The following is a 144,179-nucleotide window of genomic DNA, read 5'->3' on the forward strand; positions in this document are numbered from 1 at the left end:
ATAGCCTTCCAAGAAACCCTCTTCTAGCCTTTGTCCATGTCTATTTAGACCTTAAACCTATAATTTTAATCTCTCTGAATAGAATGTATGATTATGGTAATGAAATATGTACTTAAACGAAAATACTACTCTGAAAGTGATATTTACTAATATATACGTTTTTCTTAGTGAGTTTCACTGTATGCATAATCAGTAGAATGTTGCTAACGCTTTTGTTTTGCCAAACCTTTGTATTGGTTAAAAATAATATTTATAAAAAAGGTTTGTCATCTCGCCATTGGCTTGATTAATTTGTGTTAGAGTCCTATGTAAGGAAAAGAGAAAGCCCCCTCCCTTTTTTTCATTAGCAAACGCAAGTTCTTTGTGCAGTCCCTACCCCAAAAGGAAGGTCAGTTCTCACTCCAACACAACAGAACTGAACACAACACAGCAGCAGAACCCACCTGGCAAACACAACTCACACACACACACACACTCTCAGCGCAGGTTTTCATTTCCATTACATCTCATTAACATTCTTACTGTACCATTCATTGGATCTGACTCAAACCGAATACGTTCCCCGGCATTGGATCCGTTCCACGATCCGACCCATTTGCCCTTCGGGTTGGTTGATCCAAATGGGAATGCCCCACAAGCCATGACCCCAGCCGTGGAGGAGGACCACCACGACCCTTCCCTTTTCCACGACTCCAACGACCGTTTGCTCTCTTCATGCTCCTGCTCCACGTCCGCCTCCGACGACGACGCTCCCACTCCCCAAAACGACACCAAACCTATTAAAAACGACACTCATGCCCTCCCCCAATTCCCCTTCCCCACCATGTGCAAGTACGATGCCTGGATCTCCGAACCCTCCTCCCTCTCCGAGCGCCGCTCCCGCCTCCTCCGACAGTTCGGTCTCCCCACCCCGCCTTCCCCCGCCGCTACCATCCCCCGATCATCCTCCTCTCACCAATGCACCGACACTTCCACCGCCGCCGCCACTATTCCCCGATCGAAATCCGACAACACCGCGGATCGCGGCACCAAGCATTGCAAGTCATCCGTTGTTCCCATTCGCGACAATGACAACGGTTTTCTCGTGAATAATAATATTAATATTAATATTAATAGTAGTATTAGTGGTAGTCATTCTGTGAATAATAGGATTTGTGTGAGTGTATCTGAGGAGGGTGGAAATGGGGAGGGGAATGTGGTCGATGAAGTGGAGCAAGCTTGTACAATTAGGGATTTGGACAATGGGAAAGAGTTTGTGGTGAAGCGGGATGGGGTGTGGAATGAGGTTAAGGAGGTGGGGACTGGAAGGCGTTTGACTGTGGAGGAGTTTGAGATGACGGTGGGGCATTCTCCGATTGTTCAGGAGCTAATGAGGAGGCAGAGTGCGGAGGAAGGTCGCGATGGGGACGGCGTGGATGGAGAAGGTGATTGTGGGAATGCTGGTGGTGTTGATGATGAAGGGGATGGTGGCAAAGTGAGGAGAAAAGGTGGGTGGTTTAAGTTCATGAGTTTGAAGAGTGTTGTGGTGGGTCAGAAGGAGAGGAGAAGTGGTGATGAGAGGGATACGTCTTCCTCAGAGAAGGCGGGTGGCCGGAGGTCAAGCTCTGCCACCGACGATAGCCAGGATGGTGGTAGTGGTTTGGTTCAGGGGGGTGAGAGAGTGAGGGTTAGACAGTATGGGAAGTCTTGTAAGGAGGTTACGGGGCTTTATAAGAGCCAGAAGATTCAGGCTCATGTTGGATCCATTTGGAGCATTAAGTTTAGTTTGGATGGGAAGTACCTTGCTAGTGCCGGTGAAGATTGTGTGATTCATGTTTGGCGGGTTCTGGAGTCTGAGAGGAAGGGCGAGTTACTCGTGGAGAAACCGGACGATGGGAATTTGAACATGTTGTTTGTTGTTAATGGGTCGCCGGAGCCTTCTTCTCCTGGCATGGAGAATAATTTGGAAAAGAAGAGAAGGGGGAGGTTGTCTGTCAGCAGAAAATCGTTGAGCGTGGACCAGTTAGTAGTGCCGGAAACTGTGTTTGCTCTCACTGATAAACCGGTTTGCACCTTTAAGGGTCATCTCCATGACGTGCTTGACCTTTCTTGGTCCAAGTCTCAGGTTAGCTTCTGTAAGAGGATGATGTTGTTGTTTAATTCTACTTTTGTCTTGTATAACTGAATATACGTGTAAAGTTCATTTTATTTACATTCATTCGTACACCCATAAACATTAAAATTGTTATTAGTTTTTCTGCTTTGTCCTGTTAACAGATAAAATCATTTAAGAGGAACAGCTAGGCTTTTCTACCGCCACGTAAAGTTATTGAGCTTGGATTGAGAAATTGATTGAGTGCTTACCAAACAAGCACCGAGTGAGGCTCTTGGGAGAGAAAGTGGATATAATGAAACTGTTTGATTAAATGGGTAGAAAACCAAAACATCAGAAAGCATTAAGAAGATACTCTAAACAGTTATACTGAAAATTTGATTATTATGGAGCCCATTAGCGTCTATTGATTTATTTTAGCTGGCGTTGCCTAGTGGGACTTGGTTCATATTTTATTGTCCATTTTTTATTAGCAGAATAGGCATCAAATGTGAATTCTGAATTGTATCAGAGTATAATATTTATTAGTTTATGTATTGAAATGTTTCTTTTTTGTGGAATATGCTGTTAAGGGAACATAAATTGTTGCTATAAGTTTGAAGACTATTTTCGTTTATTTATTTTTCTGGTTAGAACATTATGGAATTGTTTGTGCACTACAACAACTTTTGTTTTAAAAGTTCGTTGTTGTTATGAGGTTACTTACTGTAGTTTTAAACATAAACTCAATATTGAAATATGAAATCTAGGAACAAGTAGATAAAGTTATGTTTCTGAGAGTAGATTTGTGGAGCTATTTCCTTACTTCCTGGTAAATTGATTACAATTTATTTGAATTTAAGGTAGTAGATCAACCATTATTTATTTTCTGAAGTTGCATTTTCATTCTAGGCCATCCTTGGAAATGCATTTTCTAATTAATAGTTTAAAGTGTGGTGACTTGTAATGGTGTCAGAATATTTATCCTATTTATCAATTAGAATATTTACCCTATTTATCATTATTAGTATTTATCCTATTTATCATTATTGCATCAGAACTGCCCTATTTTGTATTTGAACTTTCTTATATATAGAATGAGAGTGAGAGGGATCTTTCAAACCCTCTAGAATTATTTTACAGTTTCTATCTCTTAGCATCTGTAGGGTGTCGTTTGCCCCTGTCCGTGGTTGTCCTCTTCAACGCTATCAGCCACTGTTCTTCATTGTTTCGCTGTTGTCCGCCACTGTCTGCTGCCTGTCGCCGTCACAGTTACGTCAGGCAACCACCGGATCTGGTTCGTCTCTTCGAGCGATGACCACCCCAACCAGTGCTGGGTCTCATTCTCCTTCACACGCCGCCATGCACTCCATCTTTGTGCATCGCGAACAGGCGCGCACTGTTCACACGCTGTCCTCTGCTCCTTGGATTGCCATCGCGACACCTCCACAGCGGTCGCCGGTCTTTCGTCTCCCTGTTCTGACCCTCAAAACTCTTCTTTGAAAGGGTCCCAAAGCCTTCCTTGAAGAAAGTTGGTCAAAACCTTTAGGGTTTTCTAGTTCCTTGCTGTTGCGATTCTTCTTCTTCAGAGATGGCGTTTGGCAGTGCTCTTTCACTCTCCGAAAGTCCATCAATTACTTTCAAGAAGCTAAATGGAGAAAATTATCTATCGTGGTCTGCTGCTGTTGAAATGTAGTTCCTTGGCCAACGACATTATGACCACCTTGAGCGAGATGGAAGCCATGTGCCTAATGAAAAAGCTGATAAGTGGAAACAAGCAGATTTCCAGTAGTGTGCTCTATTATGGCAATCAGTGGAACCCAAACTTCTTATATCTCTGAGAGTTTTCAAAACTTGTCACTCATTTTGGATGAAAGCTCAAAGCATCCATGCCAATGATATTCAACGTCTCTATGACACGGCAAACAAGCTTGCATCTCTTAAAATGACAGACCATGATATGGTGTCCTTCATGGCTGAAGCCATATCTGTTGTCAAAGAACTAAGGATGTTTTTGGAAACTCATTAAAGGATATCAAGAAGAAACTAGACAAATATTACATGATGTTGATCCTTCGTGCCTTACATCCAGATTTTGATCATATCAGAGATCAACTTTTGACCAGTCATGAGGTCCCCTCACTGGAAACATTGACCACTCACCTTCTACGTGTCCCGGTATGTTAGGTTACTTTGTGCGAGTAACCCAATCTATACTCTCTTCTCACTTCAACACTCGAATAACAGAAGAGAAAGTATGTATGTATGTATTCTTGATTCTGTAAAGTATCGAAAATACAAGTATGCACTCCCCAAGGAAGCCTACCTTCCTCCACTGGAAAATATGTCCAATCTATACTCACTAGAAATATCCTATCGAACAAAATTACAGGAAAACTATTTATAGTATCACATTCTCACGCCCCTTCCTAACTGGTAAAACAGTCTACTTCTAACTCGCTACCATTCGGTATTAATTTATTGGTTTAATAGCCAATTTAGTCACCAGTTTCGTTGACAAATCTCAATTTAGTCTCTCGTTATAAAAGTGTTTGAAATGGATCCTCAGTTTTAAAATTTTGAGTCAAATTAGTCCCTTCCGTTAAATATAACCAAATGCAGTTAATGAGGTGATGATCTGGCATCAGTTAGTGATTACGTGTCAAAATATACTTTTGTGCTTGCTTGACGTGTTCGTTAATTAGATAAGATAGGATTTTATTAAGAAATTGAGTTTTTTTAATTGGGGAAAAATTGATTTAGGACTGATTTATGCGAGATTAGGGCTGAGATCCCTCGAGAAGCGACCCTTCAAGATCTTCCAGAAGAGCTCTCCGCCGCGGGCGAAGTCCAGGATGAAGAAAATTTTGTTTTTGGTAACGAGAACCTCATGGGGACGCACGATGTTGGGGTGGTGGAGACTGCTTATGATAGTGATTCCATGCTTCACGTTACTAGTGAGACCCGTTCCGTTTATCTTCTTCTTCTTGATGATTTTCACGGCCACGCTCTGTCCCGTCTGCACGTTGCGCGCATAGTGCACCTTCGCGAAGGCGCCGCAGCTGATAATGCACCCAAGCTCAAGGGTTAAGGAGTAGGAGTGTTCACTTTTCAACTTTTTTGTTCCCATAGATGATGCCAATGTGCTGAACTCAGAAGTAATCCTTTCTAAAAGATTTCAAATTATTGATTAATAAACAGTTCTAAATATATTATTAGGCAAATTAAAGAGGTTAAGCATTTTCTAATTTTATGTAAATATTTAAACTATTTTTATTATGAAGATTTTTTTTAATCAGTTTCTTATTTGCTAAATTTCACCCATGTTGTAGTGGTGGTATTTTGGTTTGAGAGCACCATACAAGGTGAAAATGTGAAAAATGACTTTTAGTCAGATATTATTATAAGCTAGGAAGATGTCAATGAAGAACTTGAATTGGGCGAGGGGGATATGTTTACTTCGTAAGAGAGTTTCTTGATTATCATCTTATATTTGATCCTTACAATTCAATATTCGTCATGACAATGTGCAGTTTATACCTTTCCTTATGTTTTTTCTGTTTCATCAGCACTTGCTCTCATCTTCAATGGACAAAACTGTGCGCCTGTGGCATTTGTCTAGCAAGTCTTGTCTGAAAGTTTTTGCACACAGTGACTATGGTGAGCACACATATCTATTATATCGGCTCTGGTTACTTTTTTGTATTCTGAATAGATTTTATGGATTGCAATGCTTCGGAATATGCATTTGTGATATAAGCTTCTATTTCTTTTCCTACTAAAAATTGAAGAGAAGTTCGGGCAATACACTGACACATGCATTTTTCAACAGGTGGATTATTGGTTGAAATTTATCGTGACTTGTGAAATAATAGTGAAAGTCATCAAATAAGAGATGAGACCCTTCATTGTATGATTTTTAATAAATGCCAGCTATTACTGAAAAATGAGACCAGTCAATTTGTGAATTTTAATAACAGTATAAAGTGTGATGGAAATAATGTATTTCAGAGTGTGCTGTTAGTGTTTCTCTAAATTTTAATTGGATTCACTGTATAATCCAATTGTACACTTAGTCATCCGTTGGTCATGGATTTAGTAACCACTTTAATGGACAATAGCATGATTTTATCAAATTTTACTGTTTCTGCATACAGAACTGATTGTACAAAATTTTATTCATTTCACATATCAGTTGCCACTTAAATGTAGCAATGATAAAACATTCTTGTACTCCTCCCACCCTTCCTAAACCGTTTCTCCTCCTTGCTAATTATTCCTTTACTTCAATTTGTTATCTGTCTGGCACAGTAACTTGCATCCAGTTTAATCCTGCGGATGATAGATACTTCATTAGTGGATCTTTGGATGCCAAGGTTCGTATTTGGAGCATACCTGATAGACAAGTTGTTGATTGGACTGATCTACATGAGATGGTCACTGCTGCTTGCTATACGCCAGATGGTCAGGTTAGTTCTACATTTATATGCATTATTTTATCTACATGAAAAAATTTGATATTTTAGTCGGAATTCAATAATATTTTCTGCTGCTCAAAGCAGGGTGCACTAGTGGGTACTTACAAGGGTAGCTGTCATTCATATAATACATCTGGTATCATCAGTGTTCTCTTTAACTACATATAAATTTATAATCTATTTCGATTATTGCAGGCCACTGATTATTGCTATCATTGTCATTTTTTTCTATTTTATTCAGAAAATAAGTTGCAACAGAAAAGTCAGATAAATTTGCAGAACAGGAGAAAGAGATCAAACCACAAGAAAATTACTGGCTTCCAGGTATAATGGCTACTGGTCTGTATTAATTTTTCCCAAAACTGAAGGGTTAAAATGGAAAAAAAAAATAAAGGCAAATAATTGAGGCTTAACAACAATTATAAATTTTCTTTGGTTGGTAATAATACTCGCTATTGTTTTCGTACTGATTTTTATGAACAGTTTCTGCCAGGAAGTTCATCAGAAGTCCTCATCACTTCTTCTGATTCCCGGATTCGACTTGTTGATGGCATTGATCTAGTTCACAAGTTTAAAGGTAGGTGAAATGAGTTCAATACCAAGTGACTTTTATTGAAGCTCCTCGGTAATTATATTTTAGCTTCATGCTGTACTTAAAGAGTTGAGAGAAACTAAAAATTTGATTACTTCTCTAAACCCTAATACACCATACTACCCTATTTATAAGGGATAGTAGTTCAGCATACAAGGAATATAAGGAAACTCCTAAAAACCTACTAGAAATACATTATATTTCAACACTCCCCCTCAAATTGGAGCATATAAATCATATGCACCAAACTTGAAACATATAAATTGAATTCAAAACCCCCTTAGAGATTTGGTCAAAATGTCTCCAAGGTGTTCATTAGAGTTGACAAACTTAGTAACAACGAGCCTTCTATATCTCTCGGGATCTGAGAAAATTCACCTTGATCTTTCATTAACTTTTGATTTGAATCCATAGGACTATTGTTTCCTCCAAAATATCAAAAGCATATTTTCTTTTTGAAATGATGACACCTTTTGAGTGTGCCACTTCAATACCAAGAAAATATTTTAGACGACCTAGATCTTTAGTTTGAAAGTGGTTGAACAAATTATTCTTTAATTGAGTAATTATAGTGACGTCATTTCCTATAATAACAATATCATCAACATACACCATAAGATAAACACATTTGTCAAGAGAAGGGTGACCGTAAAATGATCCGCCTCATATCATTTCAATCCAAAATTTTGCACAACTCGACTAAATTTACCAAACCAATACTCCTAATTAGTCTATATAAATATCTTCATGACAAAAAAGAAGAAATTGAGAAATTGGTGCGTTAGGTTCTTGAAGGTGCGACAAGTGTTAGTCCTTACTGAAGTAGGATGGGAATTTTGCATGGATTATAGGGCTTTGAATAAAATAGTTGTACAAGATGATTTTTCAAATGACATTATAGAATAGGTTTCGGAAGAAATAGGCAAATTGGTTATATCTTTTAAACATGATTTCAAGGAGACTTACCATCAAATTTGTATGAGATATGAGGATAATTAGAAGATAAATTTCATGACACACGAGGGCCACTATGAATTCATTGTTATGCATTCAGATTGATTGATGTTGCATCTACATTTTAGTCCATTATGAACAATGTTTAAAGACCGTACTCGGGAAATTTTGCTCATCTCTTTCTATGACATTTATAGTGAGAATTTGGAAGATCTTATTCAACATCTGAAATTTGATTAAGATTTGTATTAACATGATATGAAGGTCAATTAGAAAAAGTGTAGCTTTTGCTAGTCCCAAACGTTGTACTTAGGGCATATTACTTAAACAAAAGTGGTGGTAGTTGACCCATGAAAATTAGAGGTCATGACATTATGGCTTACACCACAAGATGTGAAGAGTTTGCAAGGATTGGGAATTAATGAGTTACATACAAATTGTTAACAACTACGGCAAAGTAGCTCAATTATTGATTGCCTTACTAAAGAAAGATGCTTTTGAAGGCAAGATAGTAGTTTAAGTCACATTTGACGAGTGAAAATCTGCCATGGTCTCATTACATATATTGGTTATTCCAAAACTTTCTTAGCAATTTCTTGTTGAAACCAATGTTCTCAAACTTGAGGATGGGTAAATTATTTGAAGGGTTGAAAGAGATCATAACTCTACTAGTAAGAATTGTGAGTATACATAAAACTATTTATAATCTTGAGCATGCATTAAAAGTAATATGGACAATGATGAAGTCAATGATCAACGACAATGAAGGTATAGTGTCGAAGATGTTGATGTAGTGTTGGAGATGGTGATGTGATGGTCTTGATTGATGTGATGGTTGGCAACAATGAAGAAAGCATTGGGGACTATAATGTCAATACTGCGGTGGCCAACCACATCGATGGTGATGTCTGTTGTTGATGGTGAGAGCATCACCTAGAGTTGTTTGGTTGTGTCCTCAAGAGGTGATGGCTAATAACCGAGAATTTTTATTTTATTTTCAAACATCCACTCTGGCTAAGATGGAGTAGTTGGTATGATTGGTGACCACAGATCACAAGGTTGCTTACTAGGGAGGTTTATTGTTAGTTGATCTATGTAGGATTTGGTACTCTCCTCCAGCTTACTGATTATTCATGAACAATGTTCTTTGAAGCTTTAGTTGATTCAGAAATCTTAGTAGCGTTTTAGCACTATATGACATGGTCTCTCTCTCTATATTCTTCTTGAGATTATTATATAGGCTTTGAAGAAAGTAGTGAATGTAAAAACTGTTGTTGGCCATTGAGTAGCTTCAACACTTTTGATGGCTTTCCTTTTGCATAAAGAGGTTGATATTGCTGAATGCATTGAATGCACTCCGAACAATAGTAAATGTTCTTGGGAACTGTGCATTTCCTTGATTTGTCTAATTTGTAGTGTCAGACGAAGTAGACTGTTCTTCCAGTGTTGACAATGTTTAGTTCAATGAATTGTTGAAGAAAAGCAACTTAAGCTCTTTGTTCAAGAGATCCTCTTATGTGACTTATCCTTTTCCTAACCTCTTAACAACATAGAATAAACATTTATACATTTTTCTTTTGTACGAGGTTGGCTCACTTCTATTTGCTTATCATTTGAATACGTATGTGGCACGTTAGATATAAAAAAAAGATTGCACAGTATTGTATTGTCTGTTAGACAAAACAATTACTTCTTACATGATTTCTTGTTGGGATTAATCATCGTCTTTTGGATGAAGTATGATCGTGTTTCTATACTTAGTTGTTGCTTAGCTCTTCATCAAAATCTCAACGTGTTGGACTTTTTCTCCAACACCCTCCCTCACTATTAAAGGGGTCCATGATTCATTGAAGCTAGAGAACGTTAACAAGATGACCGAGAAGAGGGATGAACTTTCATTAGAATTTTCTGAAATCTTAAGATCAAATACGTTGTGATGTTGATGTGTATATGTTAGGAATCTAGGTAAGAATCCCAACTTTCTAACTCACTCACACACCCCAGTAAAACTCACAACAAGAAATGGTAATGAATTGAACTGTATTCACATCAAAGAATCAAGAATACAACTAGGAAAATCTAGGAGCTTAACCTCCTCCACCAGGTCTGAACCGGTCTACAAACTCAAAGGTAAAATATGTACCCTTTTTTAACTACAAAAGAGGTCCTTTTTATAGACCTTTTCCCGCCCCCTTAACTGCTCAACAGTTAAGTACTCATCTTTATTTCTCTACTATCTTTCTCCTTTCCTAAACCCTCCAGGTCCTAACATTACTCCCCCCTGAAGATCAACCTTGTCCCCAAGGTTGAACTCTGGAAAATGCTTTGGCATTGTTATCTAGTCTTCCCAAGTTGCACTATCCTCCCCTCCTGCTTGCCATTCAACTAGAACCTGCTCCCGCTTGTCCTTCCCTTGCTGTTGGATCCTTCTATCCAATACCTTGGTTGGCCAGCAAGATGGCCCCTCCATCTGCAAATCCGCTGGCCGAAAAAGCCGATAGCTCCCTTCGTTGTGGCTCCGCTTCGACCTCCTCCTTTTCATCTTCCGCTAATAACACTACCCGTAAACTCTTCTCAGGGCATTAGTGCCCAGGGCTGAAGGCCTCCCCACATCTAAAACACCTCCCTTCTTCCCTTCGTTTAAGAAATTCTGGGTAGGGAAGGTTTCACGAGTTCCTTCCTCTACTATCACTTCCCACTGGGCTTCCTCCTCTCGCCGAACTACTCCCTGCCGCGCTGTCTCGTCTCACTGATCCGACGCTCTCGGTTGCGGCATTTCTCCCTGGGTTACTCCTCGCCGGTTCGGTTCTCACTAGCCCCGCTCCTCCCGTCATTCGACCCCATGATTGGAAATTCTTGGGCGTTGTGCACCCACTCAGACCTAACCCACGTAAAGCCTCCTCGATATCCCGTGCATTCCTCATTGCCACCATTAGATTTCGCGGATCGTGTGGCCGAATTTGACACCGCAGTTCCTCTCTTAGGCCTGCTAGAAAATATCCCAATAGCTGGTCATCCGAAAACGCCTTCGTCTGTCCGACCAGCGCTTCGAAATCCCGCACATACTCCTCCACGGTGCCCGCTTGTCGTATCGGCACCATCCTCTCAAAAATCCCCCCTCGATTACGACTCTCAAACCTGATCAACAAAGCCTCCTTGAGCCCCTCCCACGAGCGGTCGCTCGCATTCTCTTTCCAGAACTTAAACCAGTAGCCGGCGCTCCCTTCCATGCTAAGATACGCCAGTTCGACCTTCTCTGCCTCTGCTACTTTCTGAATTTCAAAGAACTTTTCTGCCCGATTAATCCAATTCAGAGGGTCCGGTCCTTCAAAGGTGGGTAACTCCACCTTTCGCCGCCAATTGAGTTGCCCCTCCGCTCGTTCCCCATCTCTCTCTCCACCTCGTCCCTCCATTGGCCATTGACTGACCCCTGGCTCCCGTTAGAGTTATCTTCTGTCTGTTTGGTTCGCGCACCCATGATCCTCATCAGTTCTTGGATGTCTTTGCGCATCGCAATAGAATCTTGACGATTCGCTGCTGATTCCGCCTTCAAACCATCCACGGTCATTTCAATATGCTCCAATCGTCCTTCCACCTCGTTCATTCTTCCTTCAATTCGGTTCTCCAGAGCATGTAACTTCCCGTCCATCTTGTTCTCCCCCGATTTGAATCCGGCAGGTCGGACCACTTTGTTAGGAATCTAGGTAAGAATCCCAACTTTCTAACTCACTCACACACCCCAGTAAAACTCACAACAAGAAATGGTAATGAATTGAACTGTATTCACATCAAAGAATCAAGAATACAACTAGGAAAATCTAGGAGCTTAACCTCCTCCACCAGGTCTGAACCGGTCTGCAAACTCAAAGGTAAAATCTGTACCCTTTTTTAACTACAAAAGAGGTCCTTTTTACAGACCTTTTCCCGCCCCCTTAACTGCTCAACAGTTAAGTACTCATCTTTATTTCTCTACTATCTTTCTCCTTTCCTAAACCCTCCAGGTCCTAACAGTATAGGAGAGAGGTCAGTTTCAAAGATTATTGGGTATTGCTAAAGCTTCCTACATACAAAATGAGGTCATTAGCTAAGCATCCTAATGAAAAGCGGTTACCTAGATTTTGTGTCCCTTGAGCTGATAGGAAAGTGCATCTTGTCTGTCATGTCTCATTAAAAAGAGCTGTAAACCCAGAACCTCCCCACAACCTCTGCCTGCTGCTTTGACTGAAGTAAAGAAGGTTTAAGTATTTCTGGAAGGTGTCCTAACTAAAGAGACTGAATGCTCGTGGTGATGTGCAGGTGTTTCTCAAGTAGCCGCAGCTCCTAACTTTTGAGAGTAGTTGGGAGTTAGCATCTGAGATTCAGTAAGCATTCTCTTGATTCCACCTTGAGGACAAGTCTCAGTTGAAGGGTGGGGTTTTTAATTGAAGAATACGATGACCTCCTATTATACATGTATCAGAGAAAGAATAAGAAAAATAAAATTGTGTAATTGATTGTTTTCATTAGTTGGTTAGAGCTGAGACTATTTATAGGAGAAATTTGTTAGTAGAGAGGAAGAAAAGGAAATTAGTTTTAAATTTGGGAGGGTCCAGGTTCCTTGACATGCCTGGAGTGATTCGGTTGAGAACTATTTTTGAATATGGGGTGTACTTTTTAATATCAATAAAGGAGTTCTGGGTTTTTATTCTTTTTTTATTCGATCCCGGTTTTATCAGTACATGTGTAGGCCTGCAATAAGTGAGTTCAATGTCAGGCAAACTCATAAAATAATACACAAATAAACACTCTTGTTTTGGAGTGAAATCTTTTTTCTTAGTTAAGTAGGATTCTTATTTGAATAATGAAAAATAATTGTTAGTTTTAATTCTTTGATAGAATGTAAGATCTTCCAAATATTTCTTCCATCTCACAGGAAAATGATACGTCTTTTTTTTCCAGGATTTCGCAATGCAAATAGCCAAATTTCTGCCTTCCTCACAGCAAATGGTAAATATGTTGTCTCAGCAAGTGAGGATTCTCATGTATACATATGGAGAAACGAAGCTGATTGTAGACCTAGCAGGGGTAAATGTGTTACCATGACAAGCACATATGAACATTTTCACTGTAAAGATGTGTCAGTGGCCATTCCTTGGCCAGGTATGGATGATTCATGGGAGATGCATGATCCGTACTTTGGAGAAGAACCTGAGCTTGATGATAATAGGGATGAGGAGGTCTCATCAACCAATCATCCTCCTACCCCTGTAGAGGAAACTTTTGGTTCTGAGGGTTCACAATTTGCTTCGGGTTGCAATAACAGTCCACTTCATGGAACCATTGCAAGTGCAACAGATAGTTATTTTATTGATAGAATTTCTGCAACGTTGCCTGAGGAAAAACTTTTGACTACAAGGGATCCAAGCGCTCAGGCAAGTGCGGATTTATCTTATGGAGTAAATCATAATATGTCAGCATGGGGTATGGTGATTGTAACTGCTGGCCTTCAGGGGGAAATTAAAATTTTCCAAAATTTTGGATTGCCTCTTGGTATATAAGAGATTATCCAAAATTCATGCCTATGAGCATGGGAGAGTTGACGTGTTCAACTCAAGAAAGAGAGAAGGGGTGGGGTTGTTGTAGTGTTGTGATGTCGAATTTCACATTCTCCTTTAGTTAGAACTGTACAGAAGAGGTGTTGGGTGAGATAGCATAAGATAAGTTCCATTTGTTTCTTGTTCTATTGAATATTGGATGAGATATGTTGCCGTTTCAATCAAGCATTTGGGGGGACAGAAAAGAGCAAAAAATGGGGTAAAAGTCATTGAACAAAAGAGAAAAGAAAAAGAAGGTTCACCTGGAATTTGGAAACCGGTGGATTTATTGTAATGGGAAAATGTAGAGATTAACGACCTTGGGAAAAGCTTGTTGAATTACATATGATGATTCTTTTACATTTGTTAATATTAATCTTGTTATGTAATTTTTGTTCAGTGGAATCAATTTCAATAAAATAACATAGCTCCAACTGCTAGGGCGACTAATGTTTGGAAAACTTGTGGCTTTTTATTTCTAATAGATGCAAACTCGAAACTCGTCTAAATTCTAACAAATAAACCTTTAATTCCATCTCGAATGGTCTTTAAAGTAAAATATTCATATATAATTGTTATATTTAAAAAAAATATCAAGCAGTCTTTTAAATGTTGAAGAACACTTAAAATTGCTCCTTCAATACTAGTAAAATTTGACTGAGATTAACCACTATATACTTGCAAACTCCCACTCATGCTTGTGATCATTTAAGGATTATATAGAACAGGACAATATTTTAAGGATCACTTTCGCATTTTATTCTTGTAATATATATATATTGGAGACTAGTCTAGGGTTTCTTGACCTATACATAAAGGTCTGCGATGTATTTTTAGCATGTATTTTAGTATTGATATATTGCCAAACAACTTATTTGAGCTAACTTTAGAGTAGTCTTCTCTTTAGTCCACTTTTTTGTCAAGACAAGATCATCTATAAGATTGAATGATCTAAAAGGTCTTATGTGGTTTGAAGTTTAACATATAAAAGGTTTGTGAAAATGCTTTGAAAAATCTAATCATCTTAAAGGAAAGACTTAGTAAAAACACTAACATATTGAACATACACACCACTAAATGATTTTTCTAAATGATTTTCCTATTTGGTGTGTTAACGAGTCTTGCTAAATGTAATTATTGTTATTTATCGCTAAGCAATGATCAAACGAACACTCGACATATCTTGATAAATGAAAGTGTTAAATATGTTTTTGGAAAGTACGCCAAAGGACTTAAACAATATTCCAAAAACTTGTGTTGAAAGATACCTTGTTAAACATATCTTTGAATAAAAGACAAAAAAACTTAAAAAAGCGTTTACATAGGCTACACAATACCATGTGCTGCATTAAACGCTCTATGTTTAAAAACAACAAAAATGATAAAACAAATGACATATTTGCTGCATGCATATCTTCTTTACTTTCTGAAGATTGTCTATTGCACGCATCCACATACTTCATCCTATACAAATTAGAAGTGGACGTTAGAAACAAAAAAGACATTCACATAATGTTCTCTTCATAAAAAAGCAAGCTTGCACTGACAAGTTGACTTTAATTAATAACTGCTACATATGACAAGACTAAGAAGACTCAAAGATCAAAGCAAAGCTTTATCTGACGGATATCTTTTTTAGAAGCCTTTAAATAGAAGATCATTCAAAAAGATAATAAAGAGAATATAATAGAGAAAAGGCTCAAGTGAACAATGTAGAGGAAAAACTCAAGCACACAAACTCAAAAGAGAATATATGAGAAAGAGAAGTAAAGCTCAAGCAAGAAAAATACTTTCAAGCTTCGTTAATATATAAGTTTGCTATTGTACGAAGAGAGAAGAGAGAAAGTTCATGTGAGTCTGTTAGATTGAACTGTATTGAATAGATTTCCTCTCTACAAGAGTTATCGTCTAAAGACTTGTAATCAATCTTCTGATTGTAAATTCTGAAAAGAATTCAAATACTTTACGTTTAACTTGGTGAAGTTAAACGGTAGGTAGACGGGTTTGTCTAGAGGAAATAAGGAGTGATTGAAACTCAATGATGTTTAACTTGGTAAAGTTAAACGATAGCTCGACGAAACCAAGAGTAGGTTATGTCAAGACAAAATCGTCTATGCGCCTAAATGCTCTCATGTTTTGAAATTTAATCAAATAACATTAAAATAGATAATAATCTGAAAATAATTTAGGGTGAAAATACAAAACCTAGAACCTGAATCCCCAAACATAGAAAACCTACACAAAAACTTAGAACTATAATCCACAACACAAAAACTTAGGAAAGCACTTAGGATCTTAGATAATAGAAAAACATCTAGGTTAAAACACCATGTGCATGACTAAACGCTATTGTGCTTAAAGCATCTAAGAGAGTTGATATTAAACGCTTGATGCTTATCATCTGTATTGAAGAAGTCTACTCAAGTCCCAAGAGAGCATCACCCATACCTCTCCAATGGAAAAGGGAATAAGAATTTATGTTGAACACCACTGGATTGATCTTAAGGAACTGAGGATGTATGGCTACAACGTACTACAAGGTGCACACAAATGTGGTATTCATCGATTCTTTGAATGGGACACTTCCATTTTGCTTGAATAATCTATTAGTTTTGGATGAATATGGAATTCCAAGGGAAAGAAAAGATTGTCTCAAAGGTACTAGGAAAGGAGGTAATGATCAACATCCAAACTATAGCAAAAGCCACCGGATGTCCTAGAGTGGACAATTGTTTCTACAACAACTGGGATGAGATGTACATAGAGGAGAACAAAATAGAGAAGCTTCTCTTTGGAGAAAACTTCAAACCCGAGTATGGCAGGATAGAACTGAACTACAATAGTATAACTCCACATGCGAAGGTGTTGCAACATGTGTGTCCTATGACCTTCCTTCACAAGAACATCTCGCGTGATCACATCACTGAACTGGGAAGGTTTGCTATCTATCGCATGTTGACCGGTACCCCCTTCAATTTACCACATTTGATTTATGTCAACATAATGAGATGCATCAGAGGAATTCATACTCAACGCTTCTGGACACATTATCCTTGTTTAATATCAAGAATAATGCAACATCAAGGAATTATATCTCATCTATTGTCACAAGCCACCTCAACTCAAATAAGGAATGCCATCTTAGTAAATGGTGCAGTAAGAAGTCATAAGTTCAACGTGGGTAAGCTCAAGCAAATGCAACTGGAGGTGAGAAAGCTTACAAAAGTTCCTCCTTTGGGATCAAAGCGACTGGCTAAAGAAAGGGACAACAAAGCTGCACCTCCTCACCAAGACATCAAATAAAAAGGACTTTCCACTAGTGCAGAAACGGGCATAGACGTCCGTTCTTTACGCCTTTTAACGTTCGACCTCCAACGGACGTCTATTCGGGTGACGTCTATGTAGACGTCCGTTGTGTCAGGTCGGACGTCTATATGGACGTCCGTTGTGTCGGCCGGACGTCTATATGGAACGTCCGCTGTGTCAGCCCGGATGTCTATATAGGACGTCCGCTGTGAACCTCTCGGACGTCTATATTACTGCAGAAAGGGCTTTATTAGACGGCTTATTTAGGGTTATTTAGGATTACGGGTTAGGATATTTAGGATTACGGGTTTGAACGTTGTTTGTGCACTGCAACACGTCTGAAGAACAGATTCAAAATGAAATGGAGGAAGATGGAGGAGTAAACGACCTAAAAATGTAGGCCAAAAAACGCCGCCCACGAACACGCAACAAACTGCACCAAAATGCACCGAAAACGATTTTAATCGGTCCAAATGAAAGATATGTCATCACTGAACAATTTAATCGGAACAAAAGTAAGATTAAATGGACCAAAACGCATAAAAACCAACCTGGAAATGCAAGGCGCAGAGGGAAAGGTTCGCATAACTCCTCGCGGGTTCGCGTTTTGAAGTGTGTATCTTTATTTTAAACGTTTTGAACGTCCGTCCTGGAGGGGGACGGACGTCCATATATAATAGACGTCCGTCCCCCTCCAGGACGGACGTTCAAGAGACTGACAGGGTAGTACAACCCGCAGTCTCTTGAACGTCCGTCCTGGAGGGGGACGGTCGTCTATTATATATGGACGTCCGTCCCCCTCCAGGACGGACGTTCAAGAGGAACTGAGGGGTTTGTACTACCCTGTCAGTCTCTTGAACGTCCGTCCTGGAGGGGGACGGACGTCCATATATAATAGACGTCCGTCCCCCTCCAGGACGGACGTTCAAGAGACTGACAGGGTAGTACAACCCCTCAGTCTCTTGAACGTCCGTCCTGGAGGGGGACGGTCGTCTATTATATATGGACGTCCGTCCCCCTCCAGGACGGACGTTCAAGAGACTGAGGGGTTGTACTACCCTGTCAGTCTCTTGAACGTCCGTCCTGGAGGGGGACGGACGTCCATATATAATAGACCCGTCCCCCTCCAGGACGGACGTTCAAGAGACTGAGGGTTGTACTACCCTGTCAGTCTCTTGAACGTCCGTCCTGGAAGGGGACGAACGTCTATTATATATGGACGTCCGTCCCCCTCCAGGACGGACGTTCAAGAGACTGACCAGGTAGTACAACCCCTCAGTCTCTTGAACGTCCGTCCTGGAGGGGGACGGACGTCCATATATAATAGACTTCCGTCCCCCTCCAGGACGGACGTTCAAGAGACTGAGGGGTTGTACTACCCTGTCAGTCTCTTGAACGTCCGTCCTGGAGGGGGACGGACGTCCATATATAATAGACGACCGTCCCCCTCCAGGACGGACGTTCAAGAGACTGAGGGTTGTACTACCCTGTCAGTCTCTTGAACGTCCGTCCTGGAGGGGGACGAACGTCTATTATATATGGACGTCCGTCCCCCTCCAGGACGGACGTTCAAGAGACTGACCAGGTAGTACAACCCCTCAGTCTCTTGAACGTCCGTCCTGGAGGGGGACGGACGTCCATATATAATAGACGTCCGTCCCCCTCCAGGACGGACGTTCAAGAGACTGAGGGTTGTACTACCCTGTCAGTCTCTTGAACGTCCGTCCTGGAGGGGGACGAACGTCTATTATATATGGACGGACGTCTATTATATATGGACGGACGTCTATTATATATGGACGAACGTCTATTATATATGGACGTTCGTCCCCCTCCAGGACGGACGTTCAAGAGACTGACCAGGTAGTACAACCCCTCAGTCTCTTGAACGTCCGTCCTGGAGGGGGACGGACGTCCATATATAATAGACGTCCGTCCCCCTCCAGGACGGACGTTCAATAGGCTGAGGGGTTGTACTACCCTGTCAGTCTCTTGAACGTCCGTCCTGGAGGGGGACGAACGTCTATTATATATGGACGTCCGTCCCCCTCCAGGACGGACGTTCAAGAGACTGACAGGGTAGTACAACCCCTCAGCCTCTTGAACGTCCGTCCTGGAGGGGGACGGACGTCCATATATAGTAGACGTCCGTCCCCCTCCAGGACGGACGTTCAAGAGGCTGATTGGTTTACTACCCTGTCAGCCTCTTGAACGTCCGTCCTGGAGGGGGACGGACGTCTACTACATATAGACGTCCGTCCCCCTCCAGGACGGACGTTCAAGAGGCTGACCGGGTAGTTCAACCAGTCAGTCTTTTGAACGTCCGTTAGAGGGGTCTGTCGTCTACTATATTATAGACGTCCGTCCCCCTCCAGGACGGACGTCTCCACACTCAATTATTTACATTTATGCCACCGGTCAATTATTTACGTTGGAGTTTTCGTGGACGGACGTCTATGGGGTGACGTTAAAGATCAATTCTGCACTAGTGTTCAGTGAGATGCTTCAAGAGAAGTCTGAGTGAAGTTGAAAGAACTCTCATAAATCGCGAGGCCATAAGAGATTATCAAGGAAAAAGTCTGACCATAGAGCTTGAAGCAAAAGTAGTAGTTGCTCAGCGCTCTCCGAGTCCCTCTATGGAAATTATCTCCAATTCTCCTTCACATCTCCTCATAGAACAAGTACGAAAACTAAAGGGTGGAAAAAACTATTAAGACTCCTCAACCAGAAACTCTAGTGGGGAACAAGAAAGGAGGGCAACGCTGGCAACGACGGAAAGACAAAATCCATAGGAACAATCAAACTCCAATGACAGACTCGTCACAAAACAGCTAAGGAAATGTGCAAGTCTGTCATAGAAAAGGAAAGAAGTGCAAAGTCAGCTTGCAATGACACAACCACCAACAAAAAGGCAAAATCTGGTGATTAAACGTCCTACAAAAACGATGACGAGTGCACCTGAATATAGTTAGGTTAGAGCTGAACTACAAATAATTCCATTTGAAAGTTTCACTCAACCCTCCCATGGATTGATACCTGAAGAGTCAATCATGCGAGAAATTAAAACTACTGAAGAAACAAATGTAGTGGTCGAAGAGCAGTCTACAGATAAAGGTAACCCTGAACCATCCTTCTCTCAAACACCTCAATCACAATCTAATGCAGACAAGTTTGTGTCGATTCAAGCTTCTGACGAGAAAACCATACCTGAATCTCCCTTACTACCCGACTCAACCCCAAAACTAACCCTGAACATATCATCTTTTTATCCCCAAACTTTCAACCTACACCATATCAACCCTTCAACTATCCACTCTTAAGCGTCCCACATAATAAAGACTATGAGTTTCAACCCTCGCCTGATAGCCACAAAATCTACCTACCTTCCAACCAGTCGTCAGACCTACCATTGAAATACCCTATGACACAAACCATTTTCAATCAGCATACCAGCAGATACCCTCACCTGAATATTTGAACCTTTCGTCGGATTCCATAGTCGCTCTTCCTACACCTCCCATAGTGAGAGAAATATATCCAAACCTCAAGCGATCACCCCCTTATACCCAAGAGAGCTATGGCATTCATTTGGTATGACCCACAACCTGCTCATCGATGAATGATCTCTAAGGATGAAGAAATAAGGACGACAATAGAGCAATCCTTGGCTGAACATCATGACTCAAGCTTTGTAAGGACCTATACAAATGACATCAAGTTCTTCTCACATCTATCCCAATTGATTGTTGTTCACCCATTGGACGTGAAAGATGATTTTCGGGAAGAATTTTATGGCAACATGGCTCTAACTCTGTTATAGGAAAATAAATATGGAAACAAACATCTGAGGAAAGCACTCGTTATGTCAGATGCTATTGCACCCATATTACCTCCAGTAGACAAGAGACCTTTGAAAACGAAAAAGATCATATCACTCAAGGAAACCAGGCCAGTCCCCACCAAACCATCGATGACGAATCCTGAACGGATTTGAAACAAGAACATTCACATTCACAATAATGAGTCAAAATCTTATCTCTACTGGAAGCAAAGTATATTCAATTCAACTGACGAGTTCCAAATTAATCATGCCTCATTAAGCCCATTCTCATTCAAGCATGAAAGTGATTAAATACAGCCAAAGGAAGCGTGTCTTCTACAACCCGACCATATTTATCACTTTGACGACACCAATGTTGCCTTCTTAAAGGATCAGTATGACATCAAATACTGGCTCCTAAAAAGTATACCTCGTACACCGCCTTTTGACAAACTACTGGTCAGATTGAAGAATGCTAAACCAGATGTCATATGCAGAAAAATTGTCAAACTGATGAAAAGGCAAAAAGAAAAGAATAATTACTTAAATCAATTGTCCACAGAACATCACCTGAAGAACAAGTAACCAACAGGGATGAGGAAGAAGCCTAAGAAGAAAATCAATCTGAAAAAGCTTTTATGACTGATCAACTAGAATTAGGAGTCTCCAAATCATCCGCATCGCAACCAATCATTGAAGAAGTATTCATCGTGGTTAACACTTTATCATCTATAATTCAACTTCTTCTCCAACATATCACAACCCATCCTACTCCAACTGATCCCAATACCCAAAACCATGAGTCATGACTATTGTGTCCTCTATCCAAAACTTTTGCACAAAACACTATTGACTGCGTGATTTATTACATCTGTCAATACGTATGTTTGCCACTACCTATGTTAATTTGTTGATTGTATGATTGCATGATACATGTTGATTGTTTAACCCATATCCTCTACATGCCTTACATAATTATACTTGTGTATATTACAATTATTGGTTTGATTAATGATTCATTGTGTGAACCAACATCTTCATCAAAACTTGATGTTGAGAATTTATTAATATATTCTCTAACTAATAAGTTAACCCTTTTTTCTTTTCTCTGAAAAACCATTGTTTCGTTTATCAAATAAGGGGGACATACGGTTAGAAAGTATGATAACCTCAAAGTATGATAATCTTAGGTTAGTGTGTTAACTTTAGGAATTATTCCATGTTTGTATGATAAAGTTAGAATAGCACAGAATCATGGAGAATTTATCCAGATTCTTAGAGTTCATCTTAGGAGTCCATGCTTACATTCACGTAATTTAAAAAGTTTAAAAAATTTTGTTGGTTGTTGTTTATTTGTTTTCATGTTTACCTATTCATTTTATCTATTGTTTAATTTATATCTTCTATTATCATATTTATCTTTATACGCAATATTATTTCTATGACTGTGTCCACTAATCATATGCAAAAGATAAAAATAATAAAAGATGTAAAACACTCAAGGAAAAAAAAACAAAACCTAAAACTAAATGATGAACTAAGAAAGATTATATCGTTTAAACGTGTATTTGTTAAACATTGAAAAAAAAAATATTGTTAAGACAAAATAGTCTATGCACCTAAGTGCTCTCATTTTTAAACTTTAATCAAATATAAAAAAAAAATAATCTGAAAGTACCTCTTTATTACAATCAACAAATGAATTACAAAAGGGTACTAGAAATCCTCTAAATAAAAAGCTCATAGCCTCTATGTGCTCATGAGAATCCTTTAGCAATCTCCAGTGAAGAAACCGAAAATACTTTCTCTACTCTCTCTACTCTGATTCTAATGAAGAAAGAAGCACCAAGTTGCAAAAATGAGAACAAACAAGTCTACACATTACCCAAGTACCTCTAATTAGACTCCCTAATCTCTAATAGAATATAAAATAGAGAACCCCCTAAAAGAACTAAGCAGAAACTAACCAAAACAGAGACTAACCCCTCTAGACAACTCACATTTTATACTAAACTAGAAAGGGAAAAGAGGAAAGAAAAATGAACCCACTTTGTGAACCCAATCTTATTTCTTCGAGCATTCCAACTCTTATTGCGTGCTCTTGGCCTCTTTCCTTTGCAAGCTCTTGATTTTCGCATCACTTGGGTAGCACCAGATGTTGTAAGCAAACCCCAACCATTGGCTTCGAACCTCTCAGTGCAACTCACCAAGGATCCTCTTCATGTCTTTCTTGAGGGTTTTCAAACCCTTGCTCGAGCCATTTCTCCCATGCCTTCATTCAGCATACTCCAAAAGGTGCTTTTCAAATACCTGGAGGGCAAAAATGGTGTGTTTTGCTAACTAGGGAACCTGAACTTTGACCAAATAGCCCCTTTGACAGGGGGTTGATGTCAAAAAAAAAGATAAAATAAGAGGGTTCAAACAACAATAAAGGAAAGAAAAACCTATTTACGCAAAAAGAAATTTTAAATTCTGATTTTCTTCTTTCTAAAGGAGAGACAATTTATTATTGAGAGAAACTACTACTAAAAAGATCAGTAACTTTTCAGAAAATATTATATTTTAAACAAAAACTAAAATCTAACCTAATTCTAAAAAATAAAAAGTTAAACGAAACTAAAAAGATATTTTAACAAAGAAAAAACAAGGAAAAATGGGGAGTTATCAGAAGTCTTCATGTCTATTAGAAAAGAAATCAATTAAGTGATGACAAAAGAGATGAGCGAGATGAAAAAGGACTACTTGATAACTGCTTGATATTAATAATTTTCAATATTAAATTGTCATTTATCTTGCTTTGATGTGTATAAAATCTATGATAATTATTCCAATTTTACTTTTTTTAGGGTCATATGAATTTAAGGAGTTAAATTTGTAATTTAAAGAAAAAAAAGAAGGTCAACACTTTTGAAAGAATTTGTCTCACCAAGGCTGTAGCGCTACTCGAGGTCTTGGGCCATGAAGAAAACCTAGTCAAGAAGGTTTTCTCATTGACATGAATCTCAAGCCATGAAAGAGTCCTTCATAGTTAACTAACTTCAGGCAACTCCAACCTAGAACTTCATTACTTAAGCCATAGAGAAAACCCACTAGGGGAGGAAACCTCAGTTTTGGAACCGTGGATCATCGCTTCAGCCGTGGTGCAAAAGTCTACAAATACAAGAATCTTGGACAAATTATATGTGTGGAAAAATATAGAGAGAAAGACTTTGGTCTAGTCTTGTGAGAGTGATTTTTGAGATAGACTCTAGTGAGTCTTCTCACTTACATCCTCTATAATTTTAAAACACATCTTTAGAGGATTAGGAGATGTTTTCTTCCTCTTTGATTGTACTTCTTTCATCATCCATGAGGAGCTAAATCTCCCATATGTTGGAGCATGAAGAGACAAATTTAAAATCTCTTGTATTCAGTAAAACTTTCCATTTATGAATTCTTTCGTTTGATTTAAAGTGGTTAATTGATTTATGCTTGTTGTTAGATGACTAGATCAATCATCTTATCTTACTGGCCTAATATTAAGTGGAAGCTAATATTAAGTTATGGTCCAATCAGTTTTTCTTTGGGCTTCTAGATGCTAGGAATAGATCTAGGGTGTGTAGCTAGAATAAATTCTTAATCAAAATGCATGTGAGTTGAACGCAATCACTAACATGTTTCACACTAGACAATAGGCAACATACTAGGCTCTAGGTGCTAGGAATCGACTTAGAATTACCAAAAAGAGTACTCCCAAAACTTGATCATCTAAGGATTTGTACCTGGAGGTGGATTTGATACAATAGAGGAGAAATTTGTAAAGTAAAGCTTCAACATGGTTTAATCATAAAAATTACTTATTTTATAGCTTAAATCGAATTCTAAAGTTGATCTTATAAAACTCTCAACTTCCACACTCACATTTCTTACCAAAAAAGGGTTTATACATATCAAACTAGTTGAAACATTACTACTTCCACCAAATTCCCGTGCATACGACACTTGTTTACTACAACAACCTAATATACTTGCTGATATAATTTGGGTTGTAACACCATCGCAATCAAGTCTTTAGTGCTATTGCCGGGGATTTGAGTCAAGAAACTTTTGTTTAAACCAGATTGATAATTGTAAAAATCTGCAATTAGTTTTAAAATGAGCTAACTCATTTTTTTCTATTTTTGTTTTACTCTTTTATTGGGTATTGTTACATTGAATCTCACCACTCTTTTTGCATAAATATTGTATTGTAATATTGATCACTACTATTTTAGTTATTATTTATGCAAAGAAGAAGAGAAAAACATGTTTTGTTGTATGATCCAGAGGTAGAACAAACACTTAAAAGGAGCAACAATAAGAACAAAAAATAGAGAAATATTTTGAAGTCACCGCTACAGTCCATTAGTGCATAAAGGGCTTTAGACGTCTGTTATTTTGGGCTTTTAACGTCTGATCTATGTCTGACGTCTCTATGTGTGACGTTAATGAGACGTCGGGCCCAATAGGTCAGACATCTATATAGACGTCCGATCCATACAGATCAGACGTCTATATAGATGTCTGACACTATAGATTAGATGTCTAAAACGTTGTCGTATTTTATTGGATCTTTTTCCGCTTGAGGCCTCTCGGGTTGCTCTTAGCTCATGGTGATTTGAGTTTACAACTTTATATTCTAGTTGAAAAGAATGTATTGTACGGTTTTTTTTTGTATTGGATGGTTTTAAAAACGTAGAGGAGAGAATTGGAGGAGTGCAAAACGCAAGAAATCGCCGCCCAAGAACGCCGCCCAAGGACATGAGCAAAACTGCACCAAAACCCAACAACAACACATTTTAATTGATTCAAATAAAAGATATATAATGCATCAAAGAGTGATATAATTGGAGTAAAATTAATTTAAAACCGTGCAAAAGTGAGAAAACGAACTTGAAAAGCGTAACCCGTAGAGAGCAAACGTGAGGAAGATGATGAACGTTAAGTGCGCATAACTGCTGCCTCGTGTTCGCGTTGTTTTAATGTAGCCATTTAGAAGTCGGTTCTCCCCACATCAAACGTATATGTGGCTGCAGAAGTCGAATTGGCGGGATCGGACATCTAAATGGAGTTAAAAAGTAACTTTTTAGATTTCAAAAATAAATGTATAAAAGTCTGTTCCCCCCACATCAGACGTCTATATGGCTGTAGAAGTCGGATTGGCGGGATCGGACGTCTAAATGGAATTAAAAAGTAACTTTTTAGATTTCAAAAATGTCTATATAGAAGTCGGTTCCCCCCACATCGGACGTCTATATGACTGTAGAAGTCGAATTGACGGGATCGGACGTCTAAATGGAGTTAAAAAGTGACTTTTTAGATTTCAAAAATGAGTATATAGAAGTTGGTTCCCTTCACATCAGACGTCTATATGGCTGTAGAAGTCGGATTGGCGGGATTGGACTTCTAAATGGAGTTAAAAAGTAACATTTTAGATTTCAAAAATAAGTATATAGAAGTTGATTCCCCCCACATCGGACGTCTATATGGTTGTAGAAGTCGAATTGGCGGGATCGGACGTCTAAACGGAGCTAAAAAGTGACTTTTTAGATTTCAAAAATGAGTATATAGAAGTCTGTTCCCCCACATCAGACGTCTATATGGCTTTAGACGTCTGTTCCCTCCAGAACAAACTTTTATATGGTTGTTTTATTTACGGAAAATGCCACCGGTCGTTTTTTAGGTTGGATATTTGAGGGTCGGATGTCTAAAGGGTGATGTTAAAGGCCTTTTCTGCACTAGTGGTCGCAGACTAAAGTTGCGAAGTTAGATTTTGATTTTGAGGTAAATTTTTCTAATTAAATGGCTAAGGGTAAAATCAAATAATATTACTAGGAGATTACACTCAACAAAAGGGACTACATCACTTTTCAAGCGTAGTAAGACCAACAAAAGTGGATATGAGGCCTTCCTTACTTTCTGTTTTCACAGTTTGTTGGATTAGACCAAAATGTAGCTGGCAATGTTAATTGTTTCTGTCCAGATTTATTTAGGAGTATTAAAAGCATTTAACATAGTTTTGGCCAATTCTTGCACAGATATTTTTTTCCTCTCAACAACTCCATTTTGTTGTGGGACTCTTGGTATTGAGAAAATATGTTTGATGCCAGAGTTTTCGCAAAAGTTTTCGAAAACATCATTTTCATATTCTCTTCCATGATCACTTTGGATAGACATAATTAACAAATCTTTTTCAATTTCTATCCTTTTATAGAGTTTTCAAAAAAATGTTAAAAGCCTCATCCTTGTGAGTTATAAATAGAACCCAAGTTCAACAAGAAAAATCATCTACAACCACTAATCAATAGCGTTTACCACTAGATTTAGTTCTTGTTGGTCCAAACAAATCTATATGAAGCAGCTCAAGAGGTCGTTTGGTCGAAACCATGTTTTTACTTTTGAAAGATTCTTTGATATGTTTTCCCTTCACGCAAGCACTTCAAAAGACTGTATCATTGAATGATACATCTGAAAGTTCTCTTACGAGTTCATGGTGTTGCAACTTAGAGATTAATCTCATACTTGCGTGTCCACAGTTATTATGCCACGTCACTACCTCGCCTTTCATAGAAACTAAACATGAGACACTTTAAGACTTCAATTATTTGATTCTTTTCGATCATTAAACATATCTGCAAGAGGAATTATTTGACTCTTAAGTACCCATAACCAGTTGGGTCCTGACTTGTTAGACATATGCCTTTTCTTCTTTTTAGAAGTTAATGCATCATTACTTGACCTAGTAAAACAATTATGGTTAGTTTATTTACATGTTTTGTGTTGGGTTTCCTATAACCTATACCTCTTTTGTTATATGGATGTTTACTTTCTCTCAACCGACGATCTAACCTATCATTTTCCATAAGTGTTCTACTTAAAATTTTTGTAAGGGTATCGTTTTCATGCCTAAGGCTTTCTATGGCTTCAACATCTTTGTCTACTATAGTATTATCTACACGTTTCTTATGTTGTGTCCTTGTTTATTCCTTTTCTTGTTCTGTGACACTCAACTCTAACCTAAGACTACTAACGTTTTGCTGATTACATAAGTCTTTATCTACTTTATCTATTAGGTTATTTCTATATATGTGTAAGAAGTTATGTTTGTTGATTACATAAGTCTTTATATGTACAGGAAAGCTTAGACGAATACGATAGCAGTTCATAATATGCATTTCTTACCGAGTGTAGATCATAAAGGTTTACCTCGTCATCAAAGTCATCTGATGTACTCTAAGCATTTCCTGCGACCAAGCATACTTTGGCATCTTCGTCTTCATCAAATATGTCCAGGTCTTCCCAAGTTCTCATCAACATCTTTTTCTTTTCGTATATGGGTCTGATTGACTTTTCCTTTATCTTTTCAAGTTCGAGACATTCTGATATGAAATGTCTAGGTTTGTTGCACTAGTAACAGACAGTTGTGTCTTCTGGTCGTCTATCTTTTGTATTGTCCTTGGAGCCAGATCCAAAGCATCTGAACTTGAACATTGTGTCTTTTCTTCTCCTCCATAGTGTTTGGAGCTTTCTCGTAATGAATGAAAGCTCATCTTCATTGTTCTTGTCCATGGAGTAATGTTCATCTCCTGACTCCTCAGAGGAACATCTTGAAGAAGTTCAAGGTCATGGACCTTTAGTATCCTTATCACCTCCTCTAGACTCATTCCGTCTAGATTCTTTGACGTACGCAGAGTTGTGACTTGAGGTCTCCATTGCTTGGGAAGACTTCGTAAGATTTTGTCAATGTGATCGAAGGTGTCATTTGACTTTCCCAAGAATTTTAGCTCGTTGAGGAGCGTTTGGAATCTACTAAACATGCTCTGAATGTTTTCATTTTCAAGCATAGAAAACTGTCTTGTTAGCAAGCTCAACTTATTCCTTTTTATTTCATTTAATTGATCATTCGTACATAATGACCAAGGTGTCCCACATTTCTTTTGCTCCTTGGTAAGCATGAACCTTCCTGTATTCTTCTTCTAAGAGAGCACACATCACAGAGTTGCAAACTTTAGAATTTAACAAGTAGTGCTACTCTTGCTCGTCCGTCCATTTGCTTTTCAAGAATGGTTCTTCATCTTCATCTACAGGAACATAATTGTCGTTCTCCACAACGTCCCAAATGTCGATATGACATGATTCAAAGAATGTGATCATTATTTGTTTCCTGTAGTTGAACTTCTCGCCTTTGAAGAGGGAAGGATGGTTGACGGTGTATCCTTCGTTTTCCATTCCTTAGGATCATTTCCTTGGAACTGCTAAGAACTAACCCCACAAGGTTAACTCTGATACAAACTGAAGTACTTGAAAAACACTAGAAGGGGGGCTTGAATAGTGTTAATGGAAAATATTTTTGCAACCCTTCTAATATAGTTCGCTATCGAGTTCTTGAAATATTCTTTTGAAAGCTTAGACGCTCGACTTGAGATATATGTTTAAGCATTAATCAGTTTGGCATACTAGTTAGAATATATCTACTTAGTGTTTTGTAAGAACTTCCTTAAAGAAAATAATTGTTTAGCTAGGAAGTTCCTGTATTTAAAACATAAAGCTCAACTGCAGGTTTTTCAAGAGGATCGTTTAGTTAAGAGAAGAGAAAGTAACATAAGAGATTTTATACCGGTTCACTCTAATTGAGCTACGTCCAGTCTTTTCCGCAAAGGATTTGATAACGGTTGAATTTACAGTTATTTGATACTTAATTTTGATAATAAAAACACCCTTTTTGACTTAAAAACTAGTTTGGAATCATAGTTTTGATGAATAAAGAGAGTTGAAGGTGAATTTAATGGTTTTGTGCTAGATTTCATTGTTTTCAATAGGAATTGAGATTATTTGGATGAAGAGTTGAAGTAGTAAGGAGTTGGAAGTCAGAAAGAACTGGAAAAGCATCAAGAAAGGGGGATCGCAGTAGCATTGAGCGCCACTTTAGGGGCCCTCAGCGCAAGAGTACATTGTTTCACGCTTGACTGCCCTTTTTTGGAGCCCTTAGGTCAGGATGCTCCTGGCTTGCGCCTGGGCTCCCTTTTCAAGGGCGTTGAGCGCAATTTCCTCGAGATGCACCATGCCTTCTTGGCCTCTAAGCTGACCCTGAGCGCCAGTTTTTACCCGCACACCGTTGGGCGCCCTAAGTGGAGCGTTGAGTGTCAGTCTAATAGGCTTGGACCCGTTTCCTGTTATTTTTATGTTCTATTTAAGGACTTTGACGTCCTAGGGTTCACATCTTTGGACGGAATAGGCATAGAGACGCACTCCTTGATCCCTCGGAAGCGGATTGGGATGCAGAACCTCTTATCTTCAATTTCTAGGGTTTTAACCTTCATTCTTTTTCCATTGTTCATCAAGTTTCACTTTGTCAATGGTGAACTAAACTCTATTTGTTGTTGGGGATGATGTAACCTTTGTAAACTCTCATGTATTGAATTGATTCTTAATTATATATGCTTCTTTCATTAATTGTTAAGGTTATTCTTCTTTGCGTAATGCTTGCTTCGTTTAACTCATTCTTTAGCATGATGTATGATTTGCATGAGTACCGGAAGTTATCTTACAATTCATGATCCATAGAATTATTACCAGAAGCGGTATTGCTCAGGAATGGGGTATGAGTTCTGGTTGTCTTAAGCTTCTGTTCTTCAGAATTAATTATTAGGAATGCTAGGAATCGTATGAACTAATAGTTAAGGATAGGCTTTCTTCCCCGAGGAATCGGGTTTTAAGTATTTTAGATAGTGACATTAACATTAATGAATAAGTTGAATTCATATATACATGAGAGTAAACTAGGTGAAATTTAACCCCGACAACATATTCATACCATAATATCAAACTCGTTCATCTTTGCACTTTTGTCCAATTGATCAAATTGCATGCATATTTAGTATTCAATATGTGCATTCTAAACCTAAAAGAGTTTGTTTTCAAGTCTTATTTAATCAAGAAATCACATAATTGTTTAGGCCGTGAGTCTCTACGGAAACAATACTTGGTCTTACAATGTTTATTACATGATACGATTCGGTACACTTGTCGGAGTCTTAACAAGTTTTTGGCGCCGTTGCCAGGGACTCGTGGTTTAACTATTCTATTTGTGTGATTATTGATTAGCTTTGACTTGATTTTTTTATTTTAATTTTGTTTTTGTTTTGTGCTAACAGTGTTTTCTAGGGTTTTGTGTTCAGTGCATGCAAGATGTACTTCAGACAAGAAGTTAACTATATGGGCACTCAATTCCACCATGGTAATTTCAACCATGGGTGGTTACCTCATCTAAGCATGGGACAAAGTCAATTTGGGCAACTTGCCGAATAATCCAATAGACCACCACAACATTAACAATGGCAACAACAATCTTCTCTTTCAAGAAGAATTACAAAGCTAGATTACACACTTCAACAGTTGATGTAGATGTTTGTATCTCATCACAAAAACATTGAAGTGGCACTCAGAAGGATGGGATGCATATTGGTTATCTAGTTCAGAAGGTGGAAGATTTTGGGGGAAATATGAAAATTCACCTTAGAGAGGAATGCAAAGTCGTTGTTACTAGAAGTGGCGGAATTTTAGATGAGAGAAAAATAGAGAGAAAAGAAAAAGAAAGGTTGAGTAAAAAAGAGAAAGATGTAGAGGAAGAGAAAGAAAAAGAAGAGAGTGAGAGAGAAGAAAAGAAAAAAAAGAGAGGAAGAGAATGAGAGAAAAAAGAAAGAATTGTATGAGAAACCTCTTCCTTACCCGAAGAATTATTCTAGGAAGGAGAAGGAAAAACAGTTTGAGCGTTTCATGGAGATTTTCAAGAAATTGAAGATTAACATACCCTTCTCTGAAGCTTTCCAACAAATGCCTTCATATGCTAAATTTTTTAAGGAACTCCTCACTAAGAAAAGGAAATACATTGAAGAGGAAACCATTGAAGTACAAGGAAAATATAGTGCTATCATATGAAAGCTTTTACCTCCCAGTTAAAAGATCCAGGAAGTTTCACCATTCCTTGCACTATAGGAAATATCTCTGTTGGAAGGGCATTAATTAATTTGGGAGCCATTATCAATCTGATGTCGCTCTCTATGTTTAAGAAGATTGAAGGTTTGGAACTCAAGCCTACTCGGATGACTCTTCAACTAGCAGATAGATCTCTAAAATATCCTTATGGGGTAGCTGAAGACGTGCTTGTGAAGGTAGACAAGTTTCTATTTCCTGTGGACTTTGTTATCATGGAGATGGAAGAGGATGTCAATGTGCCTCTCATTCTTGGGAGACGATTTATGAAGACTGCAAGAGTCTTAATTGATGTGCAGAATGACAAGCTTAAAGTAAGAGTTCAAGATGAAGAAGTGAATTTTGACGTGTTTGAAGCCATGTCACATCCCAAGGATGATAAAGCATGTTTCCAGTTTGACACACTTGATGAAGTTTGTATGGTGCAAGAGAATATGGTAAGTTGTTCTTCTCCTTTAGAGAAGACACTCATTGATGCATGTGAAGATTTGAATAAAAAGGAAGAAGAATTAATTGATGAGTGTTTGAATGACCTAGAGGTGTTAAAAGAACTTCCATTGCATGAGGCAAATTTTGAGAAGATTGATACTAAGGAAGAGGTCAAGGAAAAGAAATTGGAGTTGAAAGTATTCCCACCACATTTATATTATGTTTTCTAAGAAGAAGGTGGGAAGAAACCGATCATCACTAGTAATTCTCTATCTCTCATAGAAGAAGAAAAGTTGGTAGACGTGTTGAAAGCCAACAAAGGAGCTATATGATGCTCAATTACAGATCTCAAAGGTATAAACTCAACTTATTGCATGAACAAAATATTTATGGAAGATGACTATAGACCAGTTGCTCAACCACAGAGAAGACTAAATCCTGTGATGAAGGAGGAGGTGAGAAAAGAAGTTTTGAAGCTTCTGGAGGCTGGCATTATTTATCCTATCTCTGTAGTGCGTGGGTAAGTCTTGTACAGGTAGTGCCAAAGAAAGATGGAATGACAATAATTTATAATGAGAAAAATGAGATCATTCCTACTAGGACAGTTACTGGGTGGAGGATGTGCATTTATTATAGAAAGCTGAATAAGGCCACAAGGAAGGATCATTTTCCTCTTCCTTTTATGGATCAGATGTTGGAAAGATTGGCAGGTCGGACTTTTTATTGTTTTTTGGATGGATATTCTGGGTACAATCAGATTGTGGTAGATCCAAAGGACCAGGAAAAGACGGCTTTTACATGTCCATTTGGTGTATTTGCTTACAGAAAAAAGCCATTTAGATTATGTAATGCTCCGGCTACGTTTTAGAGATGTATGCAAGCTATCTTTGCAGATCTCATAGAAAAATGCATTGAAGTCTTTATGGATGATTTTTCAGTGTTTGGTGATTCTTTTCATGTGTGCTTGGCTAAGCTGGATATTGTGCTTAAGAGATGCGTCCAAACAAACCTGGTGCTTAATTGGGAAACATGTCATTTTATGGTGACTGAAGGAATTGTTTTGGGTCATAAGATCTCTTCCAAGGGAATTGAAGTTGATAAAGCCAAAGTGGAGGTCATTGTGAAACTTCCACCACCAACGAATGTGAAAGGAATTAGAAGCTTTTTGGGCCATGCTGGGTTTTATCGAAGATTCATTAAAGATTTTTCAAAGATTGCAAAACCCTTAAGCAATCTCCTTGTCAAAGATGTGCCTTTTGTAATGGATAATTAGTGCATGAAAGCTTTTGAGATTCTGAAGAAGAAGCTTGTCTCTATGCTAGTTATTGTAGCTCCAGATTGGAATCAAGACTTTGAGTTAATGTGTGATGCCAGTGATTATGCTATAGGTGTTGTACTTGGTTAGCGAAGGGAGAAGGTTTTTCGCACCATCCATTATGCCAGCAAAGTCTTGAATGAAGCTCAGTTGAATTATGCCACTACAAAAATGAATTCCCTGTTATAGTATATGCCTTGGAAAAATTTCGACCTTATCTCATTGGGTCTAAGGTGATCATCTACACGGATCATGTAGTTATAAATTATTTACTAACTAAACTTGACCCTAAACCACGTTTGATTAGATGGGTATTTTTACTGCACGAGTTTGATGTTGAAATCCGTGACAAGAAAGGGAGTGAGAATGTGATTGCTGATCATATATCTGGGTTAGTGAATGGTGACGTCACAAGCAAAGAAAAAGAGATTTGGGAGTCTTTTTCAGATGAAACATTGTTGTATATTCAACAAAGGCCATGGTTTGCTGATATGGCTAATTTTAAAGTTATAGGAGTAATCCCAAAAGATTTTAATTGGCAACAGAAGAAAAAGTTTTTGTATGATGCAAAGCAATTTATTTGGGATGATCCGTTCAAGATTGGAGCAGATAATCTGTTGAGATGTTGTGTTACTCATGAAGAAGCAGAAGGAATTCTTTGGCATTGTCTGCAAAGATTCTCCATTCAGGATTCTATTGGCCCACGTTGTTTAAAGATGCTCATAGTCATGCTAGAAATTGTGATAAATGTTAGAGAACTGGAAGCATTTGAAAATATTTGTGTGGTATTGATAAAGGTTCAAGTTTGGGGTTGTTGAGAAATCTGAAAAGGGAAAATAAAAATAAGCATTGAGCTAAGTGTTGAGCAAATGAAAAAGCAAAAGAAAAAGAAAAGAAAAGAAAGAAAAAAAAAAGCTCAATGCAAGGGAAAGTTGGGTTGAAAAAGAGAGATTGTGTTTAAATGATGAAATTATGAATGACTCTCTTAACTCAAGGATTTTGTGATCCGGAAAAACCAAGTTTCTTCTTAGCCCAGCCACATTACAAGCCCTAGAAAATCCCTTGTGATGATATGTGCTTGTGAGTTTGATTGATTATGGTTAAATGAAAGGAAAAGTTGATTTATGTTACATTGTGATAGTAGAGTGAAGGAGTCACCTCTATATACACCTGTGTGTTTGAGAGAAACACTTTGTCTTAGTGAGGAGTAGTTCCATGTATGCATGATTACATCTTTGCTTGGTTGATCATTCATGAGTTTAGCATCTGTTGAATATTTTGTGAGTATGTGAGCACTGTTGATGAATCGGCAAGTGTATCGAATCGCGCAAGTAAAATAAAATGGTAAAACTAAGCATTCCTAGTAGTTAAATGTGAAGATTAAGAGCTTTAAGACGACCAAGACTCATACCCTCATCCCTGAGAAATATTACTCTTGGGAGTAATTCAACAAGAACCTGAATTGTAAGGAACCTCCTAGCACTCATGCAATTCATAAATCATGCTATTGAATGAATTAAACAAAACAAGCGTTGTAACAGATGAATTGCTCAAACAATTAATGAAAAAGCATATATGGTTAAGAATCAATTCAAATACATGAGAGTTCACAAGGTTACATCATCCCCCAACAACAAATAGAGTTTAGTTAACCATAGACATGGTGAACCTAGAAGAACAATGGAGAAGAATGAGATATAAAAACCCTAAATGTAGAAGATGGAAGCTCCTGCATCGAAATCCGCCTCTAGAGGGTGAAAGAGTGTGCTGCTGTGCTCCTATTGTATTGATTGTTTGAAAGCCAAGTTACATTTTGTTTGCTTGAGGACAAGCAAAGTTCTAAGTTTGGGGTTGTGATAACGGTTGAATTTAGCGTTATTTAATACTTAATTTTGATAATAAAAACACCCATTTTGATTTAGAAACTAGCTTGGAATCATAGTTTCGATGAATAAAGAGAGCTGAAGGTGAATTTAATGGTTTTGTGCTAGATTTCATTATTTTCAACAGGAATTGAGATTATTTGGAAGAAGAATTGAAGTAGTAAGCAGTTGGAACTCAGGAAGAACTGGAAAAGCATCAAGAAAGGAGGATTGCAGCAGCGCTCAGTGCCATTTTAGGGGCCCTCAGTGTAAAAGTACATTGTCTCACGCTTGGCTGCCCTTTTTTGGAGCCCTCAGCGCAGGATGCTCCATGCTTGCGCCTGGGCGCCCTTTTCAGGGGCGCTGAGCGCAACTTCCTCGAGCGCACCATGCCTGCTTGCCCTCTAAGCTGACCCTGAGCGCCAGTTTTGACCCACACACCGCTGGGCGCCCTAAGTGGAGAGTTGAGCGCTAGTCTCATGGGCTTGGACCCGTTTTCTGTTATTTTTATGTTCTATTTAAGGACTTGGACGTCCTAGGGTTCACATCTTTGTACGGAATAGGCATAGAAACACACTCTTTGATCCCTCGGAGGCGGATTCAGATGCGGAAGCTCCTATCCTCAGTTTCTAGGGTTTTATCTTTCATTCTTTTTCCATTGTTCATCAGTTTCACCATGTCAATGGGGAACTAAACTCTATGTGTTTTTGGGGATGATGTAACCTTTGTAAACTCTCATGTATTGAATTGATTCTTGATTATATATGCTTCTTTCATTAATTGTTAGGGTAATTCTTCTTTACGTAATGCTTGCTTCGTTTAACTCATTCTTTAGCATGATGTATGATTTGCATGAGTACTGGAAGGTATCTTACAATTCATGATCCGGAGAATTATTCCCAAAAGCAGTATTGCTCAGGAATGGGGGTATGAGTTCTGGTTGTCTTAAGCTTCTGTTCTTCAAAATTAATTATTAGGAATGCTAGGAATCGTATGAACTAATAGTTAAGGATAGGCTTTCTTCGCCGAGGAATCGAGTTTTAAGTATTTTAGATAGTGACATTAACATTAATGAAGAAGTAGAATTCATATATACATGAGAGTAAACTAGGTGAAATCTAACCCCAATAACATATTCATTCCATAATATCAAACCCGTTTATCTTTGCCCTTTAGTCCAATTGATCAAATTGCATGCATATTTACTTTTCAGTATTTGCATTCTAAACCTAAAAGAGTTTATTTTCAAGTCTTATTTAATCAAGAAATCACATAATTTTTTAGGCCGTGAGTCTCTAGGGAAACGATACTTGGTCTTACCATGTTTATTAGTTGATATGATTTGGTACACTTGTCGGAGTCTTAACAAGGTTCCACTATAATCTTTACACGATTACAAATGAGTATTAGCATCACTCCTGGTACTTAGCTACCTCGCCGAGATTTCCTCTAAGTATTAGCACCACTCTTGGTACTCAGTACCCTACCGTGATTTCCTTTGAGTATTCGCACCGCTCCTGGTACTCAACAACTTGCCAAGATTTCCTTCAGTATTCGAACCACTCCTAGTATTCAGCAACCTGTCAAGATTTCCTTGAGTATTCAAACCACTGCTGATACTAGACTATCGCGCCAAGATTCCTCAACTCAAACAGAGTTCAATTGTGAGTGTTTTAATTCTCTTTAGAATTGCAATCAATGTTTTCTTACAAGTAGTTCAGGCTATATCTCTTAACAAGAGGATTTGAATACAATACAATGCAATCTAAGCACTCGCAAGTGTTTTTCTCTTCTCTCTTAAAGTAGTAAGCAATTTGACAATGAACCTCGAGAACATCTCTTTCTCTTTTTCTCTTCTCTTCTCTTTTCTTTAGCTCAGATGCATTCTTTTTCTTGAGCTCTTTCTCTTTTTCTCTTCAGGATGATTATGTTGTTGTAAGTTCTTCTTTCTTAAGATTTTCTCTTAAGCTATCCTCTTGATTTTCTTCTTGAGAGATCTTCTATTTATAGGCTTCATGAATATTTGTTCGTTAGAAAGATTTTGTAGTTTATAGCCTTGACACTTATGTTTTCTCTTTCTTATTTTCATAGCAGTGGTTGTGTAAGTCAATTTTGTCAAAGCATGCATGCTTTTCCATTCCATGAATATCTTTTTTGTCTCTAACGTCCAAATTTTGATATTTGAACTATAGCACTATGGATGCGTGTAGAATAACTTATCTGCAAAATTAGAGTAAATTGTGTATGCAACATATATGACTTTTCTTATCACTTTTGTTGTTTTTGAACGTTGAGTATTTAATTTCATTTAAAGCTTGCACAGAACAACAAAGTGCTTTTGATTTCCTACCGTTAGCTAGCATTTTACAATTAAGTTCTTTTCCTTAAAGATACCAAGTGTAGATATATTTCATCAAAAAATGAGGTACTTGTAGATCTTATGGTATCATTTAGTCAAGTAAACGTTTATTTAGCTTTTGTCTCTTTTTAAATAGATGACATTTAGCTTATTTAAGCTTTCTTACATATTTTTAAGTCTTTTAATGTATTTTTTAGAGACATTATTTCAATCTATTTTGTTTTCGAGAAAAGTCATATACATATTCCAGATATTATTATAAGCATTAAGTTTTTATCTCAATCTCTCTTTTAACATTTTAGACAGAACATCGTTTAACTATGTTTTTGGATGTTTTAGCCTAAATATTTCTGTCATAGATCCTCTTATAAATCCTTCAACCACCTTTCCTTTGCTTATCCAACCTTCTTTTGAGTTCAATTGGGATGACTTTGTCGAGAGCCTTTGTTTGGTCATTTATTTGTGAATGCTCCATTAAGCTTTATGATACGTGTGATGCCAAAGTTAGTGTATAACTCGACCAAACTTCGGTAAACTGTCTTATGATGGTGTCTATAAACTTTTGTGAACTTTTACTATGTTCGTGGTATTTCAATTAATTGATGAATTATTACTCAATTAACTTTCCAAAGTACTTTTTTATTTCTAAACTATATCTTTTTGACATTTTTCTTACTAGAATGAAAGAAAAACTAAATTTATATATTTTAAAAGTGTAATTCAAGGAATCGTACCAAAATTAGTTTATTTAAAATTTCAGAAACAGAAAAAAAAATTATTCATTTTTTACAGTAATTGTTGATTAAATTTAGGCTTAATACCTGTTTTTGTCCCTCTTTTTAAGGGAAATGTTCACTTTCGTCCTACCTTTTTCAAAAAGTTCAATTTGGTCCCACGTTGTGAAAAAAGTGTCCAAGTTAATCCTTTTTGGTCACGGCGTTAAATATTTAACGATTCTGCTGCCAGCTAGGAGTGTGGTGTGCAACGTGGCTTTTTACTTGCGTAACGTGGCAGTGACAGTTTAGGGTTTAACTGAGAACGTGGCAGTAAGATTAAAATTGTGATTGTTAGGGTTTGATTTGGGTATTTCGAAATTGGTCTTTGAGGATAAGCATTTTGGAAAACCTGCAAATCAAATTTGGGTGATCTTGAAGGTGAAATCTGCAGAGGATATCGAATTCCGCAAATCAAAATCAGGTTAGAGGTTTTTCGAAAATGTTTTCATTGTTGTCGCGTTTGAGGGGGTTTAACTATGGGTGAAAGGTGAAATTGTTTTAGGTGCTATTGGTCCTGGCTGCATCATTGAACAAGGTGTTAGACTCAAAAGCTGCACAGTAATGCGAGGAGTGAGGGTTAAGAAGCATGCCTGTATATCCAGCAGTATTATTGGGTGGCATTCCACTGTTGGTCAATGGGCTCGAGTGGATAACATGACCATCCTCGGAGAAGATGTCCATGTATGCGATGAAATTTACAGCAATGGTGGTGTTGTTTTGCCCCACAAGGAGATCAAGTCAAATATTCTGAAGCCAGAAATTGTCATGTGAGTAAGGCCAATGATGTTCAAATTGGTAGTATGTTGTGAGATGAGGTAGCAAATTAATCAGTCTGAAATATGTTTGTTCGTTTAATTTGTTTTCCTTTGTACTTCATCCCATTTCTCTCTTTTTTTTCTCTACGAATCAGTTTTTGGATTAGAGCGAGTGACGCCATTGCATTGATTAAGAAGGTCAGAATCTTTGTAAAGGGCGTATGTTTGGACTGTGCAAAAGTTGTGTATTTTCAGTGTGTATAGAAATAAATTATTGGTTAGTTGTTTCTCCAGTCATTGCAATTCTCACTAACACCAAAACCAAGGACGTATTTTGATCAACAACGTATTGGGGCATCTTATACTGCTACAAAATTGAACATTTATATATTATGGGGTCGAACGAGTGAGTGAGGCCTATATCTACTGGCAAAACCATGTGATGGAGGGACCATAATGAACCAAAATCACTGCCAAAATATCTTTGGAAATAATTGTGAGCATAATTTATTAATGAATTCTTACTCATCTTATCCATTGAAATAAAAATTACTGGGAAGTTTCGATTTTTATCCTTTAGGTTGATTGATGTGCAAGAGGGTTTTATCATTGGATAAAGTTATACTACTATTTTAATTTAAAATTTATCTCTTAAATATATATTTCCATATACAAATGTATATGGCGCTTTGGATGGTAGTGAATTTATTTTCTACTCAACTAAAAAAATGATAATTTGTTTTTCTAGTCAATAATGTTTTTTAATTAATGGGTAGCTTAAAGACATTAACAAATCCAGATCCGCAATTACATGATTAATCAGGACAAACCAAACAATTTTCTTGACTCAGCCCTTAATCATATATCATTAGATTACTTTTGGACTCAATACGTCTATTTAAACTTGCTTACGGTTAAGCCTAGCTTTTAAATTCTTTTTAAATGGAAAATTTAGGACATTAAAATAACTCTTAATAGAATAAGTAACTTAAAGAAAGTAATTATGTCAGACCCCTGACATTAAACTTGCTCTTCTTGATTAGCCAGATTGTCATCCATTTGCACAGTATTACTAGCTTCGTTGGCCTCTGACCTGAACATGACAAATGATATCTCCTGATCATCACTTGGTACATCAAAAAGTTGCTTCCCAGATGTCCCATAATCTTTCCCTAAGATATCATACTTAACATGGTTGGAAATAATACTAACAAAGTTCTCCGTGTACTTGTCAACAGGATTAAGGCCAATGTAGATCAAAACCTCCCAACACTGGAGAAACTGCACTAGAAATTTGGAAAACATTTGTTTAAGATAATCATACGTCCTAACTCTTGACCAAAAAGCAATACATTGAGCCTAAATGTAAATACAACCTCAACATTTGAAGCAGATGAATCTGTATGCTGATTAGAATCACAAATCTTCTCCTTGAAAGCTTTGTGCTTCAAAACTTCTCCCTCTGAGATGTTTGTTCTGCAAATCAATTAAAAAATCATCCACAACCCTCCAATTTTATAAATCAGTTTCCAAACATTACTAAGGAAAGAAAACTTGCATGGCAAGTGTGTTGCTTTTGTGTTGAATGTACAGCATAATAAAGACAAAATACCTAACAAAATCGTTATCCACCATAACAAAATCGTTATCCACAATAAACAAGTGGCAATGTCATGACAGAGCACAAGGTGTTAGTGGTCACCCCAGGTGATATTGATGCGTACCTGAAGAGCAGATTTTAGATCAGTGATACCTTTGCCTCGCTTAAAAAATTGAGCAAATTAAAAAAAAAAGTCAGTCATAATGCTTGATGCATAACAAATTAAAATTTTGAACATACATATGCTTTTTCCCATTAGTCAAAATTTCAGAACTTACATCAGATGAACTTAGAAATGCAATATCAGCATATGAGTAAAAAGATATGCTGCTAACCCAGATGGTAATCTGTAAAACAAATTCAAAACAGCTGAAAAAAATAAGACACCGTATCATATAAAACATTCAATGATGCAGCCAGGACCAATAGCACCTAAGACAACTTTCCACATAAAACAATTTCACCTTTCACCCATAGTTAAACCCCCTCAAACGCGACAACAATGAAAACATTTTCGAAAAACCTCTAACCTGATTTGATTTGCGGAATTCGATATCCTCTGCAGATTTCACCTTCAAGATCACCCAAATTTGATTTGCAGGTTCTCCAAAATGCTTATCCTTAAAGACCAATTTCGAAATACCCAAATCAAACCCTAACAATCACAATTTTAATCTCACTGCCACGTTCTCAGTTAAACCCTAAACTGTCAATGCCACGTTACGCAAGTAAAAAGCCACGTTGCACACCACACTCCTAGCTGGCAGCAGAATCGTTAAATATTTAACGCCGTGACCAAAAAGGATTAACTTGGACACTTTTTTCACAACGTGGGACCAAATTGAACTTTTTGAAAAAGGTAGGACGAAAGTGAACATTTCCCTTAAAAAGAGGGACAAAAAGAGGTATTAAGCCTTAAATTTATGCCGTGGTGTCCACAAGGATTCAACTTTTAGCATTCTGAAGATAACAGAGGCAGACGGCAAGAACTAAAACTTTAAAAATTAAAACCTATAAATTATAAAAAGGCTAATTTACAAACCAAAACCCAATTTAGTCAGAAAAGTATATCTAATTGTTGTACTTCTCAAAGTTTCTAGGACCTTCGTTGCGAACATGTGAACATATCCTTTCTAACCACATAGGTGACAAAGTAAGGTTTGTTTTCTTGCCTTCTACTCTAGATGTGCTTCCATTTACAATCCCTTTCATCATCGATGTTCACTGTTGATACCTGCAACGAATCAAAATATCTCTTATTAAGAAAAATATCACCAGAAATCTAAAACTGACAACCTCATTGGCCCGTTTGAAGTGACCTGGCATGTGCACATGCTGCAAACTATCTTATCCTCTCATATCCAAAATAACACTTCACTGTATAAATTCATCACAATCACATTCCCGCTTCATTCAATTGAGTGGATTATTCCAAAACAACAGACCCAATTTATAATTTTCTCTCTCTCAAGTTCCAATGGCTGTCCAGGCTGCTTCCTTGGTTTCTGCTTACTTGTCTTTTGCCAAAGAGGTTTGCTTCATTCTGTCACATTAGCATATCTTTTCTCTTTTAGTGTTCTATTTGAAGAGATAACATATAACTAAAGCTTTGGGAAATGTGGTTTTTTCTTCATTCAGGGGAAGCCTGGCATGTCTCTTAGGAACACCACAATGTTTGGTCTTTCATTGGAAGACGCTCTCAAAGCGGACTTCAGCTCTCTCTCATTTTCATGCAAAGTAACTATATCGTAACATAATATTACTTCATTTCTACTTTGTTATTACATTCAATTCAGTGTATAACTTCAGTAGAAATGTTACTAACCTTTTAACGTAGTAATATGCTGAACATATCCTTTATTACCTTGTGAATGTAAAATAGAAACACCCTAGGATATAGCTTTCATGGACTTTGCATGATGTGTTGGTTTCTTGTGCATAATGTTGTACTTCGTCAAAACACAAACAAACTTATTTCAATTTACACTTAATCAGAGGGAATTCCAGCAAAAAGTTTGCCCTTTAAGGGTCCAATCAGTGGCAACAACTCCAGGAGTCACAAAGGCTTCACCAGAAGGCAAGAAAACTTTGAGGAAAGGCAGTGTTATTATCACTGGGGCTTCCTCTGGATTGGGCTTGGCCACTGCTAAGGCATTGGCTGAGACAGGAAAGTGGCATGTGATAATGGCTTGCAGGGATTTCCTCAAAGCTGAAAGGGCTGCAAAAGCTGTTGGCATTCCTAAGGAAAACTACACTGTTATGCATTTGGACCTTGCCTCCCTTGATAGTGTTAGGCAATTTGTGGACAACTTCAGGCAATCAGGCAGGCCACTGGATGTGCTTGTTTGCAATGCTGCAGTTTACTTCCCAACTGCAAGTGAACCTACATACACTGCTGATGGCTTTGAACTAAGTGTTGGAACTAACCATTTGGGGCATTTCCTGCTTTCACGCCTGTTGCTTGAGGACTTGAACAAATCTGATTACCCTTCTAGGAGGTTGATCATTGTTGGCTCAATCACAGGTATAATTAACTAAGATGTTCATCAAGAGAAATGCTTTCAACTTGCTATCTGATGCATTCGTTTATAATGCACTATTATGAGATGAAACTAATGAGTTCTAGTAAATAGGGAATGGGAATGATATTCATGGGAATTTCACTGAATATTGAAGACTTAAAAGAGAGTGTCCGTCGTATACTGTTGACATGCCTCTTAGTAGAGAAAAATATTAGCTAGTATCATACTTTTTGACACATTTCTATGAGTAGTATCCACATGATCATCACAAATGATAGACAATGTTTTGTGGATATTCTCTTGTTAGCCATTATTGGTGCTGACGATTTTGTTAACCAAATAGGAAACACCAACACCTTGGCTGGAAATGTGCCACCCAAGGCAAATCTTGGTGACTTGAGGGGACTAGCTGGAGGCTTGAATGGACTAAACACTTCATCCATGATAGATGGAGGATCCTTTGATGGAGCCAAGGCGTACAAGGACAGCAAAGTCTGCAATATGCTTACCATGCAAGAATTTCACAGAAGATACCATGAAGAAACTGGAATCACATTTGCTTCCCTCTACCCGGGTTGCATTGCCACAACAGGCTTGTTCAGAGAACACATTCCCTTATTCAGACTTCTCTTCCCTCCATTCCAAAAGTTCATAACCAAGGGCTTTGTCTCCGAAGATGAATCGGGAAAGCGGCTTGCACAGGTAGTACAAATGACCAATAAGAGACTATGGAGATGGTTATATACTTTTTTGTTGGAATGAGCGTTTGAAGAGTCTTTGTGTCTCATATTTGAACTGTTTTAACCTTGTACAGGTTGTGAGTGATCCAAGCCTAACAAAATCAGGTGTCTACTGGAGCTGGAACAAGGCCTCTGCTTCATTTGAAAATCAATTGTCACAAGAAGCCAGTGATGCAGATAAGGCTCGCAAGGTTTGGGAGATAAGTGAGAAGCTTGTTGGTTTGGCTTAAATGGCATCTTGGCAGCTTCCAATATCCTCTTGATTGAGGGGAATTTGTCATGGGGTTCAATAACATCTCACAATAGTTTAGACCCTTTTCTGATGTGTTTCTCTGATGCATTTTTTAGCAGCTAACTCCTCCTGTCTTGTCTTGATGACTACTCTCGATGAATCCTTCAAATGTTTCAAAGTGCTCATGAAGTTAGGAAATTTGATTACACATCTATCTCAGAATTGGATTCTTCATTGTTTTCCAAATGATTGTTATTGAAATAATTAAAATAAGAGAGTTCAAATTAACCAAATAAGCTTCAATTAATATGCTAAAAGCATTATTCATTCCAAGCATATATGATTCAGTCTCAAGTTAAACTCTATTCATTCCAAAAGTATATGTTGTTAAGTGGATGATGTTAATATTGTCTTACTCGTTTTTTTAGTTATAATCATAGGTAATTTTATAGTTAATTTTATAATTTTATGATGAAATCATGATTTTATAATTTTCTAATTGTATAATTTATAATTTTATAATGTTATAATTTTATATAAAAATCAGAACTTTACTCTACACTTTATATTACATTATACAATTAACTAAAAAGTTAAACACCAAGAATTCAATTGAAAACTACAAATATGGTAAATATGTAATAGATCATAAACATTTATTACTGACTCAATTGAAAGTTTCTGAGTTTAAAGGGACTCAAAACTTAATTAAATTAAGAAAAAATTATAATTTTTAAATAAATTTTACTTTTATCTTGTTTACATAATATTTGAAATTAAAATCTAGTATAAATGTTTCAACCCAAATTTAAATTCGCCCTAAAATCTAGTGTGAAAATGAAAAGTATAAAAATGTTCTTTTAAAATTCTTATACTTTTCTTAAAGATATTATTTAAAATTTATAAAAGTAAAGGAGAGAAAATTGAATTTTGTATTTATTTCGGTAACAAGGTTGAGATTATTTGTTTCTTAAGTTTTGTAAATGAATCGCGGAAGCAAAATCGTAAACATATCATATGTATGTATATCACAACAAAACAAATCTTAAAAAGAATATAAAAACCCCGACAATTATTATTTTTTGTTTTTTTTTGTTGGGTCTATCGAGGAGAAGGTTCATCTGGGAGACACAATACCAAATGAGATGAGTCTAACCATGTAAAGGATTGCCACCACTCTTCATCCAAAGTCAATGGGTTAATGGGTCTTCACCTTTATATAGTGTTCTACTTTCTCATTTCTATCCAATGTGGGACTTAGACTCACTTGGATTCCTAACAATCTCCCCCTCAAGGGTGAGTCCCTTCCACATAGGTACACTCCCCCTCCAGCATAAGCATTTCCAACTAAGAGCAAATTTGTGAAGGCTTGACCCAAAGCGGACAATATCTTACCAATGTGGAGATCTATGTGTGTGTTGAACCTCCCTACACTCTTGAAGCTTACGAACAAATATTGAAAAGGCATGAAGAAGACTCGGTCGAAAATGCCTTTCAATCAAATATGAAATTATAGTCTTAGAATAAAGAATATCTATGTTTTTTATAATGAACAAAAGAATGATTTTATAGTTTCTTGCACAACAAATGGCATAACAATTGCTTTATCTTTATTGTGTTTGTGCTTGATATATGAATTCATTGTTTGTAAATGAATCATGTTTTAAACATATTGAACATATCATTTATGGTAGAAATAATCGGTTAAGCAATATATATATATATATATATATATATATATATAATCTTTTAGATTTCTCGAGATCACTTGTATGCTTAACAAGGGCAAATAGTTGTGTAGTAATCGATTACATAAGTTGTATAATCGATTAAAACACGAAGTTATGCCAATATGTTTCATTAGTGTATTGATTTGTTCAAGAATGAAAATTGATTTGAAAATTTGCTTAAGTGTTGACATAATCGATTAAATAAGTTTCATAATCGGTTAAGTATGTTTCATATGTCAAAATCAATTTCATTTAATAATTTGAATTGTTTTAACGATCAAATAAATTTATTGTTGGCTAATGATAATTATATAATTGATTGTATGCGCTGTATAATCTGTTCAATCAAAACAGAAACAAACCTGAGAGAATATGTTAAAGCAGAAGGAAAAACTTAACAGATTACATAAGTTTTGTAGTCTATTATATTGTGTCAGGATTATGAAAATTCTATAAATAATTATCTTGTGGGTTGTTTCAAAACAATTCAATTGCAATCAATTTCATAACTAAATTGTATTCATTGAGTTTTGATTGCAAGAGCGTCCAAGAAGTGTCTTGAAGAATCAAGGATCAAATTTGGGTTTACACATTAAGATTCTATCAAGAAACTGAGCTGAATTATTTTGATTGAATCTGCACTACTGGAGTGTACTTAGAAGATCAGTTTCATCATTTACAATCTATGGATTATGTTCTTATGCAAGTGTGTTAGGGTAGAGAGTCGATAATGTTCTCATTGAGAGTTGGGATTGTTCTCAAGGTGTTAAGAGAGCTATGTTTGTTCTCTGTGTGGTAAGAGTGTAAGGGTGGTACCCTGACTTGGTGAAGGTTTTCTATGCGAACCTTAAAGTTGAAAATGATCTCATTTGTTCAAGAGTTAAGAGGGTTGACATCAAGCTGGATGAAGCAATTTAGTTAACTATTGCTAACTTCAGGCCAAATGGTCACAAGTCTCACTTAAGCGTACCTAGAATCAACAAAATGACAATATATAAAGCTTTCCTGAGAAACCCTACTAAACCCAAGGACTTCACCTTGTTTAAAGCAGGTGGATTAAGAAGGGATGATCGGCTGTGCACATTTATGATCGTTTAGCTTTTATTACCCAGAGAAGGTATACGTGCACAATTCACCATAGAAGATGTATACCTTATTTATGCTTTAAAAGAGAGATTACATATTGACTAGACTGTTGTTGTTTGTGACCCTATGGTGAAAATATCCAAACAAAACATTGCTAGCCTTTCATATGTTGTGTTCTTGAGCAAAGTCATGCGTCATTACTTTGTTGATCTTACTGATGAAGTGACATTGAGCCATACTAAGAAAAAGCTGATCGAAAAACTTGCCTTCCATCATATGGGTCTAAGGAAGAGTAAGGTTGGATGGACGTTTAAGGATGAACATGTACTTGTGGTTGAAGAAGATGATGTGCCTTTAAAGGTTGACAAGTCATAATCTAAATATACCTTTCAACCAAAGACAGACTTGAAATATTCATGGTCAATCAAATGAAGAATCATTTGGCCAGACTCAACAAGATTGAGAAATCTCTAGTCAAAATCCACAAAAAGTTGGATGATGGATTTGAGAATGCAGAGATTTTTAAGAGTACCTCTAAAGATGAAGATATCGATGAGGATGACCAGGCGAATGAAGAATTCATTGATATCTCTAATTAGAATAGGAATTTGTTTTAGTTTAAATATTTTGTAACTAAGCCATAAGGTTTTACTTTTGAACAATTTGTCTCTATTTTCATGAATATCTAGTTTAATATATTTTGTTGTATGAACAATATCCCGTGTTTATCATTTTAAATACAATTTGGATGGTTGCATTGAGTTCTATACTTGCAATGTCTGAATGGAATGATTGAACTGTATTTGTGATTGATTGAATCTGTTATGAATGTTATAATTTGGAATATCACTTGATAATGTGCTTAAATGTTCATTTTTCATTCATTGATCATACATTGTTACACGATTGCTGCTTATATCATGTTTATTATGATACTAACATTATACACTATTGAGAAAGTTGTGTTTGTAGGTTACAAAGTGATCAAAACAGGATAAATAATCAAACAATATGATTATGATCATATCTACGAAATTTAAGAAATTAAATAGTTTCATAATCTGTTAAAGAATCTAGACTGCGACTTCTTAATCTGTTACATTAGGAATGTAATCGATTATGTTATAAAATTTGGTTCTATATTTTTATAACTGATTTTTGAGTTGTTGGACAAGTTTCAAATGTTCTTATATACATGTTTGGTATAAAACACATATCATATGTTGCATATTGCTCAAATTCGTTTTGAAATCCATCATATATGCACCACTATGAGCTGATAACTCTATTGCAGATGAGTTAACATATATCATATATTATCCTGCATCATAAGCTGATATCTTAATTACATTTCTACAATTATACTTTATGTTTTATCTCCATTGCACACATTATCTTGAGTATTAGAAAATGCACATGTATATTCATTTGAATTCAGTATAAACACTCTAATATGTATTTGTCATATACATATGATATATTGTTTCAAACTACTAAATTAAGCAACATCAATCATATATTGCTCAAACAATGTTATAGTGCTACATCTCTTTATGATAAGGGGAGCATCATATTCTTAATGGTTTGTAAGTATTTTTTATGTTCTTCAGCACATGCTTTATTCTATGTTACTTGTTCTGCCATATTTTGTTAATGCCTAAAGGGAGAGAGTAACTAAAAAACATGTTTCTTGTTGGTCATCATAAAAAAAAAGGAGATTGTTGATAGGGAGAGCTATCCAACCCTTTCTATGTTTTTTATGATGAACAGAAAAATGACTTTATAGTTTCTTGCACAACAAATGACATAACAATTGCTTTATCTTTATTGTGTTTGTGCTTGATATATGAATTCATCGTTTGTAATTGAATCATGTTTTAAACAAATTGAATATATCATTTCTGGTATAAATAATTGGTTAAGAAATGTATATAATCTATTAGATTTCTCCATGTCACTTGTATGCTTAACATGGGCAAAAGTTGTGTAATAATCGATTACATAAGTTGTATAATCGATTAAAACATGAAGCTATGTCAATATATGTTTCATTAGTGTGTAGATCTGTCCAAGAATAAAAGTTGATTTGAAAATTTGCTTTTAAGTGTTGACATAATTGATTACATAAGTTTCATAATTAATTAAGTATGTTTCATATGTCAAAATCAATTTCATTTAATAGCCGGAATTGTTTTAAGGGTCAAATAAATTTATTGTTGGCTAATGAGAACTATATAATCGATTGTATGCCCTGTATAATCTGTTAAATCAAAATAGAAAAAAACCTGAGAGAATATTTTAAAATAGAAGGAAAAAACTTAACATATTACATAAGTTTTTTAATCGATTATATTGCGTCAAGATTCTAAAAATTCTAGAAATAACTGTCATGCACGTTGTTTTAAAACAATTCAATTGCAATCAATTTCACAACTAATTGTATTCATTGAGTTTTCATTACAGGAGTTGAGCTGAATTGGCTTTACACATCAAGATTCTATTAAGAATCTAAGTTAAATTGTTCTGATTGAATCCTCACTACTAGAGTGTACCTAGAAGATCAGTTTCATCATTTACATTATGTGGATTGCATTCCTGTGCAGGTGTGTCAGAGGAGAGAGCCGAGAGTGTTCTCATTGAGAGCTAAGATTGTTCTCAAGGTGTTAAGAGAGTTGTGTTTGTTCTTTGTGTGGTAAAAGTGTGAAGGTGTTCACGTCTTGTTTACTATAGTGATTTTGAGTGGGGTGAGAAGTACATTGAGAGAGAATATCTTTGTATTCTTGTCATTATAATGGAATCCCTTCAACTCAGGTTATTGAAGGAAGACTGGATGTAGGCTTGGTCAAACCAGTATAAATTGCTTCTGTGAATCTTTCTCTATCCTTTCTCTTTTATTGTTGATTCATCACTAGTTGTTTTATTGATTTCAAGAAAACCAAAGATTTTGCAAAAAGCTTTTGAAAAGATCATTTTTTAAAGCAAAATCCAATATACCTCCTCTTGGTTTGAGATATAAGGCATCTCCATAAGAGTTGATGAAACATATTTTAGAAGCTTGGTTGGAAGTCTAATTTGTCTTACATTTATAAGGTTTGACATTTTATTTCCAGTTAGCATGTTGTCGCGGTTCATGCACTATGCCAGTGTGGTTCACTTGAAGTCAACAAAAAGAGTGGTGAGATACATCAAGGGGACTATCAATTATGGAGTTAAATAGTACAAGTGGTGTTATTATTCGCCTTGTTAGAATTATTCGCCTTGTTCATACTTGGTGTTCATTTCCTTGACCAAAGTATGTGGTTTGATGTCCGATTAGAACATGAATTCGCAACTAGAGTATCAATTGTCTTTTGGGGGTCTCTGGTATACTCTATGGTTTTAATAGCCTATCAGTCAGAGGCCTCTAAAGAGTTTATATATGACTAAATAATTCACGATGATACTGTACAGGAGCAAAGATTAAGTGATGCACCTGCAGCATCATGTGCAGGATTATAACAACAATCAATTTTCACCTGAGGGGAAATACAATTAAGTTTATGGAGGCATTGCATTATAAAACATGGAAAAAAGTACAACAAAGGCAAATTACGAGGATGTTGTTCAAATCAATGGCTCTATATAATGATGGTACACATGAAGTATGGAATTGTAAACCAATTTGAACAACACCAAGGAAGACTAAATACAATGTTTTAACAGAGATGAAAAAATCTGCAGAAAGTCTTCACTGGCACCTCATTTTACCCGAAGTAAACAAGCAATAGGATTGGTTCATGCAGTGGCTTCGGGAACTGGGATATACCAGCCATGGTGGATCTCCACCGCCTTCTTCCTTCGCGCAAGTCGAGCCTTTCGATTTGCTCCAGTGTTTCTGTGCAGTGTTCCTGCTCTCACAGCTTTATCAATTGTTGAGTATGCTTCTCCAATCAACTTCTCAATAGGGAGGATTTCTCCGGATACTGCATCTTGTTTCTTCTTCAGAACTTCCAGAGCTTCCAAAACCTGATCAAATATTATTATATCAAAGCTAGAAGTTAAGATGGTAGCACAGAAGACAAGAGTTATTAACACCAGTTCTTCTCACAAGAATTAGGAGTGGTATTGTCAGAGTATTTTATGTTTTAAGCAAGATCAGAAGCGTTTACTGCAGTTTAATGTACCCTTAACTACAAGACACAATGTTAAATAAGACAAATCTTATTTTGCAAGAGCTCAACATAAGTACTGCAGTTATTACATTGGTTATCACATAAAGATTCACAATTGTTTTTGGAGTCTAATATTGGGTTAGAGTAGACTGAGCTTGCACAAGTAATTGTACAAGAATACTCAATACTGTTATACTAACAGAAACTAGGAAAACTAGTAAAGTGTTTTATATCATGCATGTCATACTAACATGAGTCCTATTTTTCTCACCCTTTCATCTTTTGCTGACAAGCCCAACTTCTTTAATTAGAAGTTTCCTGAGAAACTAGAAGAATGCTGCAAGAGGTGGAATCACCTATGGGTTGTAGGAAGACATGCCATACTTGGTATAAACAAATTGCTCTAAATAAGAACAATCATGTCATACACCCTAGAGTGTGATGCCAACAGAAAACCAAAGTGTTTTTCTCAAGCATAGCTTGGTACAATTAAAAGTAGGGATGAAAAGGATATTAAGCACTATCTGTTGCAATAATTTATAAGGATGTAACCACTTAATTTTAGACACTAGTAGAAGTAAAGATTTATCACAATCTTTTCCCATGAAAGAAAAACATTAAATTAGTGTGAACATAAAAAAAAATTAATTAAAAAAAATGAATGACATTCTTATTCTTTTTCAGTTTATACTAGCAACCTACCACAGTCAGTGTAAGTCCAAAGTCTACCGTATCATCTTCTCCTTCATTGCTCTCATACTCCATATCATTAACATGTATTTTTCTTCTTTCTCTCTATCTCTCCTATTTCTAACATATTGTAAGCCCATATTTCCCAGTGGGAGTCAAGACAGTTTCACATTAAAGACAACTGACATTACTTCATAGCAAAAGTACAAATACAATACAACTAATTAATCAAATTAACAATTGAGTGAAACTTGATAAGATTTAATTAAAAAAGAGTGACTACAAACTACAGGGTTCGGAGCCTAAAACATTGAATTTTTGACTCATCTTCAGGTGAAACAACATATATAATTGGTCATCCACAACACATAATAATGAAAAAACTAGGTTCCATTCTATATAGAATTAACTTATACATAGGCTAATTTAAAAAATTTATCTCATTCAACTTTTCCAAAAACCAATTTTAACTTGTGTATAAGTGAATTTTAACTCATGAAAAAAACTTAATTCATTTTACCTTTATTATTAGTGAGAATTTATCTAAACAAGACCTAAAACTGTCTTCTGAATGTCTGAGGATGAGTTTATGTGAAATTGAAAGTAGTGAAATGTAAAATAGAAACAACATAATATAATGCAGAAGGGAGCATAGTTGGAATTTAATTAGATGCACTACCAGTGTAAAGATCTTTTATACTATTTATAATGTTGGTGAGATTGATGACTTTTCTTATAACTACTTCAAAAGACATACCTGGACCGTTTCTAAAAAATTGACTGTACACATAATGTTTGAAAATTAAACACATAATTAAAATTCTATAGTTTAGACATTTTTAAACAAACAAAAATGAAATTAACTTCACCATTCTTAGTTAAGATCAACTCCATGCCAAACAAAAAAAAAATGCAAGTTCTTCAGTGTAATCTAACAAATTCAAACCATTCAATTGAAGCATAAACCAAACCAAAACAACTCCTTTTACATTACAGAGAGCTTTCACCTTCTTGGTACGGGTTTTTATCTCAGATTTACGAGCTTTGTTGTAAATGCGTCGGTTCTCGGCTTGGCGAGCTCTCTTCACAGCGGAGTCCACCTTTTTCTTCGGGGCAGCCTCGCAAACCACAGACGCGCGTCTTTGCACTGTGCTCAGCGGCAAGCAGTTACCTGAAAACAAACCAAACCCGACACAGACCCACAATTGAAAACTCCACAAAAACCGAATCTTTCGCGTCTTCTGATGGAAATAAGGGAAAAAAGAGAAGCCCCGTCAAATGGGGTGGTTGGTGGAAGGTACCTTGTGAGAAGAGAGGGAGAGAGAGGCTTTTGGAGAAACTGAGAGAACTGGAATTGGAAATGGGATGGGAAGAGGAAGTGAGAGAAATGTTCTTCATTTGGGAGGAAAGGGTAACCCATGAGCACGAAACAGCGGTTGCCATATCTCTCTGTGTGAGTAAAGAGGCGATTCTCTCTCTTATCCGATGAGAAAAGATGACGATGATTGGTGTTTGTTGAACGTTCTATGCGATATTTACATACTACCCTTACTGTTTTCTTTATTACAAATTTTTGTAAATATTTTTAGAAACCAAATTGCTTAGCTACGAGGTTGTATTCCAAACTATACACATTCCTAGCCAGAAATAGTTTCTTTCCAAGTAATTCTGAGATTCTGAGCATGGGTCAATATTTAGTCTTAATCAGATATTAATATTAATATTATGCAGCTGCAAAAAATTTCAAATACACAAATTAACTCTCTGTTTTATTGTATATTCTACTTAATTTTCACAAAGTTTAAAAACACAACGTCCACTACTCATTTCTATGATATGTTTTTTCACAATCACCATTAAAAGTTTTAAAATATGTTCGAGAACCTATTTATAAAATTATTAGATGACGTCGTGAAAATATTTTAAACAAGTTTTAATGGTAAAATTAAATTCAACCGTATTTTAAAGATAATATTCTTTTAACTTTTTTTTCCTCTTTCAAATCAAACACTATTTATTTATCTTTTCTTTAGATTCTCTTTCACCCAATTTAAAGGACATAATTTTATATTTTAAGTCTTTCTCATTCTTTTATTTTCTACCGTGTCAATTTTCACAGTTCCATTCAAACAAAATAATTAATTCATATTATAATTTTACACATACTATACTAGGATACTTTTTTACTATTAATTTGACTATTATGAACTGATAATATTATTATAGAATATTTGTATTTTAACATTTGAACGCTTTATTATATATATTATTAATATTTTTCTTTATATTATAATAAGTGGACCTTTTTTTAAAATAAACATTTAATACCTTCTTACAAAAATATCCAAGAAATATTATTTTGACTATTATGATAAGATAGGATCATTCTTCAAGTACCTTTTAACATTTTAAATTTTATTTATATATAATTACCTTTTAACATTTTAAATTTTATTTATGTATAATTAGTATCTTTATTCATACTATTATAATAATATTTCTACTCCTTTTTATTACAGTAAACAATTGTTTATGAAAAAGTAACTTAAACATTTAATTTGATTTCAAATTAAATTTAGACCATAGCATTTAACCTGTATTTGTTTTAAGGTGTGTAAGATCTAGGAAATCAGCAATGCAAATCTCTGTCACATCACCATTAATACACAAGCTACGTCACTATTCCGGGTAATTAAAACCCACTTTGCACTGCATGCACGAGCGTCACGTGTCGAGTTGGAAACTTCTGAAATCAGAAGTGGGGGTGCAGGTGTCAGCAGAGGAGACGCTCGTTCGTCTGGGATTTGAATGATCAAAAATGATTTTCGAAAAACCCTCCCACTCACCTGCATCACTCATCTTCTTCCTCAGAACCTAACCTTTCATTTTCTTCCGCTTCTCTCTAAAAACCTCCAACTTCTCTCTACTGTTACTCATCCATTTCTTCTCCGTTCAACATTCAGAACCGTAGGAACGTTCCCTACGCCGTGAACTTCATTTTGGTCCGAACAACTCCGGATTCTGTAAACGGTAAGTTTTCCAACCCATACGCTCGTTTCTGGAATTCCTGCGAACCCAGATTCAGTTGCATGCAAGGGTATAAGTTGATATCTTCTACGATTCTTTGGTTAGATTTAGTTGAAGAAACTTAAGTGACCGTTGAGTATAGAAGAGCCATAGTTGAACGAGTTAAAGTCATACTCTTAGGACGTACACTGCTATCCAGGTAAGGGAAGCTTATATATTTAATTTATACTTGTATGATTGCATGAAGGCATGATATGGGTTGTTTGTATGAAATATATGTATATGTGCTGTTCTGGATCTGCATGAACGAATCCTGTTGTGCTGTATGAATATATTTTCTGTTGGTTGAAATGCATGTTGAATCGGATTCGTATGAAAGATGTATGACTATAGTATTGTTGAATTTATTAATTTGATGAAATCTGTATAGTATGAGAATTAATCCTGGATATGAAAATTACGAAGTAAGAATCACATGAGAAATAGTGAGTTAACTTAGTTGAAAATCTGGATCTGATAAATTCCCTATGATAAATTACGATCGTCATCGAATGGTCTTACACCGTTCGGTTTCCCTGAAAAAAAAACTTAGAGTTGAATTCTTTCATTTGGGAAGGGTTCGGTTTGAGAACGAGCGTCTTTATTTGAATTACTATGTTTGAGCGTTCGGCTCCACATAGAGTTGTCGTACGCCTTAAATTTAATAATATTGCATTAAGTAGCGTTCGGTCTTATACTGAACGTTCGTCCTAAATATCGTTCGGTCTTATACTGAACGTTCGTCCTAAATATCGTTCGGTCTTATACCGAAGCGTTCGTCCTAAATAGCGCTCGGTCTTATACCAAGCGTTCGTCATGATTGGGGCTCGGTCATCTACCTAGCGTTCGCATTAATGAAGCGTTCGGTCTTAGATTGAACGCTCGTCCTTATAATTGATTTCTTAACGAACGTAAAAAGCGTTCGTCCTAAATGGCTAGTAATTGTATATTGGCGCGTTCGGTCATTGACTGGCAGTCGTCCCATTTTAAACAAAAAGTTCCCAATGTAGTTAAGTATTCTTCTTGATGTATCTTCGTCCAGTAGAGTCAACCTGACCTCTCGGTACTTAAAATATTCTGAAAATGGTCTTATTATTCTGGAGTCGTTCTGATTGTTAATGGGTTCTTCTAAATCTGGTTTTGAACGTTCGTCCTCTTCCTTCAGAAAGTTGAACGTTCGTCTTTTTAAGAGAGTGGAACATAGAATGAAAATGTGGTAAATATGAAAGGTTAAGGTGTTTGAACACTATATTAAATGATTGTACGATATTGGATCTGAACGAGCGTTCCAGGGAGGAACGTACTCATATATGTTAATTATTGGAATTGGTAAAGTATGACTGTGGGCATTGCTAATGCTGGCTTGGTCCATCCTGATATTCCGTGATACTCATCTTCAAGTAGAGGAGAGTAGTTCATGTGTGGGAATGGCAGGAGGTCCTTAGTCCATAAGTTAACATGGGCGACGTAAGAACGGACTAACCTCGAGTGGCAGCTGTTGAGTGTATCCCAGTTACTACACCACTCGGGTGCAAGGACGCCTGTAGCTACACAGATCATACAGTCCGGACGGTCGTCTTATATATATAGATATATTTATAGATGTTACATGATGTTATATGTTAAACTATGTGCTTGAGTGGAATGATATGTTCATTGTATGTGTTGAATTATAAATTAAATTATATAAGCTTACCCTTTCGTTTTCCTTGTGTTGTCCATGGTATGTGTACGTTCGTCTTGTCTTGCAATGATCATCCGTTGTGGATGTGAGCAGAAGGCGAGGCTACTCTGGAGGACGTTATTGAAGAAGAAAACTTAGTTGAAGTGGAAGTGAAAGCGGAGCAGTAGGACGTCCGTATTTTCTTTCTAGTTTAGGACGTCCGTTTTTGGTTTATACGTTCGGTTATTTTATTTTGTAAAACTGTTCGTTATTAGTTTTCACTGATTCAGTTTTGTCTATTGTAATTCTGCACCTTAAGCCATTCGGCTTTTGAACTCTGATTATATAAAAATTGAATTGATTTACTGTTAATTGTAATTAATTCTGATTTATGATAATTACTATATTTTGGAATGTTACAAAGTGCCACACTGTACACGCTAATATAAGGATGGATTTGCGATTGTGTGAGCTCACTGTTTCGGTGGTTGGGAAATGATTTGATTTGTGAGCTATGATTTAAGTGAGAAACATTCACTTATATATGAGATTTGTGAGGAAATACTATTCAGATTATGCACAAAGTCAAAAATAACCTTATTCGGATGCATTTATTTGGCATAAAAAATGAGGGACTAGATTCTGGGTGTAGTGGAAGGCGATGAATGCATTCTGGGTGTAAAGAAAATAATACTTGCACAGCCTTACAAAACTTACAGCCATTTTACTATCTATTTTAAAATAAAATACAATAAAACAAATCTAATCAAAATATTATTATTTAAATGACTAAATGAATTTTAAGTTGGTAAATAATTTAAGTTGTCAATTATAAGTTGTTAAATGGCTATATTTTGTTTGGGGATGTGAAACATAACATCACCATAGTATTTTAAAAAAATGTAATTAATTTTTTTTCCTTAAATTCCCTTTTAATTTTATTTTTATCTTCCCAATTTTAACTTTTTTTTAATTATAAATACAAATTTTAGTTTAGTTTTAATATCATTTCCATTATTTTACATTTTAAATTTAAAATTATATAATTTGTTTTCCAGGAAAATAGGCACATAAATACCAATTTGAAATAAAAGTAAAATGAATTACTCCAAGCAATAGGCGCGTATATTTAGTGCTACTGTTATCAGCAATTTGATGCACTCTTTTAATAGGCGTGAAAGGTTTCCTTTGGGACAAGGAAATGGCAGCATGGCATTTCCTCAAACAGTTAACATGCATAGTCGGTGCTCATTCTCCCACCCTTTCCCGCCGCCTCATACACTACTCATCCGTCGTTCCCTTTCTCTCCATCCATCACAAAAATGTTAGGTACCAATGGCTTCCCCATTTCCGTGTCAATTTTCGTTCCGCAGTTACGAATGCGAAGTTTTCCGCAGCTTCTTCTTCCCCAACTATATGGGACACGTCGTTGACTCCACCGGCTCCTTATACTTCCGTTCTGATTCACTGCCCCAAAGACAGTGCAGTAAGCTTCTTTTTCAGTTTAGTTTGTTCCTTTTCTCTTTCAACACTGTAAGTCATTGTTTGTATAACATCATTGGAATAATAAAATATTTTTTTGAGTTAAAAGTAATTTTAGAAACTCTGCTGTATTGGTTTCTTTAAAAGTTAAATTTTAATTTATGTCTAAGCTAATTTTAGTTTAGATTTAAAGGATCAATTTAGTCCTTAAACATGTAAACCTGTAACTATTTAGTCATTGAGAACCACAAATCTGAGTATTAATCTTTTAACGTGTACAAAGTATGAATTGATTCGTAACCTTTAAAACTTAGGCAAATTGATCCTTAAAATATATGATGTGCCGAAGTGGTTCTTGAACATTGCAATTTAATGACCAATGATCCCACTATTTACGCATGTTAGAATATTAGTTTTATTAAGATTAAATTGTCACTGATTTACACATCACGGACCTAATGACCATTTACTAACTTATGATTGTAATTTGTTTTAATTATCCTTTTTATTTTCTCTATGCTAGAGTCTTTACGAAAATTTTTATTAAATCAGACTTAATCAAGTATTGTTAAACTACATGTCCACTTTATTTATATTTAGAAAATAGATTCAATATATTAAATAGAGAAAATTTGGAATCTTTAGACAATAAAGATATAATATAAGATTAAATAAAAAGGTATGATATAGATATTCCTGATTATAAAGGATTTGCGTTTTATTTCTATAATTATAACTCTCCCTTTCGAGATGGATAGTATAAAAGTTGTATGTGCTCAAGAATTGAGGCAAACGGTATAGGATTTCCCAACAATTCTGGACGTTGATAAGCTGATAAGCTGATAAGATTTATTTATTTTTACTGAATCCCACTAAATTGATATATGAATGACTAATTTGGATTGGACTGGGAAGCTACAATGTATTTGTGGTCTATCAGGAAGGAAGTGTCCACTAGACTTCAATAACATATGTAGGTTAATTTTGAACATAATTTTTCATAAATTTTCTCTTGTCTTGCCAATATGGTTGACCGCCCTTACACTTTGTGCTATCAAGGATATGCTTTCTGAAGCCCTCTTAAGCTTTGGTGCAAGTTCGGTTAGCATGGATCAAGATGATGTATCTCAAAGTACGGATGAGGTAAACTTGCTGATTTTTGTTATAGTGAATTTCTTATTTTAATTTTCTTTCCTTTTAATTTTTGTTGCGTGCTTTAGAGGTATTAAATTTGTTTGTTTTATTTGTTTCATTTCCAACTTAATTGTAATTATGTTTATGATTGTGTTAGGAATCTCACATTATGTATAAAAAAGCTACTTATGTTAGAATAATTGCACCTATGTATCATCATTAAGCCTACCTAAGGGTACTAGTCTTTTTGTGTAGTATCTATAGTAGTACCTAGGTCTACACCTAAGTGTCTAGGGCAGACCCTTAATCTTCCATGTATTTTTGTATCAGAACTTTATTATAAATAGATGAAAGTGAGAGGGAAGCCCTCAAGAAATATATTTTACAGTTTCAATCTCAAGTTGGTTTCAAAGCGGGATCCCACTCTGGTTTCTATCTAGTCTCCTCTGTTGACACTTATAGTTGTTGTTTGCAATTGTTTGACGCCACTTGTCGTTGTCCACCATTGTCCGACACTATTTTACCATTATCTGCAGTTGTCCACTACAGTTTGCCACCATCCAACATCATCAACCTCTGTCCTCTATCGTTTCGACGCCATCTGCCACTGTCCGCCATTGTCTGCCACCGTCCGTTGTCGGCCACCGTCACAGTTTCGTCCGTGACCACCGGATCTGGTTTGTCTCTCTCCGCGATGACCAACCCCGTAAGTGTCGGAGTCCAGTTCTCCTCCACAAGCTGCCACACACATCATCTTTGTGCACCACACACAGGTGTGTGTTGCTCACGCGCGACCTTCTACTTGCAGGACCACCACTGCACCACCTCCATAGCTGTCGTCAGACTCTCCTCTCTCTGTTCTGCCTCGCAGAACTTTGTTTTGATAACGTCCAGAAGCAACCCTTTCGAAAGTCACCTAGAGATTTTCGGTTTTTCTTGGCTGGTTCTTTAACCCTTAATTAGAAATGGCATCTAGAAGTGCCATTTCATTTTTTTGAAGTCCCTCAATCACTTCTGAGAAGTTAAATGATAAAAAATACCTATCTTGGTCTGCTACCATTGAAATGTGGTTTCTTGGCCAAGGTCATTATGATCACCTTGAGCAAGAAGGAAGCCATGTAAGTTGATCAGTGGAAACAAGCAGATTTCCAGTTGTGTGCCCTGTTATGGCAATTAGTGGAACCCATACTTCTTATGTCTCTTAGAGCTTTCAAAACTTGTCACTCCTTTTGGAAGAAATGATAACAATCTCCTTGAGCTAGGTTGGGCCAAAACTTAGAAGATGGTTGCGGAAATGAGTTGGGGGAGGTGGTTTGGTTACACAAATGGTGGTGGTGAGATGGTAACCTCACATCTTTGAGTGATATGGTGAAGATGGTGTGTAGTTTGATGGTTCAAGGAGAGGTTATGTCAGCTCCATGAGGTAGGTGACTAGAAGGGCCTCTAGGATTGTTCTAGTCTTAATCAAGGAAGTGTATGGCTACAATTTGGCAACATAACATTACTTAAATCCAAGATGAAATACAAGGGTGGAGACACCTCAATTTATAGGCCAAGGGTGTCTCCTTCTAACCCTAAAAGCATCTTTGAAAAACTAAAAGCAAAACCTAGCCACCATGCATGCTAATGGCCAAATATTGTCCACCATTAGGAGGGAGACATGTGTCACAAATCCTCTCCAATGCTTGAGGGACATGTGGTTACTACCAAAAAGAAATCCTCTCCACTCCTAAGGTGTCATGTGGCCACTTCTAAAATGCAAATCCTCTCTGATGGAAGCATGACACATGACAAACACTTTCCACTTGGTTTGGATATCTAATTTAAGGAAAATCTTATGCTACTTAGGCCTTAATACAAGCCTTAATCAAACCTACACTACATGGCCGAATATAATTCCTAAATCCTACACTACTTCTTCCATGATGGCCCAAGTGAAGCAAACCTTTATTTCTCCCTCAGATGGTTCTTCTTGGAGGAGCTCTGCCATACTTCTAGTGGTTGAACTCTTAGCTATGAATTTTCCATCATCCCCTCCCTCTTGAAAAGGATTTGACCTCAAATCAAGACGTTATTCTTCCAAATCAACTACAAAAGGGGTTAGATCACAAATATTTAAAGTAGCACTCACATCATACTCATTTGGCAACTTTAACCTATAAGCATTGTTATTAATCCTTTGGAGCACTCTAAAGGGTCCATCACCACAAGAATTGAGTTTGGATCTCCTTTGTTTTGGAAATCATATTTGCTCAAGTGGAGCCAAACCCAATCCCTTTCCTCTTAAACCAACTTTCTCTTCCTTTTTTTGTTGTATTTGGTATACCTCTCGGTTTGTTGTTGAATTTGTGATTTAACTTTTCGTGAATCTTTTTAACAAATTCAGACCTAGATACCCCTTCCTTATGAATGAAATCACTAGAGTAAGGAGAGGTATAAGGTGGGGGTGAGAGGGTTGAAACCATGGTTATTGAACTCGCGAGTTAACTCGTTAACTCGGTCGAGTTTACGAGTTCACACAGTGCTTTCGAGTTAACTCGTAAGCAAACTTGTTTTCAGAGTAGGATCGGTGGAATCGGTGGTAGACTCGCTAAACTCGCTTAAAATCGCGAGTTTGGTTCCGATTTTGCGAGTTTGGGAAGAAATTTTGAAAACACAAAATGACTACGTTTTTAGGACTCACCAGATTAGGTTTTCTAAAAGATTCACTCACTGTTCATCTTCGTTTTCACTGTTCATCTTCGTTCTCGCACTCTCTCCTTTTATCTCGTTGTTCAATCTCGCCCTCCGTCGCGCCGTCCATCTCGACGTTCGAACTCGGCCTCCGTCTCGCCATCGATCTCCTCCTTCGATCTCGGTTTCGTTCCTGCCATTTGCGTCGTCTGTAAGTGCAAACTCTCGGTTGGGTTCATTAAGTTTTAGTGGTTTATAGCACTGACACTGCAACAGATATTTTAAACATTTTATGTTGGGTTTATGGCCTTGACGCTCTGCAACATATATTTTTTTAATAATTTTATGTTAAGTTTATGGCACGGAACTGCAACATATCTATTTTTTAATGATTTTATGTTGGGTTCATTCATAGCACTGCAACATATATTTTAATGATATTTTATTCTACACTACTACAACACATATTTTAAAAATATTTTGTTTTACAAGCAGTGCACCATTTTACAAGCACTATTCCTTTTATTTTTTTCAAAAATAAACACTGTTAATTTTTTTTTCTAATTTATGTTTTACAATATTTCTAGGAGTAATATTTCTATAAAACTATGTATTTAAATTTATATAATTTTGTTATTTCATTTGAATTAGATGTTATTTATATTTTTTTTCAAAAAAGTAAACTCTTACGAGTTTACGATTCGAGTTTACGAGTCGAGTTTACTGGACTCTTATGAGTTTATGTAAACTCTCGAGTTTGACAACCTTGGTTGAAACCATATACAACCTCATCTTGGTGGTCTTGTGCACCACCCTATTGTATGCGAACTCAATGTGTGGGAAATATTCATCCTAAGACTTGTGGTTGCCCTTTTAAAAAGCCCTCAACATGGTTCCTAAAGTCCTATTAACAACTTCGGTTTGACCATCCGTTTGAGGGTGGTTAGAGGTGGAGAAAAGGAGCTTATTTCCAAACCTAGACCAAAGGGTTTTCCAAAAGTGGCTAAGAAATTTGGTGTCTCTATCGGACACGATGGTCTTAGGCAAGCCGTGGAGTTTCACCACATCTCTAAAGAAGAGCTTGGCTATATAACTCGCGTCATCTACGTTGTGGCATGGAATGAAATATGCCATTTTGCTAAACCTATCCACAACCACAAAAATAGAGTCAAATCCCCTTTGAGTTCTTGGAAGACCAAGGATGAAATCCATACTAATGTCTTCCCATGGAGAGGAGGCAATGGGGAGATGAGTGTACAAGCCATGAGGCATAGATTTAGCCTTGGCTTGCAAGCATGTGATGCATTGATGACAAAACCTTTGAACCTCTTTTCTTAGATGGGGCCAATAGAATCTTTCTTGAAGAATATTTAGAGTTTTATCAACTTCAAAGTGATCCATGAGACCTCCCTCATGTGACTCCTTCATGAGGAGTTTTCCATGTGATCCTTGGGGCACACACAATTTCCCTTCTTTAAACAATACTTCGTCCAATGATGAAGTTTCTATACAACACTTGGTCTCTATACAAAGCACTTTGTTGTACTGAGCAAACATTAAATGACATTAAATGCTCAACGTTCAAAAACAACAAAAGTGATAAGAAAAAACATATATGTTGCATGCACAATTGTACTACTCTTTGTAGATAAGTTATTCTACACGAATCCACAAAGCTACAGATCAAATATAAAAAGTGGACGTTAGAGACAAAGGAGATATTCACAGAATGTTCTTCACTTGAAGCCATATCTAAAAAAATGTACAACCTACTTAAAGCAAAGTACTGAAAAAGCATGCATACTCTAACAAGTTGATTTACCCAATGGTTGTTGTACAACGAAGAAAGAGAAAGCACGAATATCAAGGCTAAAAGCTCAGTCTAACGGACAAATATTCATGAAGCCTTTAAATAGAAGAACTTTCGAAAGGAAAATTAAGAGGATAGCTTAAGAGGATAGTCAAGTGAGAAGCTTACAACGAAACATCCATCCTACAAGTACTCAAGAGAGAAGAAAAGAAAGAGCTCAAGAAAAATAATACATCGAGCTGAAGAAAAGAAAAAAGAGAAGAGAAGAGAAGAGCAAAAGAGAAAAGAAATACTCTTAAGCTTCATTGTTGTATTACTTACTGTTATAAGAGAAAAGAGCGAAACACCTGTGAGTGCTTAGGGTGCTTTGTATTTTAATCACATCCTTTCTACAAGAGATATAGTCTGAACAATTTGTAAGCAATCGTTGATTGCAATTCTAAAGAGAATTAAAAACTTACAACTAAACTCAATTTGAGTTAAGGAATTTTAGCAAGGTTGCTAAGTACCAAGAGTGGTTCAAATACTCAAAAGAAATCTCGGCTAGGGTTGCTGAGTACAAGGAGTAGTGCGAATACTAAAAGGAAATCTCGGATAGGCTTGTCGAGTACTAAAACCTTCAGTTCTGCTTTACTTCTAAACACAAGAATCTTCTAAGCTAAACAATCATTTTCATAAAGGAAGTTCTTACAAAACACTGCATGATATGTTCTGAATAGCACGACAAAAACTACTATCGTTTATTCATATTTGTCAAGTCGAGCGTCTAAGCTTTTAAAAGAAAATTTCAGAGCTCGATAATGTGTATCGGAAGGGTTGCGAAAAGTTTTCCATTAACACTATTCAACCTTCCTTCTAGTGTTTTTCAGGTACTTCAAACAACACAAGTATTTGGCTTCCTCAGTTTGCTAACACCATTGCATATTCTGCAAACTATATAGGAAGACATAATGTTGTAATTTGAGATAATATCTTTAGAATCTTCCTAATTAGAGGAAATAGATATATAATCTTTATTTTATTTTACTTTCCTAGTTTCTCTATTTTCCTTTATTTTACTTTTCTAGTTTCCCTATTTCCCTTTTTAGGAGAATTAGATTAGGTTTAATAGCCTATTTTGTCCCCAGTTTTGCTGAATAATGTCAATTCAGTCCATCGTTTTAAAAGTGTGTGAAATTGGTCCTCATTTAGTAAATTTTGCGTCAATATTGTGTCTTCCATTAAATACACACAAACGGTGTTAGCTTTTTTCTCTCTCTTCTGCTCCTCTGAATTGCTCTAAACACAACAGTTTTTTCTATTTGTTAAACACATTTTAAATTTAAAAATCAAATTATTCTCTGATCAATAGGAGTTATTGAATCGTATAGAGTTTTTGTTAGAAAAATATTGTATCTTTCTTAATTTTATATTAAACTTAATTTGACTTTTTAAAAATATTTAATTAAGTTTTAAGTATCACAAATTTAAAATATTTTTAATTTAGTTTTTAATTTTATTAAATGTTTAAAGATTTCTTTGTCTAAAATATTCTGTTATTCAATAACAACTCAATTAAAATGATCAAATTTATAATTTACTTAAAACTTAATTTTAGTCTTTTCAAAATCATAATCATATTTGTTTTTTCTTATAGAGCATAAATATTATTTACTATGAGTAACATTAGATTTGAATATTTAATACTTAACACTATTGTCAACAATAACTTTTTCTTTTCAATATGTAACACAATTCTATAACTCAGTTTTAAAATTAAATGATATGGTTAAGTTAAAACAACCTTAAGTAATTTATTGAAGTATTTAATGGTATATTATTCTAACAAAAATTATTTATATGTGTTTAATGATTTAAGTATAGTTTGCATTTCATATATGAAAAATATAAATAATTTAAATTGATTTTAACATCATGAAATTGTGTTTGACTTAATTTTAAGTCAAATTAATGACCTACCTTAGAGTTATACTGTTTTTAGAGTAAAACTTATATTTAAGCTAGTTCTTACAAATGAGAGCTTAGTATCGTATGAAATATGTTTGGATAAGCATTTTCATTAAATAATACTTCTAAAGGAGAAAATAAAAATAGCTTTTATTAAATAAACCTAGTTTATACATAACCTAAAAGAATTTAAAATAATAAAATCGTTTTGTAAAATATTTTATATAAAAGATAATATTACTCTTTTATCCTACAAGTATTTATAGAAAAGCTTGTTCAAACATATTTATAGTATAATTTTTGTATTTGTTAGTTTAATCAACCTTTATATTTACATAAATAAGTATTTGAATATTTATGGCTACTGTATATATATATTTTTTAATTTTATTCCATGTTAGACAACTGAAAAAGTTTAAGATTTTTACCGTTAATGATTTAATAGTTGAAAAAAATAATATATTTTTCTTATATTTTAGTTTTTAACTTTTTTCATATTTAAAAAAGAAAAATATTTTTTTTTACACCACCAACGGGTTGTCAAAACAACAATACTTATAAAAAGTAGTTTTTCATATTAAACTGATAACAGTATGATGACCAATACAATTTGATTTTTAAATTTAAAATGTATTTAATAAATAGAAAAAGTTGTTGTGTTCAGAGGAATTCAGAGGAGAGAAAGAAAAAGCTAACGCCGTTTGTGCGTATTTAACGGAAGGGATGACGTTGACGCAAAATTTATTAAGTGAGAACCAATTTCAGAAACTTTTAAAATGAGAGACTGAATTGACATTATTCAGAAAAACTGGAGACAAAATAGGCTATTAAACCATTAGATTATTACAAATAGAAAGTATCAGAATGTATTTTTTATGATTGAGAATAATAAATCAATCTTATTTTCCACTTGGTATCAGAGCTTGTCTGATCCGCTTCCGCTGTCTTTACTGTCTGCCGGCGGTCGGTCGCCATGGCCGCTAGCGCCCCCCTAAACTATTACCAAATACAGAGTTTGTTTGAGTATGATCAGAGTGGGATTCGAAAGCATTCCCTTTTGGACCAGTAACTGAAACTAGTGCTTTAGATCTGTTGATGCCCAATCAATTTTGGCACTTTTTGACATTCTTATTGGCTTCCAGTTGAATCAAAGAGACCGAAAGTCTCTTCTTCGAAGAATCCAAGAAAGGCCACTGCCTTCGCTGCTTACTCCGCTGTGCACCGCCGCTATCCGTTGGTGATCATCGTCCGTCGCCGGCCACCGTCGTAGTTTCGACCGGTGACCAGCGAATCTGGATCGTCTCTTCGAGCGCGACCTAACCCTGGTGGTCGCCGTCTCATAATCCTCTGCACGCACCATCACGGGCCTCCTCTCTCCATCAAATCTTGTGTGTGTTTGTCACGTGCCGCTGTCCCGGTGTCGGAATCACACCGCGCTGCTTCCGGTCGACTCGTTGGACCTCCTCCTTTCTGTTCTGACCCTCCATAGCAGCCATTGCTATCATCTTCGTTGTCTCCACAACTACCTCCTTCAAAAACCCAAACCTCGAACCTTAAGCTTTCTCTCGGGTTCGGTTTTTATTTCCCTTTGTTCCGCAAAACCCTAGGTCGTATTTTAGATCTATTTTCGACTCTCCTTTCCGATATTCTTAATTCGTCTTCGATTAGCGATTAAGGATGGTGTTGGACGCTAGCAAGAAGAAGGCTCCTCAGAAGAAGGCCGCTGCCTCTGCCTCTGCCGTCACCGTCACTCTTGTTGCTCACTGCACGCTTCTGCATCGCCGGACCTCCCTCTTGTTTCTTTGTTCTGGTTTGGTGTGTGCGTTCTGGTTTATGCCTCCACCAAATGAACATGACCTTTCCTCCCCCGATCACCAATGGGTTCTCACTTTGTTTCTGTTTCTCAAGCAACAGTGCTTCGTTCCGCTGCTACCACAGTCGACGTAGGGCAGTCAGCTGTTGGCGCAGTCAGTCGCCGTCACCGTAGTCAGTTGTTGCAACCTCTGTAGTTTGTCGCTGTTGCCGCATTTTCTTTTATCAAGAGTTTCCCCTGTTTGTCGTGAGGGAAAATATTTTTCAGCCCCTACGATAATTTTCTTCTTGGGCTAGAGTTTAGCCCCTACTTTTGTGATATAGTGTAAGTATCACCATTTGGGAGTAGTCCAGTAGAGAACTTAGGACCTCCAAAGTGTCTTCGATATTTGGTGTTTTTTTGGTTTCTACCATCACTAATGTGAAAGGCTCTTTTCACCGTCAATGCTTTGTTATAACAGCTCACTGAGAGTTGTTCTTTGAGACTGCCTGCTGAATTGACTCTTTCGAAGTTATGGGATTCAGATTTGTCCCTGTACGGATTGGTTCTCACCAATTCTTCCACCTTCACGTTCTGTCATTGACATGCATATGTCGTTCAGTCGTGAAAGGAAGAAAAGTTTCAGCCGCCGCAGGGTCTCTAGATATTCCCTCAAAATCCCCCAAAATTTGCTTCAATCCTATCTCTTCATTGGGAGTTAAGCCACTCTCTTCTGTCTCCCCCTCCATCACTTCAACTTGGCTCAAGCTCCAAACCAGAGTCATGGTTTCAATCTCTCTGTCCTTTAGGAGTGCCTTTGGAGTAACAACCCTTCTTGTCAAAGTGGGATCCCACTTGATCTCCACCTCTTTCCCTTCCTACTCAATCTTCATGCTAAGTTGCCTCCAATCTACTTTAATTTCTCCTAGGGATGCCAACTAGGTAACTCCTAATATCACATCCGCACCTCCCAACTCAAAGAGATAAAGTTTATCTTTGACTTTTAATCCCTCCAACTCCATCGGAACTCCTATACAGCACCCCCTAGTCATTTTTTTTCTACTCATCACCTAAACATACATTATAAGGGGGTGTATCCGCACTTTTCAGCCCCAACTCCTCTACCAATCTGGTGGAAATAAAGTTGACTCACCCCATTGTTAATCAACACCAATACCTTTCTTCCTTGCAGCCAACCTTGCAGTTTCATTGTTTTAGACTGTCTTAAACCACCTGCAGAGAATATAGATAACTCCATGGTCTTTTGTTCAATTTCGGGACCCTGTTCTACCTCCTCTTCTTTGTCTTCCGCAGCCAAAATCATCACACCTCGCGTCATAATCCTAGCTTGTTCCGCATCTCGGGCTCGTTCCATCGCCATCAACAGATCACGTGGTTCGTGCGGCCTTACCAAGTTTCGCAATCCCTCGTGCAACCCAGCAAAAAAATATCCCAGTAGTTTCTCTTCAGTTACTCCGGTTGCTTGTGCCACGAGTATTTCAAATTCCTGATATACTCGTCGACGCTCCCTCTCTGTCGCACGACCGCCAGCTTCTAAAAAACGGTGCTCCGGTTCAGTCAGCCGAACCTCCTCGTCAGTGCCTCTATAAACAACTTCCAAGTTGGGTGTCTGGTTTTCTTCCGCCAGAAGCGGAACCAGTAGTTAGCGCCTCCCTCCATACATATAAAACCAGCTTCATCTTCTCCTTCTCCGTCACTTCCTGAATGTCGAAGAACTTCTCAGCCTTTGTGATCCAACCTGTGGGGTCAGTACCTTCAAAAGTTGGTAGCTCAACGCGCTTCATCAAACTACATTGTACTTCGCCTCAATCGTTTTCCGATTCATCCTTCGAGCTCTCCGCTGGTTATCGCTCGCGCTCGGCATTGACGGAATCACGACTTCCTTCGGAGCTTCGATCATGGTTCTTGGAGCGTCGTCTTGAGGCTCGTTGGAACGCGAGAGTCATCGCTCGCACCTCCGCCTTTAATTCCTCCATTGTCGACTCCATCGTCACCATTCGTCCTTCCATTCTTCTTCGCTACCGCTCCTCCTCGCTATTCTTCCCTCCAAAACAGATCCGGCAGGTCGGACCAAAGTTGTTAGGTTCCTTTACTCAGGGAACCAAAACAAATCACTTTATTCTCACACAACTCTCAAACAGCAGAATATGATAGTATATGTATGTATTTTATTAACACTGTAATGTATCGAAAGAAGAAAATACATGTAAGTATCCCCCAACGAAGCCTCCCTTCCTCCACTGGAAAATAGGTCCAGTCTCTACCCAAAAGGCAAAAAATATCTGATATCCCCTCTCTCCCCCATTCTGTTTATTATTTATACTCTCTCTCTCTTCTAACAAACTAACCTCCTTTCCCGCCTCTAGTTTTCTCCCCTCTTATTCCTCCTTACATAAACCTTTAATTGTCTAACATAATCTGATATAGAATTTAGGTTCCTTGGATATTCTCTATTATTAGTCATTATTAGGTTTCTCTAAATTATACTTTGGATGTACTTGTGTCATTAAACACACAATTCACAACAATAGAAAAACTCTTTAATCATTATTTCAATGACAATGTCATCAATAATATCCATTGAATAAATGCATCTTGCAGCCAATCGGTGATATAAGACCAACAGCCAATTGGTAATATAAGACCAAGGCGTCAATCTCACTCTTAATTGTGCCAAATTTCTAAACTGCAGTGCTAAATTTGAAAAGTCAGGCTTTGGAGATTGTTTGAGACCATGTATAGATTTGCAAAGATGACGTACATGTCTTGGGAAACTTCCCTTGAGCTACAAACCTATGAGATTGTTCCATGTAGATCTTTTCCTAAAGATTGCCATACCCCAAAAAATATCTTGGTTATACACTAGGTTGTTTATCACATGCTAAGAAATTAAATCTCCAACCGTAATCTTTCTAAAAATTATAAATTCCATTTTGACACTAAGCTGTTGCTCACTCGTATTGATGAAATATTTCCTGCAGATTTGCATTAGTTCAATATTTCCTGAAGTTGAGGATATAAATATCAGCATTTTACATGCAGCTGATTCTATTGGCTTGAAGGAGATACCTAGATATGAAGTTAAAATTTATGAGGAGGATGACTGGATGAAGAGATCTCAGGTCAATCTTTTCTTCTTTTACTTTTTTGTTTTATATAGTCATTTGTTTTTCTTGTCGTGCTACCGAAGAGATCAAATCTAATGCATGTGCAAATTCCATTAAAGATGAAATATATATTTATTGCGTTAATTCCACATCTCTGTTGTCTCCTTAGTAATTCTTCTCCTATAGGTTGAGGTAAGATGCCTTCTTCATAAAAGGATGTCTTTCTTTGTTTCTCACTCTGAAAAGAGTTGAAATTTGTCTTCATATTTTGGTGTTTTCTCAAACAATTATTTGTAGCCATGGCTTACTAAGGGAAAAATCATATAAGTATCCTGTGTAAACGAAACTGGCTTTCCTTGAAAAGTTTTAATCTGTGAGAAGGAAAGGAACTATTGATATAAAGACCTTTTGCTAATTGCTGAATACTAATTATTTGTTTTTTCTCACACCAGCACTGTACTGTTTTCTATCCTTAACATTCTAGTTGAAAATAAGACTTATTTTATTATTCTCAAATCATAAAAATACATTCTCATACCCTCTATTTGTAATAATCTAGTTCTCCTAAAAAGGGAAATAGGTAAACTAGGAAAAATAAAATAAAATAAAAGATTATGTATCTATTTTCTCTAATTAGGAAGATTCTAAAAATATTATCTCAAATTACAACACTCCCCCTCAAGTTGGTAAATGAATATCAATCATTCCCAATTTGCCTACAAGATCTTGAAATCTACCCGGAGGAAGCCCTTTTTTTATAAATATCTGCTATTTGAAGTTCTGTAGAACATGAGTTGTAATCACAAAGCCTCTGTCAAGATTATCTTTGATGAAATGTATGTCAATTTCAATGTGTTTGGTTCTGTTATGCTGTACTGGATTATGGGCTATGCTCATACCAGACTTATTGTCACAGTGTAGTTGCACCGGGTTCTCCACTTTGACTTTAAGATCATCCAAAATGATTTTCATCCAGAGTCCTTCACACATTCTTTGAGGAAGGGCTCGAAATTCAGCTTCTGCACTAGAACGGGATACTCTATCTTGCTTTTTGCTTCTCCATGTTACCAGACTATCTCCAAGAAATACACAATACCCAGAAGTAGATTTTCTGTCAGTAATAGAACATGCATAGTCAGCATCAGTATATATCTTCATAGTCAATGTGTCTTCTCTTTTGAATAATAGCCCCTTTCCTGGACTTGACTTCAAGTATTGGAGAATTTTGTCAACTGCTTGCATGTGTCTCTCTCTTGGATCATGCATAAATTGACTCACTACACTAACTGCATAAGCAATATCTGGTCTTGTGTGTGACAGATAAATCAATTTTCCCACCAATCTCTGATACTGGGCCTTCTCTACAGGAGCACTTTCTTCACTTCCCTACAGTTTTATAGCAGTCAGCCGCCGCTGCAGTCGCTACCGCCTCAGACAGACGCAACTGCGTCAGTTCTTCTTGGGCTAGAGTTTAGCCCGATCTTCTTGTGATACACGGCTAAGTATCACCACTTGGGAGTTGTCCAGCAAAGAATTTTGGACCTCCAACGTATCTTTGCATCTTTGATGTCTTTGTTTCAGCATTGTAGCTTAATATTTTGTTTTGTTTTAGTAGTCCAGCAACTGTGATATTCCACATTTCCGCCGTTCACACTGAGGGGGAGTACGTTTCCAAGACACTGCAAATATATATGGGTGTAGTCCCTGCAGTTTTCTACATTTCAGCTACTACTGTTGATCCCGTCACCCATCCATCATTGATGAGGATTTAGTGTAGTCCCTGCAGTTTTGTAGCTCTTAGCTTTCAGCTACCACTGTTGATCCCGTCACTCATCCATCATTGATTGGGAATCAGTCCTTGCAGTTTGTCATTGTCCACCACTGCTCTCCTTCATCCACTTTTGAAGTTGAAGTTTCACAAGCTGAGAAATAGGATATTTAGCGCATGATCTTCTTTCCTTTCTCAATCCAATGGGTAAATCCTCAGTAATACTTACCACCTCCTCATTGATATCTTCAGGGATCCTCACCTCCGGAGTAGACATTTTGATCCCGTCACTCATCCATCATTGATTGGGAATCAGTCCTTGCAGTTTGTTATTGTCCACCACTGCTCTCCTTCATCCACTTTTGAAGTTGAAGTTTCACAAGCTGCTGTTAGTCCATCTATGTTTGCCTTACACTCTTGAAGACAAATCATCTAGTTCAACCCTGAGTTCATCTATTCCAAGCTTAGTTCATACAATTTGTATGCTCCAGCTTGAGGGGGAGTGTTAGATATATTATATCTTTTATCCTTTAGCTGGTCTGTTATTATTTCTCATTTGTATTTTGGGCTTAGCCCATATTTCTTCTATTATAAATAGAGAACCCTATGTGTGTATTTAACACAAGGGAGATTAATCCAAATATAGTTTTTCACTATATTCAACAAGTCCACTTCAAAATGGGCAGCCCAAGCGAGAATAACTCGAACTGTATTCATCTTTGCCACTGGGGCAAATGTCTCCTCATAACCAATCCCTTATGTTTGGGTATATCCTTTTGCCACCAATCTAGCTTTATATCTTTCTATTGTACCACCTGCCTTATGTTTCACTGTGATTATCCATCTACACCCTACTGCCTTCTTGTCTCTCGGCTTATCAACAATCTCTCAAGTTGAATTTCTTTCTAATGCATTCATCTCTTCTTTCATGGCTTGATTCCAATGTTCAAGTTTCATGGCCTCCTGGATTGAGGTAGGAATTTTTGTGGCATCAATGGCAGCAATAAAACTTCTGTGCTTATCAGAGAGATTGTTAGTGCAAACATACTGAGAAATAGGATATTTAGCACATGATCTTCTTTCCTTTCTCAATCCAATGGGTAAATCCTCAGTAATACTTACGGGTAAATCCTTAGTAATACTTACCACCTCCTCATTGATATCTTCAGGGATCCTCACCTCCGGAGTAGACATTTTGATCCCGTCACTCATCCATCATTGATTGGGAATCAGTCCTTGCAGTTTGTTATTGTCCACCACTACTCTCCTTCATCCACTTTTGAAGTTGAAGTTTCACAAGCTGCTGTTAGTCCATCTATGTTTGCCTTACACTCTTGAAGACAAATCATCTAGTTCAACCCTGAGTTCATCTATTCCAAGCTTAGTTCATACAATTTCTATGCTCCAGCTTGAGGGGGAGTGTTAGATATATTATATCTTTTATCTTTTAGTTGGTTTGTTATTATTTCTCATTTGTATTTTGGGCTTAGCCCATATTTCTTCTATTATAAATACAGAACCCTGTGTGTATTTAACACAAGGGAGATTAATCCAAATATAGTTTTTCACTATATTCAACAAGTCCCATTCAAAATGGGCAGCCCAAGTGAGAATAACTCGAACTGTATTCATCTTTGCCACTGGGGCAAATGTCTCTTCAATCAATCCCATATGTTTGGGTATATCCTTTTGCCACCAATCTAGCTTTATATCTTTCTATTGTACCATCTGCCTTATGTTTCACTGTGAATATCCATCTACACCCTACTGCCTTCTTGTCTCTCGGCTTATCAACAATCTCTCAAGTTGAATTTCTTTCTAATGCATTCATCTCTTCTTTCATGGCTTGATTCCAATGTTCAAGTTTCATGGCCTCCTGGATTGAGGTAGGAATTTTTGTGGCATCAATGGCAGCAATAAACCTTCTGTGCTTATCAGAGAGATTGTTAGTGCAAACATACTGAGAAATAGGATATTTAGCACATGATCTTCTTTCCTTTCTCAATGCAATGGGTAAATCCTCAGTAATACTTACCACCTCCTCATTGATATCTTCAGGGATCCTCACCTCCGGAGTAGACAATTTTTCTTGCTCGAGAGTTGGAGTGGGTTGTTCTCTTCTTTCATATTTTTTGTCAAAAAATTTGTCTTCTTCCTCACTGTGGACTATGGTAGCTTCATTGCTCAAGTCTTGGGCATCCTGCAAAGACAAACATGGTAATGACAAGAAGGAGAGTTCATTCACTTCAAGTGCTTTCTCCCCCTGAAGTGGTGGACTGACATAAAAGGATTGTATTTCATGAAAGGTGACATCCATGGTGATAAAGACGTGACGACTCTGAGGATGATAAGATTTGTACCCTTTTTTATTAGAAGGATACCCAATAAAGACACATTTAAGAGCTCTGGGATCTAATTTACCACGGTTAGGATGATGAGAGTGAACATAAACAACACATCCAAAGACTCGACTAGGTAGACTCGTTAGTAGGGAACAAGAAGGAAGAAAAGACAATAGAGACTCTATAGGACTAATGCCATTTAAGATAGGAGTGGTTAACCTGTTGATGAGATATGTGGCAGTTAACACAGCTTCTCCCCAGTAATTTTTTGGAACAGACATTTGAAAAACAAGAACTCTAGTTATTTCAAGAAGATGACGATTTTTTCTTTCTGCAACCCCATTTTGTTGAGGGGTGTTAACACAAGTTAGTTCCTGAAGAATACCATTATGAGACAAAAAATTGAGAAATTCATGATTCACATATTCAGTACCATTATCAGACCTGATTCTTTTGATATTTTTTCCAAATTGATTTTGCACAAGATGGAAAAAATTAACAAAAATTTGAAAAACTTCGGATTTATTTTTCATAAGGTATGTCCACGTGACACGGGTACAATCGTCAATAAAGGTAACGAACCATTTGGCTCCGAAAATAGAATCTATGACAGGACCCCAAACATCAAAGTGAATTAAATCAAATGGAGAAATACTCTTTTTGTGACTAATAGGATAAGATGCACGATGATGTTTTGACAATTGACAAATATCACATTTAAAAGACTCAACAGACTCTTTGGTAAACAAGTGTGGAAACAAGGACTTGATAAGACTAAATGAAGGATGCCCAAGCCTTTGATGATGTAACCATATTTGAGATTTTGCCCACGTCTCGGATGTAGCTTGTTGACTCGTGATTTTTGTGTTGCTTTGGTCATTAAACACTAAAAAATACAACCCACTCTGCTCCTTAGCAGTTAAAATTGTCTTTCCCGTGACAAGTTCCTGAAAAACACAATAAGTTGGAAAAAATGTTACTGAACAATTTAAATCCTTTGAGTTTTTGCACAGAGATAAGACTATTAGCTAATTGAGGAACATGTAAAACATCCTTTAATACAATAGATGAGTCCATAATTATATTCCCAGAGCCGCATATAGGTATACCCTGACCATTCACAACTGTAATAAGTTGTTCTTTATTTCTTTTACCATATGAGTCAAAGGACACACTGAAAGGTGTCATATGATCAGCTGCACCCGAATCAAGGATCCAAATACCTTGAGACACATGATCAACAGTATTGAGGCAAATCTTACCTTTTATGGACAGAGTACATGATCAAAAGGGCTTACTCATTGATTCATCCATTGCTTTCAAAGGAATAATTTTTACTTCAGACATCCCGTAAAACGCAACCAGGAGTCTCCAAGACGATGACGACGTATGAGTCACACCGAGAAAAAAAGGAGCAGAACTTAAAACTCAGATCTACTCAAATTTAGGCCAAACAGGTCGTCACCAACCCTAAAAACAGACTCAGGAGGCTCTGGCGACTCTTTTGTGGCGGCGACAGTGAGCGGCTCACACCAAGGAAAAAAGAGAAAAACTTAAAACTCAGATCTACTCAAATACAGCCAAAATGAGTCGTCACCTACCCTAGGAATAGACTCAGGGGGCTTCGGCGACCCTGTCTGTGGCGGCAGCGGCGAGTGGGTCTCGCTGGAGGTGGGCGCGTGAGCTACACGCGCTAGCGACGGTGGCGGCGCGTGGCGGCTCCTCTCAAGGAGCGAGTTCCGGCGTTGTGATCACCGGTGTTGGGCACACCTTTCTGCCCTATCAACGACCCCAACCGGCAATGGCGGCAACGGCGGCAGCGGCGGTGCGACTTGTTGCAGCGGAATCGAGTCCCAAGATCAGGAGCTCTGACACCAAATTGAAAATAAGACTTATTTTATTATTCTCAAATCATAAAAAATACATTCTCATATCCTCTATTTGTAATAATCTAGTTCTCTTAAAAAGGGAAATAGGAAAACTAGGAAAAATAAAATAAAATAAAAGATTATGTATCTATTTCCTCTAATTAGGAAGATTCTAAATATATTATCTCAAATTACAACAATTCTTACGTACGGCATGGTGTAAAATGGGAAATGATATTGCTGAAAATTGTCAAATCTATATTTATTATTGAAAATGACTTGGCAAATTCACTTATCTATGGTTATATACAGGAATCACTTCATCCAGTTCAAATTACTGAATGGCTATGGGTGGTGCCTCAGTGGTGTACTCCACCAGTATGACTATCTTAACCTTTCTCTATCCAGGACTCATTATAAACTTAGTATGATTGCTGATTTGCGTTTGGTCTCTCTTGATTTGTTTGTTTTGGTAACTTCTGTCAATATCCTTGTTATATTTTTTGCCTCTTCAAGTTAAATGTTATGAGAGATAGTGAAGCTGAAAATTGAAAAGAAAATTTCTGATAATGAATCCTGGATTTTGCACAGGATATTCAAGCAACAAATATAATTGTCAACCCTGGACTAGCCTTTGGAACAGGGGAACACGCCACTACCAAACTCTGTCTATTACTCTTACACGGTTGTATTAAAGGAGGGGAGCACATTCTGGACTATGGTACGGGAACTGGAATTCTTGCTATTGCAGCTCTTAAGGTAGTCAATTGTTAAACTATACGTAAGAATCAAACTAAAATGAAAAGAACTATTATGGAAAACATGCTGAGGGTCACACCATAATCATTTGTCCATTGCAACTGTGGTTTTCTTCGTTTTGTTTTTTCTTTTCCTTTCACTTGGGCTGTAGTTGTTGACTGCTGCTTCTGTGCGAAACCTTAAACTACACAGGACCAGTCTTAACAAATTGCGAGTTTTCAGCACTATTGGTTGTTTTCTCGTATTTTCATCATAATAAAATGTTTATGCTGTAAATTTTTAGAAACTGCTATATGGCAAATGGAAGGAAGTTACTTAACTTTAAACCCATATAGCATATATGTTCAGATCAGATGTGAATACAGGGACACTATGAGCCTAAATATATGAATTGATTTGGCTTGTGAATGATCTTCCATATTCTCAGCCAATAATATCGTTTTATACTGTGGAAACTTCTTGACGTACAAATTGGGTATCGTTAACTGGAAGTAATATTTGTTTCATAAAATGAGAAATAAAAATGCAATTCTGTATTGCTAAAAGTTATGTGCATCCAGTTATCCACGTATTTTGAATAAGAAAATATGCTTTGATATTTTTCCCATTCTTCCTTTTTAATAACAATACCACCACATCTTTTTCTAGAACTTGTTTGACATATTGTGCATCGATTATCCAACATCTTCATGTAGTATTTTCTTTTTCAGATTTAGAAAATACTGCCAAAATCTGTGTAGCAGCTTTTTGATATTGTTTACGTTTTATATATTATAGTTGACTCTTCAATTCCAACTTTGACATCCTATGGTTTACCAGTTTGGAGCTGCCTTCGCTGTTGGAGTTGATGTAGATTCAGAAGCAATTGCATCAGCGTCTCAAAACGCTTCTCTGAACAACATCAGACCAGACAAAATGCAACTGCACCTGATTACTAACAAAACCTCTTCATCTTGCAAAGATGACTCGACATTTGGAGTTATGGAGAGGGAAAATACTTACGAGATACAAACTTACTGTGCTAAGTTTGATGTGGTTATTGCAAATATACTCTTAAATCCTTTAATGGATCTTGCCGATCAAATTACCTCTTATGCGAAGCCTGGAGCCGTTGTTGGTCTCTCGGGTGTCTTATCTGAGCAGGTAATTTAATTAAAGCATATCTAATTTTTTATTCAAAATGCTTCATTGTGTTTTTTGTTACTTGGGGTTACTATTTGGGGATATTCCTTCTTAATTCCGTTATGCGCCTGAGGTCCTTGCCCTTGTGTTTTATACAGGTTCAGTACATCATAGAAAGATATTCGCCATTCTTAGAAGACATAAAAGTGTCCAAAATGGATGACTGGGCCTGCGTAAGTGGTAGGAAAAGAATATATATGAATGTGAGATGACTCATTAAGTGAACAATTAGGAGGTTTAGTAGTTCCCAGGCAATCCCTTGTGCAGCTTAATGTCACTGTGTAAAAGTTATCATTGTCATATTTGGTTGTTGTAATTCACTTGCCAAGCAGAAAATTATAGTGAAGAGGCACTCCAAAGCATTATTCCCTGCCCTAATTCATGATACCCTTCCTTAGCTTATAAATTTATGATTTTCTTGAGCTTATATTTTTTATATTTTTTGAGATTGTACGTAATAGCCTTCTTCTTTTCTCTTCCTACACTAATTTCTTGTACGTAATACACTACGTAATAGCATTATACTGACACTTATTCATTGCTCCTTAATTGTTTGAAAATAATGTATCGTTTATTGAGGTTGTTGTAAAAGTTAAAAAAGGAGGTATCACATCCACTATGAGGTCATGCATAGGGGATTCCTTCTCATGTGTCATGTGACTTTTTTTTCTGGTTCCTTATTGATCAGAAAACAACAAAGTGATAAGAAAAAACATATTTGTAGATGAGTTATTCTACACGCATTCACAATGTTACAGATCAAATATTAAAAAATAGACGTTAAAGACAAAAAGATATTCACATAATGTTCTTTATTTAAAGAAAAGTTTAAAAAGATCGTACAACCTACTTCAAGCAAAGGACTAAAAAAGCATGTCTACTTTTACAAAGTTGACTTACCCAACGACGATTGTGAAAAGAAGAAAGAGAAAACACAAGTATCAAGGCTGTAAACTATAAGCTTAGTCTAACAAACAAATATTCATGAAGCCTATAAATAGAAGATCTCTCAAGAAAAAAATCACGAGATAGCTTAAGAAAATATCTTAAGAAAGAAGAACTTACAATGATATATTCATCCTGAAAAGAAGAAGAGAAAGAGTTCGAGAAAAAGAATACATCTAAGCTAAAGAAAATATAAGAGAAGAGAAAAAGAGAAAAAGATACTCTCAAACTTCATTTTCATATTGCTTATTATTGTAAGAGATTAAGAGAGAAACACATGCGAGTGTTTAGACTGCTTTTGTTGATAGGAGAGCTATGTAGACTGCTTTTGTTGATAGGGGGAGCTATGTGAAAGCTAAACCCAAACTCTTGTGTGTTTTTGATGATGACAACAATAGAAATGTTTCAATAAGTTACTTCCACAACAACAAAAACGTTTTAATATGCAAAGCTGCTTTTACATTTTTGTGTGTGCTTGAACTGTTTGGTTTGCATACTTATTGTGGTTATACATGAGTTGTGATATGCACATTCATGTTTGCACAAAGCATATCTGAATGAAGTAATCGATTACAGTGTTTATGTAATCAGTTAGATTCATCAAATACCAGTGCATGCTTAATTGTGGCAAACTGCAAGTTTTAACCGATTACACACTAGTGCAGAAATGACATTTAATGTCACCCCTTAGACGCCGGATCACACAATATCCAACGTAAAAAATTCACCGGTGGAATTTTGTAAATAAGTTGGTCTCGGCGATGTCGGTTCATGGGGGGTCCGACGTCTAGACGTCGGTTACAGGTGCATAACTGACGTCTATACTTTAAACCACGTCAGTTCGTACATTAGACGCCGAAGGAGCGCCAGAATGTGAAAACTCATTTTTTTTTCGCCATTTAGACGCGGATCCCGCCACACTGACGTCTAGATAGTCATTGAGACGTCGGTCCCCCTTACATCCGACGCCTAAATGGCCTGGCAGGGTAGGTGAAAAGTTGCTTTGGATGTCGACTTCCCTTACATTCGACGTCTATACACACCGCGAATATTAATTTTTAAATCGAATGGACGTTATATTATTGAGGTCCCCAATGTCTAGTCGAGAATAAATGTCGAGCACTTGGGACACCGACGTCTTGATTCCTGTTAAATCAGAAATCGCGAACCTGCGGTTACGCGCACTTCATCGTCTTCCTCCTCGCCTTTTCTCTTCGTGGCATTGCATTTTCAGGTGCGTTTTATCTCTTTTGAACCGTTTAAACTTACTTTTACTCCGATTAAATTAGTCTTTGATGGATTATCTTTCATTTGAACCTATTAAAATGAGTTTTCGTTGTGTTTTGGTGTAGTTTTTCTCGTGTCTTTGGGTAGCGTAGTAGCGCCTTCTGCCTTTGCTAGTTTTCTCGTAAGAAAAGCTTGCGTCTTTTGGATCTCTTATAGCATTTCAACCCAAAACCGAACCTGGGTCCTTGTCTAGTTCTCATGTCACCGTATTCTTTTTCATTGGCGATTGGAATGGAACTAGGCAAGGACCCAGATTCAATTTTCGGTTGAAATGCCATAAGAGATCCAAAAGAAGCAAATTTTTCTTATGAGGAAACAAGGAATAAGGTGCTACTACGCTATACCCAAAGACATGAGCTGCAGTAGACGTCGTTTAGTGCCATGTTTGACGTCTATAGTGCCCTTACACGTCGGTTTTGGTGTAATCCAACGTCTTTATAGACGTCGGACTCTATACGTCCGACGTACCATTAACCTCACCCATAAAGACGTCGGATCGGGATCTGACGTTAAAAGCCCAAAATAACAGACGTCTAAAGTTTTTTCCGCACTAGTGACATTATATGTTTAATCGATTAAAACTCATGCCTTTACTTACAGTTGTTTGATGAGTGCAGTGATGTGTTTTCAAATGAAAATGTTTTCAAAATCTCTTAAGTGTTATACTTAACCCGATTACACAATTTTCTTAATCGGTTAAATCTTGTGCATACTGAAAATTGTTTTCATGTTAAGTCTTAATTGCCATAACGGTCATATTTTGAATTGTTTTGACTTACCATAATTGTGCAATCGATTACATTAAATACGTAATCTGTTAAATTTGTTTTAGTGTAATTCTGGTATAGTAGTGTTAATTGCTTAACTGATTACATTAATATTGTAATCGATTAATATGCGTCAGACTTGAGAAAACTATATATTGACGCATAACACTCTACATTGATAACTTTTGAACATTTGATCTTTAATATCTGACAAAGTGAGTTGAGATAAGATTTTGTAGGTGTGCTCATTCTCCACGAATCAAGAGACATTAGTTTGGTAGATTTAAAGGATTCTTGAAGGAATTGTTGTGTGCTTTCTTTGGCTGATCATCATCCACACTCTTAGGTGTTCTAAAGCATATCAGTATTGTTTTTGCAATTTATGGATTGTGGTTTCCCTGTTGTCGATGGCCAGGCAACGAACATGAGGTTCTAGTTTCTTTGAGAGGTGTCTCAAAGGGTCTCTACAAAAAGAGAATTGTTCTTTCTATGTTGTATTCCTCTATATTAGATTTAGAGTTGGAGAGGAGATTACATTGAGAGAGGGTCTCTGTAATTCTTAATGTATAACTCAATCTTTATAGTGAAGTGACTTTCAATCTCAGGTTGATTGAAAGGGAATGGATGTAAGCATTGAGGTCGAACCACTATAAAAATATTGGTGTTTGTCTTTCTATCCCTTATCTCTTTTATTGCATTACAATATTTATTTTATTGTGTTTCAAGAAAGTGAAAAAGATTTTCAAAGATTTTAAAAAGAACATATTTTTTAATACAAACCAATTCACCTTCCTCCCCCTCTTGGTTAAGAAATAAGGCCTATCCATTTTTGCAATTGGCATCAGAGTTGGTTTCTCGAAAATTACTCAAAAACTAATCAATTAGATATTCTGTGTAATCAATTATTTTTAAGACAGGAACATCTCGAAAATCTATTCAAGAAGGAGAAAGAAGCACCAACGCTCTGAAATCAGAAGAAAAAGACCTAAGCATGATGGTCAAATCGAATACTGCTGAAACGTGTGTAGAACAAGGAGAAAAGCAATCAATGTGGTAAATAGACAATGGGTGCTCCAGACACATGACAGGTGATCCAACCACATGCATTAGCCTATCTCACAAGCCAAGCGGCCACGTCACATATGGAGACAACAATAAAGGTAAAATTGTTGGAACTGGTAAAATTCAAACACCATCCTCATATGTGATTGAAAATGTTTCGCTTGTTGAAGGCCTAAAACATAATCTTCTTAGTATAAGTCAACTCTGTGATAAAGGGTTAAAAGTTACTTTTGAGCCTAACCATTGTTTTATTTGTAATGATTCAACAAATGAACTCCTGCTAATTGAATAAAGGTGTAACAATATCTATATGATTAATTTTAGGAAAACATCCTTTAAATTTGTTATCTGCTTGTTGTCTAAAGATCATGATGCTTGGTTGTGGCATAAGAGGTTGGCTCATATTCATATGGCACAATTAAATAAACTTGTCTCTAGGAATCTTGTAATTGGTCTACCAAATATAAAATATGTTTCTGACAGGCTTTGTGATGTTTGTCAAAAGGGAAAGCAAACAAAAACATCCTTTAAACCCAAGAGAGAAATGTCTACCACTAGACCTCTTGAGTTGCTTCATATAGATTTTTTTGGTCCCTCTTGGTGGAAAACTTTATGGTTTGGTAACTGTAGATGACTTTTCTAGATATACTTGGACTTTTTTTCTTGCTATCAAAAGTGATACTTTCAGGTTATTCAAGAATTTTGCATCTATGATACAAAATGAAAAAGACCTCAAGATCAAATCAGTCAAGAGTAATCATGGCAGGGAATTCCAAAATGAAAATTTTGACAACTACTGTGCTGAAATGGGGATATCTCACAACTACTCTGCTCCTAGAACTCCCCAGTAAAATAGCGTAGTAGACAGAAAGAATAGAGCCTTGGAGGAGCTTGCATAGACCATGCTAAATGAGAGAGATATGCGTAAATACTTCTAAGTAGATGCAGTCAGTATATCTTGCTACGTGCTCAACTAAACAATCATTAGACCAATGTTGAATCTTACACCTTATGAGTTGTTTAAAGGAAGAAAACCCAACATTACACATTTGAGAATCTTTGGTAGCAAGTGGTTTATGCTCAATAACGGTAAAGATAGTCTTGGTAAATTTGATTCAAAAGTCGACGAGGCTATTTTCATTGGTTATTCACTTTCTAGCAAAGCCTATAGAGTATATAATAAAATAACCTTATGTGTTGAAGAATCTACACATGTTGCATTTGATGAATACATTGACAATGCTACTAGTAAAATGCATTCTAGAAAGTGTATAAATGCAAGTGACTCTGCAGGGGAAGAACAAGAAAGTGAAGAGATTCAAGAGAAACAAAGTGTAGAGGTCATTGAGAATTCTCCCAGAACTAAGCCAGTGAAGGAATGGAAAACTCCCAAAAACATGTCCACTAGCAATATCATTGGTGACATATCTAGGGGTGTGTCTACAAGAACACAGTAGATTTTGTGTCACAGGTTGAGCCCAAGAACATAGATGATGCACTGACAGACGAGAATTGGTTCATGGCAATGCAAGATGAGTTGAATCAATTCAAGAGAAATAATGTTTGGGAACTTGTTCCAAGGGAAAAGACTCAACAAGTCATTGGAACTAAATGAGTTTTTCACAACAAGATGGATGATTCTGGAGAAATTATTAAGAACAAAGCTAGATTGGTTGCTAAAGGCTACTACTGGGAGGAAGGAAACGATTATGATGAGACACACGCTCTTGTGGCTAGATTGGAAGCAATCAGAATTCTCCTAGCTATTGCATCAATGATGAAGTTTAAGTTATACCAGATGGATGTGAAGATTCCTGAATGGTTATATCAAGAAAGAAGTGTTTGTTGAACAGCCCCCTGGCTTCCAGGACTTTGAGTTTCCTGATCATGCGTTCAAGTTGTGAAAAGCATTGTATGGACTGAAGCACACACTAAGATCCTGGTATGAGAGGTTGAGTTAATTCCTAATCATGAAAGGTTTCCTAAGAGGTAAAGTTGACTCAACTTTTTTCATTAAAAAGTCTGGAAAAGATCAATTATATGTACATATATATGTTGATGACATTATATTTGGTTCTACTAATCCACTTCTATGCAAGGACTTTTCAAAAACTATGCAGGAGGAATTCGAAATGTCTATGATGGGAGAACTGAACTACTTCCTTGGAATACAAGTCAAACAAGATGAAAATGGTATCTTTATATATCAGTCAAAATATTGCATTGATTTACTAAAGAAGTTTAAGATGCGTGAGTGCAAAGAAGCAATCACACTTATGGCAACTAACTGTTATATTGAACAGGATAAGAAAGGTAAAGTTGTCGATCAAAAAATGTACAGAGGTATGATTGGTTCCTTACTATAACTTACTGTTAGTCGTCCTGACATCATGAATAGTGTTTGCCTATGTGCTAGGTTTCAATCTAATCCAAAAGAATCACACCTTATTACTATAAAAAAAATTAAAATACCTAAAAGGAACTAGAAATCTTGGATTATGATACCCTAGTCATGTGAATTTGTTCTTAGAAGATGCAGTGATTCAGATTTTGGTGGTTGCAAACTAGATTAGAAAAGGACTAGTGCATATGTCATCTTCTAGGTTGTTCACTAATTTCTTAGTATTCAAAAAAAAACAAAAAACTTATGAAATTAAAGACACACCACTTGAAAGGATCCAAGCTAAATGTAAAGAAGATCGCTACTTGCTCTTTACAAGACCCAAAAATCAAACTAAGAGATAGGTTCTATCTTAAAAATCAAACTAAGAAATACAATTTAATGCTCTTGTTTCATTAATAAAAAGTGTATGTTACAAAAAAGGTCTTAGGTTGCTTACATAGATATAAAGAGGAAGTAATTTGAATAAACTAAAAGATATAGAACTTAAAAACCTTAAATCTGAAATATAACTTCAGATATATAAGCTACATCATCTTATATATATATATATATATATATATATATATATATATATATATATAAGCGCTACCTAACTAATAGAGCTGTCAAAACGGGTAATCCGGTCCGACCCGATCCGACCCACTACAGGTTGATCACTTAGTGAGCTAACCCATACCGGCTCATTTATTAGCGAGTCAAAAAAATTCGAACTCGACCCGACCTACCACAGGTTGGTGGGTAAACGGGTTGGCTCATTGGCTCACTTAATTAACTTTTTTTCACTTTCTTCTTCTCAGATTCTTATAACATATTACTTTGATCGATCAAATTGAAACAATAATAATTGGACCAATTGATATAAAAGAAAATGAAACAAGAAATATATTGTTATATATATTCTAAGCTACAAGCATAAAATTTTGCCAACTTAGTTTAATGAGACATACACAACCGTTTGACCAAGAAACGACATATATAGCCGTTAACAAAAATATATAACACAAGATAAAATTGTCATGCTTGTAGATAGGTCTAAAAACAAGATAAAACAAATGATATATTCTTGAATTATCCAATTTATAATATTATCCATCTATTAAATTGGAGTCTTGAATGGATAAATCCACAGTATTATGCTCTCTTAAAACATCTTCTTTATCTCCATCTATAATATTATCCAATCTATAATCTTGGGTTTTATTTGTACAGAGGAACTTTTGCAAAAACAACAGCGCGAAAGGCTCTATTGCTAAGTAAAAGTTGTGCATTTTGAATAATTAATTTAATTAATTCGATTTCAATAAAAAAAATAAGATTTAAATAATTAATTTAATTTAATTAAAAAAAATAAATGGGTTGGTTGACAACCCGACCCACTACGAGTTCAAGCTGTATGAGTCGGATTCTTAGTGAGCCGGATCAAAATTGGCTCGCATCAAAATTTTTGCATTTTTCTCCAACCCAATCCGACACAAACCCGTTGTGAGCCGAGTTGACTCACAAATTTCAACCCATTTTGACGACACTACTAACTAACTTAAAGATTAAAATTAAAATTATTATTAACTCTTAATCAACTTTTAAATACTTTTGATTTCAATTAATCCTTATTCATGCAATAATAACCCTAACTATATTTATTCTAGAGGATTCTCATAACTTTGGAGACAAATTGATCACTTTAGGACACTTTATATTAAGAAAAAAAGTACATAAAAATATGAAAATATCACAAATTTTGATAAAAATTAAAAACACCTTATAATTGAAAGGAAAACTAAGGAGAGAAAGAATAAAATTAACTACCAAGTGAAAAACTTTAATTTTATACAACTATAAATTAAGTAAATTTGAAATTCAAAATTTATTAAAAAATATTAAAATATTTAGTTGATAATATTTCAAAAGAAAATAAGTCAATATTATTTATATATTATTACTTATTACATATTATCTATTATGACTAAAAAGAATTGTTTTTAATAACGGTTACAGAACCATTTTTGCTATAAAAATTCTACAATTATAATTAAGAAAATTTATACTCACTTTACTCCTTAGATTATATAATTATAATTACTTTTTATAAATACAATTTTTCTAAATTTAATAACATTTTTTATTTTAATAATAGTTAAAAATATTAACTTTTATTTATTACCATAAATAAAAATTAACATGTAATTTTACTAATCATAATATAAATTGAATAAAATAACGATAGGTTAATTGAAAAAAAAATTAACATACAAATACATTTAAGCCAAACCTATATAAAAGAATTAAGGATAAATCTCTTTCATATTGATACATATTTTCCCACCTATATAAAAGAATTAAGTGTAAATCTCTTTCCAAGCGCTACATGCCTTTCAAGATAAATCCCTTCAGGATACACATCTCTATTTCAAATGGGAGAAATCATTTCAAATAACGTCAATAGTCAAGTTCTCCATTACTTTTATCACAAATTCCCCATCACAACCGCCTGAATGAAGTTCTTATTCTTCTATTTCCATCTCGATAACAGAACAGACTACACAAACCCACATACATCACTATCATTTTCTCTAATTCAAACTCTCAAAGCAATAAATTTATCATTATTTTTTATTCTATTTAACTTCTTCAAATTTTACCAGATATAAAATTTAGTAAAAATAGAAATACAAAAAGCATTAATAAGAAATGATCTAAACAAAATTGCTACTACATTCAATTAGTATTCTTCAGTTTTTTCTCTTTAATCATTTACGAGACACTCAATTGATGTTCTTAAAACATTTTCATTTCAAAGAGAACCCAATATGCGAACATACAAAGGCTGAGTGATTCTCATACATTTCACAGAAAAGGAAATCACGAAAGCATTTGATCAGCCGCCAAAACCATAAAGGGTCCTTCCCTGTCTCTTCAGGGCATACACCACGTCCATGGCCGTAACAGTCTTCCTCCTAGCATGCTCGGTGTAGGTCACAGCATCGCGAATTACGTTCTCCAAGAAAATCTTCAGCACTCCCCTCGTCTCCTCATAAATCAATCCACTGATTCTCTTCACACCACCTCTTCTCGCCAATCGCCGAATTGCCGGTTTCGTTATGCCCTGAATGTTATCGCGAAGCACTTTCCTGTGCCTCTTCGCACCTCCCTTGCCCAATCCCTTTCCTCCCTTGCCACGACCAGACATTTTCGCTTAGAATCAGACTACAGAGAACAAATGCAAAAGGATTTGAAAATTTAGGGTTTTGTTTTGCTTTTAGACTTCGAATGGTTTTTTGAAAGGAGATATAGGTATTTATTGAAGGTGCTTCCAAGGTTTGCGTTTTGATCTCCGTCGTTGGCTGGAGAATTGATCGACGGTTCATCTATGCGATCCGTGTACTACAAATTGGACAATTGTGACACGTTGATGGAAAGGTTTCAACGGCCAGATCTTTAGTTTTAGCGTATGTGCAGATTGGGAATCATAAAAGCAGATGTCAGTATAAATTATTTGTTATTTTAATAAACTCGTAAAATTAATAGGCAATCTTTATAAAAAGATACAAAACCATTGAAAATTTACTTGTTATTCCTCAATTGACAAATAAAAATTCCATGAATACTTTATCAAATAAAATTTATTATGATATTTTTAATAGATATTGTGAACAATATAAAAATATCAATATTTAATTATTTATTTGTTGATGATCAGGTACAGAAATATTGGTAATATTCATTACATGCTAATATGTAATTACGTAAGCGTATATAAATGTTTTTTGCGTTTACATTTTCATTACTAATTTTTCCTTTAGAGTTTATAATTATTTTAATCTAATTAATATATTTTTCATAAAAAATACTATTTTCTATTTTTATCTTTTTAATTTTGAATTCAAATAATTATTCATAATAAAAAATTATTTACCCAATAAAATAATATAAATATTATTTATTTTTATAATCATTTTTACAAAAATTATTTTGTAATTTATTAATATTTTTATTTAAATAATTAAAAATTATTTTATCTATACTATAGAGAGGATACACATTTGGTGTACACTTTTACTTTTCCTATATTTATCCTTAATAATATAATTTTTAACTTACTACGTATTTGTTCTTTTTCAAGTTATCTTTCCTTTCTTCTTTCTCTTTTAAATTCCATTCTTCATTATTATTCACGTAAGTAAAAAATATGGAAAAACATTCATAAATAAAGAATGACATAAATTCAAAACTTAAATTGAAAATAAAATTGAACTTTAATGTAATTTAGGGAAAAATTTAAAACTATATGAGAAAAATCGTCTCACAATCCTTATTTTGAAGTTTAACAATAATATCTAATGAAATAATGTTTACTAAAAAGGAATAGTCTAGGATAACACTAAATGTCATAAATGTGTTATCAAATCCTAAACTCATATGTTATTACAAACAGACTTCGCATAAACGCTATATAGTACATGTATTAAGCTAAACGGTAATGAATATCTAATGTTTAAATGCATGTACGAATATTACTTTCTTGTCTATTGCGTTGTTTTCTCTCTATTTGTACAAATCATAAAAGACAACTTTGAGGAGCTAGTAGGACTCTAAAGGTTCATGAATTAAAGCTACAACAAGACGATATGCTGAGAAAAAAATGCCCTTAAAGCTCAAAGACCGTCGAGAAGAACTCCCACAAAAGCCTTCAAGGGAGAAGAACCATTAGAGGAATCCAATGATGGAGATGATTCCAATGAAGAAGAAGAGGAACAACTTGAAATCACAGGGAAATACTAGAAAGGGAGGGTAGGGGATTTGAATAGTGTTTCTAAACTCTTTTCGCAAAACAACGCTTAATAACTATTGCAGGGGTTAAACGGTCTGTAATAGCCATTAGATGTTTATATTTTTTAAGTAAGCATTTCAAAAAACATTTTAAGCAGCTAAAGAAATAACACATGTATTTTATACTGGTTTATTCAATCCTAAGCTACGTTCAGTCTTCCTCAAGAACTATTTAGAGGTTTCACTAATTTTATCCAAGATTATAACCGAGTACAAACTATTTTTGGTATACACCGAGTATTCTAACCATGTCTAATCCCCTTAGTCTGTAACATCCCAATTTTTTTCTACACTTAGAGTAACAAATGCTAAAGCATTTTGCTAAAACCATAACATAATTAAAATTTCCTTTCAATATAGCCATTACAACTTTAAATATTAATAATTCAAATCCAACACGAAAATAAATATTTCAATACAAATCTTTAATCCCTTTCACAAAGTAAATAAAACTTTAAATAAACTCCAATTGCAACTCCTTTCTCGACAATCACGTTGCTTCAGCAGCATCTGCATACCTATCTAAGCTCTCATAACACATATTATACAATCATCGCTACATACACAAACAAAACAAACAAATGTATGGGTGAGCTAACAAAATCAACCTTACAACACCTATATATCAGATACTAAGTCTTTATCACAATCTTATCACATCAAATAGTATCGTCGCGCCTTCCTTTCGCCGGCCAAGAGTGTTGCCGACGATGCCACTCATGTCGGACGGAGTAGCCCAAACTTCGTCCTCCTTTTCGTGCGTGAGAGAGAAATCTCATCTCTCCCTGCGACGTTGCTGACACAAACCAAGATCACCACCGCCGACGCCGTCCTCAATAACCGGTCGGAGTCATGAGGACTGGTCTCCTCTTCCACCGTTAAGACTATGCCTCTTTGCTAAATGGATGTGCGCTTGAAAGATCTCACTTTCACCCTCAAAAAGCTGAACCCTTTTGTCCCCTTACTTTAGTTTGTGAGACGACTTCTGCAGACATTGGGTAATTGATGGTTGATATGTACTGTGATAGAGTGCTGGTTTTAAAGTTTTCATTTATTTGAGATTTGGTGCTGACATGTGTGGCTAGAATCCTTGGATGTTAAGTAGTTGAATTTGGAGTGCTTGAGCTTTGTGGAAATTGGAGGTAGCAATTAGTTGAATGATTCATCTTTCTATTCTTTCTCTGCTTGTCTTTTCCTATTTCATGATTCATTAGTTGAATGATTCCAAGAGCTAATTTTTTTTCTGCAGAGGCAATACCTAAAACGATAATGAAACTCATGGGGATTTTAGGGCTTACTTTGTATCATCTGAAGAGTCATCTTCAGGTAAAAATCATTAGTTTTCTGATTAGGGTTTCCCTGGTTTTTGATTTGGGAATTTTTGCAATGGTGAAAATATTGGGCAAACTTGTGATTGTGTTCCTGCAATTTGCAGTTCCTTTTACGGTGGCTGCCATGGAAGTGTGATTTGATTATTGGAGAAGATGAAAGATGGCATTCCAGGAACAAAAAAGCGTGATTTAATTATTTCCACTTTGCCCTTCAAAAAAGCTGATTACACCTCTCCGCATTCAAATTTTTTAATACAAAATTCGTTTGTAATGCCACGTTGGATTAATGTATACTCTGACTATACCACGTAATCAACACTTAAACGATCGTTCGTTGAATTTGATGACAGACCTCTAATTGAATCAATTTTACAAGAGAAAAGACCTATTTAAGATTTCGGACCAAAATAGGGACTTCTGGTGAGATTAAACCTAGATTTAGCCACAAACACTCGAATTAAGTTGAATAAAAAAATCATTAAATATGTTATAAGCTTGATGAATGGTAATATAACTTTAAACAACAACTTCAAGTACAATGTTTATAAAATTTTCAATTGTGTTGTTTGAATGGTTTTCAATGATGGAAAGTTTCAAGAACAAGACTACTAATCAATAGATAAATTTAGCAAGAAACTACTTAATTAAATTAGTTAAAGAAATGGTTAAATATATTTCAAACTTGATTAAATAATCATATAATATTGGACAACCACTTAAACTTTGATAACAATGTTTATAAAGTTTTCAATTCTCTCAAATTTTATGTCATTGTTTTTAGTCTTCCCATCAACTATTATCCTCAATCTCTCAAAACCATAAACCACAACTTTAGCCTATGTACACATTATCAGTCGACTAAGTCTCATTTTACTACCTATTGCCAAAAAAATCAGGTTAAAAATGATAAACGAAGAACAGGTTAAAAATAAACACCAAATATAAATTCAGAAGTAGATGGTCATATGTTGGATCAGCCTCTCAAAATGCAAGGATACAACAGTTAGTAAATCGAAACATTGTATGATGGTACAATTTTGTCGTAAGTAGGAACACACCCTTAGTTATACAACGTGTCACTATTACTATGAGAAAAACTATGAAGTAAACAAGAAAAAAAATATATGTACATTTAATTAGAATAACGTAGAAAGAAAAGCTTCACACAAAAATTAACTTATAACTCCGTTCAAGATGCATTTAGATCCCGTGAGGCTTGGCCTTGCCATCTGTAAAACAAAAACCATATTATTCACAAGCACATTTCATGTCATAGAAGATGTCCAAGTCTTTAATTTGCATGACAAAAATATTCATATCCACATATATTTTGATGATAAAAGTTGCAGTAAATATTTAACAAATTTCCTAAACAGACATCCATTACCCACATACATAGATGTATCTTTACCATGGTATCCACACCCAGAAGTATTTAGTACCCATAAAATTAGATAAACGTTAGTATATTCAAATAATTAAATTAATATTTTAATTAAAAGTTTATATTAGGTGGTCAATGTGAAATTGTAAAAGAGAAAAATATAAACTAAAATTTGGAAATTTGTTTTACTTCTTGTACTTGTTTTCTTGTGTTTTAACAAATTTTATTTAAATTTGTTATTGAAATCAAATAAACTAATTTGTATTTAAATATATGTTTTGAACTTTTATTTTGATGATTAAAATGTTCAACAAATGCCTTTGGATATTTGTGGATATCTATGGTTTTGTGTAACACCATCGATAGTTGTCATAGCAGAAACATGATGGTTCTTAACATACAAGACAGGTAGCTAATACCCACTTCCAACAACACTCATTCATTGCCATCCTTAGTCCTAGTGAGGAGGTCTAGTGTGATTGGTTTAACATGATTCATTAGTTATCATAAACTCCTTAAGCTAGATAAAAGCAAAAACTATAAGGGCTTTTTTCTCCAGGACCCTTGCACCAATACTAACATCAAAAAGATTAAAAAATCGTATTTGCTGCACCACTGATAGGATATAAGGTGTATAATAGGATGAAACAAATTAAAAAATTAGTTGTTAGTTGGGTTGTTAGGTTGAATGAGACTTTCTTTATATAGTGGGGGGTCTTTGTAGGCAGGGGGAGGTTTTTTGGTTGTTTAGAGAATTGTTGACAGGATCATTACCATCCTGTGTGAAGGGAACTTTGTGCCCTTGGAGGCATTCTGGCTATTCTAGGTGCCTAGAATCAATAACATCAGATCTTCTCAGTGAGCTTTAGTGTTTTACAGTAGTTTTCTTGGGTTCCTCTACCTAGGAACCTAACAACCACACTGCCTTTTTCACCACTGCGACCAATTACACCTTCCTTCTGCATCGCCATTCAACTTTTTAGAGTAGGAAGAAGAGAAATTTGGTCTAGAGAGCTCATTTGGTAATGCATTTTATACATTTTGAAAAGCTTGTTTTGAAAATCTTGTACAGATCTAATGTTCTAGAAAGTTTATCCCAAAAACTTGTTCTAGAAAACTTGTTGCAGAAGGAAGGTATCATAAACATTCTGAAAAGCCTTTTCCAAAAATTTGGATTAGATATGTTTTTAGTTCCCAAACCTAGACACGAAATTGGAATTTGTTCGTTCTCATCCCAAACTTTAATACATTTTGGTCTCCAAACTTTAAAAATTAAAGGATATAGACTTTTTAACCTAACTATATTTTTTTGGGCTTGTTAAATAGTGTTTTAAGCTGAAAAACATGTCAAAACAGTGTAAACAACTTAAACACTATACTAAAATGTGTTTGGCATGTCAAAAAATTTAATGCAATTGATTGGTAGGACTATATTTATTCATTTTTAAAGTTTAGAGACCAAACCGTATCAAAGTTTGAGACATGGACAAATTCCAATTTTACTTAATGTTTAAAGACTACAAACATATTTAATCCAAAAAGTTTTGTTCTAGAAAGCTCCTTCTAGAATGTATTTCATGTGTTCCAAAGAGCATGTTCCAAAGGATTTTGAAAGTTCTGAAAGATTTCATAAATAGATAATTCGAAAGTGACCTTTAAGAAGGGTAAAATGGTCATTTTAAAAATTATGAGGGTGTATGAAGAATGCCAACTACTAGTCCCAAATGCAAGTAAAAGGGGTCCAACAAAAGAAATATGCCTTAAATACATTTAATCCCTAAAATATACATGCTGTTATAATAATATTTAATATTGAATTAGTCTCTTCGAAAATATTTGACACTAAAAGCAAATAATTTATATATTATAAGGATAACAAAATGAATACTTTAGAGGAGTCAAAATAAAATAACAAGGACCAAAACCAAATATGACCATATATCAAGAACTACAAACATATTTAGGCCAATAAATATTAATTAAACTGAGAGGAGTCTATTGTCACTCTCATGTATATCTATTGTTTCTTCTAATAAATAACTATTATATAAAATATCCTTTTTATTAATCAAGAATATAGATTCAAGAAAATATAGAGAAATTATGTAAATGGAGGTGACAATAGACACATGAAAGTTTCAACTCGAGAACTCCTTTCAAATATAAAATAAATCACTGTAAATGATAGCTTCCACAAACCTTGAGAGAAGAAATCTTGCGAGGGGACTTAAATTGCTATTTGAATGAATTTCCCTGTTTTGTTTCTTCTTGAGATCCGTCTCTGCATTTCGGGCTTCTTCAGCTGAGTTAGTCTTACTAAGTAATCGGCCAGCCAGTTCTTGCAGGTCCTTCAATGATAATTCCTTTGAACTGCACAAATTGTTTTCTAGAGGTTATGAATTATGATTGATAAGAAAGAGACATTTAATTTTCCTTTAGCATGCTGCAATGATGATGTAGTAGAATGCAAACCTTGCCAACCGCTGAAGCAAGTTTTTGACAAGAGCATCACAGGATTGGGGCTTTGTCCTCTCCATGTTTAAAAGAGCATTGATAACAATTTGTGCAATTGGCCCTTCTGGATCCTCAGCAATGGCCTACATGGAAACAAAAATGCTATAACAAAATTCATAATAACCAATCAAATCTATTCTAAGTATAATTAAGTTGTAAAGATAATTCATTATGGCCAAACCCAGAGATGTTGCTGGCTATTTCATTGCTTTTTCATTTTAATTTTCCTTCTCTTTTCAGAATGCACTACTGTCTATAAGAGTACAAAACTGTTAGTATAGTAATCATTACCATCTTTTTTCACAAAAAGTCAATGGCACATTATAAAATCTTGCTTCATTTCCATAGAAATTAGTGACTCAGTATTTCCAAGGTTTGCAACTAAAAATAAGAATATCAAATACAATTCTAATTGAGAAACCTTGTATCTTTTCCAATTTCAATCAGCATAGTGCAAGCAGGTTCATGTGGCATAAACTAAATTCAAACCGGAGAAAGTCATAATTCTGTTAGAATAAAATCCTTGCGTGCATTCACCTCTTTCAATGAAGGAATAAGCAAAACAGATAACGGCGTAGAGGATGAGATTATTTTCGCACTTTCTTCATCATCAATATCATACTGTGATCTTGAAATCCCCTTTTGTGCATCAATGTATTCACGAGATGGTCTGAAAAATTACTGATTTTATATAAGCAATGTTTACAAAACACCAGCAATATGGCAATGGAAGTACCTGGAAGAATCAGAGCTGGTTGACATTTGATCTCTCCTGCTTTCTTGTACATCATTGTTGAGTTTCCCCAGCGCAAATCTATCTCGGACATTCATTTTCTTCAATCCACCTTGGATAGCAGCCTTTGCCTAGAAAGAAAAATAGGCAAGAAAAACAACAAATAATTAAACAAAATTACTTTAAATGGGGTTTAAGAAACCAATAGACCGTAAATGTAAATGGGTAACGTATAAAATATGTAAACTAGTACTAAATATAATACAGTTTCCAGAAAGATACACTACATACAAAGGAAAAAAACAGATTATCTTGCCACAATTATCATTGAAGTGAAATTCAGAGCTTAGATAAAAAAATAGAACCTCAGCCAGATTTGTAGCACTATCTTCAAATGAGGCATTAGAATTTCTGTTATTAAGTCCCAATCGGGACCTTGGTGTCTGTGGAGAATCAGAATCATCGTGCTGATTACGCAAAACCACAGTTCCGCTAGTAGAAACGTCTTCAAAAGAAGCATAGCTGCTGCTAGACTGTGACAATAAAATTTTCAACAAGATTAAAGAGGAATAATAACTAGCCATTTGAAAAATAAAAAATATCAGTGAGAAACATACACGGGAATTTTGGTCACGAAACAGTGATGACTGTGGTGCTTTTGGAGACCGAACAACAACAGTTCCCAATCCATTCCCGAACAACTCATCCTGCTAAACGGCAAGTTCAATATATCAAAATATGTCCAGGTATAAAAGGAAGTTCAGTCAAGTTCATGGGATTTTGGCATACTTGATGATTGTTAACACTCTTTAAATCGTTACACTGCTCTAAACACTTTAATTTCTGTTTATATGTCTACTATAAGTGAAGGGAAATGGAGAAAGAATTTTTTATCAGCTTCAGCTCAAGATATCTAAAACTGCAGTGGTTACAACTCACAGCTAAGCATTTTTCATATTTTTAAAAGTTTTTGAAACAAATCAAACGATGCTCACATTCCGTGTGTGTAGATATATCATTTTATTTGAAAAGGGAAGACCAACATAGTGAGAGTCAATTACATCTTCAAGATGATTATCCAGATGTTCATCATGGTAGGGAATTCCTGAATCTTTTCCAAAAGAAGCCTCTAGCAACTCATTTTTATTGCCAGATCCCACCTGATTGCCACTCTCTGGACTTTTGTTTTGGGTAAGCTGATGATTTGAAACTTCAGTTTTCTTATCTCTAAATTGAGGTGGTCGGGACACACTACGAAAGGTTCCAGTACCCTGAGATCCACTAATGCTGAAGTCCCACCCAGAACTTTTCAGGGTTTTACCTTGGCCACTGCATAGTAGTCAAAGTTAGGAATCAAAAATTGAAAAGAGAAAAAGAAATATATTAAATAGTATGAAAGAACAGGAAATAGGAAAGAAATTTCTCCTCCAAGGGTTTCCCTTCATAAAGGATTTGTCCTTTCTGAAAGAGCCAATTCTCAATTTACAATAATACAAATCTGCATCTCTCCTATCACTCTCCCCCCATTTATATCTAACTAACCCCTTGAACCAACTAACTAATACAATGTCCATTAGAGAATTCACCGTGCAAAACAAAAAGCAGTAACTAAACAATTCTAACCTACCTAGGCTGATTAGTCTCATCACCCGTTAAATCTTTTGCAGCCTTAACAGTATCATATGCCTCCCCCATCCCCCTTGGGACATTTCTAGGTGGTGCCTCATCTTCCTTTATTTGGAACTTTGGACGCTCCCTGTCATGAAAACACAAAGTATCGTGACAATCATCAGCTGGGAAATAATTGGATTTTGCTTATTTTCTGGTCATGCAAAGTGTTCAAAGAGCATCAGAAAAAAGGGTTTCAATAGCCAGTTCAAACAGTTCATATTGTGAATTCAAATAAAACTTACTAATAATGACCAAATTAAAAGGAAAAAGAAGAGGAGAAAAACTACATAGACAAAAGGGAAAAACAGTAGAACAAAGAACACAAAATATACCAAGGTTGCAAGTAATAATTCATACCTTATTCTCTCCAATAGCTTAGGACTCTTCCTGGCATTCCGAATGAAACGATGTCTGAGAAGCTCTTTAGCACTAGGTCTCTGGAATTAAAGTCATTAAATGGGAGAAAAGTTAGGGAAGATACGGATAAATAGAACCAGAATTATCTATTCTGATATAGGTTCAGAGTACAAAGTGACCAACTATGGAAAAGTCCTATATATATTGAACCACGTTGAAGGAAATAACTTTGAATAGGACAAATCCAGACAAATAAATACAATTTCCAACCTGTTGTAAATAACATACTATCAAGATAAAAATATTCTCAAAACCACTATAGTAATTAGAAAAAAATATCTTCAAAATCTTCCTATTCATTTTAGCATAATTTATTTCTTTATTTTAAAAGATTTGATTATTATTACAAATAGAAATGAAGAGAGTTTAACTGGTGTGAATGTTATCATTAAAATAAATATTTATTTTCTAGCATAGTTCAAGTTTGGATCAGTGTTCTTGATCTTAGGAGCATAGTTTCCAATGCTTTGCTAATAGTTGTTGATGTCATTGTTAGCCATCATTGTTGAAGTTATAATGGCATACCCCCTAACCATGGCTAAACACATTCAAGAAGAGTTGAAGCCATATGTGGAATATGGGCCTAGGCTCTCTTTTGGGCCATCTCAAGCCATCACGAAGATTCTAGTAGAGTAAGAATAATTTTGGGCTTTGTATTGTGGGCCAAGTAGTCTAAGATTTATTTGAACTTTGTGTTACGGGCCTAGTAGTATAGGATTTTAATTTAGGCCTTGTATTTTGGGCCATGTAGAGTAGGGTTTTGACCAACTAAGTCAACAAAGGGCCAAAAGCCCAATATTGACCAAGGTGGGTGTCCAAAGCTAGAGTTGACCAAGGGGTCAACATTTTTGGCCAAGCTTGGAGTACAAGGAGCTTATTTTCGTCCTAGACATGTGTCTTCATCCTATTGGAGAGTTTTTCCACCTAGTTAGTGACCACATGTCATTCTAGGAATGGAGAGTTTCTCCATAGGTAGTGGCCACATGTCACCCTCTCATTTGAGAGGATTTTTGCCATTTGTCTCCACCCTTTTGGAGAGGATTTCTCCTTGCTCTCCAAGCCAACCAAGGTGACTCTTTTAAGTTAAAAGATTCTAGTAGAGTAAGAATAATTTTGGGCCTTGTATTGTGGGCCAAGTAGTCTAAGGTTTATTTGAACTTTGTGTTACGGGCCTAGTAGTGTAGGATTTTAATTTAGGCCTTGTATTTTGGGCCATGTAGAGTAGGGTTTTGACCAACTAAGTCAACAAAGGGCCAAAAGCCCAATATTGACCAAGGTGGGCGTCCAAAGCTAGAGTTGACCAAGGGGTCAACATTTTTGGCCAAGCTTGGAGTACACCGTCGCAGTGTGATTCCGACACTAGGACGACGACGCATGACAAACACGCACCCGAGACCAGCTGAAGAAAGGCGGTGCGTGGAGGCATGTTGAGAGGAGTCTGGTTCTGACTCCGGCGGGGTTGACTGTCGCTTGAGGAGACGATCCAGATCCGCTGGTCACCGATTGCAACTGTGACGGTGGCCAGCGGTAGACAGTAGCCGGCGGTGGACGGTGGCCGGAGACGGATGGAGGACGACAGTGGTGCACATCGTAATTATAAGTGAAGGCAATGGACTTCCATGTTCCCAGAAGAAGAGACTTTCGGTCTTTGATTGACAGCCAATGAGAATGCCAAAAAAGGATTGGGCATCACTTAAAATACCCATTCTGAGATAAATTCTGGAAGTATAGCATATGGCTAGGTCAGATTAAAATCTGGAAGTATAGCTTATAGCTAGGTCAGATTTTAACTGAAAGTATAGCTTATAGCTAGGCCAGATTATGGAAGCACATCACAACTTTGTGTAGCTGTTATCAGAAAAACAAATGTATTTGGTAATATTGGAGAAAGGCCAGAATTCTAAGGCAGAACTTGACTAGGGCAATTGAAGCCCATTAAAAACACATGTTAAAGAAGAGACTTTTAGGGGGCTGCCGGCGATAATGGCGGCCGGCCGTCGGCAGACAACAAAGACATCGGAAGCGGATCAGACAAGCTCTGATACCAAGTGGAAAATAAGACTGATTTATTATTCTCAATTATGAAAAATACATTCTGATACTCTTTATTTGTAATAATCTAATTCTTCTAAAAAGGGAAATAGGAAAACTAGGAAAGTAAAATAAAGGAAAATAGGGAAACTAGGAAAGTAAAATAAAATAAAATTATGTCTATTTCCTCTAATTAGGAAGATTCTAAAGATATTATCTCAAATTACAACAAAAACTAATATGAAGAGCATCCAGATTGTCACATATTAGTGTCTTTTTAGTGAGATCTCCAAATTATAACTCTCTAAGCAATTTCTTAAGCCAAACAAGTTCATAAGTGGCCGAGGCCATGGTTCTATATTTTGTTTCTACACTAGATCTTGTCACAACATTTTGGTTTTTGCTCTTCCAAGAAATCAAGTTACCATCAATGGAGACAAAATATTTGAAAGTAGATATTCTATCAGAAGGAGATCCTATCCAATCAACATTTGATTAACAAGGATCTCTTATATGGGTATTGGAACCATATAACAAACCTTTTTCAGTAGATCCTTTAATGTACTTTAATATACAAATGATTACATTCCAATGATCTTCACATGGGGAATTAAGAAATTAGCTCACCACATTGACTACAAATAAATGTCAACATGAGTAATTGTAAGATAATTCAATTTCCCAAATAATCTTCTGTACTACTCAGGATCTAAAATAGGCTTCCCCTGATTTGGCAGGAATTTGGTATTACGATCCATGGCTGGGCTTACCACAAAGAAATCTTGGAAACTTTGGGGAAAGATTGGCAAAGAGCGTGGTGGTCTAGTTAGATTGTGGAGCATCACACAATTTTATTTCCTAAGAGTTAATAATAAGATGTGGGTTTGGAATGGCTAGCCTTCCTTGGGGAAGTCAGGGCTAACTTTGAAAATCTAAGATTGGCTAAAGGGAAAGGGCAGGAGGAGCACGTATTAATGGGAGATCCTATATTATTCAAATTCGAATCCTCTTTGAAAACCTTGTGGCATGATTTCAAACAGGAACGATCGTGTTTCATTATTAAATGGGAGCAAATTGAGGAACCAGGGGATAGTCCTGTGCCAGGAGAAATTCTAGTAACCTTAAAAGAGAATGATGAGGTCTTTCATGATCCAGAGGGATTATCCCATAGTCGACACTATGATCACTCTATACACCTGCAAGAATGAGCTGCTATTCCTAATTTGAGGCCGTACAAGTACTCCCATAAAAAAAATGAGATTGAAAGGTTAATCCACGAGATGTTCCAAGCGAGAACTATTACGCCTAGCATCAGTCCCTATTCTAGCTCAATCATTTTAGGCAAGAAAGATGTTGGATAAAGGTTTTGTGTTGACTATATTGCTCTAAACAAGGTAACCATCCCAATAAATTCCTTATTCTGGTAATAGAGGAATTACTAGATGAGTTGGCTAGACTATCCATGTTTTCAAAATTGGATTTGAAATCTGGTTACCACCAAATTTTGATTCGGAAAGAAGACATTGAGAAGACTTCCTTCCGCACCATTTTGAGTTTTTAGTCATGCCCTTTGGGTTGACCAATGCTCCAACTACCTTTCAGGCTTTAATGAACCACATACTTCAGCCATTTCTAAGGAAGTTTGTCCTAGTTTTCTTTGATGATATATTGATCTACAGTCCCACCTTAGAAACTCATGTCACATACCTAACACAAGTTTCCAAGGTGATGCACCAACACCAATTAAAACTCAACAAGAAGTGTGATTTTGGGCAATTAAAGCTGGAATATCTTGGTCATATCATTTCCCAAGAAGGGGTGGCAGCAGACCCAAAGAAGGTAGAGGCAATGGAGAAGTGGCCAATTTCGAAAAATGTTAAGGCTTTGAGAGGATTTCTGGGCCTCATTAGCTATTACAGACGTTTTATGCAGGGGTATGCAGATACACAACATGCTTTTGAGACACAACATGCTTTTGAGACCTTGAAGAATGTTGTTTCTCAACTACTAGTATTGGCAGTCCCATACTTCTCTAAATCTTTCACCCTAGAAACGGATGCTTCTAGCAAAGGTTTGGGGGCTATTTTATTACAGGAGGGCACACCTCTAGCCTTTCGGAGTCAAGCTCTATTAGAGAGAGTACAACCAAAGTTTGTCTATGAGCAGGAGCTCATGGCCATAGTCCAGGTAGTTCGGAAATGGAAACACTACCTAATGGACAGCCATTTCACTATACTGACAGACCAAAAAAGTCTGAGGTTTGTCACGGACCAGCGATTGCTGACAGAGGAACAATTCAAATGGGCCTGCAAGCTCATTGGTTTTGACTTTGATATTCAGTTCAGGGTTGGCAAGGAAAACCAGGTGGGTGATGCTTTATCCTGCAGATACTGTTTTATGCTGTCTCAAGGTTTCAGCCAGAGGAATGGGGATCTTGGGAGGAAGAAAGACAGCAGGATGCAAAACTAGTTTCCCTAATACAAGAGTTACTGCTGAACCTAAAGCTCATGAGGGTTATGAACTAAGGAAAGGCAGATTGTTCTACCAGGGCAAATTAGTGCTACCCAAAGCTTCTTGCAGCATTCCTGGCATAATTAAGGAGATGCATGAGTCTCCTTCAGGAGGACATAGTGGATATTTTCAAACTTATAAGAGGATAGTCGGGGTCCTCTAATCGGAAGGCATGAAAAGGGATATTAAAGAGGTGGTCCTACAATGTGAGGTACATCAAAGGAATAAGGCTGAAACTCTAGCTCCTGCAGGCCTATTACAGCCATTGCCTATTCCTAGTCAAGTCTGGTCCAACATTTCTATGGATTTTAGTGGTGGACTGTCTAAGGTACAAGGCAAAAACACAATCCTTGTGATGGTGGATAGGCTCACTAAATATGTCCATTTCTTGGCCCTGACTTACCCTTTCACAACAACGAAAGTAGCTCACTTATTCATTAAAGAAATAGTGAAACTCCATGGATTTCCCTATAGTCTCCCTGTTACGATCTAAGGTAGGGGTAATAATAAGGTTTGGAAAGTATATGAGCAGAGAGAATATTTAGTATAAGTTAATTAGAGTAAATAAATATAGTATAAGTTAATTAGAGTAAATAAATATATATTTAGGAAAATATTCAATATAAGATATTTATAATTAAGGATATATACTAGGATAATATACGAAGAGATATTTATATTAAATATAGGGATATTTATATTAAATATTAAATATAGGGATATTTATATTAAATATTAAATATAGGAATATTTATATTAAATATTAAATATAGGGATATTTATATTAAATATATTCTAGAGAAATATTTAATAAGAGATGGGCGGGAAATAATTAGTATAAATAAAGTTAGAGTCTAGGGTTAAAGACAGGCTTTTGATTATTGAGTTTTGTGACAGACATTATTGTCTTGTGAGGGAGGTTATGCTCTCAAAGTAATTGAAGGAGGTTATACTCCCAATTATTGTTTATCCTTGTTTATTCAGATATTACCATCAATAAAAGAGATTCATTCATCCAATATCATTCGTTTATTGTTCTGTTACGTGTGAGAGAGTGTGAAAGGTTGTATTTGGCTAGTTTACGTACTCAGGTACGTAACACTCCCATAGAGACCATATCTTCTTAAGTAATTTCTGGCGGGAGTTGTTTAAATAGGCTAGAACAAAGCTTAAGTTTAGCACAGCCTACCACTTCCAATTGGATGGCCAAACAAAGGTGGTAAATCGGTGTTTAGAGACCTATCCACGCTGCATGGTAGGAATGCAATCCAGGAAATGGCTGCAGTTGTTACCCTGGGCTGAATTTTGGTTTAATACCAACTATAGGGCCTCTGCATAGATGTCCCCTTTCAAGGCCTTCTATGGCCGTGACCCTCCTTTGCTATTAAAGGGCACAACTATTCCATCTAAGGTGCAAAGTGTGAATCAGCTACAATAAAAACAGGATGACTTGTTGAGGGAATTAAAAGGAAACATATGCAAAGCCCAAGAACAAAATCGGGTACAGACAAATAAGCATAGTAGAGAGTGGAGTTTCAAATAGGTGACTTGGTATATCTTAAATTGCAACCTTATCACTTGACGGCGACTGTTGTAGTGGCAGGGGTGACAAAAAAATTTGCCAAAAGAACCTTAGACTTTAGATACCATATTGAATTTAGTGAAAAACTAGGTATAAGATTAATTTTCTTATGTAGAAAATACACATATTGTATTGTGTTTATAAAAAAGAAAATATGTACTATGCTCAAAATACAAATAATGATAGGTAAGAAATAATAACAGAAAAGATAAAAGATAAGATATCTAACACAAACTAAAGCCTATAACAAAACCAAATCATTAACAATATAAAAAAAATGAAACATGTTGAATATAGTAAAACTAGGTATAAAATTAATCTTCCTCATGTAGAAAATGTACATAGGGTAATATAATTATAATAATGAGAATGTGGGCTAAGCCCAAACACAAATGAATATATAAAAATAACATAATTAACATAGGAACTACGTTTCCCTAATTAACAATATATCTAACAAAACAATGTGGTTAAGCATATTGTTCTAATTAGAAGAAATATCTATAAAATCATCTTAATTAGAAAAAATATCTCCAGAATCTTCCTAATTAGAGAACATATTTGTAGGATTTTCTAGATTATTTTTCAGTATATTGTTTCCTTATTTCCCTTTTTCTTAGAAGATTAGATTGCCACAAATAGAGGCAAGGAGAATGTAATTGATATGAATGAAAATAATAAAGTCATTCTCTTTTTTAAGTCATACGTATATACTAGTCTAGCGTACAAGCAAAACAGGGAAAGATTGAAAATGAGAGCAAGTAAAACATAGACACTTGCCTCAGCAGGAACCTTTTTCAAGCACAATGACACAAATTCTTTCATATAGCGAGAAAAGTGTTCATCTAGCTGCACAAAAATATCATTAAATGTTAACTCTAAATCGGAGAAAATCATCTCCATTAGGAAAACATTGTGAACTAAAAATACTTAGCAACTTGAAAGACCAATTAATTTGATATAACAAAGCACAGAACTTGTGGTGGATTCTCTCGCGGTATGATGAAAAGCACTCTCATTGGATGAAGATCTGCAAGTGGAGGCTCCCCTTTTGCCATCTCTATTGCAGTAATCCCCAAAGACCAGATATCTGCCTGTATAAACAAGATACAGAGTGATGTTTCTTCTGGGATAAAGACAAAAACGGAACAGAAAAGAGAATAAAAAGAACTATGATAGGATGGACTCCAAAAATACATTAAATTATTTTTGTAGTAACTGAGGTAACCTTTTCATTATATCCTTCTGAATTTTGAATAACCTCGGGTGCCATCCAAAATGGTGTTCCTACAAAAGTCTGCAGTTATCAAACAATTAGCATATCCAATCAAAAAAATTTCACTGAACAACATTAACATTAATTAAATGTTTACCTTTCTCCTTGATATGGTTCTTGTTAACTGTGCAGAAACACCAAAATCGGCAACCTGTAACAAAGCCACAAAAGCACATAGAAATTCATATTCAAATGCATGTTAGTCCACACCTCTAATTATTTTATCTTTCATTCATTAAGTAAGTCTGTCTTAAAAGAACTTGTAAATTATAGCCTCCAGAATAAGACATACCTTTACATCACCATTCTCAGTTAATAAAATGTTTGCAGCTGCAAAATTGACATCAAATTCTTCGAATTATAGGGCTAATAAAAAAAAGTGAAGTTCAAAACTATAAAATTTTCAAATATGGAAGAGGGAAAGTAGCTTCAAAGTACAGCATAAACAAGGGAAAGATTCACTCTTGATATTGACATCAAATTCTTTGAATTATAGGGCTAATAAAACACAGTGAAGTCCAAGATTATAAAATTTTCAAATATGGAAGAGGGAAAGTAGCTTCAAAGTACAGTATAAACAAGGGAAAGAGTCAGTGTTGATACCTTTAATGTCTCTATGAATTTTTCCTTCAGTATGTAGGTAATCAATTGCATGAAGTAAATCACGTAGAATGCAAGCAATTGACATTTCATCAAGTGGGGGACCTGATTGCAGCTGCAAAAGAACCATATAGCAGTTTGGCAATTAGCATGAAAAATATACAAAGAATAAAATGAAAAAAACGTTGGGAGTAGAGAGTTTAAGAGAGGGAAAATCAAATAAATAAAAACTTTGAATAATATTCTGAGATTGATGTGGAATGTATCAATGCAATCCCAAATACCTAACGGTCCTCTTATAGTAATGATTAAATCCAGTACTATTAGAGATATACAGGATGGTAATGATCCTGTTAACAATTCTCTAAACATCCAAAAACATCCCTCTGCCTACAAAACCCCCCCACTATATAAAGATAGTCTCACTCAACCTAACAACCCAACTAACAACTAAATTTTTAATATGTTTCCTTCTATCATACACATTATATCCTATCAGTATTTAATTGTAATGGTTATTAAGATAATAAATTAGACGCTTAGTCATTTTTATTATGCTTTTGTGCATTCTTTGTTCTAGATCTCAAGTTGGCATGATTAGCAATCAATAAAACATTATTTCTTTGGCTATTCTTTGAGCTCCTTTCATCTCTAGGCACACAACAAAGTAGTATTAGAGCAAGTTTTCAGTCAGTCATTCCACATTAGTGATAAGGTCTTGCAAGAAGATGTATGACATCCAAGATCAAGAAGTTCAATGGGAAGAACAGTTTCAACCTTTGGAGAATTAAGATAAGAGCCTTGTTCAAGGAGCAAGCCGTGTGGGCATTGCTTTCTAGAAGCATATCACAGATGAATATATAGGTTCCAGAGCGGATGGAGGAAAAGGCTTATTCAATGATGTTTATCGGAGGATACTTATGAGGTTGCAAAGGAGAAGATCTCATAATCATTGTGACTACGTTAGAAAAGGTCTTCATGCTAAAGTCCATTTGCAAAAGGCTTCAGTCAAAAGACTTGAAAGTTGATCCAAAAGATGTATGTGGACATTGCAAGTAGCCAAGGCATTACAGGGATTGTTCAACATTGGAGAATAGGATCAGGTGACAACTATGGTACAGGAGGTGGAGTCACGTAAAGTTGAAAATAGGATTGATTTTATTATTCAATCATAAAACATACATTCTCATATACTCTATTTGTAATAATCTAATTCTCCTAAAAAGGGAAATAGGGAACCTAGGAAAACAAAATAAAATAGAAAATTATATATCTATTTTCTCTAATTAGGAAGATTCTAAAGATATCTTCTCTAATTACAACACTCCCCCTGAAGTTGGTAAATGAATATCAATCATTCCCAACTTGCCTACAAGATCTTGAAATCTACCCGGAGGAAGACCTTTTGTAAAAATATTTGGAATTTCAAGTTTTGTAGGAACAAGAGTTGTAATCACAAAGCCTCTGTCAAGATTATCTTTGATGAAATGTCTATCAATCTCAATGTGTTTGGTTTTGTCATGTTGTACTGGATTATGGGCTATGCTCATGGAAGACTTATTGTCACAGTGTAGTTGCACCGAGTTCTCCACTTTGACTTTAAGATCATCCAAAATGATTTTCATCCACAATCCTTCGTACATTCCTTGAGCAAGAGCTCGAAATTCAGCTTCTGCACTAGAACAGGATACTCTATCTTGCCTTTTGCTTCTCCATGTTACCAGACTATCTCCAACAAATACACAATACCCAAAAGTAGATTTTCTGTCAGTAATAGAACATGCATAGTCAGCATTAGTATATATCTTCATAGTCAATGTGTCTTCCTTTTTGAATAATAGCCCCTTTCTTGGACTTGACTTCAAGTATTGGAGAATTTTGTCAACTGCTTGCATGTGTCTTTCTCTTGGATCATGCATAAATTGGCTCACTATACTAACTGCATAAGCAATGTATGCTCTTGTGTGGGATAGATAAATCAATTTTCCTACCAATCTCTGATATTTGGCTTTCTCTAAAGGAGCACTTTCTTCACTTCCAATTCTGTGATTCTGTTCTATAGTAACTGTTGAGGTTCTACATCCCAACTTTCCTGTTTCTTTGAGGAGATCAAGTACATATTTCCTTTGGGAGATGAAAATTTTGTTCTTAGAGTAGGCAACCTCTATTCCAAGAAAATATTTGAGTTTTCCTAGGTCTTTCATTTCAAATTGAGCTGCCAATTTATCTTTTAATGCCAACTTTTTTGTTTCATCATCTCCTGCAATAATCATATCATCCACATAGACAAGCAATAGAGTGAGTTTACCTATAGAAGAGTGTTTTATGAATAGAGTATAATCTCCTTGGCTTTGTCTATATCCCAAGGAAACCATTGCTTTTGTAAATCTTCCAAACCATGCTCTAGGGGATTGCTTAAGACCATACAATGCTTTCTTCACGAGGCATACCTTGTTTCTTTCATTTTTCACTTCAAAACCTGGGAGAATCTCCATGTACACTTCCTCATCTAGATTTCCATGAAGAAAGGCATTTTTCACATCCAGCTGGTGTAAGTGTCATCCAAAATGGGCAGCCAAAGCGAGAATAACTCGAACTGTATTCATCTTTGCCACTGGGGCCAATGTCTCCTCATAGTCAATCCCATATGTTTGGGTATATCCTTTTGTCACCAATCTAGCTTTATATCTTTCTATTGTCCCATCTGCCTTATGTTTCACTGTGAATATCCATCTACACCCTACTGCCTTCTTGTCTCTTGGTTTATCAACAATCTCCCAAGTTGAATTTCTTTCTAATGCATTCATCTTTTCTTTCATGGCTTGATTCCAATTTCAAGTTTCATGACCTCCTGGATTGAAGTAGGAATTTTTGTGGCATCAATGGCAGCAATAAAACTTTTGTGCTTATCAGAGAGATTGTTAGTGCAAACATACTGAGAAATAGGATATTTAGCACATGATTTTCTTTCCTTTCTCAATGCAATGGGTAAATCCTCAGTAATACTTACCTCCTCCTCATTGATATCTTCAGGGATCCTCACCTCCGGATTAGACAATTTTTCTTGCTTGAGAGTTGAATTGGGTTGTTCTCTTCTTTCATATTTTTTGCCAAAAAATTTGTCTTCTTCCTCATTGCGGACTATGGTAGCTTCATTGCTCAAGTCTTGGCATCCGGCAAAGACAAACATGGTAATGACAAGAAGGAGAGTTCATCCACTTCAAGTGCTTTCTCCCCTAAAGTGGTAGACTGACATAAAAGGATTGTGTTTCATGAAAGGTGACATCCATGGTGATAAATACGCGACGACTCTGAGGATGATAACATTTGTACCCTTTTTTATTAGAAGGATACCCAATAAAGACACATTTAAGAGCTCTGGAATCTAATTTACCGCAGTTAGGATGATGAGAGTGAACAAAAACAACACATCCAAAGACTCGACGAGGTAGACTCGTTATTAGGGAAGAAGAAACAAAAGACAATAGAGACTCTATAGGACTAATGCCATTTAAGATACGAGTGGGTAACCTGTTGACGAGATATGTCAGGACTCCAAACATCAGAGTGAACTAAATCAAATGGAGAAATACTATTTTTATTACTAATAGGATAAGATGCAAGATGGTGTTTTGACAATTGACAAATATCACAATTAAAAGACTCAACAGACTCCTTGGTACACAAATGGGGAAACAAGGACTTGATAAGACTAAATGAAGGATGCCCAATCCTTTGATGATGTAGCCATATTTGGAAATTTACCCACGTCTCAGATGTAGCTTGTTAACTCATGATTTTTGTGTCGCTTTGGTCATCAAACTCTAAAAAATACAACCCACTCTGCTCCTTAGCAGTTAAAATCATCTTCCCCGTGGCAAGGTCCTCAAAAACACAATAAGTTGGAAAAAATGTTACAGAACAATTTAAATCCTTTGTGAGTTTTTGCACAGAGATAAGACTATTAGCTAATTGAGGGACACGTAAAACATCCTTCAACACAATAGAGGAGTCCAAAATTATATTCCCAGAGCCACATATAGGTATACTGATAGGAAGTTGAGAGTGTATGTAAGGAGGAAGAGAGGTTAGTCAACTGTTAGTTAACAGTTAGAGGGAGTTAGTTGCCTAACTGTGTTAACAGTTAGGAAGAGCGGGAATATACCTTTTATAAATTGTTGAGATGGGGAGAGGAGAGGGACTTTTGGCGATTGAAGTGTATGAACAGACTGTTTAGTCGTGTTGGGGGAGATTAGGCTCCCTTATTGCTTCATTCTTGTATTCTTTCTTGGAGATCAATAAAATCAGAGGTTATGCAGAACTTTTGCTCTATTTGCGTGTGTTAGTTGGGTGAGAGATAAGGTTTCTTTATCAGAAACCTATCATATACCTTGACCATTCACAACTGTAATAAGTTGTTCTTTATTGCTTTTACCATATGAGTCGAAAGACCCACTAAAAGGTGTCATATGATCAGTTGCACCCGAATCAAGGATCCAAATACCTTGAGACACATGACCAACAATATTGAGACAAATCTTACCTTTTATGGACAGAGTACATGATTCAGAGGGCTTACTCATTGATTAAACCATTGCTTCCAAGCGCTCGAGTTTCTCCTTATAAGCTTTCATATCAAGATCTGCTGGTGGTGGAGGATTAGACTGTGAAGGCCTAGATTGATTGGTGGCTTCCAGTTCTGAGGTAGTATGATTTACCCATCTTTGAGTAGACCCTTTGTTGTTTCCCATGCGCTCGAGAACATTCTTTCTTCCATGGAGTTTGAAGCATGTTTCCTTGGTATGTCCATATCTTTTATAGTATGAACAATAGTCTCCCCATGAGTACCTTTTTCAAACGACTTTCCCCCAGCATTTGCTCCCTTATGGACTCCCTTTCCAGTTGTCATGGCAGAGCTTGTGTTAGAGATCCCCCCATTGAGCATGACAATTCTCCGAGTTTCTTCTCCTCTTGCTATAAAAAAAACTTCTGAAAGAGATGGTACTTTTTCTCTTCCAAAAATCTGTACCCGGATTGGGTCATATTCCTGATTAAGGCCTTGAAGAAATTTAAAAATTCTTCCCTTTTCAATGAATTCAGCAAGTGCGGCTGCATCTGTTTTACACATCTTTATCGTATGGTTCTGATCAAATTCCATCCAAAGACCATTCAGGATTTCGTGATATTCTGATACAGAAAGAGAGCCCTGTTTTGTATTAAATATCCTGTTTTCAATGTCATAGTAAGCAGCAAGATCCTTTTTTAATGAAAAAGTCTTCCATAAATCATCCCATATTTCCTTTGCAGAAGAATGAAACATATAATTTCTACTTATCTCAGGAGTCATGGATTGCCACATTCAAGTCATGATTAATGAATCTTCATTGTCCCAAATTGAAAAATGAGTGTCGTCTGGTCCTGGTCCTCCTCCATCTATGTGATCAAGTTTGAACGACTCTTGAGAACCCTTCGAATAAATTGGCTCCATTATAAGAAATTTTGACTATCCAACCAACAGGTACTTCCTATATTTGGTAGGTCATTAGGTACCCCCAAAGGAATAAATTTTACTTCAGACATCCCGTAGAACTCAATCAGGAGAATCCGGTGACCTTATCCGAGACGACGATGGGGTGTGCGTCACACCGAGAAAAGGAGCAAAACTTCAAACTCAAATCTACTCAAATTTGGCCAAACGGGTTGTCACCAACCCCAGGAACAGACTCAGGAGGCTCCGGCGCGTGACGGCTCCTCTCACGGAGCGACTCCCAGCGTTGTGCCCTATCAACGACCCCAACCGGCAACGACGACAGCGGCGGTGGTCGGACAGTGACGGCGGCGCGACGGTGCAGCGGAACGGAGCCCCAAGAACGGGAGCTCTAACACCAAGTTGAAAATAGGACTGATTTTATTATTCAATCATAAAAAATACATTCTCATATCCTCTATTTGTAATAATCTAATTCTCCTAAAAAGGGAAATAGGGAAACTGGGAAAACAAAATAAAATAGAAAATTATATATCTATTTTCTCTAATTAGGAAGATTCTAAAGATATCAACAAGTATTGATCATTGCCTCAAGACAACAATTGTCTAAAAGGTGGGTCCTGGTCCTGGATTTTGGGTGCTGCTTTCACAAAGCCCTTAAGAAACTAGTTTACCAGTTTGAAAAGTTGGAAGGTGGTAACACTTTGATCGACATTTATGCTTCATAAGGCATTTGTTTGTTCTTAGGGCAACAATTAGATTTTGATCATACATGACGAGATGGAATCATTGCGGAAGAAGAGGAAGGTGGTCAAGGCATGAGCATTACTGTGTTTACATGTTTCAACCTCCGAAAATCAAAGCCAAAGATGGTTCCTTGGTTTGCAAGCTTCACAAAGCCATTTACAATCTCAAACAAGCTCCTTAGCCATAGTTAGAGAGACTGAAGACCACCTTACTTTAGTATCAATCTATTGTCATCAAAATTGAATAGTTTATCTACCAATTTATGTGGATGAATGACATTATAATATCTAGAAGCTACACACAAAGAGTGGGAAGGTACAGTGTCGCTTCACACATATATGGAACATATGGAAAGGAGAGAACCGTGAAATTAACCCGAAACGAAGACCTAATTTTACACAAGTTTGAACTTACTCCAAAACACTAGCCCATTTGTCGGTTGTAGGAACGTACACTAGTGAAAATTAGGAGTTGACTCACAATAACCATGTTAATATGTAAATATGAATATATGCAACCACATTTTACACTGAGCAATAGTGCTTTGGGAATGCAACACATGAAAATATTCAAAAATAAGCAAAAACATGCAGAGGATGTTCAATTAGAAGCATGTTACTAGAAGCACGTTACTAGAAGTAACCTACTAGATCAGCAACAGAGCCTCCAGCCATGTATTCCATTATTATCCAAAGTTTGGTTTGATTAAGAAAGGAACCATAATACTCAGTAATGTACGCAGATCGACATTGTGACAGAACAGAAATTTCCTGAAAAAAAAAATGGAAATTATTGAACAATATTTGGTAAGAGATGCATATTGTAAAGTAGTAGTAATATGTAAGACTCTACGAGTACCTTCTGAATGTCTTCTATTTCATCCTCTCTACACGGAGTGAAAAAGAAAACGAAAATGTTATAAAGTCACACTAGGCAATAATTGCATCAGAATTTTGAGATCAACAAGGAAATGCAATGTAGACAAGAATCATATTTTCAACTCAGAGACAAAATCTAAGTTTACATAACAAATATGACAAGTCAACTTGGTTCACTACCATGTGTTCTACTTCCCCACAAAATGTAAGCAATTTTTCTTCAATTGTCATAGGTGTGTTTGTATCCCATAGGATGATTTGATCAAGATAACGAAGTCTTCAACTAAAGAAAAAAAGAATTCTCAAAAAGATAGGTTAAAAGGTATAGATGAGAAAACAATAGAGAAGAAAATCTACCTAGTAACTAAAATAGTTTGAAAAGAAACAAAGGTAGTAATACCTAGCATAACTTATACTGGGTTAGAATGGGAATAAGGTGAGCTAACACCTTAGGCAAGAATTCAAGTCCCACATCTATAAATAGGGTTTGATGCTAATAACCAAGACCTTACAAAACGAAACCCATATGAGCATGTAAAAAAACACCTTTGAGTGGAATATACAACATTAGAGTATTTTCTTAGCCTACCTTGTAACAAAAATAGTTTGAAAAGAGACAAAGGTTACTAATAACAAGAATAATTTACACTGGGTTAGAATAGGAATAAGGTGAGCTAACACCTTAGGTAGGAATTCAAGTCCCACATCTATAAATAGGGTTCAATGCTAATAGCCAAGACCTTATAAAAAAGAAACTCATGAGCATGTAAAGAAACACCGTTGAATGGAATATACACTAGAAAGTTTTATTAGCCTTTTGTGTGTTCTTGTGTGAGTGAGTTATATTAGTGTTGTTTTCCTAAGTGATCTCTCATCCTCTTTGCCTTTCTTAGAGCATCCAAAAGAGTGTGCCAAGAGCTCAATCGTCTTTCCCCCTCTTCTTGGGTGGTGTACATGGTCAAAGGTAAGAGGTCAACTACGGGATATTGCACTTTCCTTAGAGGGAATCTTGTGACTTGGAGGAATAAAAAACAAAGTGTGGTAGCTAGATCCAGTGCTGAAGCAGAGTTTAGGGCAATGGTACAAGAGACATGTGAACTACTTTGGCTGAAGAACATCTTGGAAGACTTAGGAATAAAATTTAATGAAACAATGAGACTTTATTGTGATAACAAATCTTCTATTAGCAAAGCTCATAATCCAGTGCAGCATGATAGAACCAAACATATTGAGGTTGATAGACATTTTATCAAAGAAAAATTAGACAGTGGTCTGATCTGCACTCCATATGTCTCCTCATAAGACAACCTTACAGATATATTCTAGCGAAGGGGCTAAACACCAACAACTTTGAGAGTATTGTTTCCAAGCTAGGAATGAAAAATACTTATTCAACAGCTTGAGGGGGAGTGATAGAATCTGTTTTATTTCTATCAGAATCTTCGTTTTTATTAGTTATATGTTTTCCTTATTTAATAAATTATAATTATTGTGAATAATAGGGATATCCTTGAATCATAGGGATATGATTGTCTAGGAGCTATTATTAGCCTTGTATGTGTGGATTGTATTCTCAGCATAATAAAAATATAAGATTCTACCCTAGATTATGGAGAGTCAATTTAAGTTTCAAATTCATCCATGTTGTCTGGAGTCATGTCTAGTCCTTTTGATGTCTTTACTTCCCAGTTGAACTTTAAAAAATCACAAAAAAATAGTGTTTTTGAAACTGCATCATATATGTGCCTTTGAGTGCTTTTATTTTGTATATTTGAGTTCATACTTGTTGTTAGATCATCAACAAGTTCTTAGAGTTAGGTTTCTTTTATGTCATTTTTGAGTTTGATGTTCTATGTTGATTCTAGTAGGATTTTCTTCTATTTGGAGTATTGTGAACTTTTGAATTTCCAAGAGAGTTTTCAAATCTAATTTTGTGGTGTGTAGCAGTGTTTTCATGTGCTAAAAAAATCAAGACAAAAAAAGAGACAAAAGGTACAAAAGAAAAAGCAAACAAAAGTACAAAAAAGCAAAAAGTAAAAAAGTAAAAAAGTAAAAAGCAAAAGCATATGCACGTACTACTACTACCACTAACTTTTGATGTGCACTCTCATGTTGATATGCAGCTGTTTTCTACGTGTATGTGCAGCTTTCCAATAGCCTTGTCACCTTTCAAGCGATGCTAAGAGTGTGTCCATTGGGCACCACTTGCTCATAACTTGCTAAAGACAAGAAGCACCATTTTCTACTCTAGTAATTTTTTATTTTGTTCATCTATTCTAGTGCTTTTCTTTAGGTCTTTCTTTTGTTGTGCTAACTTTCCTTCATCATTTATTTTCTTGTTTGTCTCCTTGTTATTTTCGGTTTTGTCTTGTAAAGTCCCTTTTGAGATAGCCTTTGTTCATTTAGACCTTATATTGCTTTCTCCTTTGACTCCATTCGGCTTTGTGGTGTAATTTCTTTTTGTGTGGTGTAATTTCCAATTTCTGATTTCTGTTTCATGTTTCAATATCAGTTTCCAGTTTTTATTTTTGGGTTTTAGTTAGTCGTTTACCGTTAATTCAGTTTTTAGTTTCTGATTTCTAGTTTTTGCTTTAATGGTTCAATTCGTGATTGACTCTTGTTAGTTGTCTATTTAATTTCTATTTTTTAGGGTTTCATCCAAAGCTGTCAATCTTTGTTAATCCAGTTTTTGTTAAATTCTGCTATTCATTCTTTAAACAAAAAATTACTGTCTCACAATCTTAATTTGTTTAGAGAAGAAAATTATGCAATAGACATATCTTGAGAGTGTCTTTGGGGATTTGACCTAAGTTAATATCTATACTTCATTTTAGGGAGAACTTAGTTGTATTGAAAGATCATTGCAACATGAGCTCTGTCAATGGGCTGCCACAGAAAACTCACATTGCCATGTGGCGGCAAGGTATAACTTTGCCCTCGATTTCCACCATGACACCACCATAACTGAGTTTATATAACACTGAGGGAGACCAGATAAAGTATGTGAAAAGGGGCCATAGACAAAATTGAGTGAAATTAAATGAAGTAGATGTATATGGGTTCAGCTTTCAAGATTTCTTACTTCAATTACAAAGAATATGTTGAAACAAGGAAAAAGTATTATTTTTCCAGTCCCGTATTTGATTTTTATTTCATAATTCTAATAAGCGAACAATTTGAGATAATTTGCTGGAAGATGTTTTAAGGTAACTTTAGAGGCCTGTTGTTATTATCAGTTCAGGTTTCAAATAAATACAACCAGTCCCGCAGTTCTTTGAATTTGAACATTCTAGAAAATAATATACTTACGATTCTTCCAAATCAATCATTTTGATAGCAACTTCCTTGTTTAGCTCCTTGTCAAACCTAGGAAAAGAGAAAGACCAACAAAATGAGAAATGAACTCTTTATCCACACATTGGCTTTAGGTTTTGTTAATAAACGTTACTGGAGAGCACTAAGGCAGTAATAATTTACAGATAATAATTTGTATGTGTACTACTTTAGCTTTCCTATAGACATAACTTATCACTTCAACTTATACAAATATACCTTTTATTGCTACATCCTTCAAAATGACATTTATAATAATTTTCCAAATATACCTTCCAATTAGTCATACCCTGCTTTTAAGTAGAAAATGTTCGAATTAGACTCGTCCTTAGAAAAAAGTAAACCCAATTAATACTGCATGTAACACCCTACCTCAATTTTCTTTTCATAACATTCTATTTAAATAACTTACCAAAAAATAGAATATGGGCTTTGGTGACCAAATAGTGTTTGGTCACCTTATTTGCAATCAACCTAATCTAATATTGCCCTACACTGTTAAAACACGATTAAAAGATGCAAGGACAGGATGCTTTAATAGTTAGTATCAGTGCCTGATATGTAAAGTGCACAGTCTCTCTTAACTCTTTATTTCCTCTCTATATCCTCTCTGTTCTGTTATTCTTTTCTACCCCTTCTTTCTTTCTCTTTATTTTTCTGAATTTTTGTTTTTCTCTGAATCCCATCTAAATTGTATATCTGTACCACGAACATCCTTCCGTTACTTTTTTCCTTAAATATAGAATAGAACCCATTCAGCAATATTACACTCAATTTTAGTAGCAGCATCTGCAACTGAAAAAAAGAACCTTGGTTTAAGAAAAAAAACTATCTCTAAGTCAACATAGGAGAAAGATATGTTTCAATTTCCAAACTTTGAAATTGTTAAGATAGTGTTAGCTATAATATTATGTGTATTTGGGCTTAGCCCATATTGTTTTCATTTTTCTTCATTATAAATATATTACCCTATGTGTACTTTTTGCCCAAAGGAGAATTAACCTTATACTTAGTTTTCACTATTTTAACAGAAATAATAAGCCTGCACTGTCATATGAAGACGTGAAGACAACCTCTACTGAGCAATGATCAGATCATTAGAATTATCTAACAACCAAATATTTAGCAGTTGAAAGAGATCTTGGGTAGTTTATGCATCATGCATGTCTAAGTGTCAAGTCGTTCAATATTTATCCCTTGTTTTCCATTGTCTAAAGAATACAACTCAGAACAAGTAGGACATTCATAAAATTCAAATTTCAATGAGGAGTGATACAACAGTCATAGTAAGGTTTTACCTACTTAACTCTTTATCCACAATAAAGAGGGCCCTTTATCCATAACCCTAACATCAAATTACAGATGTCAACACAATACATTATGTTATCCTTCACTATCAAATGAGAAAGAAGTATAAAGCATAAGATTTGTATCAGCAGAAAAAATAAGCAGATAGCCTCACACTAATAAACGCTCCCTTGAGCTCAACATGAAAAGACAATTCAATTTCTAACGGCACATTACAATGAGCTCCAATATCAAAATCATACACCTACCCTTTATACACGTCGCCGAATGACCCTTGCCCAATAAGCTCCAATGAGCCAAATCTTGCCCCTGCAGCCTCAACCAGACCCGCTATGTCAGCCATTTTCGGGAGCAACCCTTCAGAACCCTGACACACTGTCCCCTACATAAACATCTGAAACACCAAGATCACACCTTAGACACAAACCACATTCCAATAAGTCATAACCCCACAATCCAAACCAAATCCAAACAAACACCCCAACTATTGACCCTCAAAACCAAGAGCAACAACAATTAATCAACAGCAACAAAAAGACCAACAACAGAAAATCGAAGCCAACCCCACCACCCCAAGTCAACCAAACTTCAAAGGGGAACCATAAAGCCCAAATTTGTAAACATTAAAAAGACAAAACCAGCAATAGCAATCTGAAAAGCAACTCAATGAAGCGAAGCATTGCACTTGAACTCAAAGCAAAGCAAAAGAGAAAGATAGAGTGTGCGTGTGTGAGTATGTGTGAGATAGAGATAAAAGTTGTTAGGTGGAAGTGAGATGGTAAAGTGACCACACAGCAGAATTGAATGCGCGAGGACACTGAGCGAAAACGAAAGGAAAGCGAAACAATAACAAAAAAAGTCACAGCATCAACCCTTTTGTGACAGTCCCACGAATCGTTGAGGGATTGGTACTCAACTCACCAAGAGCAAGAAGGTTAGGGGTTCAAGGAACACACAAAGAGATGAATCTTTTGGAGAATTTCGAGTTGGGGATTTGGGTTAACTCGGAGCTTGATTGCTTCGTTGTTGTTCAACACATGAATCGAAGGACAAGTATGTTGTCTCAGTGCTGGTCTGTTTCATAATAGAATCTTCTTAACTTCTCTCACATTTATTTCTATAATTAACTCCAGTTGTAATTTAATTTAATATTTAATGATTTTTATCAATTTTAATTAACTAATATTTATTTATATAATTAAGTACTTTATTTTTTTTATAAATATAATTGTCCAGTGTTATGAACTATCCCATGTGACTATAACTCAATCATTCGAAGAAGATCGAACTCAAACATATATAATCAAATGAATTAATTGATTAATCACTTATGCGTATATGTTTGATTTTTACATATATGATATGCCTCTTATTGTAAAAATTTGAATAAGTAGAAAAAATTTCTCTTACCAAACTGCTAAATATTTAATGGATATAAGTTCTTTTAAAATATGTATACTTTCAGTCAAAATAATTTAGTTTTAATAGTTATATTATGATAGGTCATAAAAAATTAGAAAATGGTTATAATTTATTTGTTATAGTAAGTTTACGACAGGATTTTGGAGTGTCATAGAAAAACGAATTTTATATGACTCTCATAACTATGATGTGAGAATTTTTATTATAAAAAGTTTCGGGTACAGTAATAGAAGTTCTTGTTATTAGTTATAGTTATTAGGGATTGACAATTACAATATATTGTTATAGATGAGATTGATTTTATTCTTAGGAGATAAAATCACAGGAAAACACTAAAGGGTGGTGAATAGTGTTTTTAAATATTTTTCACAAAACAACGTCTAATGAATTGTAAAAGATATATAATTTAAATAAGATGTTTAAACGCTAGTTTTTATGAAATGTGTATATGGAAAACGTTGCAAAGATCCAAGCAATAAAGCACAAATTTTATACCATTTCACTTAATTTTAAGCTACATCCAGTTCTCCCTTAAGAACTCTTAAAAAAGATTACACAAGTTTTACCTTTTCTACAACGATTATTAGCATCACTCTTGGTTCACCTAGTCAACACGACTAGTCTGAGCTTAACAACTCTTGGTATACAAGTATTTTAACCACTTCTGGTTCAACCTTAGACAATTATCTAGATAGTTTAACTCAATTGAGTTAAACACCAAGTGTTTTAATTTTCTTTAGAATGTACAACACAATGAGTATTGAAACAAATATAGATTGATAACTCTCAAAGAGAGGATAAAAACAATACAATGAAATATGAGATTTTGCTAAGGTTCTTTCTCTTAGAAAATTTAGCTTCATACGATATAGAGCAATAGTAAGCTTGTTTTAACGTTCACGAATTCACTATCTTATCGTTCTTGTCTTCTCTTCAAGCTTTCGTCTATTTATAACTCTGCTTAAGAAATGACCATTAGACAGAGAGGTTGACTTCATGTAGAGTTAGTAGCCTTTATAGGTGAGAAGTCAGACTCAAGTCTACTTTACAAAAGTATAGTGATTTGTCATAGCCTTTATCAAAACAGAGCTTGTACGATATGTCAGAGAAGAAGACTTCAAGGGAAACATTCCCATAATGTTCTTTACATCTCTCAACATCTTTTATCTTGTGTGCAGTGATTCTGATAAAGTCTTTGTACTTTTTGTGATCTGCATGAATATCAAGAACAAGGTATACAAGCATCCAAGTACTTTATCATACATGCATTAAATAGTTTGAAAGTTGATAAACGTTAAGATGTATGGCATGTTCAAAACATTTTATCATGTGTCATATCATTAATAAATGTATGGTTTGGTAAAGCATTCAACATATTATTATAAGATGTTGTAAAACTAAGAAGGAAAACTAAGAACCTTGAAAGCCTACTTGAAACTAGAGGTAAGGGGTGTAACTTGGGAATATAATATGGTGTATAATGGGTATGAGGTTAATGTTAAAATGATGTTGCATTCATTCTCTTTTTGTGTTAAGTTTCATGTATTGATGGTATGGAGGATGGTTATCTATGTTCATTTTTCGGAACTTGTTAATGTTGTAAGGGTATACATGCTTTGGGTACTTTGGGATACTATATGCTTATGAAAAATGTTATGGGTATGCCTAAACCATGTTGTATTGTGTGTTATATTGAAACCCTTTTTACCTTGCATGATTATAAACTATTGAAGGGCACTTACCTACACACTCTTTGACCAAGAGTGTGGGTAGGATAGGAGTGAGAGTTCTCTTCTATCGTTGGAAGAGAAAGGCATGGGCCATGAAAACGAGAATAAGTGATGGTTAGTGGTGTGTCACAGGTTTCATTCAAGGAGGGGAGCATTGATAGTTTAAGTGAGTATAAATGAGAGGTTGAGGGCTTAGAAAGAGTCTGTGAAAGTGGGTTGCAAGGGGAAGTGTCTAGTGTAATGAAACCCTCAATTGTTATCCTCACCACCCTCAAATCAGATTACAACATAAATAAGAGGAGAAACACTCACTCTCACCCAATACAAGCGATGAAAACCCACAATCTTTAACTTGGCCTAACTCGCACATGTGCTACACAATGTAGAATAAAAAATAATCTGATCAAAACACACTCCTATAGTGCAAATATAAAGTACATGTGAAGTCCACTTGCTCTTGAATGAATTCTTGATTGCTTGTTCACCAATGAAGCCTGAAATCCTCCGAGAACAGTTTTTGAGAAACCTTGTACTAAAAATTCAGAAAGAAAGTTAGTATTTGCTAATTAAAATCGTTTTTGAAGCAAGTCTCAAGTCTGGTTTATATAGAAAAACCAAATCCTGACGTAGATTAATCGATTACGTTATTAGCAAAATCTATTATTCTTTTCTTTTTGTTTTATTAGATTATAACACGTGTATAATTGATTATTTCAACATGTATACCTATAACTACCTCTTTTAACTAACCTAACAGATTAGGTTATTTGTATAATGAATTAGACCTTTCTTTCTGTTTTAATCGATTATGAAACTTATATAATAAATTATTTTACCCCTTAGCCTATTTAGTCATCCATTTGTCTTTCTTAACAGATTATGTTATCTGTATAATAGATTATGTTATATGTATAACAGATTATGTTATCTGTATAACAGACTATGCAGTTCTCTTTGTTTTAATCGATTTTGTAACTTATGTAATCGTTTATAACATAATGATTTGCCCTTATTTAGCTTTCTAAGTGTTCTAACTTAATCTAATGGACTATATGACTTATGTAATCGATTATTATTACTAGAAACTATATTTTCAATCTATTTTAGGCTTTTGTTTCACTAATCATGAATGGATTAATACATCTAGCACTAGCATGTTAATGATTTAAACACTTGTTATGCCATTTTTTTGCGCAAGAATGGTTAAAAGTGTTTCTAATCATTTAAATTCATTCATCATAAAAAACTAATATATGTAGAGACTAGGCTCCCCTTATCAACAATGGGAGTTAAGGTGTGTGTCGAAAAGTCAAAGTGAAAGGAAAGAATGAAAGTAGGTGTGTGTGTTGTGTTACGTAAAGTGAAGAAAAGAAAGAGAGTGATGTTTTGACTTTTGTTGAAAACAAAGAAGAAAATGGGAAATGGGGATGCATGGGTGTGTGTACGTAAGTGTGGATGAAGAGAGAGACAAAATAAAACAATGTGTGTAATGGTGTGGGGCCGTGACCATTAAATGCAAGAGAGAGAAGAGAGAAATGGAGTGGGAAGATGTGTGTAAAGTGGTGTAAGTGGTGTACGCAAAAGAAAGAAATTAGTAACTATTAACTTAGTAAAGAGGGGAAAAGTAGTTAAGAAATACGTGGTGTCCACGAGTTTTGTTGAGAGAAATGGATAAGGGGGTGTTTCTTTAAAAATTGGGCAATTGTTGTGCTCTTCTACGTAAATTGTCGTGAGGAAGGGAGTTTTTAAGTGAGGAAATGAGTGTTTTATGTGGGGTCCGCATGGGGCATTTGATAGGGTGGTGGTGTAATAACAAAATGAGGGTGTGTTAGTAATATTAGTCTACTTCTTTATGTTGGATGACAAATGCCTATTGAGTGTGAAATATGTATGGTTTTGATGGTGTGGTTGTGTGACCAAGCATTTTGTTATTTCCTTAGAATTTTATCAAATGTATGAATTTTCGTATTACGATACGAAAAAGAGTTTGGGTCTCATGTGGAGACAGAGGTTCGAGTGTCACCCTTCCTCCTGCACAAGGAATGAGAGGGTTGAATGTCTCGCACATTGGCTTTGGCTTGTACTAAGTATAGTTCACCGGTGTGCTTAGTATCAGTATGTTTACTCGTTAGTCCTTGAGTAATCAGGGAGATAGGTCTGAAGTTGCGATGGAAGACAACTCAAATTGCCCTGTTTTGCGAAACAGTTTTGGCACAACAAAATTCAAGGAAACAACATAAGCTTGTATGTATGATTTGAGTTATAAGTTAAATACTATGATTTATTGTAATGTAATAACTATTTTAATCTGTGTTGTAATGATATGATATTGAATTGTATGCTATGTTATATTCCTGGTTACTCACCCTTTCTTGTTGTGGTTGTGGTTCCACCTACAATGATCATACTTGTACGAAAGTAGATGGTGTTGTAGACAAATCATGATTGGAGTAACGTGACAAGAGAAACGGGAAATAATTATTATTGGGAATTTCTTTATGTTTTAAAGTATTTTATCTTTTTGAATAATTAATTTCAAGACTTGTGAGGATTGAATTTTATATTGTAAGACGTTTGAACATTTGAGGCTTTTGTTTCCGCAACGTTATATAAACAAAACATTTTTTGGTGTATTTGCTTGAAAATGTTGATGTTTTTAGTTTTTGAAGATTTTATATTTTTTGGTATTTTTATAAAAGAAAGAGAAAAGGATTTTAGCACAACGACGACGCGAGCGGCCACACATGTGCTTATCCTTTAAAATATTTTTTGGTATTTTTATGAAAGAAAGGAAAAAGTTTTCAGCACAAGGACGATGCGAGCGATCACACATGTGCTTAGCCTTTAAAATATATTTTTGTATTTTTTATTTACGAAAGAGAAAAGGTTTTTAGCACAAGGACGATGCGAGCGATCACACATGCGCTTAACCTTTTGTAACATATTTTTGTAATTTTTATTTAAGAAAGAAAAAAGGTTTTTAGCACAAGGACGATGCGAGCAATCACACATGCGCTTAACCTTTTGTAACATATTTTTGTAATTTTTATTTAAGAAAGAGAAAAGGTTTTTAGCACAAGGACGATGCGAGCAATCACACATGCGCTTAACCTTTTGTAACATATTTTTGTAATTTTTATTTAAGAAAGAAAAAAGTTTTTAGCACAAGGACGATGCGAGCGATCACACATGCGCTTAACCTTTTGTAACATATTTTTGTAATTTTTATTTAAGAAAGAAAAAAAATGTTTTTAGCACAAGGAGAGCGATCACACATGTGCTTGACCTTTAAAATGTATTTTTGTATTTTTAAAATATTTGTAATTTTAATATTTTATCCTTTTTTCCTATTTTTGTAATTTTTATGTAAAACAAAACAAACAAGTCCAATATATATAAATAAAACAAAGGGGCGAGGGGTTATCATACAAGGGGTTGCATATAATAAAATCCTAACAGTCAAACAAATAATAAAAGCATAAAATAAAATAAAATAAAAGCAAAACAAAAATAAAAGCAATAAAATAAAAGCAAGAGAACATCCCATAAGAATGGGGGTGCAGAGATAAAAACCAGAGGTGTGGAGTGAAATTGAGGCTCCTTAGTTTGGGTCAAAATCCTTTTTCTCCAACTTTGTATCGGCCAAGGTGTAAAGATGAAAATGGGGGGTGCATCCCGAAATGTCTGCCCAGGTCCAATCCCTTTTATTTTTGTTTGTAAAAATAGAGTGGGCTTAAAGCCCGAACGAAATGGAGGTGGGAATGGAGTTGCAAGTGTTGTCTAAACCATTTTCCTTTCCAATAACGGACTAGGCCTAAGCCCAAGTGGAAAGCACTGTGAAAAGGAAAACAGGGGGTGCAAGGGAGAAAAACTTTTCTTTTTTTTTTTAGGGTTTGGCCCAATTTCTATCCAGATATCCTAGGGGTTCAGCATCTCCCCCTTCATTCCCAACACTATACTCGTTCTCCAGAGACCTAAGGTCTCTTTCCCCTCTCGGAGGTTCGCCGCGGCTCCCAGCCAAAACCAGCCTCCACGCCACCGCCTTCCACTGGTCTCGGCGTCGACGGCGACCTTAGGCGCCACTGCCGACCGCGGCGCCACTGCGTTCTCTCTCGTTTCCCTTCGAAAACGGTAACCCAGGGAGGGGTTCGCCTCCGCCGCGCATGCACGACTGCTTCCTCGAACTAGACCGCCGTGAACTGCCTTCGTGGCGTCGCCAGTAACCACGCGCACTGTCGGAGCCATCGTCAGCCCAAGCTCCAGTCCACCAGCTCCTTCTCACCGTCGCGCGTCGCGACCTAAAGCATCGCCAGCAGCTCCAGCCATGGCGTCGAATCCACCTTCTCCCCTCTCTTTTCCATCTTTTTTATTTACTGATTGGTTTGGGATTTGGTTCATTCATTCTCTGTTTTCCTACTTGGATGCTTCTGTTTACTTGGATGCTTCTGTTTATGATGCTTTCTGGGTGCAAGTAAATTGATACGAGAATCTTTGTGCATTGAGAAATGGATTCATGGGGGAGGCGGATAGGATGTGAGAATTGGGAGTGGAAAGAAAAGATGATTGGAAGGGTGTTGGTAGTAGCCGTGAGTGTCAAAACATGGCCATGGGAGAATCTGGATGGTGAAAGGGGTATCCGACGAGTGAACGGGGCATCAATGGTGATTTTGAGCGTTGATAGATGTAGTGGATGATGGGTTATGTTTGTTGAGGCGGTTACGGGTGAGCGCAGTGTGGAGAATCCAGACGCTTGATGGTGGCTGGCGAGGGAAGGAGACAAATGTTGGAGTCTCTACTGTTACCGTGAGTAGAATAAGGATGTAAGTTGGGGAATGATAGGCTCCTGTGATGTGGGGAAATTCTGAGGAGGTGAATGCTTTGAGTGTATTGGCATGGGATTTGTTTTGCTTTATGAAAATGCGTCTGTTTGCTTTTATTTGCAGCTTTTCTGGGTGCTAAAGGGGATGAAGTGTTGATGTTAGGGAAGTGTATGTCTATCTTTTGTTGTTAGCTAAACAGATGAAATTTGCTGGCACTGAAACTGCATTTCGGGTGCAGTTTTGATTAACAGAGGAAGGCAAGCAAACGCAACCATATACATTGATCGAACCTCAATCATTCATCTCTCAGCATGTATAAGGAAAGCATATCTACAAGGAGCATGACCAAGGAGCTTAGGTAGACGAAGACTTAACTTCGCAGCTTCAAGATGCCTTTCCTTTTGGGCTTTAATTTCCTTTTGCTCTCCTCGACTGAACTTCTCTTTTAGTAACCAAAATGATCTTGCAGGCGTCGGGAAGTGCAGTTGACTGGGCAGCCAGGTTCACCAACAGCCGTTTCTTCTCCTCCTTTTTTTCTGGTCCAAGGTCTCTCGCTCTATAAGTGGTGGTGATCAGTGATCGTCCGTCTCCAATGTGATTGTCCCCTTTTTCAAAGCCAAATCCCCTCCTTCCTGTTGTACCCTCTGGGATATCCTCTGGCGCGGGATTTCCTTTGTCTCTTTTCTTTTTCACGTTTCCATGTTTCCATTTTGCAGTTGGCTGATATCGTTCAAAACTCTTTCCTCTTCCATGTATGTCTACTGCTGCTGCTTAAGAATTTTCAGCAAGAAAAAACAAGTAACTTTTTCACGCTGCCACCGTGTAAACACATTCTAAGCATTCACTGCAACTGATGGCTTCAGGAGGAGGGAACAGAGTTGACCTTGAGATTTTACTTTTCCTTTTCTTTAACTTCCTTTTCTTTTTTTTTTTTATATAAAAAGGTAATCTTAAGTTTACAAAAAATAAAAATTAAAATAAAACAAATAAAAAGGAAAACGACAAAATAAAATAAAAAGTAAAAGTAAGATACATAAAAGTAAACTTAAAGAAAAATAAAAGTAAACTTAAAGAAAAATAAAATGAAATAACATAAAACAAAATGGAATAACATAAAATAAAATAAAGATAAATCAAAGAAATAAGATAAAATAAAAAAAATAAAAATAAACCAAATGAAGTAAAAATAAAAATTAAATAAAATAAAATATAAACAGGAGAGGAAATAAATAAAAACGAAACAAAGTAAAAACAAATGATAAAAATAATAGAAAAAGGAAAATGAAACAAAACCATCATTTTCTTTGAGACTTCGTATGAAATTTATCTTTGCTCGTTTATTTTATTTTATTACCTCTTCTTAACTCTAGGTATTTTTTTAACTATCCGGACGAAATTGGGTATTAACAACTGCCCCTCTTTACTTAGATTTTACTGAATAATATAACGAACAAAGTTTTTATATTATTAGAGTAAAAGATTAGTAAAGATAGAAATACTAATTTCATCCGGATTTCAAAATGAAACAAGGAACAACAGGGAATTTTAAACAAAAAATGAGCATGGCTAAGAGAAATTGAGGTGTGCAAACCTCATGGAGGGTGTCATAACCCTATGGATGAATGAATGAGGTGTAACAACCTCGTGGAGGGTGTAACAACCCTATGGATGAATGTAGTGAGCGTGATCATTGGGTTCGACCATTGCCAAGCAGAGGGCCGCTAGAAAAACTAAAATCTGGACTTGACCATTGCCTTGTAGAGGGCCAATATCGCAGAACAACAACCTGGATTTGACCATTGCCTTGCAGAGGGTCAATATCGTAGAAGAAAACTTAAATTCAACTATTGCCAAGCAGAGGGCCGTTAGAAAAACTAAAATCTGGACTTGACCATTGCCTTGCAGAGGGCCAATATCGCAGAAAAAACTTGAATTCGACCATTGCCAAGTAGAGGGTCGTTAGAAAAACTAAAATCTGGACTTGACCATTGCCTTGCGGAGGGCCAATATCGCTGAACAACAACCTGGATTTGACCATTGCCTTGCAGAGGGCCAATATCGCAGAAGAAACTTAAATTCGACCATTGCCAAGTAGAGGGTCGTTAGAAAAACTAAAATCTGGACTTGACCATTGCCTTGCAGAGGGCCAATATCGCAGAACAAACTTGAATTCGACCATTGCCAAGCAGAGGGTCGTTAGAAAAACTAAAATCTGGACTTGACCATTGCCTTGCAGAGGGCCAATATCGCAGAACAAACTTGAATTCGACCATTGCCAAGCAGAGGGTCGTTAGAAAAACTAAAATCTGGACTTGACCATTGCCTTGCAGAGGGTCAGTATCGCAGAACAAAACTTAAATTCAGGATGCCAAATGAAACTTGGTTTAGGGTGCCAGGCAAAATTGGGCTTTTTTTTGTTTTTTTTTTTTGAAGGGCCAGGTGAGCTGGGCTTGGGGGCCAGTGTAGAAACTGGGCTTTGGGGGCCAGTGTAGAAACTGGGCTTGGGGGCCATTGTAGAAACTGGGCTTGGGGGCCATTGTAGAAACTGGGCTTGGGGGCCATTGTAGAAACTGGGCTTTGTGGGCCAGTGTGGAAACTGGGCTTGGGGGCCAATGTGAAAACTAGGCTTTGGGGCCAGTGTGGAAACTGGGCTTTGGGGCCAGTGTAGAAACTGGGCTTGGGGGCCAGTGTGGAAATTGGGCTTGGGGGCCAGTGTAGAAACTGGGCTTTGTGGGTCAGTGTGGAAACTTGGCTTGGGTGCCAATGTGAAAACTGGGCTTTATGGGCCAGTGTGGAAATTGGGCTTTGGGGCCAGTGTAGAAACTGGGCTTGGGGGCCAGGCAAGCTGGGCTTTGTGGGCCAGTTAAAACTGGGCTTTCAAATTTCAAAATTCTTGAGACTTGTATGTGAAATGTTTTGTAATTTGGACAGAAACCTGATTTTTGAAAAGACATCAAGGCGTTGAAACCCCTTCATTACAAAGTATTAAAATCTTGATGTGGGATCAGGATGTCAAGACCCTAGTATGAGAGAAAAAATTTGATCGACATGAAACAATATGGCTTGAAAGAGAAAATCTAAATGTTATTCTTATTGTGTTGGTTTTTTTTTTCTGAAGAAGGATTCAATAACCATTCATATGAATGAAGAGGGTTTCGATCAGAAAGACTTTCTTTTTTAGTGGATTGACGGCAACTTATGTTATGCACATATGAAAACATTTGTTTTGTTTTGTGTTTTTTTTTTCGCTTGAGTCAATCGTCTTACTTACAATCTCAAACATGTCATTATTTTCAATGCTTCTAAAAATGAGGAATGTCATACATCCGAGATCTAACTTTGAGATTATTACATTTTGACTTTTTCTTTCGAGAATCAATGCACACATGCTTGAATTTACTGACAAGTTAAGAAATGAGAGATGTTTAGAATGGTTTGGAAGGGAACGGGATAGCCATGCGGGCATGTCACCTCATACGCTCCTTAAAGGAGATGAGTGCCAAAGTGAAACACGAGGTACCCAAAAGTTGCCCCGGTTTGGTGTAATCAATATGATGATGAATCCATGATAATTCAGGTGAAAAATTCAAGTAAGATCCGCAAAGCTGCCCCAGTCTTGAGATTATGGGCTGATGAATTTCAAGGAAAAGACGTGTGGTGAGATCCACCAAGCTGCCCCATTTTTTGTTGTTGTTTTTTTGGGTTAAATATGTTTTCAGTCCCTATACTATTACGCGATTTTGGTTTTCGTCCCTCTTTCAAACTAAGGTACATTTTAGTCCTCGTTCTTAAAGAAACTTTGATTTTACTCCTCCAAACCCAACGGCGTTAAAAAAAGGTCAAGGTGGCTAACGGTGAAATTGTATGATTTTTTTTTCAAACATTGACTCAGTCTTTCTCAGCTTTTCTCTCTCTCCCTCGTCTCCTTCCATTGAGTCAGTCTTTTCCACTGTCACCTCTCTCTCTTCAACTTCTCTTTCTCTCTCATTCCTCCAAACCCATTCCAATTCTCACTCTCATGGGTTGTTACCTCTCTTGCAATGCCCAATCCACAATTGCCACCTGCGACCTCACTTTAAGAAGCACAAACCCCTCATCCCTCCAAACCCATTCCTCTCATGATCGTGTCTTGCGACCCAAAACGGAACCCGAGAGCGTTAACCACACTCGCCGCCACCGCGCCTTGTGGAGCCAAAACCTACGGCGCAGAGCCAAAACCACTGACCAAATCGCCCTTCGATTCCAACATCATTTGAATACTCCGAAACGAAATCGAATACCAACACGAATACGCGCCACCACACCAGGTTAACAAATTTCAAATAACCATACACTAATTTTATTCCATTCGATCCCTTTAATGAATCGATGATTTCGTTAGAATTAATGTTTTTAATCCTTGCAATGTTTGCAGCCTGATACTAAATTCAATTTGTTTACGGTTGAAGATAGACGTAGCGAGCAAGTGGTTACGATTAAAGGGAAGTTTCGGGAATGTGAGGATATTAGAATTGAGGCAACGATGTTTGATGGGTGTGAACATGTTCTTGCGTATGGGGATGATAGTTCTGGTGTGAATGTGCGTCTTCACCTTAGTTTAATTGTGGATATATCGAAGGGAGAGAAAGGGAGAAAAGGTGAGAAACACTCACTCAGCGTAAGAAAAGAAAATCATGTCAGTCTACCATTAGTCACGTCAGCTGGTTTTTAACGGTGTTAATTTTGGAGGACTAAAATCAAAGTTTCCTTAAGGAGGAGGACTAAAATGTACCTTAGTTTGAGAGAGGGACGAAAATCAAAATCGCGTGATAATATAGGGACTAAAAACATATTTAACCCTTGTTTTTTTATTTTGGCATGAGGTTTTGTTTGGAAGAGGTAGTGGGCATGAAAAGGATTGGTTAAAAGGATGACCCCAATTGGTTTGATTTTCTTTTGCATGTTGTTGGCTAGTTGGCAAAGAAATCCCTTCTTCCTGAGACATTACTTTTTCTTTCTTTTTTCTTTTTTCATTCATTTTCAAATTTTTTTGTTTTTTTTTGGACACATTGCAAGTCATTTCGTCTTATCGCAAAATTAAGCTTTATGAAAATTTGAGCAAACATTATTCAATTTGGGTGGACTTTATTAGGCTTGTAATGTGACTAGGGCTAGAAGGTATCGAAAGAAAGGGTTAAAGGCCCAAATGAATGCTTGTCGGTTATTTTTTTGAAATCAGGGTTATCATCTGGCATTGTGTCAACTATTTGATCTTTTGAGCACTGTTCTTTTTTCTTGAACTTTGTTTTTCATTCACCTCGTTTATCACCACTTCGTGATCTTTATTTTTATTTTATTTTATTGTTTTGTTTTGTTTTTTTTTACCCTTTTGAAGGATTCTCTCGTTTGATCATTCAAGGCTCTTCGTTTGCTTCCCGAGTTGACTCATACTGATGATAACCCTTGCTTGGGAATAATTTTGAAAAAAAATTTATTTTTGGCTCAAACAGGGTAACAATGGTTATAGTTTTTGCTTTTTGGATAAAGAAAGAAGGCCACACATCATTTTGAACTCTGATTGCTTTATTTTCAAAAGATTAACTCTACGATTAGATGACCTCAACATGAGTCATTTTTTCTTTTTCCTTCTTTCTAGACCGCCCTTTCGGGTTTTCAATCTAGTGGACTTATTTTCCTTTTGAAAGTTCTTTTGTTTGTCTCAATGGATTCAGGGATCACCCAACTAGCACCAGCAAGGAAAATTTTGGTCCGGCCAATTTGCCCTAGTGTAAAGGTTTTTGTTACTGAGGACAATGATAATGTTTGTTGGGGAAAATCTTTATTTCAGAGAAAGTGAAGGGTGAAGGCTTTCAAGCAACACGCGCACAAACATCTCGAAAGAAAACATCAAATTGTTATTTTTAAACTTTTGTCCTCAGAAAAACTTGACATCCCAATTTTCTTTTTGATTATTCATCATTTTTCCTTTTTTCTATTTTTGAAAAACAAGAGTTTGACGATTCACAAGAAAGACAAGTGACTCAAGATTTCCTTCATTTTTTGTTTTTTTCAATTTTGTTTTCCTTTTTTTCCGTAATAACCTTTCAGGACTCGATTTCCAGCACTACTTGGAGAAACCCTGTAGTGAATGTTCGCATTGCAAGTCATGGATGAAGATGTGATACCAATGAGCATACTTCTCCATAGCAAGACACTTCACAACATCGAATCCACTTGTACAATGACTTATGCTTTCTTATGTGGTCTTAAAGCCCACGTCATTTCTTCATGGCATTTGTAGAGGCATTCTCAAGCCTTGCCTCAGTGTTAGGTTGACTTTCTCCACACTTTAATCATCTTGAATGAATCAAAGTTTGCCTTTGCGCTTGAACAACCAACACTTTTGGTTGAATGCCGATAGCCACTCCATGGTAATCACCTTTTGTGTATGATGTATCACGAGTCTTGAGGTATTGAGGCTTTAAAGGCTTCATTTAACAAGTAGAGACCAAGCCTTTTTATGTAGAAGACTTGGAAGAAATGTTGCATAAGTCATATGGATAAGAGTGAAACTCGTAGGCCTTTTCTCTTGATCAAACATTTTTTCTACCTGACAGCTTGGTGGGAAGTTGAGTTTGGGTCGAGTCCAATTTTGTCTCAAAGCAGTTTCAAAGGGTAGGCCAACGGTATTCGAGCAGTGGGATGTGATTGAGCTCTTTCTTCTCTCCTTATCCCAGGCTTAGACCAGACTTGTTCACATTTGTTGTAATGGTAGGACCTTGTGCGATCTTTTCAGTCTTCACACCAATTTCAATTCTTTCTTGGATTATCACAAAGTTTGAGAAGTTTAGGGAAACACTGCTCACTATGGTCTCACAGAAGGGTGATTGCAGAGTATTTAGGAATGTGTCAACCATCTCGTTATCACTCTCATGAAACTTCATTTGAGCAACAGTCTCTTTCCACCTTTGGCATATTCTTTGAACAATTTGGACTCCTTCTCCAAGGTCTGCAGTTGTAATCTAGCAAGTGCCGCATCTCTTATATATTTGTACTGCCTCAAGAAAGCATCCACCAAATCTCCCCAAGACCTGATGCACGACTGTTCAAGATGAGTTCCTAGTTTGGTGTCATGCTAGCCAATCTACCTTAGACGAAATGAACTAGCAACTTTCATCACACGCATGAACAATTTTTCTTTTCCCATATGTCATGAGATGGGTCTTAAGACAAGTGGTCTCTCCTTGTCATCTATACTTTGGGAGGTATCACCACCTTTGAGACTAAGCATAGCCCTACAACATTTTCAGACTTAAAGCTTCCTCCAACTTCTATGGCTCTCACGTTTTTCAAAAACATTTCAAATTTATGTCGGTCAGCCTCAACATCCATTGGCGTAATGACACGAGGAGCAGATTTCAACTCGGGTTGCTTCGTCATTGTCTTACTCACAAGGCGTGGTTGAATAATTTCGGTAGGGACCATGAAAGTGCCCCAAGCTTCTTTCCTCTTTCAACTGCGTTATTTTTCACCTTTTGAATGCAAAGTTGTCCCGAGTCCACTCCCAAGGGTGGAGTGTAATTCAGGAAGAGGACATATCGAGGGAAAGTTTGTGCCTCTAGAACTCTCTATTGTAGTCATGGTGCACACGAATCTCCAGGGTTTTGTAAGGCATTCAAGGCCTCTAGGATTAGGCTCATTTGTCCCTTCAGTTGTTGGATATCGACTTTCATCCCTTCTTGAACTTCTCTTTGGTTATCCAAGATTTGTTAACTGGTTCGAGTCCTTTAGGGCATTTAGATGCTTAGCTGTATTTTTTAAGTTTTTTTTGTTTTTTTTTATCTTTTTTTAGATGAAACAAATTAAGAAAAAGACAATGAAAAAGAAAAGAAAAAGAAGAGACAATGCAGTTCAAATATTCTAGTCGGAAATTATAAAGCTGTGAAAACATTGCCCCAGCAAAGTTTGGAAATTAACACGAAACAGAGTCAATAGGGTGGCTCATCATTCAGAAGTTCTGAAAAAGTGAGTCATAGGAAGTCTTGGTCAACTGACTCGGGCCTCATCCATCAGATTCTTGCAACAACTAAGGAAATTTTCAATCCCCTTAGGCGGGTTAGAGATCGACATTGCAGACTCAGCATCAGCTAATAACTTTAGAAGACCTTCAATGACATCATTGGCGAGGGAAGCTAGTTATGAGAGACTTCTCTTTCAGTTCCTTTGTAACTCACCCTTCTTCAACGACATACTCTTTCATCTGAATAATCAATGCTTGATGTCCCCTTTTAGCTCAATGACATTTCTTCTCTAGTTTTGCCACTGTTGCTTTCACACTGTTCATCACTGTGAAATTGCTTTTCACAATTTTGTTCAGGGGAGATTAACTTGAATGACAACTGGATTGTCTTAACTCTTTCTACGATCCACTAGCTGAGGGAATCTTTCATTAACAGTCCATGATCTTGGGCCTCTCTCGAAGCGAAGAACATTGCCCCAAGCGTCCCTAGCTTGATGAAGCATTTCAGCAAAGTTTCATTCCTCATAAGATTTGCAATGTGGCCAGAGATGCAGGCGTTGGCGATCCTCTCACAGGATACCCAAAAGTTTTTTTTTTTGCTGACACACGGATGTAATCAATACACAACACCGGATATCTGTGAGGGAGACATCAGGATAATTCCTGCAATGGTGTATGATACACGATCTTTGCTGCCAAGAAAACACACATTTTAAAATTTTCCTCCTTTGAGCCTACAAAGAGTTGTGCTCATTCATTTGTCCCTTTCATCATTGGTTTACATTACAGTAGCTCACCTAGGGGACATGTGGAGTTCAAAATGCCCTTACTCATGCGAGAAATGAAGCATATATACAACACAGGTAAGCAACATAACATATTCATGCCCTTTAGCCCATAACACTGAGTAAGAGTCTTATAAACTTCAGCTAGGACAATGGGGACTGGATTCTCAGAGGGAATTTTATACCCCACAAATGCATTCATGGCAGCTTGGTCGACGAAATCCTTGGTATTAGGAAAGGGCATGACACCATAGGGGATCAGTGCCCGTACAATCATGAATGTTTCCACTTTTCGATGCAAGTACCCTTAAGAATGAATTCACCATCCAACTTCATAGGGGTACTTTTGTGATTCTCGCTAGCTACAAGTCGAGGGTATACTGCCCGAGGTAATTGTATGAAGCTTTGCCCCCGAGAAGTATATCTAAGATTTGCCCAAATTCCTCCACTTTGACAAGCTCAACAAATTCTTATGCCCCTTCTTGAATGCATCTTTCAAGGTTGTCTTCATTTTCTTCAGCAGTTCTCTCGGGCCATCCATATTATCCTCCTTTGCTTGATGCGTATCTTTTCATCAAAATGTATGAACTCGAATACCCCTCGACTCAAAATCCCATGTTAATTTCCATCTTTACCTTAAGGACTTAATCACAAATTTATAATTTCTCGACTAGAATCCACAAAATGTGACAAGACCATAGAAAGCAAGAGCTAAAAAGAAAGAAGGAAAAAAAGAAGAAAGAAGAAAGAAAAAAAAGAAAAAAATGTATAAAGAGATATGATGATATGTACAAGGTGCGTGATTTTTTAAGCAAACATGAGGGTTATGAAAATTGCACACATCTCCCTTTGTGCCCTAGAGAAGGTCCGACACTTAAGATTTAAGGTTAAGTATATGCAATCTCACAAGGATGGTTCCCTGAGCCTAAAGGTCGATGGTCACTAGAGCTATGGCCCCCTTCATAGTATCTCCACAACAGTTGGGTAATCAACTAGATGTAGAGACACAAGTGAAGAGAACAAACTCTAGCTGGGGTTCTCACGATAGCCAAACAGAAAGTATGTCCCAAATGGCATCGCTACACAACCCCTCTATTTCTAAGCTACGCTCAGACCCGGGTATAGGGTCCCACTCATGATATGCATATGTGTGTGTGTGAAGGGAGAATGCAATGCATACCCAAACCCCCACCTGCAAAACAACTAGAAAAATTCCCAGGCAGATATAAACATGTTTTCTATCCTAGGGTTCAATATCCAACAAGCAAATTTATTCACATGCGATTATTCAAATATCAAAGATAGATAAAGAAAAAGGGAAGAAAAACATAAAGAAAAACCACATTGAATTCGCGCATATAGTTAAATGGCTTGACTCTCTAAAAAAAGTCCCCAGTGGAGTCGCCATCTGTCGCAACCGGAATCGCGACGGGACGACAATCCAATAAAAGGAACGGGTTTTGAAAAGAGATTTAGAGTCGCCATCATAGTTTATTATGGAAAACTACGGAAAAACCATAAAAGGATAAGGCATGGTCTACAAGAACCAGATTCTGGGTTCGGGAGTCGGTTACGTGTAGGGAAGGTATTAGCACCCTACAACGCCTGCCCTAAGGCAGTACCTTTAACTAAATACGCGAATATGATGTGGTTTTCAAAATGTTTAATTATCCCCTAAAATAAAACTCTAAAGAAACAAAACATATTTTTTAGTTTTTTGGGCCCGACAAGGATTGACCTTGCTCCTACGTATTCTCATTCAGAATGAGAAATCAGGGTTATGTAGTTCTTTTTGAAACTGTTTGAGAAGTTTGTTTGGAAATTGTTTGAAAATTTGTTTTGAAATGATTTTGGATTTTTGGGAAGTGAACCTGACAACGGCTAACCTTGCTCCTACATATCTCCACTTTTGATGGAGAATCAAGGATCACGTAGTTCTGGCATAAAGATTGTTTGTTTGCTTGAAAATGTTGATCTTTTTAGTTTTTGAAGATTTTATATTTTTTCGTATTTTTATAAAAGAAAGAGAAAAGGATTTTAGCACATGGACGACGCGAGCGACCACACATGTGCTTATCCTTTAAAATATTTTTTGGTATTTTTATGAAAGAAAGGAAAAAGGTTTTCAGCACGAGGACGATGCGAGCGATCACACATGTGCTTAGCCTTTAAAATATATTTTTGTATTTTTTATTTAAGAAAGAGAAAAGGTTTTTAGCACAAGGACGATGCGAGCGATCACACATGTGCTTAACCTTTTGTAACATATTTTTGTAATTTTTATTTAAGAAAGAGAAAAGGTTTTTAGCACAAGGACGATGCGAGCGATCACACATGCGCTTAACCTTTTGTAACATATTTTTGTAATTTTTATTTAAGAAAGAAAAAAGGTTTTTAGCACAAGGACGATGTGAGCGATCACACATGCGCTTAACCTTTTGTAACATATTTTTGTAATTTTTATTTAAGAAAGAGAAAAGGTTTTTAGCACAAGGACGATGTGAGCCATCACACATGCACTTAACCTTTTGTAACATATTTTTGTAATTTTTATTTAAGAAAGAAAAAAGGTTTTTAGCACAAGGACGATGCGAGCGATCACACATGCGCTTAACCTTTTGTAACATATTTTTGTAATTTTTATTAAAGAAAGAAAAAAAGGTTTTTAGCACAAGGAGAGCGATCACACATGTGCTTGACCTTTAAAATGTATTTTTGTATTTTTAAAATATTTGTAATTTTAATATTTTATCCTTTTTTCCTATTTTTGTAATTTTTATGTAAAACAAAACAAACAAGTCCAATAGATACAAATAAAACAAAGGGGCGAGGGGTTATCATACAAGGGGTTGCATATAATAAAATCCTAACAGTCAAACAAATAATAAAAGCATAAAATAAAATAAAATAAAAGCAAAACAAAAATAAAAGCAATAAAATAAAAGCAAGAGAACATCCCATAAGAATGGGGGTGCAGAGATAAAAACCAGAGGTGTGGAGTGAAATTGAGGCTCATTAGTTTGGGTCAAAATCCTTTTTCTCCAACTTTGTATCGGCCAAGGTGTAAAGATGAAAATGGGTGGTGCATCCCGAAATGTGTGCCCAGGTCCAATCCCTTTTACTTTTGTTTGTAAAAATAGAGTGGGCTTAAAGTCCGAACGAAATGGAGGTGGGAATGGAGTTGCAAGTGTTGTCTAAACCATTTTCCTTTCAATTGTTGACTAGGCAGCTAGGTTCACCAACAGCCGTTTCTTCTCCTCCTTTTTTTCTGGTCCGAGGTCTCTCGCTCTATGAGTGGTGGTGATTAGTGATCGTCCGTCTCCAATGTGATTGTCCCCCATTTCAAAGCCAAAGCCCCTCCTTCCTGTTGTACCCTCTGGGATATCCTCTGGCGCGGGATTTCCTTTGTCTCTTTTCTTTTTCACGTTTCCATGTTTCCATGTTGCAGTTGGCTGATATCGTTCAAAACTCTTTCCTCTTCCATGTATGTCTACTGCTGCCGCTTAAGAATTTTCAGCAAGAAAAAACAAGTAATTTTTTCACGCTGCCACCGTGTAAACACATTCTAAGCATTCACGGCAACTGATGGCTTCAGGAGGAGGGAACAAAGTTGACCTTGAGATTTTACTTTTCCTTTTCTTTAACTTCTTTTTCTTTTTTCTTTTTATATAAAAAGGTAATCTTAAGTTTAAAAAAATAAAACAAATAAAAAGGAAAACGACAAAATAAAATAAAAAGTAAAAGTAAGATACATAAAAGTAAACTTAAAGAAAAATAAAAGTAAACTTAAAGAAAAATAAAATGAAATAACATAAAACAAAATGGAATAACATAAAATAAAATAAAGATAAATCAAAGAAATAAGATAAAATAAACAAAATAAAAATAAAACCAAATGAAGTAAAAATAAAAATAAAATAAAATATAAACAGGAGAGGAAATAAATAAAAACGAAACAAAGTAAAAACAAATGATAAAAATAATAGAAAAAGGAAAATGAAACAAAACCATCATTTTTTTTGAGACTTCGTATCAAATTTATCTTTGCCCGTTTATTTTATTTTATTACCTCTTCTTAACTCTAGGTATTTTTTTAACTATCGGGACGAAATTGGGTATTAATAGCTGCCTCTCTTTACTTAGATTTTACTAGATAATATGACAAACAAAGTTTTTATATTATTAGAGTAAAAAATAAGTAAAGATAGAAATACTAATTTCGTCCGGATTTCAAAATGAAACAAGGAACAATCCAGGGTGGAGGATTCACCCAAATCTGAGATGGTCTAATACTCCATAGCAGCATCAAAAATCGCAACCATTTTATAATGATGTGGGCCCGAGTAGATCGTATGTGCCTCTAACAGTTCAGCAATATCAGAGACAACTTTCCACACATGATTCTTTTGGAATTGTCCAAGCTTTTCCTTCATTGCATCTACCCATGATTTATGTTCTAAAGCTTTGTTAACATTGGAAGGCTTAATTTGGGAGATAAGAGCAGCATCTATTTGTTAATGGTAAGATCTTGTTCAAACTTGTTCATTGATGTCCCTATAATTTTCTCGTGGGGATAATCTTTAATCATCAGACGATGTAGACTATTAGATTCTCTTCTTCCTTCAGGCACATCGTTGAGTGGTTTCTGTAAGCAATCTGATTATTGTCATTCTAAAGATAATTCAAACAGTTGTTGATTAACTCAGTTGAGTTAAACGCAAAATTTGATGGGGCTGTCGCGGCCCATCAAATTTGATGTGCAAATAAATGCAATATAGTGGTAGGAAGTGACTCCTAGGTCGTCTCTCAAGGGCCAAATGTGGTTCAGGTAATAGGTCGAACACTTTGGGGGGGGGGGTTGAAGAGTTTTTGTGATTAGAAATGAACTAAATTAAAACTGGAAATTAGATACAACCAGACATAATTGAAAACATCGAAATAAAGGAACAAAGCACGAAGACCGAACGGTCTTACAGATGGCCGAACGGTTTTACATTGAGACCGAACAGTCTTTAAAGCAAGTGAGGAAATTGGAAATTGGAAATACAGGAAAAAAAAAGCCGAACAAAATAGACGACATTTGGTGTTATTCAAATGCAACAAATAACAAAGACACATTTGGTATTATTCAAATGTAACACTTAAGCTAAAACATTTAATGCACACAATGCAACAATAATAATAAAAAGAACGCTTGGCTAATATCGGAATCACATTGGAGCTTGGAAAAAGATGTATCTTTAGCTAATAAATGAAATGTAATAACTCGTAATAGTAAAATAAAATAAGATGAGTGAGCTGCTTCTACCTGAATTCATTCTAATATATAGAATATAAAGACAACACTTGGTTCATGCGTAAAGAAGTAAAAAGCAAACACCTCTTGGAGCACCCCTTCTTAAGGAAAGATAAATTTTTTACTCCAAATAAACAAATGTAAGAGTGCTTCATTCTTTCTTGAAATCAAAATGAACATCCTCTTCTAAAATAAAATCAGCGTCAAATCTCCTCCCGTTTTTATGTCCCAGCAGGAATCAATTTAAATGCACCGTGAAGTAAGGACAAAGCTCAATAGCAAATGGAAAATGCAATGTTTAGCTAAAGAAAATTAAAATCACCACACATTCACCACGGCAACAAGGTACTAAGAAAAGTAATCATGAACATTGAAAAACGTGAATGATGATTCAATGAAATTAACTTCCCAACCAGCAGCTCTTTCACTTTTTGTATTTCAACAAATGAATACAATATATCAAAAGAAAACCTTTTGGCTATTCCCTAGTTACGTGACATATTTCCTCTTCCAAATGAATGAATTACCGATTTTCCCTAAAGAAAGAAAAAAAACCAAATCCCTGGTGCTGCTGGAATGGAGAACCGAGAGCTCTCCCAAGGCACCGTGTGCTGCTTCAACGCTGGATGTGCTCTACATTCAGCCGTAATCCATCTCTTTCTTTCCAATTAAAAAAAAAACGAGAGCTGCTGGAAGAGAAAGAAACGAGAGCCTCTTCAAGGCGGTGACCGAGCTGCTCTCTAAGTGGCGGATGCTCTCCCGTTTTATGCGTCTCCTCCTTGCTGGATCCTCCGAATTCATTGCTATCCAACTCGACGCTCCCGTGTGCCTGCTACTGCCTTGTTGGACCAGTTGCTGTTTTCTCTTCTTTTCAGCCCAATGAATGAATGAGTGTTGCTGTGTGCTGCTCCGCTTCTTGCTGGACACAACCCCTGTTGCTGCTTCTACTGGACGCTCCATGTGTGGACCGTGTGCTTTTTCTTCCAGCCAGCGGCGTGCACTTCTTTCTCTAAACACACCACTTGAAATCCACTTCTCCAAGTCCAAAACGAAATCAGCTACTGCAGCGTGTGTAGCTTCCTTTTCATTCCCATCCAACACCACTTCTTCATTTTAAAAGAAAAGAAAAGAAACCTCTCCAAGCCCACCTCCGTGTGCACTCCCATAATTGAAATTCACACCTCCCCTTTCATTTTAGCTTAAAATATAATTGATGTAACATTTCTCTTTAAGTCTCAAAATATTATTCAACAATTTCCCTACAATTAATAATGTAAATAATTAGCCTCAGATAATTCAAATTAATTAAAATAAGAATTTCTGGTCAAATTATGCATAATTAGCAAAAATAGGGAAATACTGGACATTTAAGCACAATTCCCTAATTAAATCTGGTACAATAAACTAAGTGAAATGAAGAAAATATTGACTCATCAGCAGCGTATTAAGAAGATATCAGGATTGTCTAGGAATACCAAAAGTGGTGAAGAATACCGTAGGAGTGAGTGATGCTCGGTTTTAGTTAATATAATGGGGTTACCAGGATTGACTAGGAAAACCAACATAACAAGTGTTACTAAGATTGACTAAAGATACCACAAGTGGTGAAGAATATTGCACAATCAAGAGTGAAAAACTTAGTTTTAAATAATGTATCAAGTTAATACCAAGATTATCTAGTGAAAACCAAGAGTACTTGCAACACTCAAGTGTAACCTTATTGAAAATCTAGTAAAACCCTCTAAAAATTTTTAAAGGAAAATTAGATGTAACTTAGTTAAATGAACCAGAATAAAACAATTATATATATATATATATATATATATATATATATATATATATATATATATATATATATATATATATATATTGCCTTAGCTTTACAAATGCCTTATTTAAAAACGTTGTAGTCGCTCACAAAAGCTAATCATTTTTAAATGCTCATGTTGCCCAACACATTTTCTTTAAGAGCTATTCATCTTGAACACTACAGTAAATTTGTTAAGCACTTGAGAAACCTTGAGCTCTAAACATTTTGATTTAAACAACGTTTTATAAATCAAATGTTTAACAACTTGTATAAATCTTCTGGGCACTACCAAAATTATTAGGCGTTATTTGTGAAAAGGTTTTCAAAACATTATTCAAACCTCTTCTAGTGTTTTTCCGCAATTTCAATCACTTCCTCGCACCACCAATAGAAGCTACAACAAAACCTTAACAACCCATTTCGTGTCTTCTCCACACGAAGCTCCATTATGAGTATGAACTTGTAAGTCAAAAAGCCAAAGATCATAAACTGCAAATGAAACCTAACATCTTTAGCACCTCAAATCAAATCAACCTCAATGAGACATGTCTATTTAACTACCATAGATTCACACAACCATAAAACCCAACTCATGAATCATCATCACAATCAATGATTGGAGCATTAAGAACTACGAAACTCTCACATCAACCACCTGTCACAAGCCCTAAATCGCAAACCAAAAAACCCTAATAACTCACAAACATTGTGTCATTAATAATTTAGACACCGTCAGGAGAAAAAAAACTAAATTAAACAAAAATCACAAAAATTGAAACAACTTTAAACGTTAAAAAAAATTGAAAACACTTTAAACAAAATTAATTGATGAAAATAAAAACTAAAATAAGTATTAAACCTAAAAAAATCTATTAATTAAATTTATAATAAGGTCTTGTATGCTTCGCGTTGGACATAGTGTTTAGAAGTATCTTCAAAATTTCTCCTTTTCTCCCTCTCGTTAATTGTATCTAATATATCTCAAGCTACTATAAATATCTCTCTATTTTTTCTGAAGAACCTCCTTTGAAAATGAAAAAATAATGACCTTAGTTACAATTTCAGCAAATTATTAATACTAAGATTTCTAAAATTTATCATTTCTCTAACTAAAAAATAATTCCAATTAAATGTCAACGCACAAAATGACTGATTTTCAATTTTGAAAATAAGGTGTATTTTATACTAGCAAAAGTTAATGGTTGATTGATCAACCACGTCTAAACTCTAATTCACCAATTCTAATTTATTTCTTTAATGTTATACATTCAGAATAATAAAATTCAATTCGTTATCAACATTATTTTACCTCAATTCATATGTCTAACATGTTGACATGCCCAAAATAAAAGAGTCATGGTTCCATCAACATAGCTCTATAAAATTATCTAAACAAGTGGTCACATAACGATAATCCGATTTCCCACAGCATACAGAATGGGAAAATAACTCCAAAAGCAGTCACAGGCAAACTTGTACATCTACGTGAAAGTATATACCACTTCGGAACAAAAAACATTATTCCAAAGCCTAAAGGATCCCAGATCAAGCCATACAAAATCACCCATAATCTTTCCACAGGAAATGCTCAAAGTACAACCTGACAGGAAGAGAAAGAGAGCACTCTACAACCATTTCCACCTATATCCCTTCGGATCAGAACCATTCTGTAATCCAGTGAAAAACAATATCACAAGGGCGGAATTAAGATCCATGATATTTATGGAGATAGTCCATATGAAAGTTAAACAAAAAACAGTATCAGAAATTGTTAACAACAAGCACTTCGAGCCTAAACAAAATGAACAAACGAAAGAATAATGGGCTTGACCCCATCGCATGACAATTTTAAAACAAAATTCTTTTGCATCAAAATGCACAAAGTACGGACAAAAAGAAGCCAAGCGCATACCTTCAGAGACACGGATGAAGTGATGAGTTGTCTCCGACTAATCCTCTGCCCAAAGCAACAAACAAATATGAAGTTAATTTTCAATTTCACAAACAGCATAAATCAATTGCAAGTCAATGAAGAAAACCAAATATCGACAATCAAACATAGTGAAATCAAGTGCAGATGTGACTATTTTAAATAAGTGGAACATACAAATCATGATGATCTATTAGAAGAACTCAAAAAAACCAAAGCATATTTACAATGAATTTTTGATAGAAATAAATCAACTGAATCAACATTCAACCCCAGAGATACATTAAATATTCATATTAATAGAAACTACCCAGTTTTCATCCTTTACATAAAAGTCCCCCTAACTACTTTTTATTAATAATTTTCTTCTATAGCATACATTTCACTTCCTATCAGTGTCTTTGTGCCTATCATAAACACATCCACACCATTAGAATAGTTTATCAACAATCAGACTCACATCTTGAAACACTATCCACACTGATGCTGGAACCATGGCAAGGAAGCAACTCACTCCTAACTTCTAACAAGGACTAAAACAATCCGCTCAATGATTCAAAAGAGAAACCCCCTCAATCCCTAAGTTATCATCTAAAACCTATGAAGCACGTACGTGCGTAGCCACA

At 36.0% G+C, this 144,179-nt stretch overlaps 7 protein-coding genes across 11 annotated transcripts in view; 3 read left to right on the forward strand and 4 right to left on the reverse strand.

Annotated features, from left to right (window-relative positions):
• Positions 1-294: 294 nt before the first annotated feature.
• On the forward strand, positions 295-14,067 carry LOC124831227 (uncharacterized). 2 transcript variants are annotated; one of them, XM_047305148.2, is made up of 7 exons: positions 295-2,104; positions 5,641-5,731; positions 6,383-6,540; positions 6,631-6,685; positions 6,791-6,873; positions 7,033-7,126; positions 13,034-14,067. In XM_047305148.2, exons 1-7 carry the CDS (start codon positions 641-643, stop codon positions 13,630-13,632), a joined length of 2,544 nt encoding a protein of 847 aa, XP_047161104.1. In that variant the 5' UTR covers positions 295-640; the 3' UTR covers positions 13,633-14,067. The 2 variants fall into 2 exon arrangements, with proteins under 2 accessions (XP_047161104.1, XP_047161105.1); XM_047305149.2 differs by having other exon boundaries at positions 6,634-6,685.
• Positions 14,068-42,272: 28,205 nt separating this feature from the next.
• Positions 42,273-44,640, forward strand: LOC124831226 (protochlorophyllide reductase, chloroplastic-like). The gene is made up of 5 exons (XM_047305147.2): positions 42,273-42,431; positions 42,539-42,637; positions 42,896-43,424; positions 43,766-44,124; positions 44,237-44,640. The coding sequence occupies exons 1-5, from the start codon at positions 42,378-42,380 to the stop codon at positions 44,390-44,392; spliced, it is 1,197 nt and encodes a 398-aa protein (XP_047161103.1). The 5' UTR covers positions 42,273-42,377; the 3' UTR covers positions 44,393-44,640.
• Positions 44,641-50,736: 6,096 nt separating this feature from the next.
• PRPS20 (chloroplast 30S ribosomal protein S20) lies at positions 50,737-53,568 on the reverse strand. Its single transcript, XM_047305146.2, has 3 exons — positions 53,353-53,568; positions 53,059-53,222; positions 50,737-51,215 (listed from the first exon to the last, which is right to left on the reverse strand). The coding sequence occupies exons 1-3, from the start codon at positions 53,492-53,494 to the stop codon at positions 50,985-50,987; spliced, it is 537 nt and encodes a 178-aa protein (XP_047161102.1). The 5' UTR covers positions 53,495-53,568; the 3' UTR covers positions 50,737-50,984.
• Positions 53,569-57,930: 4,362 nt separating this feature from the next.
• Positions 57,931-79,118, forward strand: LOC124831224 (ribosomal protein L11 methyltransferase-like protein). Its single transcript, XM_047305142.2, is given in 8 exon segments — positions 57,931-58,266; positions 59,322-59,405; positions 70,621-70,761; positions 77,037-77,102; positions 77,316-77,483; positions 78,303-78,626; positions 78,764-78,856; positions 78,859-79,118. Coding segments are annotated over 8 exon segments (1,188 nt in total). The 5' UTR covers positions 57,931-57,981; the 3' UTR covers positions 78,886-79,118.
• An 8,706-nt stretch (positions 79,119-87,824) lies between these two features.
• LOC124831223 (histone H4) lies at positions 87,825-88,413 on the reverse strand. The gene has a single exon (XM_047305141.2). The coding sequence runs from the start codon at positions 88,315-88,317 to the stop codon at positions 88,006-88,008; it is 312 nt and encodes a 103-aa protein (XP_047161097.1). The 5' UTR covers positions 88,318-88,413; the 3' UTR covers positions 87,825-88,005.
• Positions 88,414-92,230: 3,817 nt separating this feature from the next.
• On the reverse strand, positions 92,231-118,839 carry LOC124831221 (uncharacterized). Of its 4 annotated transcripts, XM_088098438.1 has the most exons (22): positions 118,634-118,839; positions 118,010-118,155; positions 117,752-117,798; positions 116,430-116,486; positions 113,101-113,128; positions 112,890-113,012; positions 106,011-106,122; positions 105,700-105,737; positions 105,505-105,558; positions 105,360-105,428; positions 105,109-105,225; positions 104,912-104,980; positions 97,948-98,027; positions 97,547-97,675; positions 96,981-97,248; positions 96,537-96,629; positions 96,285-96,452; positions 95,923-96,050; positions 95,724-95,856; positions 95,145-95,269; positions 94,872-95,042; positions 92,231-92,517 (listed from the first exon to the last, which is right to left on the reverse strand). In XM_088098438.1, exons 4-22 carry the CDS (start codon positions 116,447-116,449, stop codon positions 92,478-92,480), a joined length of 1,965 nt encoding a protein of 654 aa, XP_087954564.1. In that variant the 5' UTR covers positions 116,450-116,486; positions 117,752-117,798; positions 118,010-118,155; positions 118,634-118,839; the 3' UTR covers positions 92,231-92,477. The 4 variants fall into 4 exon arrangements, 3 of the variants coding, with proteins under 3 accessions (XP_087954564.1, XP_047161096.1, XP_047161094.1); XM_047305140.2 differs by lacking the exon at positions 117,752-117,798 and having other exon boundaries at positions 96,537-96,626; positions 118,683-118,839; XM_047305138.2 differs by lacking the exon at positions 117,752-117,798 and having other exon boundaries at positions 118,683-118,839.
• A 24,144-nt stretch (positions 118,840-142,983) lies between these two features.
• Positions 142,984-144,179, reverse strand: part of LOC124840629 (universal stress protein PHOS34-like) — an 11,817-nt gene continuing 10,621 nt past the window's right edge. Inside the window, exons 2-3 of the mRNA XM_047316715.2 lie at positions 143,536-143,580; positions 142,984-143,290 (exon numbers count right to left, since the gene is read on the reverse strand). Of these exons, the coding sequence (XP_047172671.1) occupies positions 143,573-143,580 (8 nt within the window). The 3' untranslated portion in view covers positions 142,984-143,290; positions 143,536-143,572. The remainder of the gene's footprint in view (positions 143,291-143,535; positions 143,581-144,179) is intronic.

The sequence above is a fragment of the Vigna umbellata genome, chromosome 9 (assembly GCF_029865625.1).
Source record: "Vigna umbellata cultivar VRB3 chromosome 9, Vumbellata_1.0, whole genome shotgun sequence".
NCBI lineage: Eukaryota > Viridiplantae > Streptophyta > Magnoliopsida > Fabales > Fabaceae > Vigna > Vigna umbellata.

Excerpts from the sequence above, each read along its gene's own strand:
- LOC124831227 (XM_047305148.2), top strand. The coding sequence starts at position 641 with ATGACCCCAGCCGTGGAGGAGGACCACCACGACCCTTCCCTTTTCCAC. Across the intron at positions 2,105-5,640 it reads TTTCTTGGTCCAAGTCTCAG|CACTTGCTCTCATCTTCAAT; the intron begins GTTAGCTTCTGT and ends CTGTTTCATCAG. Across the intron at positions 7,127-13,033 it reads TCTAGTTCACAAGTTTAAAG|GATTTCGCAATGCAAATAGC; the intron begins GTAGGTGAAATG and ends TTTTTTTTCCAG.
- LOC124831221 (XM_047305138.2), bottom strand. The coding sequence starts at position 118,104 with ATGGCTGACATAGCGGGTCTGGTTGAGGCTGCAGGGGCAAGATTTGGC. Across the intron at positions 97,676-97,947 it reads AAGCTATTGGAGAGAATAAG|GGAGCGTCCAAAGTTCCAAA; the intron begins GTATGAATTATT and ends TTTTCATGACAG. Across the intron at positions 92,518-94,871 it reads GCAAGATTTCTTCTCTCAAG|ATGGCAAGGCCAAGCCTCAC; the intron begins GTTTGTGGAAGC and ends TTTGTTTTACAG.
- LOC124831223 (XM_047305141.2), bottom strand. The coding sequence starts at position 88,317 with ATGTCTGGTCGTGGCAAGGGAGGAAAGGGATTGGGCAAGGGAGGTGCG.
- PRPS20 (XM_047305146.2), bottom strand. The coding sequence starts at position 53,494 with ATGGCAACCGCTGTTTCGTGCTCATGGGTTACCCTTTCCTCCCAAATG. Across the intron at positions 53,223-53,352 it reads TCTCCCTCTCTTCTCACAAG|GTAACTGCTTGCCGCTGAGC; the intron begins GTACCTTCCACC and ends GTTTGTTTTCAG. Across the intron at positions 51,216-53,058 it reads TAAAAACCCGTACCAAGAAG|GTTTTGGAAGCTCTGGAAGT; the intron begins GTGAAAGCTCTC and ends ATATTTGATCAG.
- LOC124831226 (XM_047305147.2), top strand. The coding sequence starts at position 42,378 with ATGGCTGTCCAGGCTGCTTCCTTGGTTTCTGCTTACTTGTCTTTTGCC. Across the intron at positions 42,432-42,538 it reads ACTTGTCTTTTGCCAAAGAG|GGGAAGCCTGGCATGTCTCT; the intron begins GTTTGCTTCATT and ends TTCTTCATTCAG. Across the intron at positions 44,125-44,236 it reads CGGGAAAGCGGCTTGCACAG|GTTGTGAGTGATCCAAGCCT; the intron begins GTAGTACAAATG and ends AACCTTGTACAG.